This window comes from Lytechinus variegatus, chromosome 15 (genome assembly GCF_018143015.1).
Source record: "Lytechinus variegatus isolate NC3 chromosome 15, Lvar_3.0, whole genome shotgun sequence".
Classification (NCBI taxonomy): Eukaryota; Metazoa; Echinodermata; class Echinoidea; order Temnopleuroida; family Toxopneustidae; genus Lytechinus; species Lytechinus variegatus.
The window spans coordinates 24,174,114-24,316,393 of record NC_054754.1 but is presented as its reverse complement, the minus strand read 5'-3'; the positions used below and the strand labels follow the sequence as shown (position 1 = coordinate 24,316,393).

The 142,280-nt window shown below is 36.2% G+C and overlaps 4 protein-coding genes and 1 long non-coding RNA gene across 6 annotated transcripts in view; 2 read left to right on the top strand and 3 right to left on the bottom strand.

Annotated features, from left to right (window-relative positions):
* Positions 1 to 327: 327 nt before the first annotated feature.
* Positions 328 to 5,327, bottom strand: LOC121428348. The gene is made up of 2 exons (XR_005971772.1): positions 5,116 to 5,327; positions 328 to 1,169 (listed from the first exon to the last, which is right to left on the bottom strand). It is a non-coding gene; the product is annotated as an uncharacterized LOC121428348 (long non-coding RNA).
* Positions 5,328 to 6,766: 1,439 nt separating this feature from the next.
* On the bottom strand, positions 6,767 to 9,001 carry LOC121428347 (UDP-glucuronosyltransferase 3A1-like). The gene is made up of 2 exons (XM_041624927.1): positions 8,086 to 9,001; positions 6,767 to 7,080 (listed from the first exon to the last, which is right to left on the bottom strand). The coding sequence occupies exons 1-2, from the start codon at positions 8,941 to 8,943 to the stop codon at positions 6,835 to 6,837; spliced, it is 1,104 nt and encodes a 367-aa protein (XP_041480861.1). The 5' UTR covers positions 8,944 to 9,001; the 3' UTR covers positions 6,767 to 6,834.
* Positions 9,002 to 21,495: 12,494 nt separating this feature from the next.
* On the bottom strand, positions 21,496 to 26,299 carry LOC121428907 (OCIA domain-containing protein 1-like). The gene is made up of 2 exons (XM_041625790.1): positions 26,189 to 26,299; positions 21,496 to 23,313 (listed from the first exon to the last, which is right to left on the bottom strand). The coding sequence occupies exon 2, from the start codon at positions 23,303 to 23,305 to the stop codon at positions 22,472 to 22,474; it is 834 nt and encodes a 277-aa protein (XP_041481724.1). The 5' UTR covers positions 23,306 to 23,313; positions 26,189 to 26,299; the 3' UTR covers positions 21,496 to 22,471.
* Positions 26,300 to 29,171: 2,872 nt separating this feature from the next.
* Positions 29,172 to 120,914, top strand: LOC121428471 (EVI5-like protein). Of its 2 annotated transcripts, none has more exons than XM_041625099.1 (19): positions 29,172 to 29,314; positions 36,933 to 37,503; positions 44,161 to 44,446; positions 46,540 to 46,764; positions 47,075 to 47,149; positions 49,884 to 50,009; positions 50,373 to 50,516; positions 52,126 to 52,215; positions 53,627 to 53,724; positions 54,774 to 54,834; positions 55,217 to 55,441; positions 70,862 to 70,915; positions 86,804 to 86,953; positions 88,985 to 89,131; positions 90,523 to 90,681; positions 93,932 to 94,078; positions 106,142 to 106,237; positions 107,003 to 107,098; positions 120,327 to 120,914. In XM_041625099.1, exons 2-19 carry the CDS (start codon positions 37,022 to 37,024, stop codon positions 120,594 to 120,596), a joined length of 2,931 nt encoding a protein of 976 aa, XP_041481033.1. In that variant the 5' UTR covers positions 29,172 to 29,314; positions 36,933 to 37,021; the 3' UTR covers positions 120,597 to 120,914. The 2 variants fall into 2 exon arrangements, with proteins under 2 accessions (XP_041481033.1, XP_041481032.1); XM_041625098.1 differs by having other exon boundaries at positions 36,929 to 37,503.
* Positions 120,915 to 130,515: 9,601 nt separating this feature from the next.
* The window catches only part of LOC121428788 (major yolk protein-like), a 21,857-nt gene continuing 10,092 nt past the window's right edge, over positions 130,516 to 142,280 (top strand). Inside the window, 13 exon segments of the mRNA XM_041625622.1 lie at positions 130,516 to 130,694; positions 132,649 to 132,822; positions 133,841 to 134,129; positions 134,832 to 134,952; positions 135,721 to 135,952; positions 136,965 to 137,147; positions 138,207 to 138,365; positions 138,368 to 138,381; positions 138,698 to 138,991; positions 139,426 to 139,587; positions 140,731 to 140,889; positions 141,336 to 141,447; positions 141,942 to 142,110. Coding sequence (XP_041481556.1) covers positions 130,628 to 130,694; positions 132,649 to 132,822; positions 133,841 to 134,129; positions 134,832 to 134,952; positions 135,721 to 135,952; positions 136,965 to 137,147; positions 138,207 to 138,365; positions 138,368 to 138,381; positions 138,698 to 138,991; positions 139,426 to 139,587; positions 140,731 to 140,889; positions 141,336 to 141,447; positions 141,942 to 142,110 — 2,135 coding nt within the window. The 5' untranslated portion in view covers positions 130,516 to 130,627.

Below are 142,280 nucleotides of genomic sequence, written 5' to 3'. Positions count from 1 at the left end.
CACAACAAAACCAGATTAAAATAACAGGTTTGGAACAAACATGTATCGAAGATAAAATGGAAACTTTAACGAACATAAAAAAGTATAAGTAATCAACAAAAAACATATGTATAGATTTACAAAAAAAAAAAAATGAAAATGAAAGGGAAAGGGGGGCGGGAGGGGCTACCGGAGTCCATGTGCTACAGATAAAAAAAATCTTTGATTTGAAAATATTATGATTTAATGTGAAGAGGAAGGGAATTATAAGCCATGGCGCTTTTATACTTAAAGGATCTTTTGAGGTAATTTGTTCTTTTTGGGGTGGTTTAAATTTTGTTCCAAAACGGGACTGATTCGTATGTAATACTAACTCGAATCCGTTTCTTAAATATTTTTGGGATAGATTATTCATGATTTAGGCATGCAATGAGTGTTTCCTATATGTCTTTGCGCGGCGTCAATATTCCTTTGAAAAGGTACGATAAGCTCAATTAGCATGATTTACTTTGTATGTTCCCAAACTATAGCGAGATCTGGATGTTGGTTTGTAACCAGGATATTCGGCAGGAGGGGGGGTGTTCCTCCTCGACCTCTTGCTATCAACTGGCCCTCTACATACTGCTAATACCCCTGACCCTTTCTTCACGGTTTGGAAGATTCACTGTATATTGAGTTAAGGATTCCATTTCGACGCCATGCATGTCTATAACAGAGTGAGATAATAGGTCAGAAAATGATGGATTATTTCCTTGGTGTTTGGAAAGACAGAGCATGTATATGTACTTTTGACAAATCCAATTTCCTTTTTTTTAATCATCTAATACATCAGTTATACACGTACTAAAAAAATATAAAAGATTACGAAAAAAACACAGATCAACATCACGTGTTTGATGCTGATAAGTTTACAACGCCTCATACGGTCTCGCATATAAGCATCATTCCAAAGTCGTATGGATAACCTTAAAACTAACTTAAGTAACTTATAAGCAATAAAGGACATAATTGCCAGCGCGATGTAGATGTCAAGAAGGTATAATTGCCAGAAGTACAGTTTGGAGCTAGAAGGTCGTAAGTAGCTTCCTTTGTGTTTTAGGACGTGTTCGATCCAGTGTACAGAGCGATTAAGCGGGTGGTCCAGTCTTCCCCTCATAATTTCTGAAGCCCTCTCGGCATTGGCTTTAAAACTGAAGAAAAAAATCAAAAGACAAAATGAAAATAACCTGAATAAGAATATTAAACACTTTTATTTGGTTTGACAATACTGTGTAGAAGAATACAGATGTAAGAATTATTTGCAATTTGGTAGATTGGCGCCAACGACTAGCAAGTCTGTATGTTGCAGGGGCGGATCCAGCCTCCGCCAATAAGGGGGGGGGGGGCGAGATTTTTTCAGCCGTATTTTCCCGATCGGCCACTCGAACATGTTTTTTGTTTCTTTCTTTAAAGGGGTAGTCCTAATAGTTACTTTTTAGCTTTATTCTTATAAATCAGCATAAATACATAATATCATAATCCAAATTCATATAACGCGAGCGCGAAACGCGAGCAAATTTTTTTGGAAAATTTATTTTTTCCTAAACTTTGAACATTTCTAGGCAATGTTTGTTATCCTGAAAGAGATGTGTATACCATAATTACTACGAACACGAAGCGCGAGCAGAAATTTTTGATACACGTTTTGAACTGATCGAAAAGGTCGACCTTCCTACTGCTTGCAGTTTAGTAGACTTGTTAAGAGGTTGAACGCTGCATTTTTGAGTACAAATGTCCCACTTGGCACAAATGTTCCTTGAGTCAAAAGAAAAAGATTCATCCAAAGAGACACGATGTATCTATGCAAATAAGCAAGAAATTTGAATAAATTTGCATATTATGTCGATATAGCGAAAACAAGTAATTCAGAATATATATTTCACCAGAACTGCCCTAAAATTGGAAATAAAGACTTAGGGTAAGACAGGGAAGAAAATTGTCATAAAATAATTGGGATATCCTTGTTTATTATTACCTAATTTACATAAATTATGCAAATTATAATTTGTAAAAAAAGTATTTTTTCAAGAATCCTGAACTGTTTTATAAATAACAGCAATTAATACAAAATGTCAACATTCTAAATGAAAGAGAATATATTAGCGAAAACATCGATATGATTCATTACAGTATTAGTGTCTTAATTTGCTTAGAAAGAGGGCAAATATGTCAAAATGTATGACGTGATATTGCGCTATAAACGAGACCAAAACAACCTCTATGTCACAGTCACACTCACGAATCGGACAATAAAGCGATCAATGGTATGTCAGATGGATGGATAGAGAGATTTGAGATAGATAGATGTTAGATAAAGAATGAGAGAGACAGAGAAGATTATTAGATAGATAGATACTGCAGTTACATAGAGATAGAATTTGAGAGATAGTTATATAGACAGATAGAGAGAAAGACAGACATCAGCAAGTCGGCAAGGCAAATGATCAAACCTGGAAAGTATAAGCTCATGCAGCTGCATTTGCAAGACAGTATATGTTCTGCGGATAACTTCGGTGCGGAATTTTGGATCGCGCGCCCAGCTGATAATGTAAACAAACGTAGACGTAGACTCTTCACTAGTCGCTTTTTAGCTACTTTTCCGGAAAATGCCTTCGCCAGGGTGTAAAACGGAAACGCGCTGCCCGTATGTATCATAGATTACGGTGTAGCAGACACACCAACAAAGGCGATACGAGAAGCCGATGGAAGCTATTGTGTTGAGATTGTGTTATCTCGAATGACATACCATTGATCGCTTTATGGTCCGATTCGTGAGTGTGACTGTGACATAGAGGTTGTTTTGGTCTCGTTTTAGCGCAATATCACGTCATACATTTTGACATATTTGCCCTCTTTCTAAGCAAATTAAGGCACTAATACTGTCATGAAGCATATCGATGTTTTCGCTAATATATTCTATTTCATGTAGATTGTTGACATTTTGTATTAATTGCTGTTATTTATAAAACAGTTCAGGATTCTTGAAAAAATACTCTGTTTACAAATTATAATTTGCATAATTTATGTAAATTAGGTAATAATAAACAAGGATATCCCAATTATTTTATGACAATTTTCTTCCCTGTCTTACCCTAAGTCTTTATTTCCAATTTTAGGGCAGTTCTGATGAAATATATAGTCAGAATTACTTCTTTTTACATATCGACATAATATGCAAATTTATGCAAATTACTTGCTTATTTGCATAGATACAGCGTGTCTCTTTGGATGAATCTTTTTCTTTTGACTCAAGGAACATTTGTGCCAAGTGGAACATTTGTACTAAAAAATGCAGCGTTCACCCTTTTTTTTGCAGTTAACAAGTCTACTAGTTAGCCATGAAGACATTACATGTTTCAACAATTAAATAATGCGAGCGCCAGGCGCGAACTGAAAATTTATGAAGTTTTACTTAAAGAATGGAAATTCTAAGCACTTTTTGTAACTTAAACATAATAGGTATACAACTAAACAAGTTCGAGATTTAGACCTAAAAACGCGACACTCTATTCATGTTTTTGTAGATCATGTAAAGGATGGGTAATTGGGGCTCTTCCTTACATTAATAATGCGAGCGCAAAGAGCGAGCAGAAAAAAGGGGGAGAAAAGTAAATTAATAATAATAATAAAAAAAAAGGTAAAGCGCAAAATATTCATAGGCGAAATTACATATCTCTAATAAACGCTTTTTACAAGTGGAGATGGAGTAGAGAGCACTGGGTTCTTAATTGTTTACAAAATGCTAAATAAATGTGTTTTCAAACCATTTCTTATCTTTTCATATGTTGGTATATTCTAAAGATTTTCCGGCAGATTATTCTATGAAACAACGGCTGCATACGAAAATGAACTTTCCCCATATGACTTTGTTACTGTATGTGGGACTTGTACTACTAATGAATTTCTACCTGAACGAAGCATTCTTTCCGACTGGGTAATGTGGTATTAACAATTAAATAAGATACAATGGAGCAAACTATATGATAAAATTGGTAGGCTAAATCAATTATTATCAAAATACATTGGCAGGCTAATAAAATACTTTTTTAAGTATGCGGGATTGGATGGGTAGCCAATGTAATTTTTTTTAAGACTGGAGAGATTGGTTCATTTTTCTTTGCTCTTAGTACAAGTCGTGCTGCTGAATTTTGAACTGGCTGTAATCTTTAAATTAGACTAGACGGAAGACCCAAAAGCAAACTCTAACGGAAAAGCGTATTATAATACCATTTTCTAAACACTATGTCAAAATTTATTTAAAATTAGATGTTTGTATTAAAACCATAAAATTGAAATATTTGCTCGGTCGCATCTTTTTTTTTAATTTGGCCTATGCTCCATATCTGGCTCCACAAATTTCTTGACTCGTTGCGCTACTACCACTGTGTAGTCAATAAAACCTCGCAATAGACTGCAAGTTTTGTACATGGGATATTTACATGAATTAAAAAAATAAGAAAAAGTGCACCCATAGTTTCCAAGAATATATTCGCATTTCCATGTATTTGACTGGATAAAAACAAGCACTGTTTGTTACTGCTCAAGTGCCGAGGGCCGGGGATCGAGCCCCTGACTTTCAAATGTTAGTAAGCCGCCAAAAGGGTCTTTACATGAAAATATTTGCAATCTATTGCAAACATTCTGTTGTAATTTTACAATTTAGAGATCAATTTCAGCTTTAGCAAATCAGATTCTTGCTTCAAGGAGCATATTTATTAGCAATCAATAGCGAAATTTGCAAATGAATTTAGGGATCAAAAAATAAACTTTATTAGACCACTCGGCCACGGCACCTCCAAACCATGAAATGGTGTCCTGGGTCCCGTCTTACAAAGAGTTACGATTGATCCAAACTATGGAAAGCCAGCAACGTCAACATCTGAAATGCATGTTTGCTCTAAATATTTTCTAATAGTGATGCATATTCATACAATCATTGTTTTCTTGAAAATTCAGCGTGCTTCTCTTTGTTTACATACGACATTGTTTAAATTTCTTGTAGAAAATATTATGACAATAATGAATTTCCATACAAAATTGCGATTGATCGGATCGATGGTACTTCATCGTAAGACGGGACCCGGGTCTGATACTAACCTCGAGTCATGTAAAACGGTGTTGATGGCTTTGAGCATGTGTTCCTGCGTCAGTCTTGAGAAGTCAAGATACAACCCGATACCACGTTGAACTACTCTAGCAGCAACATCAAAATGATCTAAACCCAATGGGATGACCACCATAGGTGTACCGTGATAGACGGCTTCATGCATTCCATTGTTACCTCCATGGAAGATAAGGAGACGAACGGACGGATGACCTGGAAGTAAATTAAACAATTAATGTCAAATTGTTAAAAGGCTAGCCCACCCCAACAAAAAGTTGATTTGAATAAAAAGAGAAAAATTCAACAAGCATAACACTGAAAATTTTATCAAAATTGGATGTAAAAAAAGAAGGTTATGATACTTTTAAGATTCGCCTAATTTCACAAAACAGTTATATTCCCATCCTGGTCGGTGGGCAAATGAGGGGGCTGGTGACCTCACTCACTCGCTATTTCTTTTGTATTTCATTATATATGAAATATGAAGTATTCTGATTTTCTCCCCGTTGTTCTGTGAAAAGAAGTTTTATTCCTCCCTGAACCCCATGACATGTGGTATTATGTATCTTATGGTTCAGTCAAGTTGGTCCTTATTATCAAATCTGTAAGAATTGATATTGTATAATTCAAACAATGAAAAACGAAAGAAATAGTGACGGACATCATCGACTCTCTCATTTACATATCACTGATTTGTAAATATAGCCTTTTTTTGAAAAATAGGCGAACCTCTAAATTGTCGTAACTTTCTTATTTTACATCCGATTTTGATAACATTTTCAGACTTATGCTTATTTTATTTTTTTTTTCTGTTGATTAAAATCAACATTTTTCTTGGGAGGACTTGACTTTTAATAACGAGGAGCCACTCGAAGTAAAAAAAATATGAAAATGAAAAAGGAAGAATTTTCTTTCACATAAAGGGCAAAATTAATTCAGAATTCTCACTGATCGACATTCGACAGCTAAAACAAAAATTAACCGGGGTCCGGGAAGTCTTAAAAACTGAAGTACATTTAAACAAAAAAACCAGTATGAATTATCTAAACAGCGCGAAACGCGAACTGAAATTGTATGGCTATATTTTTTTCAAATATATTTATCTGAATAATTTGGTGAAGTTCAGACTCATACACATTAACAGAAGATAATATCATTTGCATGTCAGGGGACCTTTTATTATATATAGCTATGTATTTATGTGAAAAGTGGGCGTGGTTCATGACGTAAGAAAAAAAGATACCCAAGGGTGCCTAGGTAGCACCCACCGGATTGTTAAACACCTTCGACTATAACTTTCAACAAATACTGCATAATAATACTCGTCTTTTTGCATTTAAGAGACGGTATATTTTCTGCATTATTCGACCTTATATGAGCTTACACGATCTTTCATTGACCTGTACATGTCTTAAATGTCTTGTTATCCATATCTGAATTAGATTTTTCATTAGCTTTAATTTGATACCAAATATGTTTATTCCGTATAATAGATAAATCATAATTGAGAGGAATGGAAAAAGGTGGGAGTGGCTTATGATGTAATAATACTAATAAAGTTGCCAGAAGGTGCCACCTGCCAAAGTACCGGCACCTATCAGATTCTTGACATACACACCCTCAACCACAACTTTCAACAAAAATGCATTTATTAACATGTGCGAATCCAGAGTTGGACTTTTGTGAATTTTCTCCGAAAAAAGGGAAAGAAATTAAGCAATAGAGTTACCAAGTAAGTCATTTTGCGGAATCCACGGGAAGACCCTTATATTAGGACTAAGCGAAACATCTGAATGTAGGTCTTGTTTGGATTGCCAAATGACCGTCTGTTTGAGTAAAGAAAAGACACGAGCAATCGTCCTGATATCATCCATCCTCAAGGTACCATCAGCGTAGGTGCCCAAGGAGAAGATGACCACCCCGTGCTCTTGAGATGCAGACATCAACTTCATCCAATCCTTGACATAACATGAAAGTATAACAATATTGTCGTCATGATTGCAGGCCATGTTTATGTTTAAACGATAATCTTTGAATACATGTATATTCTTCCACGAGATAAAATCTAGCGCTATGATTTATTATTATATTAAGAGATCATATCCTGTTTTTAGCTTTGGTAATCTCCTAATGCTTCCACCACTATTACAATACACTATAAAAATGATTCTTAGATGCGTTCGTGCTTGTCCCATAGAACATTTTAAAGTTTCCTAAAAGGTTCTAAATTACCTTAAACAGTCACTTTGGAACATTCTTTCCGGGCCTTTTTTTTGTTTCTTTATAGAAACCATTTAAGGTTCTTGAGCACGTAAAGGGACCCCTTTACTCGGGGGTTCCATAGGGGACAAAAAGGTTTCAATTGAGGTTGAGTGTAGCATAATGTGGGTAAATTTCATCCTGAAGGGAAACACGCCAAGGACATTTTAAAGCATGACTACAGTCGACAATATTTTCCAGTTAGGGCCTACTATCTTTATCTTTCAATGGGTTGATACATAATTACTTAGATTACCTATTTTGGAAAATAATTAGGCCTAGAACTTATGATTTTCATAATGCATATAAGTACTTCTACTTTTATGTAAAAAGTTCAAAATCAATACCCTTACCACTATTAATGTAAGGTTACATGATTTGACGACGAAACAGCGGCGGAAAGAATACCCATGATGATGACTAGAAATAAAAAATATATAGCAACATCTATATAGCACTTAATACAATGTTCCTAAGCGCTGCATACTACTGCCCCGGCTTTAGCATGGCTAACCTGATCGAATGCTCAATCATTCAAGGAATTTTCTACACCATGTTGGAGAGTGGAAAATGTAGATAAACACATTCTGCCAAAGGACGCGAGTGTTGTGGTGTGATTCGAACCCCGGACCTTGCGGTTTACAGACCGGAGACTTATCCACTGAGCCACAACACTCCGGAAGGGAGAAAATGATTGCACATACCTCGTTAAGGGCGTTTGGAGTTCTGGCTGATAATCCTCCAATAGTAATGACATTGGGATGGAGAGGGAATGGGAAATCCACTGCAAAGTCGGAATTGACTAAGATCAACTCTGAACCAGACATGATGTGCGATACACGAGGTGAGAGCCAGAAATGGAAAGAGAGCAAGAAGTAGTAGACATCGTACAGAAAGAAGATACTCAGGTCTTCTTGGATACTTGTTAACGTATTTGAGAAACGGTTAAAGAACCCCATCTCAGATTGCAATCCTGAAGACATTTCCGGATAATAGGCGGTTGTACTTGACGAACCATACCGACGGGCTTGTGATGGCTTGATCCCACTTGGGACCACGAAGACATAGGGTGTGTCCAAGGCTCCTGCAAGAACTACAGAACATGATTTGTGAAAATCGAGGATGAGCAAGTCGTATTTAATTCCTTTTCGTTTGTTCTCGATTGCATGGTCAACCTGCTCTTGACAACGTTTGAAGATACCATAAATGGCTCGGGGTGATGGCAAAGGGATGTTTCCAAAGAGAGATCTTTTATTTTTCATTTCATTACTTACTACAAATGCAAACCAATCTTTCGTATAGGCCATCGTGGAGTCGGGAAAAATATCGAATTTTAGATGACGAAATTTATCATCCGTAGCCATATCCTTGTTGGCTTCGCTGATGAGGGCTGTGACATGATGTCCCTTGTCAGATAGAGCGTGACCGATGGTAGACAAAACTGAGAAGTGACTACCAGATCCTTCCTCAGAGCTGAGGAGAATACGGGCACCATTACTGGTACCGATGATCCAAACGACTAGGCATATCAAAATGAAAACACGGTGATCTATGCGAGACATACTCCTGATACCAATGAACGAATTACTATCGGTTTCCTAGATAAGCCACAGATCTGTTTTCAAACATCGGCAACACTACAGATGATCAGGGTTCCTTTACTGCGAGTCGAATGTCTGTTGACGTCCTCTACGCCCCTCTACGTTCGTTGGTCAATGTCTTCGTCTAGCAGTTAGGCCTGCAGCCAATCTGAAAAAGAAAAAATAATATTAAACATATACATTTTGTCGTATCCCTGGTATAGTGGTTTGAGGGTCCATAACCCTCGGCTCGGGTATCGCACGTGCGAATACTATATTACTTGTACGACTCCGTCTCCTATAATTACTTAGTTTGAGACAGATAGATTTAAAATTCAATCTTATTCGATTGAAACTTTCGATCAAATTTTGGATTCGTCCCTACTATCCCACTACGACGAGTACTACAACCACTACTACTACCACTACTACCACCACCACTACTACTACTACTACTACTACTAGTAGTAGTAGTAGTAGTACTACTACTACCACTACTACTACTACTACTACTACTACTACTGCTGCTGCTACTACCACCACTACTACTACCACCACCACTACTACTACTACTACTACTACTACTACTACTACTACTACCACCACTACTACCACTACTACCACTACTACCACTACTACTACTACTACTACTACTACTACTACTACTACTACTACTACTACTACTACTTCTACTACCACTACTACTACTATTACTACTGCTACTACCACTACTACTACTACCACTACTACTACCAATACTACCACTAATATTACTACTATTACTACTGCTACTGCTACTACTACTACAACTACCACCACCACCACTAGTACCACTGCTACACTACTACCAATACTACTACTACCACTACTACTTCTAGTACTACTACTACTAATACTAATACTAATACTTCTACTACTAGTACTACTACTACTATTACTACTACTATGACTACTTCAACTACTACTACCACCACCACCACTACTAGTACTTCCATTCCTACTACTACTACTACTACTACTACTACTACCACTAGTACCACTACTACCACTACTACCAATACTACTACTACCACTACTACTACTTCTACTACTAATACTAATACTAATACTTCTACTACTACTACTACTATGACTACTTCAACTACTTCTACCACCACCACCACTACTAGTACTTCCATTCCTACTACTACTACTTCTAGTACAACTACCACCACCACTACTACTACTTCTCCTCCTACTACTGGTACTACTACTAGTAGTACTACTACAACAGTAATTACTACTTCTATTGCTGCTACTACTACTACCACCATCACCACCACTTCTACCAGCCATTTTTTGTTCTTTTTGATGAACTTGAACCAAAATATTCCTAGCGTATATACACTTATCAAATGCAGTCATAGAGGCATATTTTACTCACCGTTCACTGTAGTAGCTCTCGACCAGATGGTGTAGGCTCCATCATGATAATCTTCATGCCAAAATATGACTGGTACATCGGTAGATAAAAGTTATATTTGAGGTTATACTAGCTTTATAGTTGCACCACTTCCGAGTTATATGGTAGGCATACAGGATAAAATGAGGCGTGTGTCGTCTAACTATACTAATAATAGCATGTGATAAAGATCACTCATCCATATAGGGAAATGAATTGTATGGACATTATGGATGATCGTATGGAAATTAATTCTGTACTCTACAACTTGGAGTATCAGTATAGTGTCCGTGCAGCGCTTTGTAACCGAAATTAAAAAGCGCTGTATGAAATGACTGTACTATTGAATTGGAATAATTCAGTGGTAAAATAGCATCAAGGTCACAGAAAAAAGGCAAAATTTAATGGAGGTTCGATCATGTGTTAAAATTGAACTGTAAACAGCGCATTGGTAATTAGCGCATTGGTAATTAGCCTTTACACTGTAAAAATATAGGGTAAAATTGTAACCAGCACGAGGGTAATTTTTGTCCAACCAATTTGGGGCAGTATTTTACCCAATGAGGGACGCATATTCTCCAGTAAGGTTAAAAAATAAGTAGCAATTACTTGAGAATGGGCAGAATTTTCATCACACTGGATAAATAAAAATGCCCAAAATAAATGCACAATGTTGGTTGGACACATAAATACCACCATTTATGGAGCATTTTTACCAAATGTACATAATCGTATGGTAATAAATCAATGAAATGTCATTTTCTCAGAAAATTAAAAATGGTTATTACTATATCAACAGACAAATCATTTCACATCCGTTTATAAACAGAAAACCAACAAAAAAATTGGAATTAATGTATTTTATATTACATAACGTATGGGGTAGCTGCTCGTTTATGACATCACAAATCCACAACTTAGAATTCTAATAATTTTCTTGATATTTAATGGATTTTCCTCAAACATTCACCAATATTTTTTTCTACACAAATTTTTCTTCAGGGGGAACTTCCCCTTTAAGTGACTGGTTTTAAGAAAATGGGGTTTCCCTCTTTCTCAAAATAAATCGAGCCTAGCAATAATGGAAAGGATCTTACCTTATAAGTTCTTGGTATTTTTGGAACGATTCTTAATCAGAAGCCTATTTAGCAGCAGCATATAAATAACTAGACGCGAAAGAAAACTAAATATCATTCGCAATATCACAGGAAGTACAAAGTCTATATGATCCTTAATTGACTATAGCTTTAAAACCTTTATGACATATAGTGGATCACCCTCTACAATAAAAAAAATAATAATAATAAAAACTAGGCTCGGTTTAATATCAAGCCATAAGTGTGCAGATGTGTGCACTACCATAAGTATTATACCTATTGGAATGCGATATATTTTACACCAACAGACTAAAAAGAACAAGCTAATAATTATAATTTCTGGACTGAAGAATAAAATGAGTTCAGGGTGTGATGTCAGTAACATTCAGTATCATTCTCTTTTAAAGGACTTTTACAGTCATTGTCAAACCTTTGACTTATATTTTCAATTTGTCTCTTTCTGCATGAGTTGTATACCATCATCATTAGAACAAGCTTGAGTGGTTCAGGAACTACCTCAGCAGCAGGCAACAGAATGTTTCCATAGCAAATGGCAATTCTTCTACCAAACCTATTTCATGTGGAGTCCCTCAAAGCTCAATCTTTGGCCCGGTTTTTTTTTTATATTAATGAATTTTGTAGATCTTCAAATGCTTCATCATTTATTCTTTTTGCCGATGATTCAAATATATTATTTTTCCTTAAGGACCCTAAACATTTACTTGACACATTCAACAAAGAATTAAGCTTGGTCTCGGAATGGATCAAACCAATAAATAAATAATCACATGCTCTTCAGCAATATCATATCCCAGGTAACATTATTTTTGATAATATCAATGTTCAAAGAGTACTAAATTCGAAATTTCCAGGGACAACTACCGACGACAGCTCTTATGAAAAGTAGATATTACATGTAAAGTAATTTCACGGAATATTTGAATTATTAATAAAGTTGAATCAACTTGCCGACTCTAAGCTGATCCTCCCGCATTTGAATTATGGTATTATTGCATTGGATGCTGACTTTCATTTGAATAGACTTTTACTACACAGAGAAAAAAGGCATTACGCATATTTGTCATTCTCGTTATCGAGCACACACAAATGTTCCTTTTAAAACTCACAGTATTCTTAAGATACATGATCTTTACCCTTATAATCTTGGATCATTTATATATAACCTTAATAAAGATGAACTACCACGTGCATTTTACTCTATGTTTACAAGAAATATTAATTATTCATCTGATTCACTTCCCTACAAGATCTGCTGGACATTTCCATTAACCTAGAACAAGGACATTATTTACAAACAAACTTTTCATATCTTCTGGCATCAAAAGTTGGAACTCACTTTCACAAGCCTACAATACATAGTATCAATAGAGCACTATTCAGTCTGCTAAGAATATTTTGAGGATCTTCTATTCTTCCATACAGTGGCGTTCCGTGGGTCAAGACATGGGGGCATCAGCAAAAAATTATAGTTACTTAGTGGACGCGGGAAGCGCGCTCAATTGCCAGGTATACTGACCTAATAAAAGTCATTTTAAGGAGTGTGCCATTAAACGGATATGTATCTCACTGATAAAATAATGCGAAGCGCGAGCTGAAAATGTTTGTTACAGTTTACCTAAAAAAGGCATCATAAGCATTTGTCTCACCAAACAATCAATGCGAGGCGCGAATCGCGAGCTGAAATTTGTGTATTTTTATTTATTTAAAACGGTTTATTTCAACAAGGGTTTCTATAGTGGCTGAAAAGCCGAATTGCATTACCCTTTACAATCATTTACATAAAAATACAATCAATATCAAAATAAAAAAGATTCAATTTGCACAAATTCTACATCATACGAAATATCAAAACACATAGAAAGGTTGTTTATCAGTGTCGGGGGTACTTGTATTAAAAAACGACATTTATCCCCATCATGATAAACCAAAATTGAAATTGAAAATACAATATATTGACCCCAACTTAGTTGACTGAATGAATATGATACTATCTCATTAATTAAATATTGCGAGCGCGAAGCGCGACCTGAAAATTTTTGAAATTCAACAAAACTGTCTGTTACGCAAGAGCAGGGCTGTTCCATTTGCTCCATGTATTCTTGCTCGGTCTTTGAGTTCCATTATCTTTGTCTGTAAAATATTATTAAATTGCATACTATAATCGTTAAATTGTGAGTAAAATGCGATCGTGGAGAGCTCTCTGTAGGCTACCGACAATAAGAAAGTCCCGGTTTAAGGTCTAAATCTAAAAAAAGAAATTTAGCTTCGCGCTCGCATCATAATTTATATTTAGTGAAAAAAAAACTAAAAAAGCTGCTTAACTTTCCCTCAGAATATAGTTTTTTTTTTAGATATAGGAAAGTCCCAGTTTATTTTTTTTTTAATTCAGCTCGCGCTTCCCGCTCACATCATATATTTAGTATTCTCTCACTAATTTTCCTTCATGTTGGACAGTGCTTAAATTTTCCCTTTCGGGTCAGTACTATACCAAAAATATCAGCTCACGCTTTGCACTAGAATTGTGTTTATTGAGATACACAGCTTGATCAAATACATATGTGGACATATAAGTTTGTTCTTTCTACAATAACGTATGAAAATGTAAAGTTTTCAATTAAAAATATCTGGAGTTGTCAGCTCGCACTTTTGTACCGACAGTGAACCATTTTCCTTCATTCTGTGCATTTTTTGTAACCATGAACAAAATACGTATCTATTTAAACAATTAATGCGAGCGCAACTTTGGACATCCGAGTAAGCATTTTTGGTAATCATAAACAGAATAAGTATCTAAGAAAACATCTTATGCGAGCGCGAAGTGCAAGCTGAAAATATTTCATGTTTCGACCCAAAGTTGGACATTCTAAGCACTTTATATAACCGTGAACAGGATTGTCACCTTACTAAACAATTGATGCGAGCGCGAAGAGCGAGATGATTTTTTTATATTCTGACCCAAAATTTAAGACTTTCTAAGCACTTTGGTAACCATGAAGAGGATGGGCATGTAACTATAAGAATTTAATGCGAGCAAAATTGAGTTTGACCCCCCCCCCCCATGTGAAACATGAATTTGGCAACCCCCGGTTAAACATCAAATTGGAGCCACAAAGGTCGAATATAAATTTGGCGCAGCCTCCCTAGGTCGAACATGAATTTGGCGCCCCCCCCCCCCTCGGTTCAACATCAACTTGGCGCCCCAACGTCCAACATCAATTTGACGCCCCTATAGGTTGAACAACAATTCGGTTCCCCTTATTAGGTCGATATCGAACTTCAATTCGGCGCCGCTGGGTCGATCATCAATTCGGCACCCCCTTCGGTTGAACAACAAATCGGCGCCCCTATGTCGAAAATCAATTTGACGCCCTTAGAATAAAGAACAATTCGGCGCCCCCTATACGTCAAATATAAATTTAGCGCCCAGTACATCGAACTTCGATTCGGTGCCTCTATGTCGAACATCTATTCTTCACCCTAGCTATGTCGAAAATCAATTCGGAGCCCCTATGTCGAACATTAATCCGAGGCCCCCTCCTCCCGCAGTTGTACATCAACTCGGTGCCCTATACGTCGAATATAAATTTGGCGCCCGTATATCGAACTTCGATTCAGCGCCCCTAGGTCAAACATCATTCGACGCCCTCCCCCCCCCTTCCATCGGTTTAACATCAACTCGGCGCCCCAATGTCGAACATCAATTTGACGCCCCTTGGTTGAACAACAATTCGGTACCTCCTATAGTTCGAATATAAATTCGGCACCCACTATATCGAACATCGGTTCGGCGCCCTAGCTATGTCAAACATCAATTCGGCGCCCCTAGGTAAAACATCAATTCGACGCCCCCTCAGTTGAACATCAATTCGACGCCCTTTATGTCGAAAATCAATTCGGTGCCCCTTGGTTGAACATTAATTCGGTGGGGCCAGTATGTAGAATATCGATTCGGCGCCCCTGGTTCGAACAACAATTCGGCGCCCCCTAGGTCGAACATAGATTCGCCGCCCCCTATCTTGAACTTCAATTAAGCGCTGCTAGGTCGCACATTAATTCGTTGCCCCCTTAAATCGAATATCGATTCGGCACCCCCCCCCCCTCTCGGTTGAACATCGATTCGGCACCCATCTAAATCAAACACCAATTTGACTCCCCTAGGTTTGAACATCAGTTCGGCGCCCCTTAAAGGGGAAGTTCACCCTGAAGGAAACTTTGTTGTAAAAATAGCAAACAAACTAGTAAAAAATATTGGTGAAGTTTGGAGGAAAATCCGTTAAAGAGTAAGAAAGTTTAAAGTTTTGGATTTGTGACGTCATAAACGAGCAGGTGCCCCATGTTTTATGTAATATAAAATGCATGAATTTCAAATTTTGTATGGTTCCTGATGACTTAATTTTGTTTTCTACTCATGATCAGGTGTGAAATTAATTGTCTATTGATATTCAAAAGGTACAGTGAAAACTATTTTCAATTTTCTGAGAAAATGACATTTTATTAATTTTTACAATGCACTATGTAGGAATGCTGCTCGCATATTACGTCACAAATCAAATAATTGAAATTCTGAAAACTTTTAAATTATTTGATGAATTTTTCTCAAACCTTCGGCAATATTTGTTATTATTTTTCTACTATTTTTACAATAAACTTTTTGTCAGGTTGAACTTCTCCTTTTTAAAGGTTGAATATAAATTCGGCGCCCCCTATATCGAACTTCAATTCGGCGCCCCTAGGTCGAACATCAATACGGTGCCCTAGCTATGTCAAAAATCAATTCGGCGCCCCTAGGTCGAACATCAATTCGACGCCTCCAGATCGAACACCGATTTGACGCCTCTAAGTTGAACAACTATTCGGCGCCCTTATAGGTCGAATATAAATTCGGCGCCCCCTATATCGAACTTCAATTTGACGCCCCAAGGTCGAACATCAATTTTGCGCCCTAGCTATGTCGAACATCAATTCGGCGCCCCTTGGTCGAACAACGATTCGGTGCCCCCTATGTCGATCATAATTTCGGCGTCCCCTATATTGAACTTCAATTAGGCGCTCCTAGGTCGAATATTAATTCGGTGCCTTCTAGGTCGAACATAAATTCGGCGCCCCCTATGTCATATATATCCAACTTTAATTCGAAGCCTCTAGGTCGAACATCAGTTCGGCACCCCTTCGGTAAAAAAAAACAATTAGGCGCCCCTCTGTCGAAAATCAATTCGACGCCCTAGGTTGAACAACAATTCGGCGTCCCATATACGTCGAATATAAATTTGGCGACCCCCTATATCGAACTTCGATTCGACGCCCTAGGTTGAACAACAATTCGGCGTCCCATATACGTCGAATATAAATTCGACACCCCCTCGGTTTATCGGTTTATGTATCTAACAAAACATTTTTTTTATCTTCCGACCGAAAGTTGGACATTCTAAGCACTTTATTTAACCATGAACAGGGTCGTCACCTTAATAAAAAAAATTGATGCGAGCTCGAAGGGCGAGAGTAATTTTTTTGATATTCTGACCTAAAATTATAAAATTTCTAAGCACTTTAGAAATTATGAACAGGATGGGCGTCTTAATGAAGTTTGACCCCCCCATGTGAAACATGAATTTGGCAACTCCCGGTTAAACATCAAATTGGATCCATAAAAGGTCAAATATAAATTTGGCGCCCCCTCCCTAGTTCGAACATGAATTCGCCGGCCCCTAGGTCGAACATAGATTCGGCGCCCCCTATATTAAACTTCAATTAGGCGCTCCTTGGTCGAACATTTATTCGACGCCCATAGGTCGAACATCAATTTGGCGCCCTAGCTATGTCGAACATTAATTCGGCGCCCCTATGTGGAACTTCAATTCGGCGCCCTTATGTCGAACATCAATTTGGCGCCCAAGGTCAAACACGTCCCCTAGGTTGAACAACAATTCGGCGCCCCTTAAAGGTCGAATATAAATTCGGCGCCCCCTATATCGAACTTCAACTCAGCACCCCTAGATCGAACATAAATTCGACGGCCCCCCCCCCTCAGTCGAATAGAACTCGGTGCCTCTATAGGACGTACATAAATTCGTCACCCCCTGTATTGAACTTCAATTAGGCGCCCTGGGTCGAACATAAATTTGGCGAATCCTATAATTTTCTTACATCAATTCGGCGCCCCCTAGGACGAATATCAAGTCGGCGCCCCCCCCCCTTCGGTTGAACATCAATTCGACGCCCCGTCAGTTGAACAACAACTCGGTGCCGCTATAGAACGTAAATAAATTCGGCGCCCCCTATATCGAACTCCAATTCGGCGCCCCCCCCCCCCGAAAATAAATTCGCAAATTCGGCGCCTTTGTTTCTTATTATTTTCTTCTATCTCTCTCTTTTCTTCCTCTTTTCAGCGCCCTCTTTTTCGTCTATCGGGGGGGGGGGGCTATGTAGTGAGTAAGATAGACCCAGGTGGCATTTGTGGAAAGAGGGTAAAAGCAAATTCAGTGTGGGGGAGAAATGGATTCATGGGAAAACAAAGATGAAGAGAGTGACCCCACGCTGAGCGAGAGATTGTGTGTATGGAAGGTGCTAGAAACAAGTTGAATGGTGGAATAGGAGGAAAAGTTGTGTGATGAGGTAGAATCGATGAAGGAGTATTTCTCAGGAAAAAGGTCTGGAGATTACTTAATGGTGTAAAAATTAGCAAAGCTCTATGGGGCATGATGGTGTGTCAAATAGGATTCTGAAAATATGTAGCCAACAAATGGCTCCGAATTTGCTGCAAGTGTTTTTGATATATTTTGTTTAATTCTGGTCTGGTTCCTAGACTACATGTAGTATCAAAGCAAAGAATCATCAATCTTTCCAGTTCCCAAAATGCAAATGTACCAAATGACCATCGCCCTGTGGCTTTAACTTTGAATGTTATGAAGTGTTTTGAGAGGGTGCTATTTCTATATTTGTTGAAACAAACTCAGGAATTCACTAACCCATTTCAAATTGCGCATCAGCAGAATAAAAGCGTGGAAGATGCTGTAATTGTTTTTGCATCAGCATTTAGATAGACCGAGGATATATGCTCTTCCACTATTCGTAGAAATTTAGTAGTGATTTTAATTACAATCGCACCCCATCTCCTGGCTCACAAGTTGATTGGAATGAAGTTATATACCTTAAACTGATTAGATGCGCACTCCATTTATTGATATGCCGAACACAGTATGTAAAGGGCAGTTGTCATTATTCAAGTACTGTTACCACATAAATATATTGGTGCCCCCAGGGGTGTGTCTCCTTCCCCGGTATTGTTTTCTCTTTACACAAGCGATTGTGTGAGTTCAAACTCTTGCTGAAGCATTCTTAAGAATGCTGATGACAGTCATTATTACGCTAGTGTCATATCATTTGGTACACTTGCATTTTGGGAACTGGAAAGATTGATGATTCTTTGCTTTGATACTAGTCTAGGAACCAGACCAGAATTCAAAAAAAGTTATCAAATTCGGAGCCATTTGTTGGCTACATATTTTCAGAATCCCATTTGACACACCATCATGTCCCATAGCTTTGTTAATTTTCACACCATTAAGTAATCTCCAGACCTTTTTCCTGAGAAATACTCCTTCATCGATTCTACCTCATCACACAACTTTTCCTCCTATTCTACCATTCAACTTGTTTCTAGCACCTTCCATACCCACAATCTCTCGCTCAGCGTGGGGTCACTCTCTTCATCTTTGCGCATCTCCCATGAATCCATTTCTCCCCCACACTGAATTTGCTTTTACCCTCTTTCCACAAATACCACCTGGGTCTATCTTACTTACTACATAGCCCCCTTCCATCCCACTCAAAAATCACTTTTTGTCTTCCCAAGATTTACCTTTGGACCCTTGCTCTCAAAACCTCTCTTCCATTTCTAACCCCCCCCCCCCTTAGACCATCCAATGTCTCACTCATCAAAACCAAATCATCAGCATACAACATTTCTCCCATCAAACCTTGCACTCTCAAAACCCAAATCAATCACAATTGATAATATCATTGCTCTCATGGGCGGAAATCCCAGGGGGGAGAGGAAAGAGGGGACAGGGGAGGCACAATATGAAATGTTACCCCTACTATTTGGGGCTTTTTTAATGATGGAGAAAAAATACATAATTCACAATTGAGTGAATTTTGAAATAAAACGTTTATTTTGCTTGTCAATTTTTTTTTATAAAATGACCGTACATTTTGGGTGATAAACTATCTTATTTTTTTGCTTGTCATTTTTTTTTTTTTTGGGGGGGGGTTAAATGGCCTTACATTTTGGGTGATAACCTTTGTTTTTTGCTTGTAAAAAGTTCCAACCCCCTGGTACTCCCTATCTTTGGGGACAGATTTCCACCCATGATTGCTCTAATTTATGATAATGCAAACTACAAGTCTGACTGCAAAGCAAGCTACACCTAGGCTAACATGGCGGCCAATTATGGGGACTTTTGCTCATGAACTCTAACAAAATGAGCCATCTGGGTTGAAAGTTTATATCTAAATAGAGTAAAATTCACAGAGCACAATGCTGAAAACTCATCAAAATCTGACTTGTTTGCAATCACAATTGGAAATATCACTGTTCTCACTTATGATAATAATAATAATAATAATAATAATAATAGGTCCATTTATATAGCGCAGTTACTATGTGCATATACTCTACTGTGCTTTGATAATTGGTATCATATTATTACCCCGGCTGTAGCTGAGCCGCCATATTAATAGGCGCTAAAGCAATCAAGGAAAAATCCTACCGGGTACCCATTCACCTCACCTGGGTCGAGTGCAGCACAATTTATGCAAGTACAAGCCTGACTGCTAAACTACACCTAGGCTAACATGGCGGCCAGTTTATATGGGGTCTTTTGCTCATGGACTCTAAAAAAATAATTTAAGGGGCACATCATCCGGGTTGAATATTTATATCTAAATAGAGTAAATTCACAGAGCTAAATGCTAAAAATTCATCAAAATCTGATTTATAATGACCTGAAGTTACTGAATATTACATTTTAGCAATATTGTGTGAACAAAAAGTTATAAGAACACCCTCATTAATACGCAATAGGTTGGATGCCATGTCCTGATTATCAATTCTCTTATCATGTTACTAAATGAAATCATATTTCATAGATGTGGATACATGTCTCCCTTTGTATCCTTGTCCCCAAATGAATTTGAGCAATGACTATCTTACACATTATACCAGTAGTCAATATATTATCTTTTTCATCTTCGAACTTGGAGGACAAAATTTGAATGAAAATTATTTCATATGATAAAATACAAATAGACTAGACTTAATTGTTCACAAGGACAAATTGGGCGGTCTGTTATCATTTTCTACCTATGCACTATAGTGACCCAATAGTGCAATGTGAAACAAATATCATCATCATTATCGTCGTCAAGAAATAGAACTACGGTGTCTCAAAATACTATACACTTTTGAAATGGCTGCCGAATAAAAAATGTATCACTATGAGGGAAACGCTTACATTGGAAAGCCAATAAACTCAACTTTCAAATGACACCAAACAGTTGGAAAACTATTCATGCTTGAGTGAGCACTGCCAACTAAAGGGAATGAAAATTAAATTTGGTAGGAATTAGCCTTCTGGGCTTTCTAGTTTCTGAGTGACAACACCTTTGGAACCTGCAAAAGTTGAGGGTCTTGTGATGAATTAATGATTAATTCTGATCAGTTTGTTGTTTGAGTTATTAAATTAAAATTAAAAGAAGAGGCACGATAGCTCAGTCGGCAGAGCCGGGGATTTGTATTCCGGTGACCCGGGTTCGATTCCCACTTGGTGCGCTAGTGCCCTTTGGTAAGGCATTAATCCTCAGTACCAGGTCCTTCAGAGAGAACCTTAAGCCGTTGGTCCTCTGGTTGCTTGCTTACAACTTAGGTAAAAAATCACCACCAATCAATCAATCAAAAATTGAATGCCTCTGGGAACATGACTTGCAACTTTGAACTGTGCAACACTTGGACTTTATTTTGTGGATCTCAGCAGTGTGTTGATGGAAGTCAGGATGTGATGGAATCTGTTGCATGCAAGCAGGCGAGATAGGGTAAGACGTGGGGACCCAATGAAAGTGCCCTTTTTATCTATATATTGGCCAGTTTTCGAGGGGAGGATGTGGCCCCTCGCTTCTGAATACTACACTTGTGTATGCTACCTGGTTAGCCACAAATCATCATTTACTCCTTTCAAATACACACTGCAGTCATAAGTCATCAAATTTTGTTATACTTACTTTAACTTTCCCTTTTTCAATGTGATTCTTATTCAATCAATCATAGAATCTGAACTCAATTTTGTCACTTCAAAGAAATATCATGCATCACATATTTATTTTATAAATCATACAAAATGAAGCCCAAGTTATGAATACAAGTAGGGGAAAAGGCCAATTTGACTCTCATATGGGAAACAAATGCAATATTTCATTTAAAAAACAAAATATTATCTAAGCTCTTGATATGTATGCAGAAGGAGTTGTTAAAAAACGGGAAGCAAAGTGATTTTGCCAACAATTGCATATCAAAACCAGTGGTTGCAATTTTCATAAATCAACAGCAATACATCCAAGATAATGATGAACTGATAGATGAAATGGAAGGAGTTTACTGTTACTAGTTTGATAAAAGATACAAATTTGAAAGCTTATGTCATATTTGTTGAAGAGATTTTAACTGGATCAAAGAAGTTCTATATCGCATGGTCACAAGACTTGAAGAGAGACAAGACCTCAGATTTTAATGACAAGATAATTTTTCAAATGACATCCTTTCCCAACCAACCCCCCAAAATAATCATTATGACAAGGCAAAGAAAGACAATCATATCATTCTCATTGTAATGTGATTTTTTTTATTATCTTTTTTTTATAGATACATCTAAGCTTCTATTCCACCAGCAGGGATACATAATCATTCTTTCTCCCATGAATCTCCATATTTATTTAGCATTTTACTCCTGTTTCGAGCACCAAGACTGAATTCATCCTGGGCAGGCAACTTTGGCCTTGGTTGATCTTGATGGGGAGTAACATCAGGTGGGGACCTCGGCTGGTAATGACCTGGAAGAACTTGGGTGTACTGCTGTGCATTCTTCGCTCGGTGGTGCTTCCGGAGCTCGTCGTAGGTTCCTGTGAATTCCCGCTTTGAGGCTGCCCTCTCGTCCTCGCGACGCTTGGCGAGGTCAGAATCGAAGGTGTTGTCTATTCCCTTGACTTGACTGGTATCTATATCCATGTTCAATCTCTGGTCGTGTCCTCCACTCCAAGGTGTGTCTGGTCGGAAGTTATCATCGACAGAAAGTTCTTCCTCTACAGGTGGGTTGCTTCCAGTTCCATACCCAGGTATACTCATCCCGCCAAACTCGGCAGGTGGCATGCCCCCTCTGCCCCTCCTCATCATCTCCGCAAAGGGAGAGTTTTCAAGCTTCAGGAACTTCTCACGGCACTTCTGAACATAGAGCATCTTGCCAAAGATGTAGCCACACATAGTGGCAAACACCACCTTTGGGATGGAACCAAAGCGTTTGCTAGGGTTCAGAATTCCTCTCTGCACAAGCATGTGTGTTGACAGTCCGGACACAGTGGCAATAGGAAAGGAACGGTACCAAAAACTCTCAAATCTACATTCCCGCAAAGCCCGCTTTTCCTCGTCTGTGAACTGGTAGCGACCTTCCTTCATCTGTTGTTGAATGGTCGCATCGACAGGAGATGGATTCTCAGGTGTGTTGTCAGAATATGTTGCCATGGTTGAATCTGAAAGGCAGAAAAAAAGAAACTTTCACCAATTATTACAGATAATAACTCTGAGATCTACACACTCAGTCACACTAAGGTGTGAGGTTGCATCATAGATCATACCCCTTAAAAAGTTAAGTAATGATAATTTTCTTTCAATGAAAATTGAAAAGTGTGAAATTAAAAAAAAGAAATTGTAGAACAGGAAGACGTTAAGCAAAGAGTTGACATTGACAAGATTTTCTGCAATATTTTTTTTGTTCTGAACTTTCTTTTCAAAAAATGAAAACTGATCAAACCTTACATACAAGGATAATACACAAATTCTAGCTCAGTTTAAACAATATTTTTAGCCATGTCATCAAACTCAAAAAGACTTTCTTTGAACTTGCCTTGAGTTCAAACTTCAAAGTAGGGTTAGTAGGCCAGGGGGGGGGGGGACACTTACATTGACGAGTGGATATCATGCACGACCCCCAAAACAAGTAAAAAAAATGTCTTTTTCAAGATAGGGCACATTACGTAGTTATGTAACGTAATAAGGATGTCAAAAACACTAAAATAATAAAAAAGGGTATCTATTTTCGCTAGGAAAGTTATGTGTTTAGGGTCATATTTGTGAGGGTACAAAAAAATTAAGACTAAAATGTTTTATAAAGTATGTACCTTGTGCCCCAAGTCAAGAGTCAACACAATGTGTTTAGAGTACGATTTGCGCGAGATTTGGGGAGGTTGGGCTGTTCTTAACCCATTGATGTAGGTAAATTAGGTAAAACTGACGACCGATTGAAATATCGCTGTACTTGTTTAGGGGTCCAATTCAGGGAATACTTGCCAAAAGTATCGTTATGTTTCCAATACTTGTTAAAGGTCAAGTCCACCCCAACAAAAACTTGATTTGAATAAAAAGAGAAAAATTCAACAAGCATAACACTGAAAATTTCATCAAAATCGGATGTAAAATAAGAAAGTTATGGCATTTTAAAGTTTCGCTTATTTTCAACAAAAATAGTTATATGAACGAGCCAGTTAAATCCAAATGAGAGAGTCGATGATGTCACTCACTCACTATTTCTTTTGTTTTTTTATTGTTTGAAATATACAATATGTCAAATTTTACGAATTTGGCGATTAGGACCTCCTTGCCTGAAGCACAAAATGTTAAAATAATGGAGTTCCACGTGTTCAGGAGGAATGAAACTTCATTTCACGTGACAATGACGAGAAAATAAAATATTTCATATAATAAAATACAAAAGAAATAGTGAGTGAGTGATGTCATCAACTTTCTCATTTGGATGTAACTGGCTCGTTCATATAACTATTTTGTTGAAAATAAGCGAAACTTTAAAATGCCATAACTTTCTTATTTTACATCCGATTTTGATGAAATTTTCAGTGTTATGCTTGTTGAATTTTTCTCTTTTTATTCAAATCAAGTTTTTGTTGGGGTGGACTTGTCCTTTAAGGGTAGGGTTTTACACGGCAATACTTGTTAAGGAGTGCATTTTCAGAATATGTGTTAAGGGTGCTTTTCGAGACCCCTTGTGCAAGGTAGGATGGGGGGGTCGGGTGTCCGGACACTTTATATTTTTGAAGCCTTCTTTTTTGTCTTTGGATTACACTAAAAATATTAAATTCAATAGTTGTCATCGTCTTCTATTTTGTTCTCTATATTTCCTAACATTTTATACTAACAAGTGGAATGCCATCTGGCCATCTCACCTGCATCACGCGATTCAACATAGCAGCAGTGCTGACTTTGAAAACTACTATAACTCGCACAAGATGTTCAGTGATACTTGTTATGATGGTAATTCAACAGATACCCCCATTACTGCCAAAGTTCATTGACCTTTGACCTTGGTCATGTGACCTAAAATGTGCACAGAATGTTCAGTGATACTTGATTACTCTTATGTCCGAGTTTTATGAACTAGACCAACATACTTTTAAAGTTTTGATTGTAATTCAACAGACACCCCCAAATCGGCCAATGTTCATTGACCCTAAATGACCTTTGACCTTGGTCATGTGACATAAAACTCATGCAGGATGTTTGATGATACTTGATTAACCTTGTGTCCAAGTTTAATGAACTAGGTCAATATACTTTCTAAGTTATGATGTCATTTCAAAAACTTAACCTTAGCTTAGGTTAAGATTTGATGTTGACGCTGCCGCCATAGGAAAAGCGGCGCCTATAGTCTCACTCTGCTATGCAGGTGAGACATAAATTGATGAAAATTTGCTTGTATTCTTTTCCAAATGACTTTCTAAAATTAATCGTCTGGACACACAACAACTGAGTATATCCACTCGTCAATGGATTCGTTCTTTCCACCTCCTTTCTTTTCTTACTTTCTGTTTTCCCTTCTCTCAGCTTTATTTTGTCTTTCACACATTTTATCATCTCCCCATCCTTTCTTTTTCTTGTTTTCTATCTATATTCATTTCAAAGAATGACGGAAACCTTTTTTTCTCTCTTTTAATTTATTCTAACTTTTTTTCCCCTTCATTTTTCTTTCTTTTTCTCAATTCATATTTCTTTTCTTTTGTCTTCTCTTTCTCTCCTTCATTTTTTCGTTCACCCTCCTTTCCAATTCTTTATATTTTTGTCATACTGTGTAGCCTTCTTTATTTAATTTTTGTCGATTGTCCCGTATTTAATTTTGTGCCTAGTCACGGAAACGTGATAAATCCCGATTAGCTCGAGAGCTTCAGAATCGCGCGCGCTGGTAATGCAATGGTCCATGGCATGGGCATGGATCGGTACCGTACCGCTACGCTACGGTAACTCGCGCCGAAATCATCCCTCACATTCTTGAATTTAGGATAGTTTTTCCCCATTCTAATGCCAAGATATTTCTTACTCTACCCATTGGATAATTACCTATTTATCGTCCTCAGAACACCTGAAAAACACCAAACTAATCCATATCGACACCGACTTCTCAAAACACGGCTCGTATTGATACGGTATCTGTGAAACCCAAATTATGTACGGGCCGGCCACAGAGCTAGAGCTAGAGATATACCGTATATAGGGGAAGGCGGGGTAAGTTGAGCATAAATTAGGGGCAAGTTGAGCCACCAGCCCCAGGCCAATAGACATTGTGGTGGTGTCATGTATTGATGACCCATAGCATAACCTCTAACCCCACCACATTGTTTCCAACTTTGAAACAAAAAGTAGTTTTTTAGAGGGAAAAATATGAATTTCAGCCAAAAAAGTAAAAAGACGGTGTGAAATAGATAAGTGCTTTATAAGTCTTTAAATATAATCAAGACATGATAACAACATTATTAGTCCAGGTATGGATCTTCATTCTTGTCATAGTCTTTTATATGATGGATGCATAATAAATGTGTGGATACAAAATTATCGCACTAAGTTCGGACTGGGGTAAGTTAAGCCAAACAGCATGGGGCAAGTTGAGCCATGGTAATTCACGTATCTTAAAAAACAAACAAACCATAAAAATCGATTGAAATGCAGGCTGAAAGGAGCAAATTTACATGACTGCTCTTTAGCAAGTGAAAGGACTTTAAACAAAAAATTGACATGCTGGTTCTCCCCCCATACATTTTGTACATAGTTTTTGTGGCTCAACTTACCCCAGACGGTGGCACAACTTACCCCATATATATGGGGCAAGTTGAGCCATTTGACGTCGTTTTTTTCAAAGGTCACGATGACTTTCAGTGTGGGGATAGAAAGTTATATATAGGTGGAAAATATTTCAGAAGAATTAAATTTCAAGGCAAGGTACTTATTTCGACAAGATTATTAATCATATCAATTCTAACATGCAAAAAGCAAAAACTGTCACAACTTTTCTTACCCCACCTTCCCCTACATAATTCTCTATATGATACAGGCCTAATTATTTTGGATAAACATGTATGGCGGTATACACTTGGCGACTTTTCGAAAATTTTCCCCATTCAATGTTTTCTTTTGCTACTTTTTTTCACCTCATAATGCGACTAATTGCGAACATTTTTTTAATTTTTTTTTCTGTTCGTGAAAATGGATGCAATATGGAATAACAGCTAGATCGATTTGACAATACCAACTTGATTGAACCAAATAGTCCGGGCATACTACCCTATAACTTGCTTATTGCACATGTTCATGGATAAATTAATCGTTGTTTCACACGACAACAGGGAGAAAATCTGAATATTTCACATAACAGAAATAGTGAGTGATCATCAGTCTCCTCATTTGCCGACAGGGAAATGATGTTATTTTCTAGCACTAGTATAAGGTTCTAATGAAACGGGGATTTTTTTCTCGCTCACTTGGGAATTTTATAGGGTGACGGAAAGAAATATTCAAAGCCCGGGGGGCCAGTTCCATTCACGAGTGGATACCATGCGCGACCATGGGGTCTCGAAAAGCACCCTAAACACGTAATTTCCATATTCTGAAAATGCACCCCTTAACAAGTATTGTCGTGTGAAACCCTACCCTTAACAAGTTGGAAACAAAACGATACTCTTGGCAAATATTCCCTGAAATGAACCCCTAAAGAAGTACAGGAATGTTTTATTGTTACGGGTCCTTCGGTCATCGGCTTTACCTAATTTGGTTTAGTACGACCCCACCTTCTACACCTCTCGCAAATAGGACTCTAAACACGTAGTGTTGGGGCAAAAAGGACATCCTTTATAAAAAAAATAATTTTGTTTTATCATCCCCGCAAATTCGATCCTAAACACGTAATTGTCCTAGCGAAATAGATACCCTTTTTTCATTATTTTTGTGTTTTTGACACCCTTATCACGTTACGTACGTAACGTGCCCTATCGTGAAAAAGACATCCTTTTTACGTGTTTTTTTGGTCGCGCATGGTATCCACTCCTCAATGTAAGTGGCCCCCCCCCCCGGGATTCAAAGACACATTCAAAGAAAGAAAATGAAAGGAAAAGTGTAATTTTCTAGCACTTGGTAAAAGTAACGTTCAAATGAAAAGGAGATATTTGTTTTCTCTCACACGCTTGGGAATTTGAGGGGGATTTGAGGGTGAAGAAAGAAACTTTCAAACGTGCATTCTTGATTATGAAACAGGTACATGAAAAGAAAAGAATTGAATTCGTAGCAAGTTCTGTTCTTAGACGTATTATCAAAAGTAGGCCTATTGATCACTGGCGTATAGATGCTTGGGGCCATGCGGGGCCATGCCAGTCTCATGCCTTCTCAGAAAAAAAGTTCCACGACTATCGGAAGAAAGAAAGTATGATACTTTATAAAAATGATATGTTGTAAAAAAATATCACAAAATTAGCTTTTCGAATTGAAAATAGTAGGCCTATAATAGGAGCAATTCTTTCTTGCTTTCTCGGGATTAGTTTTGAAAACTGTATACATCACATTTCCCCCTCCCCAATTTAAGGAGGCTCTATCATAACGTTGTATTGCTGGTTTTTTATGTTAAAGCTTATTTTTGTATCCAATTAATGTAACGAAAACAAAACTAGAGAAGGGGTATAGCAATATAAGAAAGTATAGCTTTTAAAGTGCCTGCAAAGGTGAGTGTACCCCGGGGTGTACCCCATCCCCACCAAGATGAAGAATACAGTTCAAAGGCCCTACCCCCTTTTGGCACCGCCAATAAAGGAAAGGGGGTGGGGTGGTTCGCATAAAAACGTCATCATACGTGTGGAAAACTAGTCTAAAAAGCAGTTTTGATACGATCAAAATTTTCATATTTTGAATTATTATTCACAATTTCTTACGGAAAAGATATTTTTGAGATATATTATTATGTAAGATATAAAACTTGATGCTACGATTATCTGACTTTTAATAATTTTAAGAAGTTTTCTCAATGTAATTTCAAGTTGAGTTTAGTTTTGAGACTATCAAAGGCAATACGTCTCATACCGTACTATTTTCTTCGACGGAACACTTTATAAATTTACAGAATGGTTCATTTTTAAGAGATTACTTGAATAAACATTTGATGTTGTCTTGATGGTAGAGATCTTCAGTATATTTTCTACAAAAATAGTAAGTTCATTATTTGTATCATCTTTGTTAAGTCGAATTATTGTGATTGTGATTTCTTGTTTTCGTCTTCCTATCGGCATCGTATCATTCATTTCCTGTGTCTGTGTGTGTACCGGTACTTTCAGGACAACTGCAGCCAGACAGTACGGGCACCCGACCCACCAGGCCAGGATCAGTCATCGCCTCCATCGCGTGCTTGCCTTGCCCTTGGTGTGGACCATCGGCATTGCCTTCTTCACCTCAGCCTTCAAAAAAAAAAAAAATGGCAATGCCGTGCCATGGCTCTTCAGTTTTCTTAGTACGACCAGGCACTGCACCACTACTCAAATTTGATCCTATTTATTTATAGAGTTGGCCTCAAATTTTCTTTCGCTACATCATTACATGCTTTATTTTAATTTGAGTGTTAACAATCAACAAGACAAGACAGAGTCAAGACAGCTGCTAGCTGGCAGCCGTCTGTTTCGAGGAGTTTTTTTATTAACGTTAAAAAAAAATTCTCCTTGTACGCAGATGGCTCGCTATCGTACAGCCACCATTAGGGGGTTAACGATGCAAATTCCCCCCGATGGGGCTCATCAATTTTTTTCTTTATTTCATAAAAATACATAAAAAAACTACCAAAATAAAGATTTATTCCGTTTTGGCCAGAAATGCACTAAACGGGGAAAAACAAACTTTAATTTAAACGGGAAAAAACAGTGACTTACTCCGGCTGTCATGCAACTTCACTTCCTGATAAGCGATGTTACAAAATGCCGTTTGACGAACAATTATTATTCAACAAATAATAAAATTTGAAACTTGATTAAAAACATTGTAAATAATCATAGTGATTATTTATAATCAAGTTTTAAATTTTATTATTTGTTTAATAGTTTCATCTGAATAATGCAAATCTTTAAAAATTTAATAACTTTCTTATTAAATTTTCAGGATGTTGCTCTGTGAATTTACTCTACATGTATTTATGAAAACATAAATACCTTCAGCCTGGAGCATCCCATTAAGACTAGTCTACATGTAATAGGGCCTAAGTATAAGTTTTGATGATAGGGATAAAATGGTCTCTATGGGGGGGTGACCTTGTTAAGATAATTTGCTAAAAGTTTAAGCCTACTAGTATTTAAAAATATGTAACTGCAGAACCGCGAGTCCAATTTTGACAATTCATATCGTAAATTGCTTCTAAATATTCTTCTCTTCCTTGAGAAATACAAGTCAACTCTGTGGCTCTTAAAAAAATGATATCACATGAAATGCCTATCATTATCTTGAAGTATGGGGTTACCTCAGTGTGGTTTGCCTCTTTTTGTACAAATCATGATCATCCTCCGCTTGCAAATTATGATCTCCCCATCATGAATGGAGGACCATTCTATGGTTTATGATCAAAGTTATATCCATATTTAATGATTGTGATGATAATGATATTAATGGGATAGAGTATTTATCTACCCAGAATAACTACAACTACTTCAGTTCTGAAAACTGTTCTCCCAGTTTGCCAGGCAGGGCCTTGGTATTGGACTCCTACAATTTTAAATAGACTCATCACCAAACTCGTGCTGATGTAACTGATATAACATTGCAATAAAGCAAAACGTAGCAGTATGTCATTGCCAAATTCTTTTAAAGCCCCATTCACATATAGACACGGATCCTCAAGGATCAACTCGGCAATGCCAGCATGATCCGGGGAGGTCCGGATCGTTTCGCCACAGATTAAGCATCGACGAGCATTGATGACAGTACACACGGCATATTCATTTGCACGGACCATGTCGGCAGAGCATGTTGTCAACACATCAGCAACACGTCAGCTACATGGACCAACACGTCAGCATCATGGACCAACACACGTCAGCCAAACGGCCTAACACTTTAGCTACATGGACCAATACGTCAGCTACATGTATACAGACCAACATGGCAGCTATATTGACCAGCATGGCAAATGAAAATCTCGTAAAAATGAGCTGATTTTTTTAATTTAATTTTTTTTTCTCATCAATGTCGCAACATCGTAATTTTTTTCTAAGTGAATTATAGAAAAGTATCAAAACTCTTCTTTAACCAGTGAAAACGCTATTTTTATATTTTATTTCTACAGTAGTTGTTAAATACTTGAAATCTTAAACAACACATTTAATTTAATAAATTAAGCATGTTTATGTCAACTGTTAAACAACTACTCAAAATTCATAAAGTAAACAGCGTTGTACATGTATAACATTGATGGAAAAAAGGACACTCCAGGCAGCCTTACGGACTTACATGTACACGGCAAATACACAGACCTGCAATGTACACGTCAGCTACACAAACCAACACGGCAGCTTCATGTACATGTACACGGACCATCCCGGATTGCTTGTCTACCCGTTTTTGACAGTAAAAAACTACAGTGTTGGCCTCCTGGACTTTCAATGACCAACATGGACCACCATGGACCTCCAAGGCTAGTCTGCTCGGCAAACTCTTCACTAGAGTATTAAGGGTCTGAATTGCAGCCTACTCATGCCTTGTGTAATGAAGGCCCTGTTGCTCAGGTATTGGAACAGCAAGTTTTGTATGTGCTAGTCTTTGCGTGGAGGCATGGTTGTTGATCAAAGATCCAATGAGGGTCTGTGCCTGCAGACTACTCCAAGGCGCCAACACGGATCTCACCCTGGACCACCCCGGATCAGATCCGGGATCTCTGTGACTGGGGCTTAAGATGAGAGCGGAACGACCAATCACGCACACCCTCCATTCACACTCACCCTGTCCCCCAGGTATGAATTAATGAGACAAGCATGTTGTATTTCAAGGTGTTGGACTATTCGGCCTAAAGAGGGACGTGGCCTAAATCAAGAATATTTCAAATGAAATATTATAGAGGTACATGTATAGAATCAGAAAACAAGATGTTCACTCATCATTCTACAGTACTAGACCGACTTAGTCTAGATAAAGTGTAAGTTCTGGAGCCCAGTTCTGCATGAATGGCCATATAAAATCAAGAATATTTCAAATGAAATATTATAGAGGTACATGTATAGAATCAGAAAACAAGATGTTCACTCATCATTCTACAGTACTAGACCGACTTAGTCTTGATAAAGTGTAAGTTCTGGAGCCCAGTTCTGCATGAATGGCCATATACAGGTAGTTATTAAGGAAGGACTGAAGCCAGACAGCAAAAAAATTCAAATGTAGCGTACAAGTGCCGTACTGAAGGCAGTACCCACAAATGCAGTGGAGATGAAACCTCTACAATTCCTAGCATCCTTCAACACAAGATTATTCAATTAAACGTATTTCACTACATGAAAGACATCCTGATATACCTAGAAACCAAGACCTACATGTATATGAAGCTCTTTATTGGAATGGCTTTGAAAGTTCGGTCTTGATGACATGTTTTTGTGCGGGCTTTATAAGAACAGCTCATCAGTTCCAGTCAGTTCATTTGCAGGGCAACCTGGGAGGAAGGTAGAAAAATTAAGTCATTAGCATCAACTCTCTGGGTGTGTTCACACCAACAGATTGGGAATTAATTTTCTTTTCTTTAAACATGTTGACATGTCTGGATGGATGGATTGATTGATTTATTGATTTTGAGATGGTTGTGGAAGTAGGAGGGGAAGAGAAAGACAAAAGGAGAGGGGAGAGAAATATCGATAGAGACAAGTACAATATTTGTACAGGTCCAGAAAACTCCAGATTTGTTCAATTTCAACCAAAAGGGATGCATCTTTAACTTGATTTTCTCAGTAAATACACAATATTCTAGAATCCTCTGGGAAATATTTTTTTTATTTGGTCATATCATCTCTAGTAGGTCCATGGTCATACAGAAACTTGACTTCGGTGGTCATTTCATTCGATTCTGAATGGACTTATTTTGAAAATTATTGTTTCCAAACTTGGCATTCATCTTCATGTTTTAACAGGCAATATCAGTTTAATTACTTTTCATTTTTCTTTTATTTTTTGATAAAAAATAAAAAGTGGAAATTCATCCTGTTTGTACATACATGTAAACCATATGTACATTTATATGGTATCTGATGATTTCAAACTTGTTTGATTTTAATAATTGAATTACATGTAGATCAACTATGTTACCAATCTGTACCACTTTTTATAAACTTTGAGTCAAAATGTACTTGTCAGTTTCTCTCACCATGGACCCTGCTCTCACATTGGTAGCTTATTTTTTTGGTAGTCATAAAATGGCAAATCAGAATGTGAATTGTGAAACAGAAAAATAAGAAGTAGGCTTAGTACAATCTTGCAGCTTTGTATTAACTTCCTTGTACATGTACCATACAGTATGTAGGCCTATACAATGTAAATTGCACACACCACATGTTATGGTTCCCTCAAATTTGTTATTTCCCTTTATATCCCTACCATTGGGTATGAGAAATCCTCACACACTTTTTGAATCACAGTGATTAACGCTCATCAGGAAATTGTTACCAATAGTGTTTGTTACCATGGCAACCCTAGGCCTATGCCTAAAGGTAGCTAAGGGCCCGGGGTTTTCTTTGCTCGTACAAGATTCAAGGATCCGTCTGCCCTATCCTATCAATGGACGTAATAAACTGGCCTCTGGTGATGATATTGATGCAGTCTGTGTGGAAGATACACTGTATAACTATAATGCAATATTTTGGGGGAATGAAGAAAGATCTTGAAAAAGACAATTAAATTACTGGGGGAATTCACCCTCAAAGAATTCCTCATCCATGACCATGATGCACTGCTCCACCTTGCTCTCATTTTTCTTCATAATAATAACAATAATGATATGAGTGATAATGATAACAATGATAATAATGATAATGAATTATAGTGATGATTATAATAATGATTGATAATAATGATAATGTTAAAGGATACTTGGATAGTGATAATGATAATAAAATGATATTGAATTATACATGTACTATTGATAGTGATTATTTATTAGTATAATGATGATGGTGATAATAATATATGACATACACATACATGTACCTATATGTGTAACACTTTTTTTCAAGATGCAGTGGTGTTGCCGGTCCAGCTGACATTGTTCGGCATTAAAAAAAAACTCTTATGACAGTGTTACATTGCATGTATATATCATAAAGAGTTCAACACAATGTAGCCTACATGCAGATACATGAAAATGAAACTTTATGTAGAAATCATGCCAAAAGGAACTTCAGCACGTTATACTGCATAAAATATTTACCCATCATTATCAATACCTCATCCTTTATCCTAGTCTGTTCTCTTTTACTTTTTGAATATTTATTTATTCATTTATTTTATATTTTATGTATTACTCAAACAGGGTAAACCCCTTTAGTAGTACTTGGGGGCCAAAATACAAGCATACACATACAAATGGAAAATACAAATCCAAAATGATATGAAACGCGCAATCTTATGGATCAATATGCAGTAGTGCGCGTCCTTGTGGCATGATCTGACCAATGTGGCCATGCCTTTTATACTGCATGCAACTAGGCATTTTAAAAAGTGAGACTCAATTATAACTCTTTGTGATCATATCATATAATCACAGCCAAATATAGGCTATAATTCAAACAAAGTCAGATTTGCGTACTAAATGAATACTTTCAGGAAGGGGGGGGTACAAAATTTTACAAAAATTTGTCTGGAAAGCTCTGGCACCCAACATACTGTACAGTGTATTGCCTTGTTAATGTTAAAGGTCAGATGTTTGAAGATGCTGAGTATTAAATCAAACTCTCCTTGTTGAAAAAACATCTTATTTATTGTTTATCATGGCTCAATTCAATCAGAAGCTGGAGCCCAAAGGATTGTAAGCTCAACTGCAATAGATATGAGTGCGTACAGTACTACAGTATACGTTAGGTGGTTTCAAACCGCCTCGATCACAAGAATCCCCGTTAAATTACGGGAACTGTTTTCGGCTAAAAAATACCCATTAATTATTCCTGCATTCACACCGCCCCGAAACATACCCTTCGGGATAAGTTCCTGAAGTTACGAGCATGCGCATAGTATGGTCTGATAAGCAGGCAAGGCGCGAGATTCAAAATCACTAGCCCAGCAGCCACCCACGGCGCCGCGCCCAACGACACGCTGGGCTAAAAGTTCCCGTAATTTGCTTTCATATCTCCAAAATACCTGCGACCTTGGAAAAATCCCCGCGAAAGTTCTCGTAATTTCGCCAAGTACCTACTATTTAGCGGGTATTTTCTTTCGGGGAAATTACGCGTAGTTTGCTTTCACATTACCAAAATACCTGGTATTTTTTGATCGGGGTAAATTTCCCGATCAGAGAATACCTGGAACTGACAAACTTCGAGGCGGTCTGAAACCACCTACTATATACACTATGAATCTTCTTAAGATTAGGGCAGTGCCAGAAGTTATTATTGAGAAAAGCCTTTTTTCATATCTAACCCAAGATTGAGATTAAATAAAGAGCATTCAGAATTCATTGCGTTATTCTATGCATAATATTGTCTCTCTGTAACTTCTCTCTTTTCATTGTCTTGCCGCATCTGAGCAAGCAGATAGACATACATGGGGGTATTTAGATTGTTGGCTTTTTTAAGCATCACTGTTCAATGTTGACATCATCATCAGATATTATGGTCTACATGTAGTCATACATGTGTACAAAATTTTATGGAAAGAATAAATTTATGGAAGTCAGTAAAGAATACATGTACAGGTACATGTACATGTACAGCTGTACATTTTTATACAAAAACACTTTTCATATTGAAGTACATTAAAAACATACATTTACATATACATTGTACCCCAAAGTAAAAACCCTGCTTCAAGAAGAAAAATGGTTCCATGTTCATTTTCATGTATGAATTCCTCTTTACAGTTTACAGATTATTACACTTTATGGGACATGTACATGTACTGTATTAATATGAACATACAGTTGCATTCACACTCCAGAAAAGGGGATGTGACAAGTTTTACAACCGATCATTATAGGACATACATGCACATGTATGATGAACTTTGGAGTGCAATAAAACTGCGGTGTGAACACTACTCCACCAAGGGACAGTAAACAATATTGTTCGTCACCATGAATTGGGATACAGTATTAGTATACATGTACACATGCTTGTACCAGTAGGTCAGTGAACATGTACTTTCTAGAGTGCCTGCTGAACTCTCATTGGCATACGTACTGTGTATTTGGTTCAGTGGAAATCCGTTCCAATAGGATTAAATCAGTTGTAAATGGGTGGTCCACCTGCTTAAAAGTAAATGGTTGTGGAAGGTAAGAGAGATGTCAATTTGCACATTTATTTTATCTTAAAAAAACACCCTTCACATTTACCGCTTTCAAACAGGATTTGCTTATTGTCACTGTTATCTTGCTTTTCTTTAATTTGCTTCTACTTATTTTAACCAAGAGGAATTTCTCTAGAAAAATGTCATGATTCATGCGTACAGTATATTGAAAGTGTAAACTGAATGGAAAATACATCGTATGTCAAACAGGTAATTCATTGGATTTTCAGTGCAGTATGATAAAACACCAAACATACCCTCTTGATATATTTTTAATTTGACTTTTTCTGTTTCTTGTTTACCCCATTACCCCAGACAGAATCATCAAATTTCTTGCCAGTTCTGACAATAGCCAATGCATCTTGGTAGGTAACAAGGAATCAGGTGGAGCGGATAGAGGGTTGGGTAATGGCCACTGCAGAGTCCTCTGACAACACTCCCAACATCTCTGTGACAGTTCCTAGCAGCCCCGAGGAACTGCCATCGCCTGTAACCAAAGAGGGGTCACCCAGGGTTCCGAAAGACAATGTGAAGAACGGAGGAGAGGGAAGCGGAGATGGGTCCGGGACATCACCTTCTGGGTTCTACGGCTCTCCTAGCTCCAGGAAGCAGGGTGGGGATAGTCCCGGGGGTGGCGACGCAGGTAGTCCTGGCACCCCACTTTCTTTGGACACTACTTTGAAGAGTCGTCAGAGTGTTGATTCCCTTGGGACGCTGGCGAGCCAGTGCAGTATTGGAGATGGGGACACCAGTAGCCTGACCAGTGGGGCTAGTAGCCCAGGGGGAACCAGCTGTGGGAGTGGGAGAGTTGATTCAAAGCTGGGAAAGATTGAGGTGATCAGAGGCAGTACTGAAGAAGAACTGTTGGCAAAGATGGAAGAGCAAAACAGGTATACCACACTATACATTCTTAATGAACATGTCTGTTCGGAAGAAAACACCAAGTTATCAAATTATAAACAAATGGAAAGCTGATATAGTCACATTTCATACATGTACATATACCATTTACCAGTTGAATATTTGGCTTTGAAAACAACCAATTTCGCTAGCCTAAAAAATAGGCTTTATTACACATTTTATCATCTTCTACATTCGCATATAGAATTGTTTTTAGTTTTTCTTGTTTTAATCCAAGAGTTCTATTCTTGAAAAATAAAAAGTTTGCACAGGAAATTATTAAAAACATTGAGTAGGCCTATACAGAGCTCTCTTAAACATTTTTGTATTTTCCACGTTCACTTGTTATTGGCAATATACATACAATATACATTTATACATGTATGTCAAGCACGACATGATACACTGCGTACAAGACACAGACAAAAAGCCACAAAAATTGTTGAAATATTGCATAAAATTGAACCGGAAATACTTTCAATGTTTAACCCTATCTAGGCCGGGGGGGGGGCCTCGGAGGCCCCCCCCTCAACAAATCGCGCGATATTTTCGCCGTGCGAAATTTTTTGACCGCGCCGCTCGCTGACTTTTTACTTTCAAGTCTTGCGCAACTTTTGAGACCAATTTTGCATCACCTGGGTACGTGGTTCCGAAATTACGCAACATTATGTAAGTGCATGTCAGACCGAAAATTGCTCAAAAACGTGATTTCGTGTACAAAGTCAATGCAAATTGTGTTTTCAACCAAAATTCATAAATGTATGATTATTTATTGTTTTTCTAGTCTAAATGTATTCATTTTATGCTTTTTATGATCACAGAAGAGTCCCCAACAAATTTCATTGAAAACACAATGAAAAACAAAATGTCCAAAAAACAAAGAAATACATAAGAAATTGCAAAAAACAATATAAAACATAAGAAAATGATTTGATATCACAATTTTTTTCATGTACGCTTGCTAAGGACACCACAAAGAGTTTCTATACCAAAAATTAGTACATTTAGAGCTTTATTTAGGGAGTTAGAGGGAAAAGTATGATTTCGCATACTAATTACGCATAAATTAGCATAATCACTTAATAGCGATTCGCATGAAATAAATTACTATACAATCTTGTAGATTATGCCCTAGGCAACCTGCGTGCCAATTTTCGGCGCCATCGGCCGGTCGACGGCCAAGATCTTAGAGGGGGGCCTGGGAGGCCCCCCCCCCCCCCCCCCGGCCATAGGAACTCCCAAAATACCCCGGCCTAGATAGGGTTAATAATCTTGTCATTCGCAATCTTTACGCAGCCTGCCAAAACCTTCTCAGCAGCATTTCTAGCTCAATAAACACATAGGATATGTCTTCATTTACCTTTAGCTGACAGCAGTGATCTTTGACCTTGACAGTGGAAGGATAATCGAGAGAGTAATACTTTTACATAGTAATTTAAAGAAAATAAATTTGTAATGTGCAAGGCAAAAAATTAACGAAATCTTGTAGTACAAAATTTGTTTTCAAAAGTCTATTCACATAAAGATTACATTTTAGAATCAGACTGGTGAGATGATAAAGCCCATTTTCAAAGCCTGTATAGTTCGGGGTTTCAAAACTTTCAATACAAGCTGATAAAAACAAGTATTCGTTCAATTTTCAATTTCATGTCTTGTGATACAGACCAGAGAGCCATACTTTGCTTTTGATGTTTACATGTACATGTTTGTTTACATTTTATTGCTACTGTTTTGTGTTGAAGTGGAAACCTCGTTCTACATGTAAATACATGAGTGTACACTCTGGTGGGATGATAGCACCTTCATGTACTGTACATGTAGGCCTATACATCCATGTACTACATGGACATGTACCCCCCCCCCCCATGTATGGCCCCCTGTCTGATTTACAATTTAATGAACATGTATCTGATAATTAAAGGCATTGTCACAAACTAAAAATAAGTATTTATGGATAGTGATAAAGAGTGTGCCATACAAATACATACACGTACATAGTATGTGTACATGAATCATTGTGTACATGTACTGTACATTGGAGGCCTTCATAGCCATTATTTTTCAATTTAACACAACATCTAATTAAAGATGGAAAGTGCGCTATACAAATCTCATTTATTATTATTATTATTAACATCGAGCACTATAATCAATCATTTCTTTTCTTTATTTTACTTGGGGTTTTTCATTCTTGACTTGTCTTTTTTTTCATCATAGTTTTGTAATGTTATGCAGTTGTTAATTTGTTCACCAAAATTGATAGGGTGATTTTTGAGATCTTGTGGTCGCGCATGGTATTCACTCATGAATGGAAGTGCCCCCCCCCCCCCCCCCCCCCCGTTGAAATTCAGTTGAATGATCAGTGCACTATACAACACAATCTAACGAACCTAAAGCCCATGCTTGTGAGAGCAAACAGGTGGCTGATTCAGCCCCGATTCACAGTCCAGGAATGCCGGCAGGGTTCGCCCTGAGGTCTTCATGGCCAGAGAAGATTTGATCATCATAAGGATAAAATCCATATCTCTGATGATTCATTTACTGGCTGGGTAAACAGATGTTGTTCTTGTAGGGATAATTGCCCAAGGTCCCTATACTAGGGGCACGTTCAATCGAACTTCTATTTTTGGCTAGAATCACGAACAAAAGTCACAAACGCTGATGAAAATACAAAATCTGTCTAATTCGGACCACATTCAATCCCGCAGCATGTACATGTATATTCTTCTCTTTAAAGCCCACCCACCGCGCATCACAGACTGATGAGTCTGTACCAGGAAGAAGGCTGTGTAGAAACTGTAGATTGTACTGCACTGTACATACATGTACTTGCAATATCAGTAGAAGGCCTGTACATATAGTAGTGTCTTTATGTTTTCCTTAGCACTAAAATCAAATATTACATGGAAGGCTTTGCTTGAACAAACTTTTTCAGCATTCATTTCTGCTATTTCAAAGACATTTATTTTTACGACTTAATGGCAAATTAATTGAATAAGGTATGACCGTGTTTGTCTCTGAAAGTTGTGTTTGTTGGTTAAAACTTTGTTGGTTGAACACAGCCTACATGTAGATCAATCGAAAATCGAGTAACACTAATCACACAACATATGGGTATAATATACATTCCCAAATCAAGAGAAATCCTTCTTATCACTTCCAACTTTCCAAGGAAATTCAAGTATTATCCATTTCCTCACAAATTAAGATTCTGCATACATCAAATTCGAGTCATAGCTGTTGATATACAAGTACATGTAGGAGTATAGCGTGCACATTAGCACTTAACACTTCGATGTCAATCTAAGGATCGGATAATACTAATTTTCAAATATATTCAGAGAGAAAATGTTGCGAAGCCTTACCGCTATGCTTAGTATTGGGTAAGTTGTCAGATTTCTTTTTGTTGAAGGTACATGTGGAGAAGGTGTGTTACTATTAGACAGATTTAATACTGTATACATGTAGATTCTTGAACCTTCATAGCAGATAAATGCAGTTGCAATCAATCAAAACTCAGATCATAGTCAAGTGCAACTTGATATTCAATTTCAATGATCATTTGAGTTTTTGTTTTAAATAGTTAAAGAAATGTCAAAATTTTGTTATATTTTCAAAGTTTATAGTAGTTACATTTGTACATCCTTTTTTAAATGCAACCCTTTTTGTAACTGTTGCACAACAGCCCGGGGGGCCACTTACATTGATGAGTGGATACCATGCGCGACCAAAAAAACACATAAAAAGGATGTCTTCTCACGATAGGGCACGTTACGTACATGTACGTAACGTGATAAGGGTGTCAAAAACACAAAAATAATGAAAAAAGGGTATCTATTTCGCTAGGAAAATTACGGATTAGGGTCGACTTTGCGGGGATGATAAAACAAAATTAAATGTTTTTAAAAAGGATGTCCTTTCTGCCCCAACACTACGTGTTTAGAGTCCGATTTGCGCGAGGTGTAGAAGGTGGGGTCGTACTAAACCAAATAAGGTAAAGCCGACGACCGAAGGACCCGTAACAATAAAACATTCCTGTACTTGTTTAGGGGTTCATTTCAAGGAAATTTTGCCAAGAGTATCGTTTTGTTTCCAATACTTGTTAAGGGTAGGGTTTCACATGCCAATTCTTGTTAAGGGGTGCATTTTCAGAATATGAAAATTACGTGTTTAGGGTGCTTTTCGAGACCCCATGGTCGCTCATGGTATCCACTCGTGAATGGAAGTGGCCCCCCCCCCCCCCCGGGCACAACAGGCACCTCAGCTGATAGTTTGAATTCAATACATAAAGCCATTTGTTAAGTCCGCTGGATTTGTTGATTAAAAGTTGCACATTTGAAAGATTCTTTTTTTAAAGTAATTTCATACATCTCTTCTGTAGCCTTGTTTGAAAATGATTCCAGAATTAAAACTCCACACAAATTTTCACCAGAAACATGGAATTTCGGGTGAAGTTCTTCAAAGTCACAACTACAGTACAAATGTATATTGAAGTGTAAATTAAAGGGTACTTTACAAGCTTGTTCGGGATTTCAGGAAAGTCTGATTTATATGCAATAGCATAATTGTTGAAATTTGTAAAAGGTGCATGTACATGTAAATGTTTACTTAACTTCTTTTATGACTAAGAGCTAAAGAATTTTAATGAGTGTTTAATGTTCATTATTGAGGAAGGTCGTTTGCTTGCAAATATGGTTGACTATTCCTGTACTATTGCATTATTGGACATACATGTACATTGTATGCAGACTTATCAGGATTCGATGACCTTGGTAATAACAATAGCAATGTAATTGTAAAGTGCATAGAAAAAAAGTGTAAGCGCTACATGTAATTAACTATTTTTTTTATTGATCAAATTATTATTATTATTATTACAGTCAAACTTTTTCAGCAACCATAAAGATTACTCTGTCCATGAGGTCCAACAGCTTTGGTTTCTTTGAAATTTATTTCCTATTGAAACAACTTCCACAAAGATCAATTTTTCTTTTTCTCTTTCTGATGTTCAATTATTTTTCCCTAAGGTCTCAAAATCAAAATGAAGTATAATGTACCTTCCTCTCACATGAAATAGCAATGACTCATTACACTTTTTCTGTTAATAGTCTTCATTTATACCGGTATTTACAATGATCAATATATCTGTTTTCTCAAATACAGCCACCAAATTAAATAAGACATTGATTCCAAGAGAGAATGTCATGAAAACAAAAATTCATTGATATTCATTGATTATTTGTGATAAGCTACTGAAATCCTTGCATCTGATTGGCTCAGGCGCATTTGTACGGGAAAATCACTGACAGCACTCATCATCCTCAGAAGTTTAATTCTTATGCACAATAATTCTCACTTGTTTATACAGTACAGTACATGACATTTGCAGGAATTACATGTATGTTCTACTCTTATTTCATTGTTTGCGCTTGCAAAGAAGGGCTGGGCAAGGAGACAAGACAGAAGCAATTGGGAAATGAAAAAGATCTGCCCGTAATGAAGAAAAACCTATTTTAGGGAGAATCTGAGAGAGGGAAATATTTACATTTCAAGTATTGCATGAAAGTTATTATTTTCCAATTACACATACATGTACATGTATGAGAGCAAGCTTTTTGACAATGTATATATGTACATGTACTGTGCTTTATGAAGGCATGCAATATATAGAAATTTGGATCTTTTGGTTTAACAATGCTGCAAATTGCACAGTACAGTTTCAATTCAATTCTTTATTCAATTTCAATTCAAAACATAATACAAAGTAATCAGATACAATTTCACAGACGAGTATTCTTACTTTGTAAAAAAAAACAACAGTATAAATGGAAATGAGGGGGGGGGGTCCACTATAAAAAAGCAAATCTTGTACATTGTAAAGTGTGGATCTCCCTTGGAAATAAAAAAAAATATTGTCAACATATTCACATTTAAGTATGCAGGAAAGAAAAGAGGTCGAAATCAGATTGATTGGAAATGAAAGAAAATATTGTCAAACTATCCATACATGTGTATGCCTACATGTATATATATAGGAAAGAAAAAAGTGAAGGAACAATGAGGTCAAAATCAGATTGATGTAAACATAATTACTGACCAAATGCAAAGCTACAGTAGTCACACTTTATGTACATGATCATGAGCAAGCAACCAAATGTTTCTTGCAAGAAGAATTTTACATTGTTGTGGATCGATAATTTGAAAATACATGTACCCAAAACCATGAAATGCATGAGCTTTCATTTGAAATTTATTCATTTCTCCACAAATCAAGTTGTGATTTAATAATTTATGCATTTTCATTACCTTCATTCTTCAGACATGAGGAAGTAAAACTAAATGTAATGAATGATTTTTCAAACATGTTTTCATACATATACTTGTGTAAATATATTTATTGTGGTGATTGATGTTTGTCAATGTACATGTACATACAGGTTGTAGATGCATTCACTGAATTAAGCAATCATTTACTGTAAAAGCATGCTTCTGACAACTCTCTTGCCCCCCCCCCCCCTCATCAAAAAGAAGGGGAAAGTGATTAATATCTACATGTATATTGAAAAAAAATTTAAAACAAATTTTGAATATATGTATTGAAGTTGGAATCTGGTCGTGAATTCTTGTGCATACCATTTTATTTACAGGCTTTTGGAGGCAGACTCCAAGTCTCTAAAGTCAGTGAGGTCTTCAAGGAGAGGTTCCAATGCCAGCCAACAGTCTACCAGCTCCTCCACCAGTAACCTAAGCAGCCAGGCACTGAACAACAGCAGCGGGAGCGGAGGAGGTGCAGGAGGTGGAGGAGGGACGGGGAGCGTCGGAGGAGGGCCGGAGGATGAGGAGAGCATGAGCACGCAGGACCAGTGGTTGATATGGGGGAAGATTGTGAATGACTGGGATGAATACTCAAAGAGGAAGAGCAAACAATTGAAGGTGAGAGTTAAAGGATGAGAAGGACGAGGGATGGAGGGAGGGACGGGGAGTGTCGGAGGAGGGCCGGAAGATGAGAGCATGAGCACGCAGGACCAGTGGTTGATATGGGGGAAGATTGTGAATGACTGGGATGAATACTCAAAGAGGAAGAGCAAACAATTGAAGGTGAGAGTTAAAGGATGAGAAGGACGAGGGATGGAGGGAGGGACGGGGAGTGTCGGAGGAGGGCCAGAAGATGAGAACATGAGCATGCAGGACCAGTGTGGCTAATATGGGGGAAGATTGTAAATGACTGGGATGAATACTCAAAGAGGAAGAGCAAACAATTGAAGGTGAGAGTTAAAGAATGAGAAGGACGAGGGATGGAGGGAGGGACGGGGAGTGTCAGAGGCTCCACGTCCCTCCCTCCATCCCTCGTACGCAGGACCAGTGGTTGATATGGGGGAAGATTGTGAATGACTGGGATGAATACTCAAAAGAGGAAGAGCAAACAATTGAAGGTGAGAGTTAAAGGATGAGAAGGAAAGCATGAGTATGCAGGACCAGTGGTTGATATGGGGAAGATTGCCAATGACTGGGATGAATACTCAAAAGAGGAAGAGCAAACAATTGAAGGTGAGTGTTAAAGGATGAGAAGGAAGATGGATGGAGGGTGGATGGGGAGTGTGGGAGCAGGGCTGGATGATGAGAGCATGAGCACGCAGGACCAGTGGTTGATATGGGGGAAGATTGTGAATGACTGGGATGAATACTCAAAAGAAGAACAAGAAACGTTTGAAGGTGAGAGGGTTATAGAAGAGAAGGAAGATGGATGGATCAAAACATTGATCCACAGGACCAATGGTAGATGATAAAGGAAATGATCATAAAGGATCATAAATGAGTTCAAAGAGGAAAAGCAAACAATTAAAGGTGAGAGTCAAGGAGGAGGAGGAGGAAGATAGGAATATTTTTATGAAGAGATTTTTATTATACACAACACAAACTGTTAATCTGAGGGATGAAAAAGACCAATATCAATGCAAGAGTCAGGGAAAAGCCTTGGTAAATGTCTTTATTATGTACATGTAGTTCTAGACAATTTAGAAGAGTTAATTATGCAATAATTTAAACAAAAGAGGTATACAATCATTACAAAATCGCCCAAATGGCTTTTTCAACATTACGAGAGCTGGAAATCTAGAAGAGAGAAAAAAAAACAATGGAAAACAGATTATACCCTGGATTAATGGCCTTTACATGTACCGTATTCCGAGATTACAAATCTGTTTACAAACCAAAGATATCTGGTTGATTGGTAGTGATATTTATCCAGTAGCTATAGATGTTGAGGTTTTGACAGATTTGTGTTGTTTATGCAAAGGATGAAAGGAATGACCTTTTATTTGGAATTTTGCCAAATTTCGGAATCTCTGTTTTAGAGCATTCAGATAATATGTTATGGTAGATTTAGAAAATTTATGACCATTGTTATAAATGCTCTCATACATGTACATACAGATGTATATTTATAAATTTTTGTGAAACCCACAGTGCATTAGCAAAGCCCTGCTTGGAAGATGCTGAACTGTAGAGATATTATTTAGAGTGTGCACAAAAAAAAGTAATGCTTTGATTTTAGACCAGGGATCCATTGCACATATAGCTTTAATGTTATAAAAAAGTGCATGAAGGCATTGTGTATGAAAAATGCAATCAATTATCAATAAACAAACTTTGGAATACGATCCCTTCTTCTATTATTAAAGGAGGCATCTACATGCTCTGCATTCAAAAGTTGCCTCAAAGCTTATTTGTTTAAGCGGTTTTATGATTGAGATAGTCTACATAATAGCTTTACCCCTATCTCTTCGTCTTTTTTCTATTAAGCGCATAGAGATGCCCATGGGTAGTGATATGCGCTATACAAGCAATGTCGTATTATTATTAATTGTACAATTAAGCATAACAGAAAGTATCTACAAAACAGTTACAAACAAATACAAATGTGTCTATATGTTACATTGTCCTTTATAAGCAAACACCGATATTTCTTTGCTTAACCTGACATCATGAAGAATCTTTGTCTCCTTTCTGCCCAAATGTACATGTAGGAGCTTGTACGACTGGGTATCCCGCACCATTTTCGGGGCATCGTCTGGCAGCTGATGTGCGGTGCCTTCAACTCCCCTCTCAAGGAACAGTACGCCCTCTACCTGAAGATGCAGTCGTCCTACGAGCGGGTGATCCGCAGAGACATCGCCAGGACGTACCCTGAGCATGAGTTCTTCAAGGAGAAGGATGGACTGGGCCAGGAGACGCTCTTCAATGTCATGAAGGTATTGCACATTTGAATGCTCTTGCCATACAAGCAGATGGTCTTGAGGCAAGCGCACACCATATGACTGGTCCTCAATCTGATTTTGGATCAAATGGCATTTTGCTCTTTCATGAAAATGTGAATTGAAAAGTACTTTTTTATTTGAGCTTCAAATTAACTGAAATAATACGATTTACATGTAGCGCTGCCATCCGTGCCTTGATGTGATTGTTACAAAGTGGCATACATGTATATGATTACCAAACCTTCTATGACGTTCTGGAGTTAGATTATTTTCCACTTTAATGTATTCTTTCATCTTCATGCAGGCTTACTCGTTGCATGACAGAGAGGTTGGATATTGTCAAGGAAGTGCCTTTATTGTTGGTCTTCTTCTTATGCAGGTAAGATTTATCAAAGCTCCGTCAAATCAAAGCTACAGTCGTACCAGTGAAATTGATTCCAAATCCACAGCTTGTATGTCAATGGAAACAAAGTATGGTCAGTTCCCCCATGTCTGGGCGGTCTGCCAAGTCTGCGCACCCGCGTCATCTGTGCGATTTTAGTTACAGAAGATACGCAACGAGCACGAATTTTACACATGCACTACATAGACAGGTATTCATAAAAAAATCCGACTCAAAATGGTGGAAAAAGAATGAATTCAGGGCATTTCATGTGACGGCCTCAAAATGCAGCATTTTTCATCAAAATCCCAGAATCATGTGCAAAGTGAATGAGTGCGCAGACATGGGGTACCATTTTTTTTTTTCAATCTGAAAATGACTGCCCGAGGTTTTTTCAAGAAAATCCTATATTTCCTTTCACTTTTTAATGAGAAATTTGATACACTTACTTTTGATAATATAAGGAACACTATTAACCAAGAGATTTTGTGAAATACAGAGAAGTTTATGTTCAATCTTAACTCAAATTGTTAGGTGCGCAGACTTGGGGCCCACCATCATAATAAAGTTGGTCAGTCTGGAATCGGTTTTGACCTCAGTGAAACTGACTCCAAATCAACTGCTCATATGTCATCGGAAATAACGTAATACTGTAAATGCTGTTTCACTCAAGGTGGCTTGAAAACGTATTCACAGGTTCTTGAATTCGCACTGTACACCCCAGACTGACGAAGTCACTTCCTTCTTCCCCATTTCTGGCTTGTTTTAATTAACATTTCAGGAAAGAAAATTGTATTTTCTGGTGATATTCAAGCTCTGCAGTGGCATAATTCAGCATTATTTTGTTCCGATCATTAACACTTGTGACATTTAGCATGACTTCTCTTTGTGGGGGCAGACAACGGTACTGGCCCAGTATGGTTTGGGGCCGAGTGCCGGGTAGAGGCTGGGAGGATTACCGCTATTCAAAGTGCAGGGATCAATCGACCCACCTGGGCGATTGACAAGATGTTTTCATGGAAACTGAGGCCAGATATTATACAAACATCAGATGTGTCAAACAGACCTAAACACCAATCAAACAGCAAAGCAACTTATATTTCAAGCAACATCATAATTCAAGTATTGTATAAAAAAAAATGATAGCATTGAAAAACCAATCCTCGCACGGTAGACGGTACGATGATGAAGTATTGAAGCTTGCTTGTTTAAATGTTGCCCTCTATAGGTCAAACGTTACAGTCTCCTTGCCAAAAGGATACATGCAATTGAACCCTGGTTACTTGCATTAACATATATGCTCATAAATTTGTGTGTATTTAAATTCGTGCACGCTGATCTTGCAGAGAAATCCGTCAAAATTAATGTACCGCAAATATTACTGAATTTACAGTAGATCTTTTTTGTCTGGAATCGATTTTGACCGTGGTGAAACTGACTTAAAACCAACTGCTTGTGTGCCATTGTACATAACGTAATAGAGTTTGTTAGTCTTGGGCCCAGTCATAAAAGACTTGTAACTGTTGTAACTTTTCCATTATGGCAACTACCATGAAAACCTCGATTCTGATTGGCTGCTGAGTCTTGTTACCATGGTAGTTGCCATTATGACAAAGTTACAACAGTTGCAAGTCCTTTGTGAAACGGGCCCCAGGAATCGATTTTCACCACAGTGAAACTGACTCGAGACCAACCATTCATATGTCATTGGAAAAAATCTATTAGATTTGGTTGGTCTCACATCGGTTTTCGTCGCAGCGAAACCAATTTCAAACTAAACGCTCGTACATCATGTCAATGGAATTTTGGAAATAACGGAATAGATTTGGTTTATAGTCTAGAATAAGTTTTCGCCATGGTGATCATCCCACTACACTGTCAGAGGATATCCTTGACATGGTGGCTTCTTTACTTTCATACTTTCAGGATGGCAGAGTATAGTAAAGGGGAAGTCCACATAAACCTTAAATTGTAAAAAGAAAAACCTGAGGAGGTTTTAGAAACTGTTTTACTCTGGACAATCAGCCGCACAATAACTGAGTGAGAAATCACCAAATCAGTAACACAATCAGAAATTTTATTATGATCTTATTTCATCCAATTATGCAATTTGTTGTGATGTAATGGTTCTCTGCGATATCTTGCCACCAACTACAGCACATTTTGCCATATTTTAGTACTGAGCAAATTCCTTTATTCTTCACTTGATGTTTAGTAGACTCGTTCAACAGATTTAGGTATGAAATTCACGATAAAAAGTACACCTTAATAAGTGGCATTTATCGGCATTTGCATAGCAACGTGTGCACTGAAATAGCACATGTGCACTGAAAGTAAATTTTTTTGATGTCACTTCATCACAGACTTTGATCAGTGGGAAATTAAAATGTACTTGGTACAATTGCTGCCACTAATTTACTGTTAAAAATCGTCACTACTAGATACCAGAAGACAAGGCTTTTTGTTTACAAGTTAAACTGATGCAGGACCTTGGGATGAGGGAAATCATCAAGCCAAACCTGGCCCATCTCGGGCTCTGTATTTTTAGTTTGAGTGTTCTTATAATCTTCGTTTCTTTCCTAGATGCTTAAGGAAGAGGCTTTCTGTGTCCTAATCAAACTGATGCAGGACTGTGGGATACGGGAGCTTTTCAAACTAAACATGATCCACCTAGGTCTCTGTATTTTTAGTTCGAGTGTACCTCTTAGAATATTCTCTGTTTCTTTCCTAGATGCCAGAGGAAGAGGCTTTCTGTGTTCTTGTCAAACTGATGCAGGACTATGGTATGAGGGAACTCTTCAAGCCAAACATGGCCCATCTAGGTCTCTGTATGTTCCAGTTTGAGTGTATGATTCAGGTAAGTATACAAATAATACCCACATGGGCATGCTTGGGTAGGTTTTGTGAGTACATGGAACTGTTAAGTGTTTAGACTTGTTTCCATAATTAACTGTGTGCTCACTAGTCCTACTGATGCACAAACAAACCTGTGCATCATTTGTTTCATGGAGGAAATGTTTTGGAACAAAATAATATATTTGTTGTTGTTGCAAACATGCTGCTGTAGGTTAATTTGACACATGAAGACTAGGTTTGTTTGTTATTATTCCCACATATAATTTTCAGTGAATTGTTTGAAATATATGAATATCAATTCAATTGTTTATACTCATATAGAAAACTTTTATCTTTGAAATTCCCCCTTTTTTCGCTTTGACAGGACCTATTACCTGAGCTTTACAAACATTTTACGGCGCAGGGCTTCCATACATCGATGTACGCGTCGTCATGGTTTTTAACACTCTTTGCTGTCTGCTTGCCAATCTCCCTCTCAATGAGGATCATGGATCTATTTATCTCAGAAGTAAGTCCTTTGTATTTCCTGGCTCACATCTTTGTGTTTTCAACTTGCAGTCAGCTGCAGATTGCCTGAATGCAGACAATTCCAGCCACAGGCAACACATCGCAACAAAACGAGCAGATTAAAAAGGTCATTATGCAGGTTAATGTAGAGGCCTTGCATTCTAGCTTGGTAGTTTAAATATTTTCAGACATCTGCAACTGAACGCAACCAATACCGTACGAGCCAAGATGATTGTCTACAAACCAAGACGAATTGCAAGTAAATGCAAGCAAGGACATGCGAGGACAAGCAACAACGAGTAACAGCTAGTGGTTTATACAGGCATTAATTCAGCATTATTGCTTGATTTACCTAGAATTACCTTGCCTTAGTTTGCGTCTTACTCAGGGCTCCACACTAGCCCTTTTTTTCTCCTGGTCAAACCAGTTCATGTCAGACCAGTAGATCACTAGTTTTTCCATTTTTTACTGGTCCGAACCTAAAATATGCAACCAGATATTTTGCTGCATGGAATGCTGTTTCAGGCTGAGTCTTGCTACTTTCGTCTAACGCATCAATACACAGCTTAAAACGCAAAGGTGTGAGCCAGGCTTTATGCTTCCACCAACTGTAGGTCAGTGTCAAAGTTACATGACTCGATTTATGGGAACAAATGATTGCATCCCCTAGTAACGCACGTCTTATGTTGGATGTCATATACCATGAACAGTTTGCATCTAGTGAAATGTATATAAACACATGGTGTACTCTGGACAGATCAGTTGTGTCAATACTTTTCACCCTTTTCATTTGGTCATGTTATGTCAAAGGCTTAAAAGGTCAACCAAAAGAATGCTTTTTCTTGCAATAGATTTGTATAGAATGATCCAATAAGCCAGTGATGTTGGAGGAATCCTCTCAAGAGTTGTTAACATTACTTTCAAGGATAAGATAAACATGCAATAATGCAACCAGGGCCTTGCTACACAAGGCTTATGTGCTTAATGGTATATTTCATTTGTAGTCAATGCAATCAATCATACAAATTTGTTCTATGATCTTTGGTAAGATTTACCATAAAAAGAATAATGATCTTCCGCTTCTTCAGTGCCCATCATCCACATGTACACATCACTTTCAGATATTTGGCCAGAACTTGACACATAGCACAGCCTTTGTATTTGCATCCATTGGGTCTTTATGGCTACAATTTCATATTGGGATTGATATCAATTTGTGAAGTTAAGAGATAGGAACTTTAGATATTAAGATAGATGCCACTATCCTTAAGCTCAACTTTGTAAACTTGAAATAAAATTAGAGCCATTTCTTTTTATTTTTTCTCGCAGGCTGTGGAAGCCATATTTAGAATAGGATATTCTATCATTCAACTCAACGACTTAAACCTGAAACTAACTGAATTATTTTTTTTCATTTGGAATATAAACAATTTTTAGGATAAATGCTACATAGTTTCTGCTCAATTATTTGGACCTGAGACCAAATGTTAACAATTTCTTCTTATTTTCTTTCATCATAGGATATGGAATCCATGTTTAGGATAGGAACTGCTGTCATTCAACTTTAGACCTGAAAATAACTGCATATTTTCTTCTATTTTTTTTCATAGGGTATGGAAGCCATCTTTAGGATAGGAGCCGCTATCCTTCAGCTGAACTGTGAAGACCTTCTAAGACTAGACATGGAGGAGATGTTAAGGGTAAGATTTTATTCTAACGTCATGTCAGCCCTGCAACCTGTGTATAAAGGCCACTCAAGTGTAGCCAGCAGGTACAGAATTGGATGGAAAGCTTGATTAAGAATTGGGTCTTCATACAAGCCCAGCACATATAATACTTGCTGCTTCAATTAAGCCTTCTGTACACAAGTAATTGTAGGCTGTGCATTCAGACCATCAGACCACTTTAACTCAAGTTAAAGTTGCATTTATTTTGATACACACTGGTCACTTGAATATACAGTGTGTATCAAAAATAAACGCAACCAGATTTCATTTCAAATTTGTGAAAATTATTCTGACTTTACAGTAAAATGAGTAGTTACATATTAGAGCCACATATCTCCTCTTTCTAGAGGTATTGATTTATTCATGCATCGTCATGGATGGCTGAGTAATCATTCTTTTTGGAAAATGGGACAAAGTGGACTTGGGGGTCAAGTTTTAGACACTGCAAGAATCATGACATCTTATTAGAAATTTACTTAATGAAATAGAATAATGAAATTAACACTGGCGGATCAACGGGGGCATATCCAGCTTGTGCCCCCCTTTTGGGAGCCATAATCAAAATTATTATGTAAATATGCCAATTGTTCCCCCTCTCCTTTTAAAAGTGAGATGTGTTTTTTTTTTTTTTTTTGCATGTCAAATTTTCATGGGAAAAAGGTGCCCCCTTTTTGGAAAACCCTTTGATCAGCCCCTGGGAATTAACAATCACAATTTTCCATTGTGTTCTTTAGGATGTCTCTATCTCTCTCTCTAAATATTACATCCCACGTCCCTCAACATAGCCCCCTTTCCTTTCTAAACAGAGATTAGCTTGTTTCTCAATCTCCCGCACAGCTCTGTGAACCATTTGGCCCTGATGGCGTAGAGCATCAAACTCATGAATGATTCTTTGTCGGAAAGTAGCAATGTCAGGTGGAGGGGTAGTGAACACTTTGCTCTTGAAATAACCCCAAAGAAAAAAGTTACAGCAAGTCAGTTCCAGAGATTGCGATGGCCACTCCACGTCATGATACAAAAGGATTTATAATAACACTTCCTGGAACTGGTCCCAAGTCCATTTTGTCTTATTGTTCAAAAAGAATGATTACTTGGCCACCCTTGACCATGTATTAATAGATAAGATATCCTTAAAAAGAGGAGATATGTAGGTTTAATATGTAACTATTCATTTTACTCTAAAGTCAGCACAATTTTCACAAAGTTAAAATTAAATCTGGTTGCGTTTATTTTGATGCACACTGTATTTGAACAATTTTATATGAGGATGGTGGTGTATTTCCCATTCAATCAATTGATTTATTTATCTATTATTAATAAGAGTGAAATAAGATGAATGCTATCAATGCTAAAATTTGTCTTTCTGTTTAATATTCTGTTTCAGTTCATCCAGAAACACGCTCCTAAGATCCATGAAGATGAACCCGAGCATCTCCTTCAGTCTTCCTACCTCATTAAATATAATGCAAAGAAGATGAAAAGGTGAGGTGTTTTAGATTATTAAGGCTTGTTCAGGCAGTTTCCCCAAATTTTTTTATTTATTTATCATGAATGAAGTATGCAAATGTATTCATGAAAAGCATTGTTTGCATATTTAACACCCAATTTTACCTCAAATATTTATTTTTTTCCAGATGTCATCTTTGTAATCTAATTTAAAGGTATCCAAAAAGAAAAATTGCAAAAGCCAAATTTTTTCCTTATGTATTTCCTTTATTTTAAATTCCTTATATTTTATTTTTTCATCACTTGTTTTTCATTGGAAATCATTACAGACCATTTAACAACTAAAATAAACCCTAAATTAATTAAGGAGACCAATTAGAATGAAAAATGTTTGACTTACACAATGTATAAAATGAGCAATTTTCAGCATGACATTACCTCGTGAAAGGTCATGTGGCATCGCAAATTGACACCCATGCGTCACGAATTTGGTATCAAAAGTTGCACGAGACTTCAAAGAAAAGGTAATAAAATTTTGTGGCACTATCTTTTTGCTTTTCGGAAATATCGCGCCATGATGCCCCCACCCTTCCCCCCCCCCCCCTCCTCCTGACTACGTGGAATGAAATCCAATCAGAAAGTAGACATAGTGGGTGTAGACCTGTGGCAATATTCCATTCATGCATGGTGTAACAAATTTCAGCAGTAAAGCTGAGCACCATTTTCCTAAAATATCAATAGGGTATCAAGACCCTGTTACATAGGCTTAGTAATTGATTGTCAAGCTGATGTCTCTCTTATCAAATTTTCTTTCAGAAAATTGGTTTCAAGTGATATAATTTTGCACAATCAAAACAGAGTTGCATGGACACATTCACAACGCAATTCAATGTGACTAATGATGTCATGATCAAATCATTCATGTAACATGTTGTAACATGAGGCATGGCATCATAATGGATGATTATGTCATAAGTTTGTCTGCACAACTTTGGACCACTTTTGAGACTAAAAGCAGAACAGTAACACTGGCCCAGGATTTTTTTTATATTATTCAATATTCTTTTGTTTTACTTGCACTCCAGGCTAGAAAAAGACTACTTTACATTCAAAGAAAAGGAGACTGAAGAACAGATTGAAATGAGGGTGAGTTTGTGAGTTAAGAGGATGGTTATGGCTTTTTAAAAGTTGGACAGACAATAAGAAATGTCTGTTCTATTTATTTTCCAGTCATCATCTTTGATGCTGATGGCAACAATGATGATGATAATAAGCGATGATGATGATGGTTATGATGATGATGATGATAATGGCGATGATGATGATGGTGATGGTTGTGATGATGATGAGGATGAAGAGGATGATGATGATGATAGTAGCGACAGTGATGATGAGGTGATGATTATGGTGATAATGATGATGGTGATGATAATGATGATGATGAATATTGATGATAGTGGTGTTTGTGGGGGTAATAATGTTGGTATTTATCATCACTATTTATTATACTCCATTCTGTACTATTCAGAGACTACGCACGGAAAACCGACTCCTCCATCAAAGGATCCAGAACCTTGAAAAAGAGAATGAGCAGCTCGCCGACAAACTCATCCAGGGTCAGCTCTCCTGGGCCATGGAGGCCGAGGAGGTCTATGCCATCCGTCGGGAGCTGGAGCAGACACGAAACGACCGTAACGCCGTCGCCAAGGACCTTGAAGGGGCCCAGACTGTCATCAACGACCTCAGAGAAAAGGTAGGACACTTGGTTTTTGTTGATGTGTTCACTGTGGTGGCTGCTTCTGTTGATGGCAGGGTTTGTCTGGCTAGACTTACTCAGCACACCTGATAAAGAGTTCAATAGTTATCCTGACTGAAATGTGATGTTCAACCAACTGTAGAGGGCGACACATCTTCAAGTTGTACAGGGCAGCATATGAGCAAAAATGATGGTGGAGTTGACAATTTGAGTTTATTTCTCTCCTCAGGGGAGAATCTATAAGTGTTTAATACCCAACTGAACTCAGATTTTGTTCAGGTTTTCTTAACTGTGTTCAGACTTTCAAAAAACGTCTTTCAGGAAAATAATTTGTTTTGCATTCTTTCGATTGGCTGCTAAATTATTATTTTTGTACTCATTGTCTGACTGAGCCCTATGTATACATCTGTGGATATTCATAGAATAAAAATGAATATATTTTCTACTTGGATTTTTCCTTCAGGCCTACTAATTTACTAGACTATTAAATTGAAATGTATCTTCAGTGCTGCTTGGGAAAAAAGCAGAAATAAAGGAAAATATCAAGAAAATTTCAACAAATGTTTTTCCTCAAACTCGATCCAGAAGACAAATGGATAATTTTTGTGCCTTTGTCTGTCCATTGCTGAATGAAAGCCTGCCCTCTACTGTTAAAGATCATATTGCAGTGAGGATAATTGCATGATCTACCATCAAATCATTGACCCATGTAGTGTATTTCAAAGGTGTACAAAGTCAAATCGTGGTTTTAATCAGTTGTTTGACTATTTGTAGCCAGATTTGAAAAAAAACCTGATAACCATTGGTGTGTTATTAGCATTTTGGTACTCATATTAATAAACACTGTCAGGGAATGATGATTACAGTTCTCCGCAAATAAAGCATAAAGACCTAAAATCTGTCACAGATAAGCAACATATTAAGACAGGGCTGATACATATGGTTACCAATAATCAAAACCATAGATTTTCTGGTACTATGTACACCTTTGTAAATGACTACCATAGACCTACATGTAGGGGAAGGCGGGGTAAGTTGTGACAGTTTTTGCTTTTTGCATGTTAGAATTGATATGATTAATAATCTTTTCGAAATAAGTACCTTGCCTTGAAATTCAATTCTTCTGAAATATTTTCCACCTATATATAACTTTCTATCCCCACACTGAAAGTCATCGTGACCTTTGAAAAAAACGATGTCAAATGGCTCAACTTGCCCCATATATGGGGTAAGTTTGAGCCACCTTCTGGGGTAAGTTGAGCCACAAAAATTATGTACAAAATGTATGGGGGGAGAACCAGCATGTCAATTTTTCTAAAAGTCTTTTCACTTGCTAATTCTCTATAAATACTGACATCCTGTAAAAGGAAAGGAGCAGTCATGTAAATTTGCTCCTTTCAGCCTGCATTTCAATTGATTTTTATGGTTTGTTTGCTTTTTAAGATACATTACCATAGGAATTACCATGGCTCAACTTGCCCCATGCTGTTTGGCTCAACTTACCCCAGTCCAAACTTAGTGCGATAATTTTGTATCGACACATTTATTATGCATCCATCATATAAAAGACTATGACAAGAATGAAGATCCATACCTGGACTAATAATGTTGTTATCATGTCTTTATTATATTTAAAGACGTGTGTGTTTATAAAGCACTTATCTATTTCACACTCTTTTTTACTTTTTTGGCTGAAATTCATATTTTTCCCTCTAAAAAACTACTTTTTGTTTCAAAGTTGGAAACAATGTGGTGGGGTTAGGGGTTATGCTATGGGTCATCAATACATGACACCACCACAATGTCTGACTCATTCATTATTGGCCTGGGGCTGGTGGCTCAACTTGCCCCTATGCTCAACTTACCCCGCCTTCCCCTATGCGTGTAAAGGACTCCACAATGTCACCGTCTTCTGAAGGGTGACCCCCTGTTGAAAGGCAACAGGTTGCAGTATCCAGGCCGTGTTGCTCGCTATAATGAAGTTGGTCTTTATACACGGGTTGTATTCTAAGAGTCTTTCATCCAATCAAATCTGCCGCAGCACCTGTGTACTAAAAAGTGGCTGCAAACCATCTTTCAAGGAACTTTTGTTTGCTCCTTTAGATTTTCCTTTTAGCAGGTTATTTGTTGGATGAAATAAAAGGCCATATCGGCCAATCAATCAAAAAAAAAAAAAAAATACACCAGTACCTGACTTTCCATGTTGTTACAATGGTAGTCTTATTCATGATCATGTCATATTTTGTTAAAATGTTTGTTTTCTCTGATACATCAATTTCAAAATGATATTGCTTGTTAATCTTAAATATATTAACTTGATTAAACAACTATGGTAATGCATGTTGGAACTAACCTGTAGCAATGTGAATGACTGCAGAATAGACAATAGCATTTTCCAAACACGTAATCAACTATTTTCTTTGATTAATATAATACAGATATCTTTTAATTAACCACAATTGTTTCTTTACTAACATTCTAACTTGAAATGTTTGTGCATGACATGATCTAACAAATTGTGTGTGACAAATTTGGTAACAATGGCAAGCAGTACATGTAGTTTGCATTTCAGTATTAGGTAGAGGTAATTTAAAGCATTTTAGCAAGTCAAGTGCATAAAGCAGTATGATATATGTACAACAATTAAATGTCTATTAAATTGCATATTGAAGTTACTAGCCCCAAGTGATCACAAAGCCCATGTAGGTTACAACGCCAGCACTGCCAATGGTGCTAGCTAGCCACGTCGCCATATCTGTCCAGACTCGATGGTGATCATTATTGATCGGGTAATTTTTAGATATAAATGATAAAATGTTGAAGGTCAGTCCACCGTGACGTTGGGTGATTGCAAGTTTGGTGTTGGTACTGGTGTAAAAGTTGGAAGCACAATTTATATTTCCTTCCATAGCTTTAACACCTAATCTTAGTTTACTTAAACTGATCCAAAGTGAGACTTATTCCAAGACCTGTCTTACTTCAATGTTGGTGATTTGCCAAAGTATGCATTGACCCTACACTGATACCACAAGTTAAACACCAAAAGGTGAACACCGAACTTGAAATCACTCAGGGTGCTCCAATATTATTTTGTCTTTGCCCAGCAATCCATGATACTGCTACAAGACTTTTTTTAAACCCTAATATTTTCTCACAGTGCAACATGTTATTCTGGGGTCTGTTTTCACAAAACTTTAAATTTACATGTGAAAAATCCTCCATATCCTCTCTATTTTCGTCACATTTTCATTAAAAAATCTCCTCAATTACGTGTAGTTTTCGAGCATAGCAACAAAATGATCTACCTCAGTTTTCTTGTTTGATCTGACTATAAAAAAAAGCTTAAATCTAGCTTCATGGTAAGCTGGAGCAGAATAGTTTTTTACTTGATCTCTTTTTTTCACACTTTCTTTTTCTCTAGATTTTTTAATTGTCAATATTTAATACCTTTCTCTTTTTTATTCAGTGAACATTTTGATATATTTTTTATTAACATATCTTTCTTATTTTGTAAAATGTGACAATAATCTTGCACATACACTTTAAATAATAAAGAATGGACCTGCGCCATGAGTGGGGTGTGTGAAGCAAGTATAGGGTGTTTTCATGTTTTGTTTTGAAATTTCAAAATGAAATGAAAGGGTTGAAATCATTTTGTCCCTTGAAAAACTATATATGTATTATTTTTAGAGCAGATCTCTTCTTTTTTGTAGACAACTTATTCTACCATTAATTCCTCTCTTGACATCCATCTTTGATGCCTCTAATTTGCATTAAGTATTTTCCCTCCATATTAACACAAATTTATGTACATTTCTTCTTTGTCATGTTCCCATTCTAATGTGCAATGTGAAATTTGTCTTGTTTTAATTGTGTGTTCTATATCATCACCATTTGATATAAAAATTTCAAAAGCAGTATGGCCAAAAGAAAAGTGATATTATGATTAGCCTGTATGGATCACAACTTAACAGAATTATTTTTTGTTAATTGGAAGAAACACACTTCAGTTTGAAATAGCTGTTTCATAAAGTTGAGCAAACATTCTGTCTGTATTTTGTTTAAATCTATTTCCATTTTAGATGTATTTGATTATCATTTCATCCTTGTCAGTCATTCAACCCCTCCTTTATCATGATTTTTTTAGATGTTAGAGCTATTAGTTTTTCCAATACTTCAATCAAATATTTACTTAATTCACATGAAAAACTATAACTATGTAGCTATATCTGCAATGTGATCAAGCTTATTCCTGAAAAAAAATAAGGAAGGGGATTCGTGTACATGTATACAGACTGTGTTGATCAATCACAAGAGAGTGGGGATTATTTCCACCCCCAAATGTAAGATGAATATTGTATTGTGCTGTTAGATATGAAACATGATGTCCTCAAAGTAATGTTGACAATATAATTTTGACAATAAACACATTTTTCTTTTAACGTTATTTGCCGAAAATAATAAGCATAAAGACCAATTTAAAAAAAAATAATTACTATTCTTCGCTCATTTTTATATTAATATGCTGAATTTTATGAGTACATGAAATATTTCCAGTGTATTCTATCCCCTGCAAAAAAAAAAACAATTCACTATTTGTGATATATTTCTAATTTATGGAAATATTAATCATTTCTAGAAATATGATTCTTTTTTTTATTTCTCCACTCGTAAATGACCTGTTGATGAACTGTTTATTAGTGACAAACAATAAGTGTATAATCCAGACACAAATTACTCTTGAAAACTGAAAAAACAAACAATTTCCGAGCTCTTTCTAGCAAACAGGTAAACAAGTCATTGCCAATGGTCTAAAATCCTTTGATTGTGACCAATCAGTTGATTAATGAAATAATATCCTGCAATTATTGAAATAGTTCATCTGGAACTTCATAGTAGTATGACTCCATTGACCCCTCTCTGTGCATTGTGTGAAATTATTTGCATAGAATTCAACAAATAAATGATTATATGATCCTGTGTGTCAAGTCAAGTATACATAACTGCATACACTGTAAAATAGATTAAAATTTTGAATTCAGGAATACATGAATTCCCAATAGACTTGGAAATTCTTACTTTTTTTTATTCCCATAGGAGAATTGATAGACAATTTTAGGGAGAATTTGTATCTCTTTTTTTTTTCATTTAAATAAGAAGAGAGAGATGTGGCTTAAGTGGATATCTGTGTGATTTATTTATTTATTAATTTATTCATTATTTTTTCCATTTATTTATTAATTTTATTATTTTTTTTGTTAATTGGTTTTTAAAGCTTCATTTTATAACATACATGAAAGAAGATATGTGAAGTAGAAAAGATTTCAGATTTCACTGCAACATTTTTTAAAAGTAGTGTACAATTTTTTTTAGGGGGGAATGGTGGTTGGAATTGATAGAGAGTGGGAATAATGTACGTTTAAGTCTCATTTTTTTTAGTACAGCTGTCCATTTTATAGTTTCTATGAAATGAATTGAATCTTGATTCTCACAACTTTTCTCCCTTCAATGTCCAATAGATTTTCCGTTTACAAACCCCACATATTTGATAATAATGTAAGTATTTAATATGTGCCCATCCTTGTTTTTATATTTTGAAGAAAAAAAACACCTTGCATCCATTACCCATAAAAAGAAATTTATCAGCTTGAATGAAATTATTACCCAAGTGTTTAGTGTGATAATTGATTGTGTAGACATCTTCATTTCTTTTTATACGTTTTTGTGTTATAGTACATTGTAGATCAGGCCTATTGTAGAAATGCACAGGTACTTTATTAAACTGAAGTATGTGAATTTGATGTGTTTGTTTACATTTCCGATATCCTTGGTAAACTATTTCTATGATTTTTCCCATTTTATTCCTTTAGAATTTTGAAGTATTTCTCGACTTTATTTGTTATTGTGATTTTTTTTTCATCTTGTCATGGTATGTTGCTGTTGAAAAATGTCCTTTACATGTTGAAGTATGCAAGGAGTATATTGTGATAATTACATGTTCTTGAATAGTGTAAACACTGAACATTTTTTTTAATGTTTGATCTGTGTTTGTGCTTGTATGGAATGCATTTGAATTAATTGATCATTAGGTGTGTGTGTTTTTAAGCATGAGATTGAGAATGTAATTTAGGAGTCAGGATCGTAGCTGCCTGATGTTTATTGTTCCCAGATTAAGACAAGAATTGATGTTTTATCCGCCATACCTATAAAAATATGGAAAAAGCGCAACTCTGTGGTGCAGTCAAGGGCCTGTTTTTCTGAAGTCCGTTTCAACATCTATAGCTAGTAGCTATTAACTCAGTGCTGTTAATTATACTAATTTATACAAAATTTATTTATAAATCACAAAATACTTTTCTCTGTCATTTCTTCATCAATTTTAATTCTGTTTCCTCAACTTATGTCACCAGTATAATTCACTGCAGTGTCAACTGGGCTGAAATGAAAAATTGTCTTAAATTTTGTTGCAAGATGCCGGATGAGGTCCACATCATTGATGTGCTAGTTTATATTTATATTTTTTGTTCTTTCCCCATGCCTGAGTGGTGAAGAAAACCATTTCTTTATTTTCCCCTGAAAGTTATTAATGAGATTAGCAGCAAGTTAGCAGTTGGGTATCCAAGGCAGTTGATCAGTTGCAAACATTTGTGTTACACTCCGTGATGCCGTTAGTATTTCAGTATGGCCATAATTTTTTTTCAATGTTTTTGCGGCTTTCCATGGGGGTACACATGAAGACGAGCTGCTCTAGACAAAGCATGTATTATTTCCAAGTGATATTGGTCGTGCACCAATGCACTGTTTAATTATTGAATGTGAGAGCGAGTAATTGGGCGTTGAAGAAATGTATTGTGATGTTAATAAATGTAGGCAGGGTGTCAATTAGATGTACACTAAATCAATAAGAATCTGATGAGTGGTGATAGCAAGGGTGGGGGTATTGTGGTGCTTCTATGTATTATTAAAAGGCTATGCCGGTTTTGAGTACACATACACTGTACATGTACATGTACACTTTCATTGATTTTTCATTTATTGGAGATGTATATTAACAATGTGCCTGCCTTCATGTAAATGAGGGTGATTTTATCAAGAACCTCCAGGCTCTGATGTTCCTTTTTTATATCCTAACCCTTTTGATCTCAAAATCTCTTCACAGCAAAAACTGTGGTGTTAACCGGTGTACATAGAGGACCACACCAGTTATTTTACACCAGTGTTAAATTGGTGGTGTTAGTTTTACACTTATAGATGTTATTACAACACCTTTTGTTGTTACATTTACACTCTCTGGTGTTATGTTTAATCTCTAGGGTGTAATTTTAACACCTCAGGGTGTGGTCCTCTATTAACACCAATTGTGTCAGTTTTAAAACCGCAGTTTTTACATTGTTGAAATATTATGAATTATTTGATCTATATAGCTTTCCTTGAAATCTGAGTGTAGAAAATATGTGGAAAACAGTGGAATGCACGGTTAGCAGATCATGATCTTGGTTAGATGTTGAGTTTGTATAAATGTAGGCCTACTCATACATGTAAATTTATATGTTTGTTTTAATATTTGCATAGTGAAAAGAGATTTCTTATTTTCTTTTTATCACTTGAATGCATACTTGTCAAAATCAAAAAGTCTTTAGATGAATGGCATATTCAAGTAATAATGTCACTAGCAACATTATTTTACCTACAACAGGGATGCCAGTTTTCAGGCAAAAGCCTGAATTCAGGCCCTGGCAATTTATTCATGCCATAGTTTTAGCATTTTTGTGTACAGAATATTATATTCTAGGTGATTTTCATGCCCTCTGATCAATTCCAAGTGGCATCCCTACTACAAATATTTCTCCACTGTGATTTATTTGGAAACTTGCCAATAAGGTTCAAAATTATATTAGGTTTCAGCTCTTTTTCTAATTAGGATATTTATTTGGTGTTGAGCGTTAATTTTGAAAAAGAGTTCATCATCCTTTTAACCTTTTCCATCAGTTTTAAATAGACAAAGATAGATGCATGTAAACTCCATTGTAATTTATTTCATTCAACAAACTTTTAAAGTCAGTACCCAACAAACAAGCTATTTCAGACCAGACAAAACTATCATTTTCGAAATGTGATCAATTTTTTTCCATTTAAACTATATGTTTATCCTTCATGATACAATTATGTCTACTCATGAAATTATTAACAACGATTGAATACATGTAATGCAACCAAAAGGGAAATACCAATGCTACCACACATACAAAAAGATTATTTATCCATCCAAGGAAGTGGAACATGTTTTTGTTGGGGTTTTTATGTTCTGAATGCGTTCAGCTATGTACAGACTTGTCTGAATACATGTTGGCCTCTTAAATGTTGACTTAATCACCTTTCATTAAAAAACAATAGCTTGTTCAAGGCTCGGGAGAAGAGACAAAATGAAAACAACTGCTTCAAATTTGCAGAAGTTAGAAAATGGAGATGAGAGTGGCATAATGAGAAATACAAAATGGGGGGAGGGGGTTAATGGTGTAAATAGAGAATGTTGTATATCAATGTAGTAAAAAATGAGTGAAGCAATCGAGCAAAAAATTGAAAAATTTTCAATGACATTTTTTTGTGGCAGTTTTTATCATGATATCCACAAATATTTTATTATTTCAGTATTTTTCCTCTCATTTCCATTCTTCTTTTTTTAAGGGAGGGAGTGATAAGATTGAATTAAATATATGTATGACTATAGTAACACATATCTTTTCAAAATGGCCAATAAGGAATTTTCAGCACAACAATTTACTTAAAACTTTTCTACCAAAATAGGAGCTCATCACTCATTTTTCATAGTATTCATACAAACTATTTTCTTCCATTAAAAATCAGAATGAAGGAAAATAAAATATAACCAGAGAAAAGAACAGGATAATCAATTACCTTACACTTAGGATTAATGATTATGCTTGACTTTAAGTGAAAGTATTTATCATTTTAACCAGAAGCAAGTGAATGCCAAACTTTAATGTACCAAGTCTACCAAAAGTAAAATAATAATTTTGCTTCCTGCGTTTTGGGGTTCATATTACTTTCTCGTCCGCAGGCTTGCAATTGATATATTTCAAGATTATGATTTAGCGTGAGCTGGTGTTTTTGTAGACCTCCATCATGTTGCCTTAGGAAAGAGATTTTCATTACGTTGTACCTCTCTTTCTGCCTCTCGCGCTGTTTTTTGTTTTTATACTGTGTTCGATTTCACAAATTTGGGGAGGAAATAATCTTGTGCCTCGAGGGAGGATAAAGGATTTTTTGTAGCCAAATGCAAATTTTAGAATATAATTGCATTATAGCTGAACATAGCTTAGTACTTATGATATCCATTAATCTAAACATTTCAGGATGTAAATTCAAATTGGATTTTGATATTGGATTTATTTATTTGCTCTATTTTTTATAAGTTTATTGCTTTTCTATTTATTATCGCACTATTAATCTCCTTTCTTTGTAATTGTTTTTACATATTGACAAATTTGTATATTTAGTTTCATTCAGCCAGTAAAAAGTTGGACAGTTTTCGTATTAAATTAATTAGTTGGTTGGTTAGTTGGCTAGCTACATATGGTTTACTTTAGTTATTTTATCATACATAGGAATATCTTTCTCTATATACATGTCACTGCACATTGTAGAAAGTCTTGATAGGCACAAACATTCATATATATCCATTAGAGGCTGCTCACATTGAAACAGAAAGTGTGCCCAGAAAAGTAGACGTCATTTTGGTTGCTTTGAAGAATTCAGTGGGCGAGAATGTTTGCAAATTGTATTTATCAATTTGATATTTTTTTCTTCACCAGATGATCGTAAATATGACACGCTTTGTAGAGCGTGAAAAGGGGCAGCGCACCTAGTCTTAAGTTGTCCTGCTACTGTATGTTATTGTAAGGTTTCTCTTTCATTGCGAGATTGTAGTCTGCATATTCAGACCTTTGTCGGGAGATGGAATTTCTGTATTACATGTATATGAGGGGAATGCATTATTGATGCAATGGGATTACGAAATTTACTCTGATCTATTACCATCGCAATCGACCAGATATTTTTGCCAGTGTAAACACAAATAAATCGTAATATTCTCAAAAGAAAATACCAGCTGAATACTCGAGAAGTAGGTACAAGTAAAAATTACAAGATCTTTCGCAAGGTCCCAGGTACTCTTGCAGTGTAAAAGCATATTGCAGGAATTTTCGCATCCCAGCAAGCACGGTACTGTGATTTTGCTTAATAATTATTCAAATTCCTTGTCCGATTTACTTAAGGCTTTGTAAGAGAGAACTGCCACTAGAATATTACCATCATTCATTTGTAAAAGTGTCCATATTTTACAATACTTTGGTTCGATGTAAATTGGTATTTAGGGAACAGTGGAAGAGAGAGGATTCAGAGGAATATCTACTGTAAAGGAAATAGTGTTTTTCATAATACCTTTCACCATCGGTAGTACCAACCTTGAAAAAACACAAATATGGATATTATAGACCCATCAAGCTCATTGATGTACTAATATTCAAATGTGTAAGGAATCTGCATTTGGAATTGTTGGTGTGTACATTTTCTCAATATTGTGTAAAGTGTAACTCTCCTCCACCTGTGAAATATCTTCAACAAAACTGGTCTGTATTGGCAGACTATTGCGTCTCTCCTGCTCTTTCAGCGGGGTCCCATCCGAGTGTGTTGTTGGATGTTCCATCAGAGACGAGCACAATACATGTTCCCTGTGCCACCCCCTCTATCCTGCTACTATGTCCCTTTCTTTCTCTCTCTCCCCTTGCCTTCTGTTGTCGTATTTTGTTCCGCCGCACTCCAACCGATCATGCTCGCTCAACGCCGGCCGGCGGCTGGGCGCAGAGTGGGAAGACTAATCATATGCAAGAGATATTGAGGGAAACACCACTCTGATGAATTGCGGATGCGCCTCACACAGACGTACACTCAGCCTCTCCACTGCATTGCCTCACCCGATGCATTATTGACTTTTTGCCCACCACAAAATATTTTTCATCCTTTTAATTCATCAGTGTAAATTTTCAAGCGGAGCATACAAACCTGAAAACCTTTCAGATCCAGTATGGCTTCCATAGTAGCAATTGTCTAGAGGGTAAGATTTATTTCATTCTTGTTGAGAATAGTGCCTATTTTTTAGGTTGAGTGTGATTGATTTGAGCATTCATTAATGTGATTAGGGATTAATGGGGGTACTGGCCGTCACCGTGTCGGTGTCGAAAGACTGGGAGACGAGTGTGAAAGCCATTTACCGGCAGTTAGTTAGCCTATTCAGCAGGTAGTATTCCAGATCTCTTTTCCAGTGAATCCAACCTGTGGGTTCATGTATTAGAGTGAGTAGTCATGAATGAATGAATGAACGAACGAACGAAAGAAAGAAAGAATGCACAAACGAACGAACGAATGAATGAGGGGATGAATGAATGAATGACTGACTGACTGACTGACTGAATGAATGATTGATTGAATGAATGAATGAATTGGTGAGTGAGTGAGTGAGTGAGTGAAGGGATGAATGAATTGGTGAGTGAGTGAAGGGATGAATGAATGAATAAAGGGATGGAGGAAAGGAGGTAAAATGAATGATAGACTGAATTTTTATCTGTATGAGATATTCAGGTGTGTTTTTATTTTCATGCTATGATTTCACCAAAATATTACATTTTCTGAAGTTGTTATTAAACCAAAGATGTAGGACCACAAAGCACAAAAGCAGAATGTGCAATTTTTATACTGTTCTGCAATCTTGTTTCTATAGTATAAATTTATATGAAAGTGTACGTATTTCATGAATTCATTTAAATCGGAATTTATTTCCCATTCTATTAGTTAAATATACTTTACTTTTTAATCAATAGGTGTTCCTAACACTGAAGAGATGTTCCAGGTATAGCAGTTGTTTTTTTAATATTGTATTGAGATAGTGTAATGTCTCAGTAAACCAGCCAATAGCATTTAATTACCTTTTAAAAGAAATCTTCACATGAATTCAAAATCAAAATGATTTGATGATAATTATGTCTAATGAAATCATCTGATTTTTATAGTTATAAATGTTCACATTAGTTTGCTTCGTTTACAGATAAACTCTTATTGTCTTTGTATTTTTTTTAATATAGATATATTGTTGGTTCTCAGAGAAAAAAAATGAGGCTAATGCTCTTCATGATTTGAACTAAAATTCTACTCAACTCTGTGATTCCTGTATTTGATATATGAATGATTAATTCCCAATGATTCTGATTATATTTTGGACAAATAAGCAGAGTCCGTGCATCACAAAGAATCCATTTACTGCCATTTTAATGTAGATGACACATAACATTATTCAAAATTTGATCTTGATGTCCCCCAAGGGTGTAACATACCCCCTTTGTCTTTCCCCTGTGAGTCTTCCCACCTCATACTACATGGACATTCCCCAGTGCCTTACTGGGCTGTGTAACATGAAGTCTTGCAATCGATCCTTGGGATGATTCCTACGATTGATTACATTCATTAATGTGTATGATCAATCTTAAAAATCAGCTCCACAATCAATTGTAAAGCTTTATGATACAGGACCCCGATCTCCCTCTCTGTAGAGACTGTATCATGAGTCAAAACTGAAACCTCCATCAAAGCCCATTCCGATATCTTAGCTTCATTCAGACAACAATTTATTGCATACAGTTTTTAAACATCTTACTGTGCAATGATCATGTGTGAACGCTGAATATGAAAACCTTGTTACAGACCTGTTCACAATGTCCAAATAATTTAATTGCTGGATAAAGAAAAAAAAAATGTTTATTCTATGGCTTGATATTTTTAAGGTTATTTTGTTCAGAACTGTAAATATTTTGTAATAATTGTACAGCACATCATTGAATTAAGATGCAACATGATTGGATCCGGTTTTTTTTAGAGTTTTTTTCCCCCAACCTCATTTACTTTATCATGAGACTTTGTGATCAAGCAAAACTATTCCAAATCCAGAAAAAAAATGGGATTCTTAGTCAGCAGTTAAATCATTGGTGAAGGTTGGCTAGTCAAGTGCACAAAATGTTTCGAAGTCTGAAAGGGAGTGTCAAATGGAATGGTGTTGACAATCATTAGTCATTGGTGGGATACCCCATAGCCCTTGACTTTTCTCTAATTACCTCCCATTGTATCATCAATGTATTGTCCACAAGGCTGCAGTGTCAATGCCTGATGTCGTTAGAGAAGTTCTGAACTTAAAATGCAGAAAGATCCTCGGAGTATTTAATGAAACAATTATAAACTACTGAAGTCCTTTCATCCCACTGGCTCAAAGAAAATTTGTCAGTAAAAATCACTGAAAAGATTCTTTTTGAAACAGTCCCCTGATATGAAAAAAGTGAAATTAATATTGTTGGAGTATTAGGGATATGCATCCCAAATTGCTAGATAAATATGAAAGCAATAATACCCTTATGGAAATTTTTAGGGGTGAGTTAGTGATATAGGGGGGGGGGGGCAGAAGATGCTGGTGCACCCCGTAAAATTGAAATTTCATGTTGCACCATGTATATGCCTTTTCCTTGCATCTGATTGGCTTAAAGAAAATTCGTCAGTAAAACTCACAGAAAGATTCTTTGTGAAACAGTCCTCTGATATGAAAAAAGTGAAATGAATATTCTTGGAGTATTATGGATATGCATCTCAAATTGCTATAAAGCAATAATACCCTTCTGGAAATTTTTAGGGGTGAGTAAATGATATAGGGGGGGGGGGGGTAGAAGATGCGGGCACACCCTGTAAAATATGACAATTTCATGGTGCACCATGTAGAATGCCTTTATTATAAACCCCAAAAATGAGCAATGACCATTGTAAAAGTCAGACTCTGGATTTGTGTCTTAAATTAAATATGTTCAGCTTTAAGAACCAGGCTTTCATAAGCCCTCTACCACAGTAGTTCACAAATCAATGTATCACCAGAAAGAGAAGATATCCATGCCTGATTCGTGTGACCGATGATGCCTGAGATGTTGGTGGATGTCCCAGAATTTGTAGTTCTCCTTTCCTCGTCCTTGAAGCTGATGATCTGCAGAGCGAAGCAAATTGGCAATCAAAGACAATCGTTGGGAGCGCTGGCATTTCCAATCCTGAATCCCCATCTATTCCGAAATGATTCCTGCACTTCTGTTCATCTCTTCGGTCAATATTAGGTGCCATGGCTTTACTGTACCTGGAATTAATCTGTAATATTGCAGAGGCCATGATGGAAAATCCATCCAAAATTCATTCCAGAGAAAGAAGATTAGAAAAGAAAATTGTTCAGGGTGGGGCACCATGATCCTGCATGCCCTTGCCCTATGTACTGTTGCCCCTGGCTATATTTAAAAAAAAAAAATTCATATTAAAATATGAATGTGTAATTCTAAGAGGTAAAGATGGAACTAGATGTGACAGGGCAGGTGCCCCCCCCCCCAATTAATGAAGAGGAAAAAATACAAAAGGGATAAGAAGAAAAACAGAAAAATTATGAAAAAATTAGAAAGTGCATAAGACAGATTTGGATTTACCATTTACATAGCCAAAAAATATGATTATTTTATTTAAACAGAGACACAAAATTCACCTTTGAATTGCGCCCCAATACTCTTGCTCTTGCTACATTGTATGAGGGTACATTGATTTTGTTTGTTAATGAGATTCCAGTAGAATAAAAACAACATAAAAGTGTAATGTTTTAAAAAAGGTCAAGTAATGAGTTCACATTTTATTTCATGAATTTATAAATCTACAATTCATCCACTTTGAATTTGACTTTCATGTGTAAGTGGTAATGACTCCTGAGAAAATCCATGTAAGCCTAACTGTGTGAGATGCGAATTTGCTTGAAAAAAATTCAGATCAGATACATGTATAGCTACATATACTGCATAATTAGTTATTTACATTTTCTGAGGCCATTTTTCAGTGTAAGATGTTCATGAGTATTGAAAAGTCATATGAAAAGGTTTTGTTTTCTAATCTTTTTTTTTTCAAAGTGTTTCTTTAAAAAAATTGATATTCATACATCTTAATTGTAAAATTTATTAGTTTTAAAGGTACAATGTTGTATGACATCTGTTTTTTTTTTGTAGAATAGCTATGGCTCATATTCCTTCATTCAGAAGCAGAAGAGAGAGAAATGATAGAGTTTATTTAAGAAACAATGACATGAGAGCAGGTGCTCTTTTTGTGCCTTGAACCATAACCAAATATTTGTGTTCGTCTCTAACATTATTAGTGTGAATAAAAACAATATATGTGTGATGTGTCTTGTACCTTGTACGTTTTCCACTTCATTTCATCCGTTTTCTCTCTCTCCGTCTCGCCACGTTTGTGTCGACCATCCTCGCTGCTTGCAATCTTTCCTAAACTCAGACCATGGAGCGAATCTCGCAAGCGTCTTCTCGCTTCAAAGAACTCTTGCGGAGGGTAAGACAGAAACGATCGCTTGATTAACACTTCTTCTTGAGCTTGGGCTTAAATCTGCCTTTTTTTTTTTGCGGTGCGCTTTTGATTTCTAATGAATTCTTCTTTGTATTGATCATGTTGTATACCCAGGTTTTCATTCGTATTATCACCCTCTTACTAGTCTTCTTTCCATGCAGAAGGAAACATTTTCTTATCTATTAACTCAAGAAATATTGGGCATAGTCTGGAGCTTATATACATCAGACTTTTAATATGTATTCTGCTTCCTTAAACAATATTTTGTGTGAAGTAGAACTTTTGTGGTTGTATTAATTGGGCAAATTTTACAGTTGCAGTATTACAAGATCTTATTATTCAAAAACCATTTCTTTTATTAAAAAGGATATTGCCAAAATGAAAGCAAGAGGAATTATGAGCAACAGTTTTTGGATTAGCTCTCTAAGTTCAAACAATAAAATCATTCAATTTTATATCAGCATTTTGATGAAACTATGCATTGTCAGTTTGGTACTAGACTGTGTATCCAGACCTGATTGAATAAATTTTTTCATTAGATTGAAGAAAATGCTGTAGTCTTGCTGTAGCGGGTCTAAATATTCACATCTGAATGGTACGTGGCTATGTGCCAGTAACAACCAAAATTAACAGCAAAAGCAATAGCCACTTTTGGTTTTTTATGCTCTCTCAAACTGATAGCGAATGGGAGCCACAGAGCGGATATTTTCCTATCTTTAATGCATAGCTTCACACCTTTTTTCGATATAGAGATGCATTTTGATGACCAGAGCGTTTTTACTCCAAACATGTGTTTCCTGAAAGTTCTCAGCTCTTAAAAATTTGAGTGAAATCCCTGGTTTTGATTGACTGAGGAACACTAATATTTCACTTTTGTTAAAGTAGCTGACAACTTTCATGATTTTTTTTGCTTGCAAGTTGTTCATAGGTATTTCAAATCTAGTGGGGATTTGCAAGAAATTTAATTTTAGAGGGTAATAAGATATTACAGATTTGCAGTAGTTGACTTATAATTGCAACATTTCAGCTTCTTCAAATTAAATATTGAATTATGTTTCTTATATTTCATTACATTCTATGAAATAAGTGATTTTTAAACCCGCTCTACCAATTTACAGTTATGTCAATTATACCTATTAGCAAACATAGCACTTAATTTTTAGTTTGTGTGTTTGTTTGTTTACTCAAGTGTGATAAAGAGAGTGCACTCTGTTTTATTCTAGTTCTAGCCTGATATTTGATTGTGAAGTTTATCAGTATTTTTGTTCCTATTTCTCACTTGTAGTTAGATGTTTTGCTGTTGTGATGAATTTGAATTTAATTGTAACCTCTCACTGCTAGATGACCTATTGAAAAAACAATAGACATTCTTCATTTTAGTTTTACTTTGCATGAAATAATTGATGTTTGCACTTTGGAAATTTGGTTTGATGAATTTCATGTCACAAGAAGGGAATTATGGTTTTAATTTTGAAATTATGAATGTGTTGGTGTCTTTTTCTACTCTGATCTGATGATAGTAAAGAATCTGGTTAGTTTATATGATCAAGAAATGGGGGTGTTTGTATACGGTTTATTTCCAATTTGTCTAATGCCAATTTGTCCAGTTGCCAACTCGTCTACTACGTGATCTACGTTCATTTAGTCTAATGCCATTCCGTCTAATAACCAGTTGGTGTAATAGCCATTTTAGTCCATTTACCATTTGGTCTAATTAAACTATTAAAATGTTAATTGTGCAAAATGAATGAAAAGAAAATGGGTTTTAGACCGACTGGTTATTAGACGAAATTGTAATAGACGAAAAAGGTGATTAGACGAAGTGATGATTGGACCAAATGGTTGTTAGACAAAATGGTGATGATGGAATGGCATTAGACTGAATGAAGGTAGACCATGTGGTGATTGGACGAGTTAGCAGTGGACGAATTGGCAATTTACTGAATATATCTTTGTAGCCTACATGTACGCCATTATGTTGATGTCGCTTATGAAAGCTGTTTATTTTTCCTTGCATGTTTCTTTCTTGAAAAAGAAAGCAAACTAGGACACACCTGTAACACGTTTAGAACAGCTTCACACAAGACAAGGCCTCAGACTACCTGGAGGTGTGAACATTGAAATTGGACATTTATATTCCAATTTGTCCAATTTTGCCTTGCCATGGCACTGACATGTTCATACTATACATAAGGCGGTTTCAAACCGCCTCGATCACAAGAATCCCTGTTAAATTACGAGAACTTTTTAAGGCTAAAAAATACCCGTTAATTATTCCTGCATTCACACCGCCCCGAAACACATCCTTCGAGATAAGTTCCCGAAGTTACGAGCATGCGCAGTATGGTCTGATAAGCAGGAAAGGCGCGAGATTCAAAATCACTAGCCCAGCAGCCACCCACGCCGCCGCGCCCAACGACACGCTGAGCTAAAAGTTCCCGTAATTTGCTTTCACATCGCCAAAATACCTGCGACCTTGGAAAAATCCCCACGAAAGTTCTCGTAATTTCGCCAAGTACCCACTATTTAGCGGGTATTTTCTTTCGGGGAAATTACGCGTAGTTTGCTTTCACATTACCAAAATACCTGGTATTTTCTGATCGGGGTAAATTTCCCGATCAGAGAATACCTGGAACTGGCGAACTTCGAGGCGGTCTGAAACCACCTATCGACATTTTTGGCAGTGGAGCATGTATTTTACTCTCTCTCTCTCTCTCTCCCATTGCCATCGATCCCCCCCCCTCCCCTCCCTATTAACTCTTATACTTGATAAACGTTGTGGTCGTGAATGCTTTTCTATTTTGATCATGCTACTTCGGTTATGATTACATTAATGAATTTTGCTTTTAACTCATATTTTTGATGAAGATTTTCTCTTTATCTAGTCCATGCTTCCAGTTTGTATCACTGTGTGTAGTCTCAGTATATTTTGAGCTGCAGCCTACCATTAGTTGCGCTCCTGAACTTCAAATTATCTTCAATTATGCCTCCAAGGTTTAGCCACTAATTGCCCTTCTCGAGATGATGGAGGAAATTGATTTCTGTATCATGATGATCGCCAATTAGTCTCATGTACTCCATCATGAAATGTACATAATAGCTTCATGCACATAGTGTAGGCAGATGATATTTCTTCTCTCATACCATGGGCCCTCCTGCTTTGTGGGTGTTGCAAGGAAAAATTGCATTCAATTGCAAATTTCGGTTGCAATTTCACCATAATTGATTGATCAATTTTAGCTGTGGCTATTCAGTTTACACACTTTGTTGCATGAAGCAGATTAGCATTCAATTACACATGTGTAATTAAATGCTATTTATAATTGCAAGGTTATCATCGATTTGGAGACCCCAAATAAATGTGCAATTAATCACAAGTTTCTTTCAATCTAGCAAGGAAAAAAATTACATCGGGGCTTAGCCTTAGGACAATTTTGCCCCTGAAATACTCAAAATACATGTAGCCCTGAAAGTCCCCATTCACTTCAATGTTAGAACTTATTCAATTTTGTAGATTTAGGCAGTAGGTTTAAAAAGTCGCCCCCAAAGATAAAAAATTTAACATTTTGCCTGAGTGTTATGGTAGGAAAGGGGTAACTGTTATTCAGCTGTCTAGATGTTTTTGTAGGTTCCAGAAATAACTTGAAAAGGTCAGCTTCATGACTATTCCGTTTTTAGGAGAGCAATTGACACAAAACCAATATCATTCAGTCCTTTCATTGTTTTCAAAAGGAAAGAAATCTTCCACGGCTGTCGGGTTCCGATCGATTTTAAATGCAAGCTACGAGCTAAACTACAAATTGATTCAGACAGTGGGTACATATTTCACGTCACTCCGTTTGTATACATGCTCAGCCCGAGAAGGAAAGTAATACCATTATTTGTAATGCAAATTCGATATTGGATGGATTCGTAGAGGTCGGCGAAACCTGGTAACTGACCGCACTGCCAATTTGCAAGTTGGTAGCGAAATCAACTGTTCCTTAATTTACAAGTCGGTACTCCAAGTGCATTCTTCCCTTCCCAGCGGTGGCGCCGCCAGCTGTAATCTCCTGAGTTTAGTATAGGCTATAAATAGCTCATGAGGTCATGTCTTAGGAACCCATGTTTCAGAACGTCACATGGAAGAGTCGCATTGCATCTCGTGTTTTGCCTTCATCAGCTGTCCTGCATCTGTATCGCAATCTTATAAATAGTTCCTTCATTAAAAGCCAAGCAGAGTTTCCTACTTGTCAGCGGTTGGTAGCAATTGTATTGTAGTGTTTCTTCCCCTGAAGGCTTTTGACTTTTAATGGAAAATACCAGAGCTTTTGTTGGATTCATTAAAATGATTTACAGGTTAGCTAGTGTTCGTTGACATTTAAAATATCATTGAATGCTGGCTATGCTGCCATACATTGGGCCTTCCTTCCTCCTCCCTCTCTCTATCTCTCCTTTTTTCATTTATTTTCTGGTCTTTTACTTTCTTCAACTCAAGCTCAAATGAATGAATCTATACCCAAACTTAATACTATTTTGATCGCAGTCATCACAATGCTTCAAATTTTTAGTTTTCTTTTTCTGAATGATTGACAGTTTCAGTTAAAATTACAAAAACTCAATTTTGTTTTCCAGATTGTAGCAAAATTATCCCATTAATGAATTTGCAAATACATATATTAACTCCCTGACGATATGAACAAGGCAGATCCTGTATTCCTTTGACCAAACAGAAACAAGGAACAGACAAAAACATTAGCATCTTGTGAATAAGCATTTTTTTGTGCAGAGATACTGATATAAATAACAGCAATTTCAAAAATATCATGATCGTCTGCTTATGCAAAGCCTTGTTCTTTAAAAATGTATTGAAACATCTTTTGGGGGTGGAGCTTACGTGACCTTTTTTAGCACTTCCGTAGATGATGATTGTCGTGCACTCATCATAGTTTATATTTGTGATGCAGTGCTCTGATTGACAATTTACCACGGATAAATGCCGCCTTCATTCGGGAATGCGAATTTAAATAATAGTTTTCGAGTGACGTGTGAAAGGTCCGATGATTCAAAAGACAAATTGCAATCATCACTACAATGATGATTCAAGATTCATGTGTGAAAAGGCCCTATATATATTCAGGCTATGCAGTATCACAGAGTCACTGTTTTGTTTACATCACAGAGGGACTATATTGCTCTGTTTGACATTGCTCCATTTACAAGTGGACAATTGGAATGTTTGACCATAGCATACTTGGATGACATCTAGAGGTCAATTCCATTGACTTAAATCTTAGTTAATCCTTGTATATGTTTGATATGGAGATCTTAGGAATTCCACTGTCCAGCACAAGTGCAAGGGTTGGTGCCCTCCCCCCTCTCTATTTCCATTCCCCCATCACCTACCCCAAATGTAAACCCAACTTTTATCGTTGCTGAGCTGGTCTGGTATGTGAGTACATTTAAGTATTTAATATCAAAGGATAGTGCTTAATGTAGAAGATATTACGATATATAATAATATTAGGTCTCTAGTATTTAGCAGGCCTGCACAAAATAAACATATGTAGGTTCAAAAGAAGATTCACCCCCCCTCATACATGTATATGCAGACTAATATTTTGGGAACGAATCTTCATTATTATTATTACTGGCTTCATTACTGTATGTGAAGTGTTGTGGCCCAGTGGATCAGTCTCCGGACTTTGAAACAGAGGGTTGTGGGTTCAAATCCCAGCCATGGAGTAGTTTCCTTCACCAAGGAATTTATCCACATTGTGCTGCACTCAATCCAGGTGAGGTGAATGGATACCTGGCAGGAATTCCTTTAGCTGCTTGAGCGACAGAAGGGGTAATTATATCCAAGTCCTTTGGAAGTGCATACATGTAGAGACATTATTCATAATGTGTTATGCGCTATACACTGTACAAGAACTGTCTATAAAATTTACTTAGCATGAACCAAAGTATAAAAAATGATCCCTATTTTGAAAATACTTTATATTTACACTCTGAGAAGGATGTTCTTTGTCTATTATAGGTCATTGTCATTTAATTGGTTGATGTGGGAAGAAAAGTAGTCTAATTATGCTTTTGAAATAAACCTTAATTCTTTTTAAAGCAACTGCCATTGATAAAATAAGACCCAAATTCCGATGTAAAGATCTGATTTCACTCCTGCATTTCATCCCGACCCCGAAGAACCCCAATCCCTCCTTGTAGGTCAGGGCTAATGTCGGCCCCAGTGACCCCCAGAGTTCAGGCTGGCATCGTCGCCTGCCTCCCGCATCACCGCCGGCATCTTGTTCACATCTGCCTAATCGCTACACCCCCGTGATGTGTTACCCAGCGGAGTCTCAGTCAGTACCCAGCTCTGTGTAATAGGTCTTGCATATACTGTTTGCCCACTGATTAGCAGGAGGGAATCCCTGCTATGCAAAATGCCTTGCATCACTGAAGCAGTCCAGTCCAGATCCTGCCTTCAAGTTGATCTTGTGTTGGCGTAAGGGACTAGGAATCCTCAAAGCTTGCTTTTAACACAAACACTAAACTGTTTGAAGGAAGAGAAAGGGTCAGCGTGTTGTTGTGCAGGTACCCTCCAAGTTAAAGCGGGAGAGCAGGATTATGCCGCTTGACTGCCTCTGAGGGAAATGCTCTTTGTAATACGAGGGATGATTTATACCTAACCCCTGAAGAAGCATTGTACGCAAGTCGGCTCAGTGTAAATCTGTGTTGGATACTCCATTTGGGACTCAACCCGCAGCCTTTGTAGAGACTGGAATAAATATTCAGGGTGCATGATTATGTATTTAGGTCTTTTAGGATGAATAGATACTGTATATCTCATCAGATTTACATGTAGATTGGTGGACGGATGCCTGCCTAGCACACATGAAAAGTGCCTCTCTGGTTTCTGGTTTGTATGTATGGAATATAGGCCTTATTGAAGGTAAGAATATATCTATATATCAGGTATTGTAATTAACTTACGATGCAGTATCAATTTTGTGGTTATATAGGTCCTTAAAATAACCTACGTGTAGCCTATATGAGTCGGGTATATTGCATAGCATACAGGTCATAAACTTTGCATGGGATAGCAACGATGCTAAGTTGAGTGCACGGGCATTCATTATGACTCAGTTTCTTTAATGAGCCCAATTGACATAATGAGATATGTACACTTTACATACTAGAGGCAAAATAATAGGTTGATGCAGAATATCATATCTGATAATAGGCCTACATGTATATAGAATGCTCACAAAAAATATATATAGAATGGTCACACATTATTGGGGCAGAATAGTTATTTTCAAGCTCTGCAATAAATGTTTATTTTTAGGAGCTTTATCTAAACAATAGAGAATAATAGGGAAGATATATTTCTACCATGAATGCAAAATTTGCACACAAAAATGAGAATAGATTTGATGGTGTATCATGTCAACATCTTTGCCTAGTAATGTTGTAGTGTTTTTTAAATGATTAATAGGATTTAATGGATTGTTTGTTCATGAGCAAAATATAGCTATGGAGACCTCCAAAAAAATAACACTATCAAAGGTATAGTTCTACCAAATATAATTGGATCAGTCTATAAAGCACCAATTTGATACTATCTAGAACTTGAAAATATGAACATACCCAGAAAACAAGATTTACAAAATGGTTTTAATCTCGATCAAGGAATCATGGTTGGCAATAAGTTTAAGAGGAATATTTTAAAGTCTAGGTTGATTAATACCATACTACTATACAGGTCTTGATCAAAAGTCTGATATTAAAGGGGAATGAAACCTTTGGAACAAGTAGGCTTGTGTCAAAACAGAAAAATCAAAGAATAAGAACAAAGAAAGTTTGAGCAAAATCGGACAAATAATGAGAAAGTTATGAGCATTTGAATATTGCAATCACTAATGCCATGCAGATCCTCCCATTGGCAATGCGACAAGGATGTGTGATGTCAAATGATCATAACTTTCTCATCATTTGTTCGATTTTTCTCAAACTTTTGTTGGTTTGTTTCTTTGGTTTTTCTGTTTTCACACAAGGTATCTTGTTCCAAAGGTTTCTTTCTTTAAATATTCAACCAATAACTGTTAATAGCTAGACAGAACATTGAAAATTACTGATACGTATAAGCACACGTTGGCACATTTACCTGATATAATGTGATTTAGTTTGTTTGTCAGTCATCAATTACTTATCCCATTTCCATAATTATTTGATATCTTCTCTTAAAAAAAAATACAACCATTGGGGAATCATTTTGGTGTATTCTGTTTTCCAATTCAAAAATTCTACAATGTATATATGAAGGAGAAAATCATTGCAGAGGACTTTGATAACAGTATTTAGAATAGGAAACACAGATGCTTTACAAACATAAAACATGTAGGCCTATTCTACGATTCTGTGGTAATTTTTAAAGAGTTGATCTTTTTACCATTCATTTTAACGATTTTAAAGGTACATGCTAGTTTTGGTAACGATATCAAAATGAGTTTGTACAGAATCCAATGAAATGACCACCAAAGTGTCTGTTTGTATGAATAAAACGTATGTGCCAAAGGATTCTGGAAGAAATTGTGTAATTGCTGAGAAATCAGCAAATAAGCACAGGATTCGGGTAGAGCGTCGGGCCCGACATTCGAAGCAATAATTATACACTGTCCCACGTGCGCTTATCTGTGTTGGGGATCTTCAGTCTGAATATTTTTCAGTGTAGATTTCAAGATTTCTCAAAGTTCAGTTTATGTAATTGTACCAGATCTAGATCCTCGATGATATACTGACAATTAAGTCTTGTTTTACAGACTTTTTCATGAAAATAAGTGTTTACTGCAACTACTGGAATTTCTCTTTAACCAAAGTATACCATATATGCAGTAAATTTTTAGACCTGCATTTGCAAGTATAATTTTGTCTCAATCAGGATCAACACAATACATGAATATTCTCTCCAGGCTTGGAGAAACATAATTGGATAAGAGATGCTTTTGCATAATGAATCTACCATCCTAGAGTAATGACATTATGTTTTTGCCCCAGGGTCGGGGATGAGGGGGGGGGGGGTGTGGATGGGGATGGGGTGGGTGAACATTCTGAGTTAGAAATATAGAGACCCTATGCTTTCCTTTATCTACCAGCATGGTTTTATATGCTTTCCTTTATCTACCAGCATGGTTTTATATATTTTTGGTATTGAGAATTTTGTTTTATACTGGTATGTAATTCAGTTTGTTGGAATTCACCTCACAATATTGACACAAAACACCCTTTGACTAGACAGGAATCTGTATTTGCCGTTTACTATGTGGGTATTTGTAATATCAATAAAAAGACATTCCTTGAATTGTTGAAACATTTGCACCTTATAAGGTAACTTTTAAAATGTCCAAGTATTTGGGATGTTTACTTCTCCGTTTGATGTATCATTTGTGCAAACTTGTGATGCTCTATCATACATCCCTTTAAGTCAGTCTATAATTTATTCACTATTTATTTATTAACATTTCAAGAGCCGGAGGACACCCAATCAATGAAAAGCTGTTGTCTTTTGGGGTCATGTAATATTATAAAGCAGATAAAATTACAAGATAGTATCCTTTCAAAAAATGTAAATGAGTCAGAACATTGTTGTAAAACGTGAAAATAGCATTAAACACAACTTAAATTGATGAAATATGTTGAATTAAGGGAAAATAATTGAAAATAGTTTTTTTTTTTAATGTTGAGGCAAAGATTGAATATATTGACAAGGAGGTTCAAAATTGTTTCAAAGTGAAAGGGCTCATTAATGGAGTATGTTAAAAGGAGGACTCTATAGAATTCAAGGTAATGTAATTGATTCAATTTTGTTTGATCTGTAAAGAGTTTGATTCCACTTCCTTCACATTGCAGTCTGTTTTGTAGTCTTCCTTGTCGATGGGCAACGCACACAGCGATGATCATCCAGAGTATGAACTCTATTACCAGATCCTCAAAGTCAGGCACCAGGTATACATGATACATGCCATGATGCGTTCATACATAGCCTCAATATCGTTTCAGATAACATTCTTTCTTATACTCCATATATCGTATTAGTAACTTATGAAGCTAGACACTGGCATATAGATGGGGGCGTTGGGGGTACTACCCTCTCCTCCCCCCCAAAAAAAAAAAATAATAAAAATCCATCAAAAAGGAAAAAAGGTTGACATATTTTTGACTGAATATTATCTCAGAATCTATCACAAAAATAGATTTCATTTTTGAAAGGCCAAATTTTTTTAGCTCGTTTTATACACCGCTGAAGCTAGGATATAGGTGTTTGGGAATGTATCGTAAAATACACAAGTTTTTTTTATACCCATTATTAATAAACAAAATATTTTTCATAAAGTGTAGAGATGGTTTCGCTCTCCAATATTTAAACAATTTTACCCTGCATTTGTGCATCCCTGGATTCGCTCTGGGTGTTTGTTTTTTTTTACTGTTTTTCTTCCTTTTATAATGGCAAAAAATAGGTTGAATTTTTAGTCCTTTTCCCAAGGCATGTTTTTAGAAATCTAAGAAATTGTTGAAATAAATATTTTTATTCATTAGACTCTAGAATGTGATTTAAATCATGTGATTTACATTTTTCTTATCTGCAACATGATATAAAGTTGTATAAGGCAATTCATTTAGGTTAATAAACTATAAAATATGCCAAGATTTTGAGGTTATATGTAAAACCATTGTGTGATACTCAAATTATAATCAATGACTACTAATACTCATATCATCATCATATGTCTCTTTGCATCCAACTGTTTGTATCCGTTTGAAATTCTCCTATACATGTAGCATGCCTGGCAGAAGGGTGTATCTACTCTGCATGGATTTCTGAATTGTTTGCCTGAGGGACGTATGAAGTTTATGCCGCTCTTTTTTTTTTTTTAAAGAACTTTAGGTTAATATCTACACCTAAAGTTATGAATTAACTCTTGAACTTCAAATAGTGCAATTCAGCCTGTTTGGTGTTGTAAATTACCAATGATCTCAAATGGTTAAAAAAATCTGATAATCCATATTCTACAATTATTGGTGAAAATCAAAACATGTGACGTCATCAATTTTCCAAATATGCATTTCAGCATTTTTAATACCATATATTGGTAGAGCATGATGAAATACCTCTACTACCAAAATTTGGTAAGAATCGGTCCATGGGGGCCTGAGATATGACCTCATGAATACATAATTAGCCCCATTGAAGTCAGTGTATCATTGGACTGGTTCCTAACTTTCATACCCTTTTCATAAACCTATCCTCCAATTAGCCGCCTAAGAGTAATGCGGATAATTCAATAAAAATTGCGTTCACAAACTCCGAAAATAAGCCGCATTATTTTTACGAGCGCTCGTCCTGAAAAAGGCAGATAATCGTCATGACAACTGGACATGCCCCCTCCGATGCGGTTGTGTTGGAAAAGGGTGACCTTGTGACCGCACCATGGCAATTATCCGCATTATTTGGAAATGCGTTCATAAACTCAAAATCTTGTCCCGATGCTGCTATTATGCGGATAATAGCAGCATCAAAATAATGCAGATAACTCTTGTCCTCCTCCAATTTTACGACCAAATTATGCTGCTATTAGCCGCACAATTGGGTTTAAGAAAGGGGTATTAGAACTGAAATGCGAAATCAGTTTTTTGTGACATCATCACTTCGGTACTCTATAAAGCACTTTCCAACCAGGGTCACACTGGCTACTTTAACAGGGGCCCTGTTTCATAAAACTTGTTATAATATTTAGATATTTTGCTTTTGTTATTATTACAAGTCTTAATATGAATTGGGAGCCAGACTCGGAACTAGGTTCATTGACATATTGATACCACAGGACCGTCAGTTTGAGGTTGGGATTGGTGTGATGGTAGCATGCCCTTGCCCCCCCCCCCCCCCTCTCCATCAGTCACCTGGGAATCAAGTTTGAACTTGAGGAAAGTAGTACATGAACATGCATTTACCATAATGCATGTTCCAGTGAGCTTTTCAGTTCATTGAGATGCCAACATTTTATGATATATGAAATTATAAGGAAATTCAGGACTGGTTGTGACCCAGATTTCACCAGTAATCTACACTAATACCCTTCTTGCTCTCAACTTGTACTGTATATGCAACATTGTATTCAATTTCAAATAATCTGTTTTCCTTAGTCCGTTTCGCTCGTCGGCAAACGTCGTAGAGAAGCATCTGAATACAGTGTATACTATCAGGTATGAGTGAGTGGTGGACGATAGCTGATTCAATATTTTGAATTTCAGTCATTTCTTGATGGGGAAAAACTCCTTGCTACCAGACTGAGGGTATTTTTGGGTTTTTTTTCTGCTTGTTGGCACTGTTTTTATTGTTCAGCATCAATATGCAAAGGGGAGCTTTTGTACTTGGGAGTTGCATGTTTTTTCTTTTCCAAAATTTGCTTCCCCCCCCACCCTGCACCCTCACACTCTCCCATACGTTGTACCTCATATCCAAATGTTATTGGGATGTGAATATTATGAATATAATTCTCTGAGAATAATCAAATAGTAAACTGAGAAATGGGCATTGGTAAACAATGTGTCAGAATTTTGGCAAGGTAATACATATGTGCTAATCCTAGTTCAAAATTATTTGGAGGCTAACATTTTTTTTTTTTGGGGGGGCATTCCTTTTTTTTAATTTCTTTAAAAAAATTAAATGCACCCAATGTGTTCTTGTTCTTTTTATGGATTTTTGCACCACATATTTCTTTCTTTCTATTCCTTCCTTTGTTTTGGCATAAAATCAGAAACTTATTACAAGTTACAACACCACTATTTTCATATTTCATATTAATTTTGTTTGTTGTTTATTTTCCTTGATAATTTGGGGGGTTTTCTGTCTTTGTTTTGTGACCACGAGCACAGCATTTGGAACTGTCGGCTTCAGATTTCATCATATTTAGGAGGCGCTTGGCCATAATTTGGATACTAGATTGGTTTATTAATTTCAGAAAATAATGGAATAACAATTCATTTTCAAATTGAAATGGATATATTTTTTTATAGATTATCATGTTTTTTATGTGAGTGAATGGATGCAACACAGGGAGCAGGGTGAACAAGAAAGCAAAATAAGGGGGGGGGGGGTATCCTTGAATTATATTTTTCCAAAGTAATGATATTCTATTTTTGTAAATAATGTTAACTACATGCAATCATTACCACATACATTTCATTAAGGTTGTGTTGAAGCTTTTTTGTGTGTGGACATTTCTTTAAACATCCTCTAAAATTATGCAAACATCTATCAAATGCTGTAAAGAACTGTTTTGAAAAGCAATTCTGCCGATCGATAAAATGAGTGTTAAAAAAAAATGATGGAATGCAACCAAGTTCTTAATCACGATTCCACTATTTGCCATCCATCAGTTTATTACAACATTCAGAGTTGACCTTTACTTGCTAGGTCAAACTCATGGTATGTGGTGGGTGGGCTTGAAAATAGAATCAGTGTGGTTGAATGCTCTCCTGAAGTAACCTCATTTGGTGTTTACATTTTTATTTTGGGTTCATGTTTGTACTTTTAGCTTAAAGCGGCTGTCACATCTGGTATACGTATGGAAAGCCATTTTATCAGTTATCCATTTCTTCTTGATTTATTAAGAATTGATTAATTGCTGTAATAATTAGTAATAATAAACAGTCATTTTCTTTTAATAGTGCACATCACGTTATGATTATAACATCTCTGTGCACTTTCAAAGGACTTAGATATTATTACTCGGCTTTAGCATGGTGGCGATAATTACAGCGCACAAACATTTCAAGGAATAAATTCTTTCCAGGTACCTATTTACCTCACCTGGGTCGAGTACAGCATAATATGAGTTGGGGGCGTTGTGGTCTAGTGGTTATAACTCTTGTCTTTCAATCTGAGGGACTCGGCTTCAAATATAATATAATTTGGCATGTATGATACTAGCATAGATCCCAGCAATTCTATTGATTTTGAGTTCAGAAGATCAAAGGTGTAGTCGCTACCTTCCACTTTCCTTGCTTGACCAATACATGTAACTCCATTTTCTGTGTTACAGACGGGCGTATTATGTGCTCGCCTTTAATAGCAACATTCTTGTTACCCTTTGGTGTTATATGTATGTTCACTGTCTAGGGTGTGTTTTGTTCACTACAATGTTGGAAAACAAACTGGTTCTTTCCTCTGAAGGATGATAACAATAAAAAAACCATTGTGCTTGTCAATATGACCTCAATTCCATATTTTCTCTTTATATGTTTTAGACTGCCAGATATCATTGGATTGACCTTTTTTAATTAAAAAACAATCTATGGTAGACATGCTTCTAAAATCAGATCCATTTATATTTATCATGCAGCATAAGTACTTCAAAGGATTGAGAACTTTATTTCTTGTTTTTCTGTATAACTATAAATTTCTATTTTGTTGCTTTTATTTTTTTTATTATAGGACTAATATGTGCTGATATTATATGAATGTTTGCTTTGAATTTACATGTTTTGCTTTGTATTTTTGATTGATTGCTTGTATTATGCATGCTTGTTGTTCTGTATTCATGTTTCTTCTTACAGCATGTATCTGCATTTCCTATATAAATATAACATCCTTATTTATTCTTTCATTTGGTGTTTTGATCACTAATAATGCATGCATATTGATGCGAATATTCTTCATCAATTTGAATCTCTGTGGAATGTATTGGTGTCTATCATGTTTGGTATAAATTTGTATACAGTTGTCACTTGCATATTATATGACCAACACATGCATTACATGCATATTTCAAATATATTTTCATGCTCACATTTCATTTCAGTATAAATTCTCTATGAGTGCAGTTAAACTTTTAATTTAAATGATATAAGATATTACTAGATAATGATGCTGTTTCAAAATTTTGCTAAGAATATCAGTGAAATGCTCCTCTGCGAAAAAGTCATGCGAAAATAGGAAAAGAAAAGATGAAATGGAGGGTAGCTGAACATTAAATTTTTATCAAGTTCTAAATATAGCGACCCAGTCTTTCTCTACATAAATATTTGTCAATCAAGTGCACTTTATTGGTCTTTAGCATTCCATTGGTAGAGCCTTTTTAGAAATCTTGTCCAAACCAACTGACAAAGAAATGTTTGTAGAGGCTAAACAACTATCCTTTAAATGATTGTTGACTTTTCTCTGTTATTGTCCAGTCTGGAATTTTGTTGTACAGTCCAAATTATTTAACCCAAAATGCTGAAACTTTTGAAAGGAAGAAAAAAACAACTTTTAAATATTTCCCTCTTATAATTATAGTTCCTAGATCCATAGACCAAAAAATTGTCAAATTTGTGTCGGGACTTGGGGGAATTCAAATAGAAATATGGCTATTCACTTATATATTTATGCAATTTCCTTCAATTCAGACTGTTATTTTTACAAAATATAAGATACTAATTTTTACATACAGAAAACCAAGTTAAACCAGATTTTTGTTTGATGCCATGTCTTTAATTAAGCATTAATATCCTGGATAGCTTTTTTTAAAAGGAGCTAATTATGAACATGCAATGCGAATAATCCTGGGGTAAAATCAGCAAATCATTGTTGAACCCAATTGCAGCAAATGGTATTAGAGGGATTGAAACAAAGTTGTAATGATAATCCCAATCAAATTGAAACTGATTTATTAACTAATCTTAAATGTTAGCCAAACATTATAATCAATCACATCTATAGCCACATTGAAATGCATGCTATGATAATTGCTTTCATTCTTTTCACAACCATCCATGTAAATTCTCTATTTTATGTTGGGTTTTTATCTCATCTTTTGTTCCCCTCTTACCTTTTTTTTTTAAAACGATGGCGATCAGGCTAAGAACGAACAGCCCTCGGCGTTGGACAAGGAGGTGGAATCCGTGGTGATGGAACTGCAGGAAGAATTGATCTCAGTCCGATTAAAAGAAGCCGAATCGGCGGAGTCTCTCAAAACTTTTAGCACCAAGATTGAGAGTCTTGAAAAGGTAGTCCTATAACCAACCCCCCATAGAACAGAGACTGACAAGAATTCACAAGTATATGTTGATATATAATCCCCCTTTTGAAAGGGACTCAAGTCATAGAAAGATCACTATCTACTCATCCATTCCCCTTTATTACAGAAAAGCAGAAGAGATGAATGACCAAAATGCACAATATGCAGCAATTTATAGCGTGTTATACCCACTTGACATGGAATTGCTGCTCATTATAGAACCTTTGTATTAAAGGCAATGTAAATGAAAAGATTAAAGAAAGAAAACAAGCATGTATATTTGTCGTAAATTGGGGGGAAACAAAATGAAAGTATGTTTAGTTATGTAGCATTTAACCCCTTGATCCAAGAAAGAAATCATAATCAGAGCAAAATCCAGTTTCACTTTTTGAAATATATTGTACATGTTTTATTTGTTTAATGGCATAGAATATCACATCTGTAACAAAACAGGATAAACTGATAGGTTACATAATAAAGGGTTCCCATAACAATGGTAATTCATTTCAAAGTCCCTATTCACTTCCACCCATGTATACAATTCTGATATACCAATACATTATTTGTTTTATTTATAGCTTGGAATCATTACTTTTCTTATATTTTTCCCTTCATCATATTATTTATACACTTTATTATAATTGTTCCCATCCAATCCCTTCCTTCCACTGGAGTTTATCTCACATTAATCAAGTGTTCTTTTTTCTTTGATGATTTTGAAATAATTTGCTATTAATAAGCATGTATCACGCTTAACCTTTTTACTGATGAACAAAATACAAATGCTACAGTTTTTAATACTAATCAACATATCCCCACAACGTGTCCCTTAATTTTTGCATTTCAATACACTGTTACTTTGTTATGAACTTCGAACGTCATGTTTTGTATAAATTATATTGTTTTTTCTGTGTAATGTTTTACATTTATGACTTATCCTCAATACAATTATTGTACAAGTAATATCTATACAAATTGATTGTAAAATTCTATATATGTTTTGCTGACTTTAAGAATGACTGGTGATCCTTTCTTGTGGTAATTGATTTGTGCATTGGTGATTACTTAGCGCGTAAGAAATGTTCACCAGTCGTTCTTAAAGTCGCTCTTAACTTATAAACAGCTTATGAATCACTCACCTGGTTCTACACATGATTCATGCAACTATTATATCCAGGGGGCCGTTTCATAAAGCTGTTCGTAAGATGAGAGCAACTTTAAGAACGACTGGTGATCCTTTCTTACACGTTATACCATCGCCAATGGTGTATATCGTTTACCAAATGAAAGGATCACCAGTCGTTCTTAAAGTCGTTCTTAACTTACGAGCAGCTTTATGAAACACCCACCTGGCCATGAAAATGTATTTCAACTTTCAAATGATAATTCTCTAAGGAAACTTGGACCATGGATACAATATCCAGTACTTTCATTAATGATATGGAAATGTGTCTAATGTTCTTAATCCAAATATTGGAATGCTGATAATTATGACACTCAATAAGCATGGAAATTTTACATTATCTATTCCCATGGTTGTCTACTTCTATGAATTGGGTACTCTGTTTCACAAATCTTATTGATCGAACGTAGGAATGTTTTTTGGACGATTGCTTGCATTGATCATTGTGTGCAATCGATCATACAAACCAAATATTGTGATCAATCCTTGAACTCTCTATAGCAGGGACCCAAGTTAAATGCAGAGTTGCCAACTTTATGGAATATTAATGAGATATGCGTTCTGATGTAAATTCAGTGTTTACTTCCCAATTGAATGACAGAGCGAAAACCATCGTTAACATGTTTTGTCTCATAAGAAAAATTTGATTCAGCCGTTTGGTAATTCCCATTGTTATTTCTTACATGTATCTAATAAATATTCTGTAATTGTTGGCAGCTCTGTAATTGTGATCATCAATACATGATTGCTTATAAGGTTGAAATCAGTCATTCATTGATTCGTTCGTTCGTTCATTTATTACCTCTCCTTCTCTTTCTCTTCCATTCTCTGTTCCAGATCAATCAGAAGCTACGGAAGGAACCTGGACATTCCATCGCCGCCCTGCAGGATGAGCTGATAGCGGTCAAACTGAGGGAGGCTGAGGCCAACCTCGCTCTTAAAGAACTCAGGGAAAAGGTCAGCGACCTGGAGTCGCACTGGCAGGTAGGTTGGGGTCGTCGCACTCTATGGGGTCATTGACCTTTGAAGGTACTTCAATAGGGGTGTTGCAAGAAATATTTGAAATCAGTTGAACATTGCTGTTGCTAGTTTACAATTGATTTAACAAGGGAAATTATAGCAAATTGAGCTTTGCTTCCTGTTACAAGATGCACTCCAGCAATCAATTGCAAATTTGTAATTACCAGAATTATTATTGATTTTGGAGCACAAAATTAACTTGCAATTGATCGCAAGTTTCTTGCAACATCCCATTAGGCTTTGCATGAGTTGCTTTAGTTTGCTCGCTCGTTTAATGAAGACTTGCTTGACTAAATTGTTGAAAGATTTTATAGAGGGTATTATTGAAAAATTCATTAAAAATTCAAGTCTACATGTATGTGAATCAAAAGAATGAAAACAGTGATCTGGAAAAATTTTGAAAAACATAGATGTAAGCATTGCATGATAAAGCACATTGACTACAACCTTAAAAGGAAATCCTACCCAAATATTTTTTTTTGTATGAAGAAGATCTTTTTAGGAGCAGGGGAGTGTTTCATAAACTGATTTGTTGGACGTTTTATCTGACAAGTCACTTTTTGTCCGACAGTCAGCATAGAAACATTGCTTCTCTGCCATTCAAAATCAGAGAAAGATGTCAGATCTGACAACTTGTCGGACAAAAATGTTGATGAAACCCTCCCCAGATTTGTAAAAGTGAACAAAGTGCAGTGTAGGAATGAGGTTTAATTCTTTCGATCCATGCCAAGTAGCTGTGATGGAAGGTTGATATAAATTGGTCTTTTTTTATTTTGAAGGAAAACTTTACATCTAATTGCATCCAATAAATTGCATGAGCATTTGCATGATTGCCATAACTAATATCTCTGCCAATTTATTTCTCCTGGCTTCATACTCTACATCCTTTTTCCTATCCCACCATCCATCCATCTATGCATTTATCCATCCATCCTTCCACTCTGTGTATCCTTCTGTCTATCTTTATGTCTGTCCTATCTTTCAATCTATCTGTCCATCTATACATCCTCCTGTCTCTCCATCCATCTTTTTATCTATCCAACTTTCTATCCATCCATCCATCTTCCCATCCATCTATATGTATGTTTTACCATCCATCCACCTATCCATCCATCCATCCATCTTTCCATTCATTCATCCCCATCCATCCATCTAAACATCTATCTGTCTATCTATCCATCCATCTTTCTGTCCATCCATCTACATGTACATCTTTTCTATCCATCTGTCTATATCAATCCATCCATCTATCCATCTATCAACCCATCCATCTATCAATCCATCCATCCATCATCTATCAATCCATATATGTGTCTATCTTTCCATCTGTCCATTCATATTTTAAACACCTTTAGAGACACCTGGAGAAGGTGACCGGGAAGCAGAAAGGGTCAAACTCAAGACCCACAATCCAACAGATAACGGAGGAGCTCATGTCAGTGAGGTTACGAGAAGCGGACACAGCAGCTGACCTCAAGGAGACGCAACAAAGGGTCATGGAACTTCAAACACAAGTACTTAAATATTATCAACCATTTGGGGGCGTAGCTTTGCCATAAATTCTTCTATTCAACAAAAATTTATGATTTTTTTACTAATAAGCACAACAATGCTGAGGTGTTAAATCCCTGTAGTTCAAAATTTCAACAAGAAAAAAATGAGGACAGCTCAGAAAAACTGTGTTTTAAAATTATGGCAATAAAGGTAACCTCATATTATTTGGGCCTATTCACAATAAGCTCTTGCTTTACTTAAGGTCCATCCACTTTAGATGTAATACTCAAGACTGTATTTACTATTGTAATCATTTGTACTCTTTCAGAATGAGGTGTGCTTAGTATTTTGATTGCCTTGTGGAAAATAAATGAAATGAAATGCGTGAAAAATTTGAAAACTGTATCCTAATTCCTAATGAGAACTCTTTCTAGGCAAAGAAAAGAATGCTACTTCAAAAGTCTTCTGAGCAGCCCTTAAAGAAAAAAAAAAGAGATACAAGGTTTGAACAGCCAAGCAACAAATTATTTCACATGCAAGTGGCATTTTGATTATGAATTGTTCTGAACAAGAAGAATGTTAGACCTGCATTAATTCACAAAGATGTATCCATGATTTTAGGTTCATTAGGAAAGAAGTGAACTGGTAGAAAATACTGGATGTATTTGAATCATTTGTATGAAATGAGGACCAGGATTTTTTTCCCATTCATATTCAAACTGCATGGCTATCTCATGTCTAGTCCTTACTAATAAAAGTAATCCATTTTATTATGATTTTTCCTTCATTCAGTTATACATGTACATGTATCTATTTTGAGTCATTCATTAAATACTTTCTATAGATATTTTAGTAACTTTATCTTAATTTCTTTTTTGAGTTTGTTATTTTCAGGAAATTTTGGTCAAACTCTGTCAAATGCAAAGCTCTTTTCTTCCCAAGCAATGTCATTGTTCATTTCATGTCAAGTCAAATCATGATTTTAATCTTGTTGATGGTTGGCATCAGTCTGATTCAAAATATTTAACTTGATCAGCTCGTAAATTAATTAGTCAATTAAAAGTCAATTATAGCATCCCTTCTATAATTAATTTTGCAATTAACTTTCAACGGCATAATATTATGACTTTCTGAACTTGTTTAAACTGTATGTGGTCTGTCTGTTCAATGTCTTCCATAATGGAACAGCTTTAAAGCAATCTAACACAGCTTTATAGTACTACAATGCCTTTTCACTGTCTACTGAAATAATATAACTAAAATATCCAATTGTTTGAATTACTTGGGATTTCATGGACTTAAAAAAAACTTCTGCTAAAATGTTGTGAGAAAAATTGTGATTGTTCTTTTTAATTGAATTTGCCATTTGTTGAGAAGCAGACTACATGTATTTTAACATGTTTTTGTGTTGGCATATTAATTGGCATTATAATGGCAAAGTTTTCTTGCATTATATTGTGTTTGTAATATTTCTCTTTACATCATTTTTGTCTCACCTGCATAGCAGAGTGAGACTATAGGCGCCGCTTTTCCGACGGTGGCGTCAACATCAAATCTTAACCTGAGGTTAAGTTTTTGAAATGACATCATAACTTAGAAAGTATATGGACCTAGTTCATGAAACTTGACCATAAGGTTAATCAAGTATTACTGAACATCCTATTAGAGTTTCATGTCACATGACCAAGGTCAAAGGTCATTTAGGGTCAATGAACTTAGACCATGTTGGAGGAATCAACATCAAAATCTTAACCTGAGGTTAAGTTTTTGAAATGTCATCATAACTTTGAAATTATATGGACCTAGTTCATGAAACTTGTACATAAGGTTAATCAAGTATCACTGAACATCCTGCATGAGTTTCACGTCACATGACCAAGGTCAAAGGTCATTTAGGGTCAATGAACTTTGGCCGGATTGGGGGTATCTGTTGAATTCCCATCATAACTTTGAAAGTTTATGGATCTGATTCATGAAACTTGGACATAATAGTAATCAAGCATCACTGAACATTTTGTGCAAGTTTCAGGTCTCATGATTAAGGTCAAAGGTCATTTAGGGTCAATGAACTTTGGCCGAATTGGGGGTATCTGTTGAATTACCATCATAACTTTGAAAGTTTATTGGTCTAGTTCGTTAAACTTCGACATTAGAGTAATCAAGTATCACTGAACATCCTGTGCGCATTTCAGGTCACATGACCAAGGTCAAAGGTCAATGAACTTTGGCCGAATTGGGTGTATCTGTTGAATTACCATCATAACTTTGAAAGTTTATGGATCTGATTCATGAAACTTGGACATTAGAGTAATCAAGTATCACTGAACATCCTGTGCGAGTTTCAGGTCACATGATCAAGGTCAAAGGTCATGTAAGGTCAATGAACTTTGGCCATGTTGGGGTTTTTTGTTGAATAACCATCATATCTCTGTAAGTTTATTGGTCTATTTCATAAAAAGTGGACATAAGAGTAACCATGTACCACTGAACATCTTGTGCGAGTTAGAGTAGTTTTCAAAGTCAGCACTGCTGCTATATTGAACCGCGTGATGCAGGTGAGACGGCCAGAGGCATTCCACTTGTACTCTCAAGAAAGGGATCTGAAGAATATCAGTCCACAGTTTACTTTTTTGATGTGGTATCATATGTTTTATATCCTTTCAAAACGATAGTCATTTATTTCTATTTCTATTTTATAGTCAGATCATCCTGAAATAATCTTTTTTATTTTTTTTCAAATCAAGAATATAACTTTACTTCATACCTAAGTGAGTACTTTCACCTTTAACTAGTGGTTTCTTCAGACTTTGTCATAGATGGCAGTATGATGCTGATCGCGATAGAATGGTATCATATACTGTCATCCATGACGCATTCCAAATGAGCCAGGAGTTGGAAGTGGTGTCACTGAGGTACACAATAACTTTCTTGATTGGGCGCGTTGTGGTCTAGTGGTTCTGACTCTCGCCTTTCAAACAGAAGGTCATGGGTTCGGATCCTAGCTATAGCGCGTTTTCCTTCAGCAAGAAATTTATCCACACTGTGCTACACTTGACTTAGGTGAGGTGAACGAATACCTGGCATGATTAATTCCTTGAATGCACTAGCGCTGATAGGCAGCTCGAGCTAAAGCCATGGTAATAATAACAATGCCCCTCGGAATGTTATTATTATTGATTGTGAAAATGAGCCAACTCTTATGAAATTACAAATCAGATGAATATTATTCAGAATATTCTTTTTTTATTTTGTTTTTTTCTTAATTTTTAGAACCAAATGACGAGTAACCAGATGAGGAGGATAGAGGAAGAGAGGATAGAAGTCAAACAAGATCTTGAGGCTTGTGAGAAGAGAGAACAAGAACTTCAGAGGCAATTTTACGAGGCTCAGAAAGAACTATGCAAACTAGAAGCAAGGGTAAGAGTCAAGAATAGTATACAGATATACCAGGTTTGAGGAAGTATTGCGGGAATTATTCATACGATGTTGGACTGGCGTTACTATTTTCCTGAGGGGCAAAGACCCAAGGAAAAGATAGTTATTTTGCTAGTGCAACCGAGGATGAATAATTCCCACTATACTTTTGAAATAAAGGCCTGACATATTTGTTTTATATCCTACTTTTAATAAGTTAGAACAATAGATCTTGATAATCTAGTTCTTGTACTCGTAGTTCATCCTTTTCAAATCTGAACCAATATATAGATAATTGAGCTGTGCTGACTGACCTACTTTTCCTGAAGCCACGTGTGCAGCATAACACGGATTAGTGCCTGCGCTGCCGTCCCTTTATGGTACTTGCCCGGTAGAGACACCTCACTGACCGGTGCGTCTGCGAGATTGCATTGTATTGACATTAATGATGGAATAGTGCACGATTCATTCCATCATTGACGTCACGGAATGGCAAATTTTCTTTAGTGGGCGTTTTGTTTCAATTGCATAGCTAGAATATGTTAAGTCACATGATGCTGTTTTAACCAATCACTATATAAGATTCGATTTATGAAGGATATAACACTCGATAATAATTATAAACATTTATATATATGCTTAATCCAATTTTCTAAGCACTATATACTAATGACCCAACTTTAGCATGGCTACCCTGATTAGGTGCTCAAGCATTCAATGAATTATTTCCGATCGAGTACCCATTCATAACACGACACCTTAGTAGTGGATTGCAAAAGTAGATATAGGCCTTATTCTCAGATAAAAATAACATTTTTTGCAGTACATGTAGTATCCCTTTATAGTAAAGATAGGAGTTATGGTGCATCTTGGGTAAAGTTTTTTTCAACATTTTGGACGATGATGGTAGAGATTCAAGAGAACCTAAAGTTCAGATGAGGAAATTCATCTACATTTGCCACTCTCCACTCAGGTGTAGTAGATGGGTAGGAAGAAATTCCTTTGCATGCTGGAGCACCTCATCAAGGTAGCCATGCTAAAGCCAGGGTAATAGTATCTTTCAAATTATTGTATTAAGCGATATTACTATTAATGAATACAGTGATGTCACAAATCTCAATTAGTGGTTCTGATTCTTGCTTCAGAATCCTAGCCATGGCATTATTTCCCTCAGCAATTTTATCCACATTTTTCTGCACTCGAACCAGGTGAGGTATATGGGTACCTGGCAGGAATTATTTCCTAGAAAATGATTGTGTGCTGTAATATCCAGTCAGAGTTCTTTGGATACAACTTTAGATGCAAGATGAGAACATGATATGTGCTATTCAAGTGCAGTACATGTATATATTTTTTTATAGTAAAATATGAGCTGTGATTGGCTAGATTGGTACCACGTGACCTCCCTTCAAAAAGTTACATGTATATTGTACATACAGTATGTACAATATAACTTTCGATTTTTGAAGGGTAAAACCCATGTTAAATGAATGGGGAGAATATCAATTAATGGCAATGCGCATTTAGCCAGTAAGCCCTGCGCGTCTGCATTTACCAAGCACATGCACATTTTGGTTGGTACGTGTGCAACTCTTTATTCTGGCCATGAACAAAAGTCTGGCCATTTTAAGGTCTTTCTTTACCACCTATGTGAGGATTGCTGACAAGGAAGTGATATATTATGTGATGGCTTATATTTTTGAATTTTTTGTGTATTATTAACAGAACTAGAGTTCTTTCAATGTCTTTAACTATATTTTCTAAACTCTGCCAATGACATATTTATTGTGTTTGCTCTACTACATAGTGTTCTAGGTTTCTTGTTGATTTTAATAAAAACAACATGAATTAAGAGCATTTATAGGGTTCAGAAGGAGCTATTGATATTGATACCATTGCCAATGTAAAGCCCTTTAGTAGGCAATGATTATTTTCAATGAAAGAACAAGAGCTTCCAAGACCATGCCATGAGCCATAAAATGAACTATACAACACCTGAAGAATGGCATGTTGTGAAAAGGTGTGCTCTGTACTCTATTCAATTCTGTATTGTGAACTAGAACTACCCCATCTTGAGTCATGACTCAGACAATGATTTCATTTTAGACATTAAGTCAGACATTTCCACTTCGTGTATTGATTACTTAGATGAAACTGTTTTCTATGTGTATTCCTGATCCTGCAAGGTATTTTGGAATTCTTCTTCGAAAACATTTGAAAATATTTTTCCCTAAGATAACCAACTTTTGTCTTAATGGGCCTCAGTTTTTTTTTTTACCCCGTAGAAATTGAAGTGAAAAGAATCAGATTCACTCTATGTTATATCTTTGTATATTTTTATTCCTTTGTACTTGTTGTTAAATGTGTATGCTGCCCTCTGTTGGTAGAACTTAGTGTAATTCTGTACCCTAGCTTCATCTCTTAGTTTCCATGAAACGACACATTCACTCAACACAAAGGTGTGTTTATTCTGTAATGTGCATGAAATTTAAGTTTTTTTATTTTTCTGTTAAGAAAAGTACTTTGCTACTTAAATAATACTTAGTATGGTATGAATATCTTTAGTACTGATTTTATAGGGTATTATCATTTAACTGGGCCTGAATTATAAGACGACGCTGCTCAAAATAATGCTTTATGGCTCATGCAGTGAATTGTAATAAGGGAATTATGAATATGCATAACTGATCACTGCACCAACAGATTACCAGTACATGGACTACTAGTACACATATTACTAATAATATGAAGATTTTTCAGGAAAATATTAACAGAGTATAGCCCGAACAGGAACAGAAAAGGAATGGTAAGAGATATTTTTTCAGGATTTTCTGAATATTATATCTCTGAGTAATAAACAAAACTCACACTAAAACAGTTGCTACGCTTAAACTATTAAGAAATATATTTTACACTATTGATTGTGCCTGAATATGAAGTTACAAGCAGTTATGACTTTGTAATTGGCAATTTGTCAGAGTTTGAGAATGTGTACCTACAGTATATTCTAACACTCTAGCTTCTCTGTAATAGCCAAAATCAAAATTTGATCTTCAAAACGTACAGATAATAAAAGTTTTGCTCATAATGTTGATCTATTAAAGAATAATTTTTCTTCTTCAAAGTGGAAAAATTTGAAGTTTTAAAGTTAAAAAATCAATTCAAAAAACACATTACAAAATTATACAAGTATTATATAAAGTGAGATAAATATAAGAAATAGAATGACAAAGGACGAGGTATTATAAACATAATGAGAGTGTCGGGGGTAGCAGAAAGGAGGAGATTCCTTTTATAATTGCTACCCCAACAAAATCCTATAATTGAAAGTTGTAAATAAAGACAAGATAAAGAGTTTCTTTGACCCCAACTTTTTTTAAGTTTCACTGAGATTGTATAGTGTGCACATCCCATGTTTGGCTGAATGGTTTATTTCTAATTCGTCTACTACCATTGTCCAATTGCCAACTTGTGTAATACCATTTGGTCTATCATCAGTTTGTCTACTCACCACATGGTCTACTTTCATTTAGTCTAATGCCATTCTGTCTAATAACCAGTTGGTCCAATAGCCATTTAGTCCATACATGTATACCATTTGGTCTAATTAGACCAACTGGTTGTTAGTCGGAATGACATTAGACTAAATGAAGGTAGACCGTAGACCATGTGGTGAGTGGACGAATTGGCAATTTACTGGCTGAGCCTCTAACTTCAAACCTTGACTTCTCCTTATTCTTTGAATCTCACTGAATTTTCTCTTCAATCAATCAAAAGCTTGTGTTTCTTAGTGTCAATCAATGGTGACCGGTGACCATTTATGTAACATTTTAAAGCTTTGGTGTCCTTTTTAAAATCTGAAGCTCCCCTCATAGAATTTTGGGAGACTTATTGTTGGTGTTCGGGTGGCAGGTCACAGATACATCCGACAGAGTGTACAATTTTTTTTTTCATTTTATTTTATTTTAGCTTTTTTTTATAACATCAACCGGTAAATTCTAACCTTATATAAATTTATGACATCAGACTATTTGAAAACCAGTTCCTGACTGACTGGACATGATCAGAATCTGGATTGACGAATTTCTGACATGACTTAGATTATCCCTAAATACATATGAAGATAATTTGCTCATCTTTCATTTGATACATGTATGTCATAAAATCCTCCCATTGCAATGCAGTTTTCACAAGATTTCTGGGCCCTTTACGTCTACACTATAGCATTTGATTGTAGGGCTGATATTTGTGCATGATTTCATTGGTCATTATGTTTAGCCAATCATAGAAATTGAAATATGATCAATCGCTGGTGTTTGTGTCACAGGGCCTAAGATTGATACTTCACACACTATTCATCTATGCAAAAACTCCGGTGTTGATTTAACACCAGCCCAGAATCTATATATGTCCACACCAGAGAAGTATTGAAACAACACCATTTTGGAATCAAAACAAACACCTATCTGGTGTTAGACCAAAACAAAATTGGTATTGTTTAACACTTCTCTGGTTTGGACATACATAGATTCCGGGATGGTGTTAAATCAACACCAGAGTTTTTGCAGTGCAGTTTCATCTTGATTTCATCTGGTGACTTCTAAATTGGATACTTTCCAAAGATGAAATAAAACCGACAGTCACGTCTACACTCGACGTCAAGTGCCGACATGATAATGTAGCCCATGTACCTGTTTTTGTGTTCCTTTTTACTTTCAAGTCCCAGCAGCCGCTGTTTGCAATGTCATTAAGCGTATCAGTCTTTATCTTCTTGATGCCATTATCACGCCATTGTAAATATGATTCATACTTTGAAGTTGGTGTAATTGCGATATGTGCAGGTGTCAACGTCCATGGATATAATTACTTTATTGGAAATAAAAGTCACTTTAAATCAAGATGAGTTATTATGGGGACACTTAAAGGAGAAAACTAATTTGGATGTTAACAAAAGTTGCAAAACACGTTCATATTTATTCATTCGAAGCTTGATATTTAAAAGTTAACAAATGAATGAGGATTTTCAAGTATTGCTTCTAAAAATATCTGTTGATTTGGCAATAAATGGTTTATTTTTTGCCTGTTCAATTTGATCTTTTTAAAATTTTACGTTGCAGTTGCCTATTTCTATGATTTATTATTACATGGAATGTGTTTTATTGAGCATTGCCTGTTGTGCAGTATACTTGTTTCCATTATTCATTTCAAAGATATTTACTTATGAATTTTCAAACAGTTTTGAACAATATCGCTATCATCATGTGGAAATATTGAGTATTTGTCAATTTTTATCAAAATTTTATAAAATTACCTTCATTTTTTGTAACGTGAAAAGATGCCATTAATCTTAAATCAATTTAATTTTTTGTTTAAATATATACTTATACATGTTTGCTTTACCGTAGACATTTAATTGATATCAATTGTATGATTGATCTTATGATGCAGAACAATGGTTCAAGAAATCAATGGGGCGAGGAAGAAAAGAGGATTGTTCTGGTGATGTGTAAATGATTAAAAATTCCTACAATATGAGAGGTTTTAATTGTTTTTAATCCATTTCTTCCTCTTTTTAAGAGAGAAAAGTAAGTTTTAGAATAGCATACAGTATGCACTTAATCAGTGTGAAATTTGGCAATGTTGGAGATTATTTGTTTTCATAATTTGATTTTATTGCCAAATAAAATGAAATATTGTATCATAAATCATTTTTTACAGGTCTATGTTATATGATACGTGTTCCTGATAATTTCTATAAATCTTGGGAATATTTACATGTAGAATCTACGTGTCCAAAATCAAAATGCTCCTTTGTATACTAGAATAATCCTTTAATTCCATCTTATTTTGATTTTCGTGCCGACTTCCAATCGGCACACAGTAAACCTATACAGTCTGTAAAACAAAAGAAATTAGAAGAGCATCTTAAACTGATATCCACTGATAGTGGAAGAGCCGTGGTGTAGTGGTTCTGACTGTCGCCTTGTAAACAGAGGGTCGTGTGTTCGAATCTTACCACGGTCTAGCATCCTTTGGCAAGGCGTTAATCCACACTTTGCCACTCTCGACCCAGGTGCTAAATGGGTACCCGGTAGGATGCGAAAGATAATGTATGTTTGATTTTGCCAGCGCCATATTGTGGCTGCGATGAATGCAAGGAATGCTCCCCAGGGAGTGGAAATTGTGCACTTTTCGTGCTTGATTGAAATGAATCCAATGACCGGGGTGATAATATGCTGTAACGCGCTTTGGGCCATTCTGGGAAAAGCGCTTTATAAAAATTGGCTATTATTATTATTATATAAAGAACATTGAATACTGTCACCTTAATTTTAATGACCTATTGTTCACTGATAAAAGCTTTACTGCTCATTGTTATTTTTCAACTTTTCATCTTTCTGTCTTTACTTCAAACACATCCGACACATGTAAAACACATTTTGTCAGTGCAAATGTACATAACGATAGTCGATCCAAGTGAGTCATTTTTCTCCAGGTGCCTATATTTATTTTTCATCTGTTTGCGCCTGTGTTTTACAAGTTTGCACAAGACAAAACAACCCTCCATATTTTGATATTTTTGTATCGGTACTCCCCTCTTCAGTAATCTCTTGAATCCGAACCATGAAGTGCATAAAAATGAAGAGATCAGCAAATATCATGGACTCACGCTTTGCATTGAGGGAAATTGGCCCGATCAAAGCTCAAAAAAAGGGATTTTTATGGTTTAATGAAACCTTTGTCAGATTGTTGGCAATATACACTCAGACTAATTAATTCTGTTTTACAAAATACATTATGGGCTGTAAACTCAAAAGGCTTTCAATATTGCACCATGGTAAAAACCATGGACTATGCAGATTTGTACATAATTATGCTTATTTTATCACATACAATTGAGCACATTGTGTTGAAAGGAAAGCAAGATGATACAAGAAATCTGCATAATTCATGGTTTGTACCGTGGTACAATTCAAACCTCTTCCAAGAATACGGGCCTAGATGTGTCTTTTTATATGAACTATCAAGCTTTATCAAATCATGTGAGATGTATTCTTTTGAACAATACATTAAAGCTTCTGTATTAAGGATATGTATTTTTCATTAGTCCTGTATAAATGAATTTGTGTTTGGCCCCCCCCCCCTGTGATTAGGTTATAAAGATATCCCTTTAATGTGTACATTTCTTTCATTATATCAGCAATAAATCATGCACATTGCAGATAGGAAGGTCTATATAAATTTGATTAACATCATATCTCTCAAATGTCTTTGCCTAATACAGTACATTTCAATATTATAACTTGCCTATATTAAGGAATTGCTTGTTGAAACATTATACTTGGAACCTAAACAATCGTGTTCAAAAAAATACTTTGGATCACGCACAAATGAAATATGATCATAACATCTCTTTCCCTACATGTTCTGTTCAAAGTAAATATCAAACAGAGCTTACATCACCATAAATTGATAAAATGATTGTTTGAATTACTAGTAATCCAAATCTATACGATCGGCTAATAAAACTGTTCTAGAACTGACACATTTTGCATGTACCTTTCAAAATGTGACCCAGTTTTTAATTTATGGGAGAGTAAAAAAGAACCAGCTGAAACTTCATACAGCTTCAATTTTTTGATGTTTTGTTATTATCATTTCTGTTTATAGATGTTAAATTTGTTTTTGCCTATTTTAATTTTTGCATTGAAGTCCTTTCAACACTTCAAAGACCGACTGAACTAAATACAAAATCACATCTAGTCTTGCCAAGATTCATCTTGTTATCTTCCTTTTTCTTTCATTCACGATTCACCATTATTTGGTGCGTCGTGGTCTCGTGGTTCTGACTCTCGTCTTTCAAATAGAAGGTCGTGGGTTCAAATCCTAGCCATGGCGTGTTTTCCTTCAGCAAAACATTTATCTACACTGTGCTGCACTCGACCCAGGTGAGGTAAATGGGTATCGGCAGGAAGTAATTCCTCAAAAAGCTGTGTGCACCAGAATCGGTAGACTAGCTTTAATAGCCGGGGTAATATAAGAGCGCCTTGAGCAACTAGCAAGATGGATATGTGCGCTATACAAATCCTATGTTATTATTCATTTATTTGTTTCCTCTCAGTCCATCTCCAGTTTTTCTTTTCAGTTTGTTTTTGTTCTGCTGCTACCTTGTGTCATTGATTAGGAGCCATGTCAACCCTTTAGTTGAAATATTGAAACAATGATAGCGGCATCTTCATTGGTTATCTGACCTTGTTCATGAGTGACATTGTCATGAACTTCTACTACATGAAGTTCATTAACATCAAGTTTCTATATGATATAAATCTAATGCTTCAATCTAACCAAGTAGTGTAATTTATGTTTTGAATTTTCAATTCATTGAATATTAAAGATTGCCATCATTGTATCATTTATGCTCTTACTTACTTGTTCTCCATTCATTAGACGGAACTGCGCCACAATACAATTGTAGCTTGATAACTCCTTACAATCCCTCTCGCAACCTTAGCTCTGCTAGTTCATCCTTACTGTACCACAATCTCATTCATGGGGGGATCGATCATTTTCAACGTGCTTGGCCATTCGTATGGAATAAACTTCCATCATAAGACATCCGCATTATTTCTTGTCTCCCCACCTTCAAAAGTTTCTCTGACAATCTGCTTATTCACACAAGCTTTTTAGTAATTTTTGTTCTTCCCCCTTTTTTAGCAGTTATCTATTTTCTTCTTTTCTTTACTGTGCCATGAGCATCTTTTTATAATAGATATCGGCACATTACTAATGTTCATATTAATATAATTATTATTATTATTACTAATATTATTATCATTAGTAGTAGTAGTAGTAGTAGCAGTAGTAGTAGTAGTAGTAGTATTAGTAGCAGCAGCAGTAGCAGTAGCAATAGCAGTATTACGTGTATCTTATTCATAATATGTCATTGTTAAATCTTTATTTCATCGTTATTATTATTTTTCTTAGGGGAGGGGGTATTGCGTTTCAGTAAATCAAAACTACATAATTGAGTAGTATTAGCTGCCTAAAATTTAACCTATTTTAATGTAACCTTAGATACATTAATATGATACCATGTCTAAAGTCTGCCTGACCTTGCGACATTTCAATTAGGTACCTATCATCATGTAACGTTAATGGCTTTAATGGTGGTACTCGATCTCAGCTCTCATCAATTTCAAGAGCAATTAATGAGATAATGGAAATTTTGTCTACAGAGAGCTCTGCAAAAAAATCTTTATAACTATACATGAACTATTGAACTATTGAGGTGTAGATGTGTATTTGTTTTCACATTTCGTTTTTACATTATGAAGAATGCATCTATTTTTCTTTGATCATGTGCCTATCATGGTTTTTAATTAAAGCGGTGACTTTGAGATTTGGTCAATTTAGGCTTTAACATGTAGTTTTATCCTAAGAGAAGAGTCTTATTGATTTATACTGTAAAGATGTGCAATTCTTTCATTGCAAAAAAAATATAATTCTCTATTGACTTGGAAGGAAAAGATACAGCATTTACCAGTCATCTTTTTCTGGTGCAACTATTCATTTTCATCCATCCTCTTGTATGAATATTGTATTATTCTGTATAACACTTCAGTTGTTTTTTTTAATCATAAAATAGAAATAATTGAATTGAAAAGGATCATATATACTGTATATTCTTCTTCTTTTTTTTTATTCAAGTTCAATAACATTTTTGCTTGAATGAACTGACTGTTAATATCAGGCCCAATTACATTTAATGTAATTTTAAGTTTTTATTCAATGGTATTGGTAACTACCATTATAACGATCATCAACAGCCAACAACAAAAAAAAAAGATTCCATGAGAGGTACTCTATACCATAAAACTGATAGCAATTTTGGGTACATTAGGGTCCACACTCCATTTACATGGTCAGTTGAAACAATTATAATATTTCTATACTGTAGCCATTCAGACTGTCCATTTGACTTGTAATCATTACAGAGCCTGTCAATATTTTGATCAAATGCCAAGCGTTATCTGATACTTCCATAATTCTCTACTAACATGTAATTAGTCAGGACTGACATGTGCCTTACACTTGACACAACACGATTTTGAAGCATGATTTTTGTTATTAAGTTGCTTGATAAAGTATTACGAGATTGGGTTTGCTCTTTCAGTGGGGTCGGCCAAATGGGTCAAGATGGTGAAAATCAAATGTTGATTTTTCTCAAGGGTTCGATTATATTTGTCAATTGGTTGTAATTACTCCTGGTGGATGTTTCATAAAGCTGTTTGTAAGTTAGGAATGACTTTACACATGTATGCCAGGGGCCAGTTGCATAAAACTTTTTACCTGAGAAAACTCATGTTGTTTTTACCGGAGGTTTTGGCCTGTGCTAAAGTCAATGACTAACCTTAGTTTTCAGTTTTTACCAGAGTTTTCTCAGGTAAAAAGTTTTATGCAACAGGCTTCTGGTGACCCTTTCTAGTGCTGATATAGCTGACTAGCATCTAAGAACATATTCCAGTTGTGCATAACTTTACAAGCAGCTTTATGAAATACCCTCCCTTCAGTAGGTAATCCATAGTAGTAATAATAGGTCATATACACTGCGTCCCACAAAAAATGAAATCGAGGCTTATTGATGATTTATCATAACTTAATCACAAATATAATAGACTAGTTGTAAAGCTTATAATCTCCTCTTTCATCTGAAATTACCTAGATTATTCCTCATTCATGCATGAGTGAGCAAAAACAATATGAAGAAAGGATACCAAAAACTCATTTGGCGGGGGGTAACCAAATTTCAATTAAAAAAAAGTTCAGTATCTGCTCTTTTATTTGATACCTTAATCACAGAAATGGTCAAGAAGTTCAAAAGTTCTGTTCCCTTGAAACAATGCTTGTATTTCCATGATTTCATAAAATAAACATGTTTTCACCAGTTTAACACAGAAGCAATCGCACGGTTAACAAAAGACTGAATGCATGGCTGATCGTCAACAAAATGGAGTGTCGAGTAACTCAGAATGCTAGACTGTAAAACCCTCTTTATTTTATGAAATTATTGAAATTCAAGCTTTATTTTAAATAAGCAGAACTTTGTTATTTCTTGAGCATTTTCTGTAATTGGAGTATCAAATTAAAGAGCAGGTATTGAATTTTTAAAAAATGTTATCCTTTTGAAACCCAGATACAGCCCACAAAGTGACTTTTTGGTATCCCCTCTTCAAATTGTTTTTGCTCACTCATGTGTGACTGAGAAATAATCTAAGTAATTTCAGATGAAAGAAGAGATTCTGAGCTTTACAATGGTAGGTCACTTGTCTATTGTATTTGTGATTAAGTTATGATGAATCTTGGTTTCGTTTTTTCTGGGACGCTCCTTATAGTGGCATCTGTCTATTCCAAGGCGCACTTTTATTGTTACCCTGACTCTAACTCAAGCCGCCTTTTCCAGCGCTGAGCATTTGAGAAATTAATCCTTAAGGATACCCATCACCTCACCTGGGTTGAATGCAGCACAGTGTTGATAAATTTCTTGCCGAAGGAAAACACGCCATGGCCCGGATTTGAACCTATGACATTGTGATCGAAAGAGGAGAGTCAGAACCTTGATACCACACCATCCTCTTAATCCATACTACTCAAAGATTTTATGTATTATTAAAGCTAAAAGATATGTCCAAAATTATAGGAAAAGGATTAATATTTTAAAAATATTAATCCTTTTCCTATAATTTTGTATCTAATAGATGTACATGTACATACACATGAACACATAATGAACAGTAATAATCTTTTTGTTTTCTTCATGTGCATGATCGTGTATTAAAGTGTATACCTATCATGCAATTTTAGTTTGTCATTATTTTGTCATGTTTTCAAACCTTATTTCACATTTTGATTGAAAAAAAAATTGTTTTCCTCCTTTGAACAGATCACAAAGTTGCTCCTCAATATTTAAATGGCATTACTCATTTTAATCAAGTTAGAATACTGCAATTATGGAAATATATCTTTTCATCAACATTGTCCATTTGTTTGTTTGTTTTTTCTTTCCAGAGCAAAGAAGAAATGATCAACGTAAGGTTAAGAGAAGCAGAAGCCAATGCAGAGTTGATTGAACTCAGGCAACGGGTTTCAGGCCTTGATATTCGGGTATGCCAATATGCAAAGCTCAAGTCCACACCATCACAAATTTGATTTGAATGCTTAGAGAAAAAAAAACAAGCATAGAGCTGAATATTTCATATAATAAGAAAGTTATGACATTTCAATATTTTGCTTATTTTTCACAAAACTGTTAAATGCACACCATGGATGATGCAAATGTGGGTGTTGATGATGTTACACACTACATAGTTCTTTTGTATTTGACTATATGACATACAGAATATTACAAATTTTGCTGATTTGACTATAATGATGTATCTTAATTGCATGACAATAGGTCACAACAATGACAGTACCAAGTATTCAAGGAGGAATCAATCTTATTTGATATATAAAGAGGAAAAAAATAACCATATTTCATATTGCCAATGTTAATATAAGATACATAAGAAATATTATGTGGAAGATCTGTTTAAAGAGGAAGAGGAGAAAGATTTTATGGAAAGATAGGTAGATGGGAGTGAAAGTGAAGGTACTGAATCAGATTGAAAGGCGAAAATGAAAGTTGTGTTTGAGGAGAAGAGATTTCTTTATACCTCGGTCACATTTACTGTATGGCAGCCTTACGGCAAGTCGAAAACAGGCCGTTTAAAATTTTTCTTTGTACCAGCTACATATAGTGGGGTTTGAATAAAACGGCTGTTTTCGACTCACTGTATGGCCAACGTAGAGCAAATGAGGCTGAGGTATTATTAGGCCAATGATAAGTTGTCATATTCTGTTCATGCTTCTTTATTTTTTTCTTTTCAGAATCAAGAGCTGATCACCAAGAACTCATTAATACAAGCTGAGAGTAATCACAGGGTTGAAGAACTAAAAGATAGAATCATGGAGTTAAAGAGAGAGGTCAGTGTCTTAACATGATTCAATCTTTTTAACCCTAAGAATACCGATTCAATACCCCTCCACATTTTTTTTCGGGGGGTGATAAATCTTCAACATTAAAACCTTGTGGGACTTTGTTTGATCACTTAAATATCTAGCACAGCTTAAGATAAAATTTGCATAACCCAGGTATGTGGTTCCAATATTAAGCCAAACAGTTTTGGGATTTAGATTAGTTTATCAGAATAAACATTTGATTTTATGCATAAATTAGCATATTTAACCCTTTGAACCCTGAATTATTTGGGGCGGTCGTGACATACACCCTGAATTATTTGCACATATATGTGACTTCTCGACTACATTCATACAATCCCCCATGATTCGAGACCCAACGGCACTTTCCCCCCGGTAGTACCCGGCCCGAGCCGGCTGAAGTTGTTTGGCTTCTCGTAGACCTAGTCTACAATCAGAAATATCATTTTTAGTGTCTGTTTTGGGCTCAAAATCACTGTTTTCACCAAAGTGAGATATACCAATTGCTTCCCCATAGTAAGCACGTGACTCGCCGCATATTACCGCACCTACGACACGAGCAATCACAAAAAAGTGGCATATTTTGGCCATTTTTGAAGCTAAATCCTTCCGAAATCATTGCCGACATTGACTGAAATTATCGACGAAATATTCCTACACGTACTAGAAAGATGACGTCATTTTAGAAGATCACCTGACATTTAGAATCCATGCTTTTGAAGTCACATGGCTGTAGGCCGGTATTCCGGCCTATCGGGTATTTGCGTGTTTTCTGGCAGGCCGGTATTCCGGCCTATCGAGTTCAAAGGGTTAATCAGTTCCTTTATTTTTCTGAGAATTTCACTTTCCAGTTGTGTGGATTATGCGATGGGCTACGTACTCTCATGTCATATTTTGTACCAATCGCAAGGTCAGTGGCCCAAGATAGTGGGGGGGGGGGGGCAGTCTGTTTGGATTCAGGGGTATATATTTATTATGTACATGTAATATAACCAGAACCATGAAACATGTTTGGTAATTATAGAAGATGATCTCCTTATGTTGAAGTTTTCATGTGGGCGTTTCCCAGAGGTCTCTTCATTTCACATCAGTCATTTTCTTTCATCTCTCCTGAACCTTTATGATTTCGTGTTAACCCATTGGTGACTGAGCCCACATATATGCGGGCTTGAGTCTAAGGAAAACACATGTTATAGCAAAATCTTTTCATGTCCGATGGGTTAAACGTGTCATGTCGACCCCCGACTTCTGTTTGATTATTTTGTGACTCGTGTTGCCAAAACGTTTTTCCTCACACCTCCGACAGTTCACCTTCTTGATCTCTGAGTATTCAAACACAAAGCTCCTATTCCCTCATGCTTACAAAACAATAAAATCGTATGTTTTCTTCATCATCATTGTTCCCGCATGTCATTTTGTATTTGTATTTATATTTTGTTGATAAAACGCAATTGTTCATGCTTGGGTTACTAATGTTTAAGAAGCTGTTTGATATCGAATGTGAAAATCACTTTATTGAATATGAACTGACGTGGCTAACATTCCTTAACAGTACTTCTATTTACCATAGGGCTGTCCTTATAATCTTTCATTTGGTAGTATGAGAGAGGCAGTGAGTTAATTTCTGATTAAAACTTCAAAGGCATACATGTATGTTGCACAAAATAGAGAAACCGTATCTTTCCTCCCTGAAGTAGTGATCTTTTTTTTTGCTTAAACATCTTAAAAATACAAATCTTTCAAATATTCATTGAAAAATTACAATAGTGCAGATCTGACATTTTCACCACCTTGAATTGACTATTACTCCACTGGATTGGAGCCAGGTTGCGGGTGTACGTTAATGATGGTATCACACACATACCGGTACTAAAAATTAGTTAATATGCTAAAAAAAATCTGTTACAGGAATGTAATATGTATGTTAATATCCAGTTTATCATTGCCCACCCCCCCCTCAAAAAAAGTGGAAAATTGATTATTTTATTCACACTTTCTCATGCAAGGGATTGTATTGTAATCGCTTGAGCCTTCTACCCAGGGAGGTCTTATCGAGGAACTGTTCACAAAATTATTATTTAGTAATGATTATTCAATATAATTATTTAATATTTTTTCATACTCTGGAATGAAAAAAATAAAGGGAAAATTCATCATGAAGGACTTTCAGAAGTTGACACATTTTCAATATGATGTTATTGATATACCACCCTGGTGAATTACTTTGAAAGTCGTCAGTTCTCTCTTGGAAACTTGGTAGCTTGCCAATTCTTTGTTGTTTTCTGGAGTTACATGAGTTTGGTATAAGGAGGTCATTTATCACCCCATGCTTGCGACCTCTTAACTACTCCCATGGGAGTGTTAATTTGATTCCAAGTAAAGCATCATGGGAGTTAAACACAAAACACAATGCATTCAAGAACAATGGATGGATCTAAAAAAATAATCTAATTTAAAGCCCACCTAAAATATTGGGTAAGAAGCAAGTAATGAGAATTACATGATCATCACCTTACATGGCAATCTTGTAATAGAAATGAGGCCATTGGTCCTTTTTTCAACGGTCAATTCTTTGAAGAAAAAATAAATATTTTAGATACCCAGCACCCTTTTTCTGATATTTTCATTTCTGTTTAGAAAGGGCAAGTTGAGCCATTTCAATCTTGCAATAGAAATGAGGCCATTGGTTCTTTTTTCAACTGTCAATTCTTTGAAAAAAATGGAATATTTTTAGGTACCCAGTGCCCTTATTCTGATATTTTCATTTCTATTTGGAAAAGGCAAGTTGAGCCATTACCTTACAAATTTATATCTTTGATATTTGAAAGCTGCAGAGATTGCATCCTGAAAATTTTAGCCCATTCTGTGCATGGGAAGGGGCTTTATATATATATATACATGTATATATAAAAAAAGAAAAGAATATATAACATGCACAGAGCGAGTTTGCTCATTCGGTAAAGCGTCTGCCTGTGGAACCTAAGATCCTGGGTTCGAGTCCATCCCAGGTGGATGACAGAAGTCAGTGTGTAGTGTGTACACGTCTCTCTTCTGTTCCATAGATGCAGGCTATGTTACAGTGGAAAACACCCTTTGAAAGGATGATAAATGGAGGCACTGTGCAGAGGAGAGTCACCAACTTTGCACGTTGAGAACCCACTGCACTATTCGTGTAAGAGTGGGGGGAAACCCTGGTGTAGTGGTCCACCTGCACTCCCCCAATCAGTTATATCGGGAGGAGAGACCTGCGGGTCACAATGATTCAGTTCAGTTTTCACCTCCGGGAGGGGGGGGGGAGGTGTTTACCAAAACTTAAATATGCTTTAACACCTGCCATGCGAGTGTTATTTTTATTCTTAGTAAAGCATCGTAGGTTGCCACCATGAACAATGGATGGATCCCTGGAAAAATATGATTTGAATTAAAGGGATTCAGAAAATAACCCATCGGTTGACTTCATGAAGTAATAAAGCATCTGCTTTGTTAAATGTTGATGTGGATAATTATCCAGTCATACCAATCTTTTGATGTCTTAAACATTTGACAAATGGCATTTTAGTTTCCCTGAAATCCCAAGGGACTGCTTTCACACGTTATCTCAAATTGTGTTGATTATAATCAGTGCTTTCACTGCATGCTCTCAGACTTAAAAGAAAATCCAAATTTGATTCTCAAAAAAATATATAAGTATAGCTTTAAAAATTGAAAGAAATATAAGGAGAAATTGTAAAATGAATATTGAATACTAATCAAATGATCACAATTTATGTATGCATGTATCAGTTAATCTGCCTAAGTCAAATCTCATGTGACCACAGTATTCTGTTAATCATGGGCAAAACTTGATTTAAAAGATGTAAATAACACATAGCTTTGACTTCTAGAATTATTTCAATAATGGAAAGTCAGCTTATGGAGATAGAGTGTAGTTAATGTCCATTTAGAAAGTACAGTTCTTGAGGCTTCATATCATACTATTACACTGCCTTTAAAGTTTGGAGAGAACCCTCGGTTTCTCTGAAAATCACGTCATCCTGAGAAGGAGCCCTTAAACCAATTTGTGGCCTCAAACACGTTTTGCTCAAAATATTTGTATTTACCTTCCGATGAGTTTGTGGGCTAATGATTTGTTTAGGTGGTGGGGTCACGCTGGTTAAAGAGTGCAAAGATCACCTCACTCTTATTTCTCCCATGCTGTGACTCTACTAAAGGGGTGTGGGGTGAGATGGTGGGGATTTCAAGTGCATTGTTTACGTCCCAACGTAACAGGGTCACTAACTCCATTTCTCAAGGTTAGTTGTGAGAAAGGAGATGAGGTCATAGGATTGTTGATTGTTTTTCAGTTATGATTAATTGTTTTCATCAGAAAAATATGTTAGATCATTTCTGTAAGAAAAATAACGGGTGCAGTCCTTCACGTTGTACATGCAGTGATGAGAAGGTACAATCCTTCTCTTTAAGAGTATTGAGTGGCTCAGTGGTTGGGTAACTGGTAGGTTTGAGGGTCGATGCTACATGAAGTTTGATGAATTGTCACTTGGTCATATCCTATATCATCACTGTCTTATTATTGGTGATAGACAGAATGGTCAAAATGAAATTTGACCATTAAGTAAATGAAATTACAGTAAGTCCAAGTGGCTATGAATTAACCCTTACATGATGTAGCTTTTAACCTGGAGGTTGAAAAGTTCTATTAAAAAATCTCACCATGGTCATCATTTTGGTCGTCATTATCATGGTAATCATTATTATAATCATCATAACCATCTTCACCATGATCACCATCATCATCACCATCATCATCACCATAATCACCATCACAATCATCATAACCATCATCATCACATTGTCATCATCACCATCATCATCATTATCATCTTGATCATCATCAACATCATCATCACCATCATCATTAGCATTATCATCGCCTTGATCATCATTATCATCATCATTACCATCACCACCATCATGACCATAATCATCTTCTTTATCTTTATCTCTTTTATCTTTATCATCTTCATCACCATCTTCATAATGATATGTATTTATAGAATGTAAAAAATGTAAATATGAATACCAAGTTATTTTTGAAAAATTAAACAACCTTTCCCCATAATTTTCACACAATATCACTCAGTTTGATAAGGGGATGAACAAATTCATGCAATCTATGTCATATGAACAAAAAAGTGTAATAACATTTTAAAAACATAAGCACGCATATTTTGTATTGTTAAAATAAAAATATTTCATTTTTTCAATGGAAAATAAATGAACTGAAAGTTTAAAAGAATATTGCATTGGGTTTCCCAAGTTGGCACCGCTGCCCAGGGCAGCTGTACTTTTAGCTTATTCTTGGAAGTGTTATGAATGTGTGGTTATGATCATTATTGTTCAGGTAAAAGTTTAAAACCTTGCAGTGCTTCCAGAGGAAGAGGAATTGTTTAATTGATAACGGAATATCACTTTTGATTGATTTAAAGTAAAAATCCAGGGTATAGTCTGGTCAGTTAGCGAAATTATGTGGACACGGTGGACAAAAGCGTGATTTTTTCTCCAGACCTTTGTTTATGTATAAGAATTAAGAATGGGGTATGCTCCAAAAAATCTGGCTGCAGGAACAGTGAAAAAATGGGTGAAAATGTCAGAATTTATGAGTTCAGATTTGTCTGATATATAGACTAGCACTAGTGCAAAACTCAATAGCAGTGCATTATTTTGCATTGGATTAGTTCTTGAATTCAGACCCTTTTTTGAACAGATCTTCTGTTTGTCCTCGCACCTCAAACCAAATATCTGAATGAAGATGCTAACCAAGCAGAAGGGTGACGGTGGAGGGGGTTGAATGTTGGTGTGTATGTACATATTTTGGTCTTGGGGGAAAGGTGTGCAAGACACATTTTTTGCATGCGTTGGAAATTGTGTTGCCATGGTAACAGTGTATTATTGCAAAAAATAAGGTAAAAATCTTGCAGTTAGAACCACTTCATCTGTTTTTAACCGATTCTCATGAAATTTGGCACACACATTGGTCTTGAGGTGAAGATGTCTAAGACACACTTTTGTGTGTCTTTCAGAAATCTTGTTGCCATGGTAACAACATATTATATGGTGAAAATTGGGAAAAAACTTAACAATTCAAACTGCTTCATCAGTTTTCAATCAATTCTCATGAAATTTGGCACACACATTGGTATTGAAGTAAAGATGTACAAGGCACTTTTTGTGTGTGTTTCAGAAACTGTGTTGTCATGGTAAAAAAATATCATATGGCAAATTTAGGTAAAAAACTTGCAATTTTAACTACTTCATCAGTTTTGAACCGATTCTTGTGAAATTTGGTTCACACATTGGCCTTAGGGTAAAGATGTGCAAGAACCTTTTTTTCTTTTGCATTTGTCAGAGAGTGCATTACCAGGGTAGCCACATATGATAGCCAGAAATGTAGGAAAACTTATTGTGAATCAAACTTCTCCCCCTGTTTTTAGCCAGTGCTCATAAAAATTGGAAGAAATATTCATCTTAGGGTAAAGATTCATATTAAATTCTAAATGTCTTCTCTGCATTAAAATGTGGGGGGGGGGGGCTTCATTAATATTTCTGGGTTTGGGGGGAAGGGGCAGGATTAGTCCTTTAAATCTGACATCAAAGAAGGTTAAAGGCAGTGGCCATTAGAAACATAAAAATGATAAACACTCTTAAAAAACGCATCCCCTTAAGGGCATATAGGCTGGAGGTACACTGGGTGAATATGAAACCTTCCGCTGAAGCAGAGGAGTTCCAACACTGGCAAGCAAAACAAAATGTGTACCCCTTCTACTTTCAACAGCTGATTTTCCAAACCTTAGTTCCACCTCCCCAAGATGTGCACCCCTTCCCATACCACTTTTAGTTCTACTTCCCCATGCTCAAACCAGTCTACACCTTTGTCCATCAGGGGTCAATGCATTTTTAAAGCTAGACATTACTCTTTTTTTGGGGGGTGGGTCTTTAGAAAATGACCTCATAAAAATTAGAGTTAAAGGATTATGACTAGGAACTTAACCCCCCCCCCCGAAAAAAATAGGGGGCTGATATACTTTTTAGTAGAAAATGCCCCCCCCCCCCTTCAAAGGTAAGAAGAGTCCTTTGCACTTCAGACCATTCATTTGAAGTTCAATGCATTCTGATTTGATAAAAAAAAATTGTTTACAGTACCCAATTAACCATTGTTTATTTATATTCTCCTACTCAGTCTTTTATTCATATTCATATTCCGTTCCTACTCTTTCTTTTTAACTTTCACATCACTCTTGATTTTGAGCTTCACCATGCCATCTCCTTCTGTTTCCTGTCTCTAAGTATATTTTTTCTGACATATTTTAAAGTGTACCTTTAATCATGCAACTAATTATAGAAATATAAATATATACAAAAATCTCTGCACTTGTTTTAGAAATTCACTTGCAAATCCATGACTCGGTAACATACCATATCAAAAATATACCTATGTGCACAATAGATTTTAGCCTTATATTTTCTTTCATTTATTTTTTTCAGTATATTTCTGTGACAGCCCCTGCTTCATGCTTCAAATAAAACATTAATTAATTGGAGGCTTTAAATATTTGAGGCTATGCTGAAGTGTAAAGGATTCCCTCCCCCTCTTTTTTTTTTTTTGGGGGGGGGTTAAGTTCTTAGTCGTTATAATTTCATTTTAATCTTTATGTGGCAATTTTCTAAAGCCCCCCCCCCCCCAATAAAAAATGTAAGGGGTGTTTTTTAAGAGTGTTTAAGTTCCTCATGGTCATGGCCTTTAACCTTCTATATTTTTATGTTGTCAGTTTTTAAGGACCTTCTCCGCCCCCCCCCCCCAAAAAAGCCTATAAATATTATTGAAGGTGATTAATACCCTGCGCTATTATATGACGTTTTAAAGGGGAATCAAACCAAAATAACACTTGTTTTTAGAGGAAAATGAAAAATCAGACAAGTTTATAGGTCAAAGTTTGAACAATATCGGACAAACCATAACAAAGTTGTGAACATATTAAAGTTATAAACATTGGTAATCACTATACCCATGAAGACTTCAAATTGACCGCATATGTGATGTCATAGTGATGTAAGAAGGCAAGGACCACTCTTCCATGTACTGGAATAATTAATTAGCTAAAATTTCTTTTTTTCAAAAGTTTTACTTCAAATTATATCTTTCTTTCATGAGGACATAAAACATACTACCGGGTTTATATTACGGCCCCAATGGAATAGGGATTTAGGAGAAAACCAAAAATCCTGATAACTACTACTCTTATGGGAAAGTTGTCCTTGTGGCTTCACCCCTTGTCATAATTTACTTACCCAGTTGCCAATTTGAATTCTACATACTAGTAGCCTTAGGGATCTTAATTTTAAAGCAGCCATAACTTTATTTTGCTTGTCCGATTTCTTTAAAACTTTCACCATTCTTATTTTTCTCCTTTTCCATGCACACAACATTATGACCAAGGCTTGATTCCCTTTTAATACTGAATATGTAGTTCAAATTGCAAGGTTTTTAGCTAAATTTTGCCATATAATATGTTGTTACCATGACAACACAGTTTCTGAAACACACACAAAAAATGCTTTGTACATCTTTACTTCAATACCAATGTGTGTGCCAAATTTCATGAGAATTGATTGAAAACTGATGAAGCAGTTTGAATTGTAAGTTTTTTCCCAATTTTCACCATATAATATGTTGTTACCATGGCAACAAGATTTCTGAAAGACACACAAAAGTGTGTCTTAGACATCTTCACCTCAAGACCAATGTGTGTGCCAAATTTCATGAGAATCGGTTAAAAACAGAGGAAGTGGTTCTAGCTGCAAGATTTTTACCTTATTTTTGCAATAATACACTGTTACCATGGCAACACAATTTCCAACACATGCAAAAAATGTGTCTTGCACACCTTTCCCCCAAGACCAAAACATGTACGTACACACCAACATTCAACCCCCTCCACCGTCACCCTTCGGCTTGGTTAGCATCTTCATTCAGATATTTGGTTTGAGGTGCGAGGACAAACAGAAGATCTGTTCAAAAAAGGGTCTGAATTCAAGAACTAATCCAATGCAAAATAATGCACTGCTATTGAGTTTTGCACTAGCACTAGTCTATATATCAGACAAATCTGAACTCATAAATTCTGACATTTTCACCCATTTTTTCACTGTTCCTGCAGCCAGATTTTTTGGAGCATACCCCATTCTTAATTCTTATACATAAACAAAGGTCTGGAGAAAAAATCATGCTTTTGTCCACCGTGTCCACAAGTAGGGCATTTTTGACGCTAACAGACCAGACTAGTATTCCCTTTTGACATGTTACCATAGCTGATATTATCTAGACAAACTGCGTATATAGCCTATTGAACTGGAAAGTATACAAAATGGTAGATGGCTTAGATAGCAGTAAAATTATTATTAGTAGACAAATTGGTTGTACATGTAGGCAAACTACAATCAGACCATTCAGGATAAGACCACATGGAATGTTGACCATGTAGGTGTTGACCAAGTGGGTGTTGACCAAGTGGGTGTAGACCAAGTGGCCACTTTCTCCCTGGAGTAAGTATCATTGCCTTAACTCCACTGTACATTTTATTCCTGAATGCCAGGGTGGAGGGAAAACCCCAAATGTGGTTTCCGACATGTCTTATTGTTTGTGGAGAAAAACAAGGTAATCATGTTAACCATGTTTGGTCACATATGCCACCTTTACACTATAACCCATCGTATGATATTAACAGTCAAAACATCACAGTAGGAAATATGTTAGGTCATGTGATCATTAAGAACCGCTGCTAGGTTTTAGGTGGTGCATGTTATTCACATTTATTCCTGTTTTTAAAGAAAACAAAGCAACTCAATCAAGGGCAGTGCAAGATTATTTTGATATCAATTTTTTTTTTCGATTTAATTTCAGCCTGGGGTTAATGTACATGACCTATGCACCCAAACTTCTTTACTATTCTTTCTCCTTTTCATGTTCTTTCCTCTTTCTCCCTTTTTTCCTTATTCCTGCTTATCCTCTATTTAGTTTTTCCCCACGTAGAAATCATGAATGGGGGAAAATAGTAACCTCCACCCCTTAAACTCAAGGCCAACTTTCTTGTATAGATAACAGTATTGGAAAGAAAGATTAGACAAGATACGAGATATGTTTATTTTGTCTCCGCAACATGATCACAAAGATTGTGAAAAATTGTTTTCCACTGGTTTAACAGCAAGACGTGAATAAAAAAAAGAAACCAACAAATGAATTACATACAGTATAAGAAATCAGGTAGACATACAGATAGTAATTGTACATTTACAAAAGTTGTCTGTATATACACCCTGTTTACACGTGCATAGGCTTTTGGTTCTGAACCAAAAGCCGATGCAAAATCAGCTTTTGGTTTATCTTGCACCGCATTTACAGTTGTACATGCTGTCACAACTCGCGTTGCAAAAAATTGAAATGATCCGGGCACCAACAATATACTTCAATATAAAGACAACGCTGGATCCGTGCGCTTACAAGTATGTCATAATGGTAAAGTAAATGAAATGCGCGCCAATTGCCAATGCAGAATCAGCTTTCTGTGCATCGGCTCACAGTCCTGAACCTACTACTTTGGTGGTGCAAAATTGCTGATTCTGCACCGAGACCCGATGCAAGTTAATCGCATTTACACGCAACAAAAAAGCCGATTCTGCATCGGCTCGTGGTTCTAAACTGCGAGCCGATGCAGCGTGTAAACACGGTAATAGTTGTACTGGATACATTCAAGATTCCCCCTAAGTTCTTTATGATACAAAAGTGAGCTACTTTCTAAATATAGTAGAAAAATATGAACACATTTATTATTTTCTTGATGACTTTAAGAAATGATGAGTTTTATAAACTTAATGGCATAAATGGGGAACTCTGCAATGTACATGCCTGACTGTACAGGGTGTGTTGGTTGCTTGGCATGACGAAAAACTTCCATTTGAGATCACTATACCCCGGTTTCCCTTCTCATCAATTCTCTTCTCCAAGTCCGACAAACCCTAACATGCCCCAAGCAAGCAATTTAAGTATCAAAACACCTGTTTCTTGACGTCGGTCCGAAGATAACACAAGAGCCCGGCATATACAGTCACAGCAGGGGGCCACACACGATGGGATGCATGCGCAGCACTGAGCTCGGTTTCTGCAAAACATGCCGTCATTTTTATTCGCTTACTTTCCTTATTTCGAGGTCGATTTTCTTCGTTCGAAATTGAAAATGGACTAACATTAGATTACTGAATACAATATGCCTTTGAAAACGTGATTAAATATCGAATACAATAATTTCATTCCGAAGGTCCTACTACAGGCAGAGAAGTCTTACGTAATAGCACAGCTGTTGTTTATCTTTTGGTCCTTCGCTCAACGCTCATATACTGGCCTGTGGAGGTGAAATTGAGACAGCAGGGATTACCCCTGGATTACCTGGCCAAGCGCGGGTGATAAGGGCTTGGAAATGATATTTGGGAGATCCAAATGAAAAATGGGGTATAACACCGCAGTTTGCAATCTGAACTGCGGTCTTTATCCAAAGGGGGGTTTCACGTAATGGTTTAATGTCAAGCAAAATAATTTTCATGTTGTCACCAAACTTAATTACTGTTGTAGCGTCAATAATAGTAGAACTACATGTATTGGGTGCTTGAAATGTTTCCCAGATGGCATTATCATCAAAAGCAAACCGCTGAAATCTTTTTAAGCAACTAATCTTAATCAATATTCCTTGTCTAATACCGTCCTCACATTGCTACAATCCCGGGACTGTTGCCTTCAGTATGAATTCTCTGACCCACAATAAACTATCCTGAGATTACCTTGCTTTAACTCCGCAACAAACTATTACTAGGCTAGCCATAGTGATAGCAGCAGGACAGCCCAGCAACTCTTGCGATGTTCCTTCAGTGCGACGGCACACCGCTAGTGGTTTATCCTGGTGTTGTAGCGGTGTTCCTTCAGTGCGACGGCACACCGCTAGTGGTTTATCCTGGTGTTGTAGCGGTGTTCTTTTAGTGCGACGGCACACCGCTAGTGGTTTATCCTGGTGTTGTAGCGGTGTTCTTTCAGTGCGACGGCACACCGCTAGTGGTTTATCCTGGTGTTGTAGCGATGTTCCTTCAGTGCGACGGCACACCGCTAGTGGTTTATCCTGGTGTTGTAGCGGTGTTCTTTTAGTGTGAAGGCACACCGCTAGTGGTTTATCCTGGTGTTGTAGCGGTGTTCTTTTAGTGTGAAGGCACACCGCTACAACACCAGGATAAACCACTTGTGATATGTTTACTATAAAGTGAGTGCGTTGTGGTCTAGTGGTTATGATTCTCGTCTTTCAATCTGAAGGACGTGGGTTTGATTCCACGCCCTAAAACATTTCCAGTGTATCAGAACTCGAGTCACTCACATGGTCACAAGCCTACACGTGTTTTGTTTACGGAGGTCATAAAAATCACCTGCCGCAGTGTGAATGGATAAATGAAATTTATCTTAGGACTGTGCCGGGATAACTTTTCTTTTGTGAAAGCCTTTATATCGGGTTTTAGCGATGTCGCTGTCCTGCGACAGCACCAGGAGGAATTTGAAACCAGCATGAAGATGGTATTAGTATAAACTGGAGAAATAACCATCTTTTCAATTATTGTATTGTCTTACCTGTTCAATATCTATCTCGTTATACGTACGTGTACATTGTATACCTACCCATCTATCTTCCTTTTAATAATTTGTCATTACATGAATGTCTATCTCTCTTTTGTTTTCCATACATGTCTCCATGTATCTAATATCTATCAATGCATACTGTTTTAATGTAGAGGTGATGTGGCTGAGTGGATTAGTCTATCAAGCAAGAACCACAAGGTCCATGGTTCGAATCCCACCGCAGCACTCTCATCTTTTAGAGATGTGTTATCTATATATGCCATTGTTTTCACCCAGGTGTTGTAAACGGATACCTGGTAGGAAGAAATACCTGAAATGCTTGAGCGCCTAGGCAGCCCAGGTAAAGCCGGGCTTATGATACCATAATTGTGTTAAGCAGGGCCCACTGGGAGAGCAATTTTCGGACATGGAAGAGGCTACCCTGGGTGAATGTGAGGTTTTTATTATTATTTTGATGTGCTCTGTATTATTTCTTTTCCGTTACCCCAGGTGGCTGTCTTCAAGAAGCGAGAGAGGCTGCGATCAGGAGAGAAGGCTGCCGACATCGAATGCGAGATCGAGGAAGATCCCGAGCTTCTACAACGCGAGCAAAGAGTCCTAGAGGACGAAGCCAACCAAGAGGAGGTGATGGGCATCGATATCTCCATCATTGAATCCGACAACGATGAGGACATCATCGCTGAGATCTCCGACGAGGAGGTCTTGCCGAAGGACGAACCACCTCACTCTCCTCTAGAAAGGAAAGAAAGCACTGTATGATGATTGCTGATCTAAGCGGTGCTTCGGCCGTTCCCACCACATTCTAGAAGTTCAATGATGAGAGTTATACCCTGGTGATCGAAGGAGTCGGAAAGTTCTTGCCATGATATTGTTTATATGATAAACTGCAGAGTGGGACGAGGTTTAGGATGTGATGTGGAACTGCTGAAAGACATCTTAAGGATTTGTAGATCAGATTTTCATGGAATCCTCTTGAATGAAATTGCTTTTGTGATTGCGGGCCAAGGTAAAGACAAGGACTACTGAAGGATATCGGAGGACATAAGAATGTGATTCCCGTAAATATGCATTCTGTCACAGATAGGATTTTAAAAGATTTATTTGACAGGAACATCATGCATGCAATAGAGCCGAGAACATGGGTTTAGACTGATTCTTCAATATGGAAACCTTGCTCGATATTGACATAACATTAATGGAGACAAGTTCTTGTGGTTAGTGCACCCTCTAGTGTCTCAAAATGGACAGTATTTATTTGCATTTCAGATCGTTCTTGGAAGAAGGTAGAAGACAGGAAACATTCATAACCAGGTAAAAGGAGGAAAAGTATGCTCAAATCAAATTCTGTTGTGCAAAATCCTGTTACATAAATTATGAAACAAGTTTTTATTCATGATATTATCACCTGTTCATAACTGAAAGAGGTAGAGTTGTAAGGATGCAATAGAGTTTCCTTTTAGCTCTCAACTTAGTACGAAACCTAAAAGGTTCGTGTTTTTTTAATGAAAATATGGAAGTTTTTAATTGACTTCATTGTTTGTGTTTTGTCTGTATCTGAGGATTTACATTCAACTACAAAAATATATTTTGTTTTATTTGTTTAAATCAGTTTTTAAAGGTTCTGTGTCAAATTTTACTTATAAGGCATTGTTGCATGTGTGATGTCACAATTGGTTGACTGGTTTAAAGATATAATAGTTTTTTTTTGTAGATTTAATAATACACTAGAATAAAAATAAAGATGATTCGATAGTTGGACTTAATCTATTACAAGACAAAATGAATATTTGATTATCAAGTTAGATATATCAGGCCCCGGTCTTACAAAGGACTGTGATTGATCCAATGTCAACATCTATTATGCATGTTCGTTCAAAATATTTTCTAACTATGATGGCTATTCAATCATTCATTGTTTCCTTAAAAATTCACTGTACTTCTCTTTGTTTATGAAAGACATTGTGCAAATTTCCTGTAGAAAAAAATCATGACATTGATGGAACTCCATTATGACTTATTGGATCAATGGTGACTCTTTGTAAGACGGGGCCCTGATATAGATAAGAGTAAGAGATTGATACTGTGTATCATTTATTAAGATTTAACATCAAAGCCAAATCAAGCCCTATAAAACAAAGACTATGCATTATCAAAATTCCATCAAAGTTTATAATATGTCCATCAAGCACCGTAGATACTGACTGAGATGCTCATGTGTACTATAGTAAAGGTGCTTGCAGAAAGCACCTGAATAATTGGTGAGGTTCTTGCTATTACCTAATTCATTGCACAAGAAAACTGGGGATGTTTCACAAAGATTTCAGTATGACTTTAAGTCGCACTGAAATCTAGTTGCGTACGGTATGAAAGGCTTGACCGCATTGGTCAGATCATGTCATGAGGATGCGCACTACTGCATATCTATCAATAAGATCGCGGGTTGCATATCATGTACATGTCGGCATTTAAGTCCTACTTAAATCTTTGTAAAACATCCCCCCCCCCCCCGGTCTGACACCATGTTTATTAGCAATACCCCATTTATTGCATGTCAAAAATAACTTGGCTCATTAACATGCTTCGACATGCAGACTGCCATATACATTTGCAGTAACATATTTTGAACTTTGATAGTAAAATACTTTGTTTGTCTTAATACCTGTGCATAAGGGTATATTAGACTGACGTGGCTCATTATGAGATGTGTCTGTGGTTTTCGAAATTGCAATTTTCATGCGAAAGTGCGATATTAACCTCTCTTTAAGGCAAAAATTGGAAAAAAGGGCATTGATCAAACAAACAGTAAAAAGAAAGTTATGCAAATTTTGTCCTGATAAAAGACGATACATACTATTAGTAAGCAAGCCAAATCAGATATCAAAATTATGAATAGTATCCAGCTATTTATTGATAATATTGTCATTAACAAAAAGGGTGACATACGCATCCCTCTGTTCTAAAATGGATCACATTATTAGATTTGAATTTTTTTGCAAGACCATGTAACTTTTAGATGTATCCATAATTCATAAAATCCCTGAATAATTTATGTGATGATACAACTCTTCATATTTTCGCACTGTATTTTGCATACTGTTTTCCACATGTTTGTACGTCTGTATCACAATGTTTTTTTATCTTTGAAAAGTTATCTATTAGAACTGCATTGTGTCTTTCATGAGGCTGTGTGTTGATGCATTTATGGGGCAGTTACAAGAAACTTGCTATTGATTGAAAATTGATTGCTTGTCTTCTTCCTGCAACAGAAAGTCTAACTGATTTTCTAGTTAACATTGATCTATCGGTTACACTTCGTAATTCCGAAGGTTCTTAATTCTGAAACACGTAAATTGCCTATACCTCGATGTTTGTTAATCCGAAAACGTAAAAAAGGTTCGTTAATCCGACCATTTGTGCCGTTATTCCGAAGGTTCGATATCCAAAAAAGAAATAAGGTTCGTTGTTCCGACGGTTTGTAAATCCGAAAATGAAATAAGGTTTGTTGTTCCAAAGGTTCATTAGTCTGAAAACGAAATAAGGTTTGTTAATCATTACATTTTCGGACTAACGAACCTTCGGAATTACGAATTTAATTTTTTCGGATAAACGAACCTTCGGAATTACGAACCTCACTTTGTTTTCGGACTTACGAACCTCATGTCGTTTTCGGACTTACGAACTTTCGGAATTACGTACCTTCGGAAATATGAACCTTCGGAATAATGAACCTTCGGATTAACGAAGCTTCGGAATTACGAATGTATGCGGATCTATCAATGGTACATTTACATCTGTTGCAAATTTACCATTGTGATTTTCAATTGATTGCAAATACAAATCTTGTAACTCACTCTGCATGTTTGTCTGTGAAGAGTAAACTTGAGTTTTTATAATTTTTTCATCTTTATGCAGAATTTATTCAATCTCAAACTGTTTTCTTTTATGTCTTCCTTGTTTCCTTGTGAAATGAATTGAATGTTGCAAGTTAACACAATTTTTCTTTTTAATACTCATTTAGGTATTCAGTTTAAACTTTTAGTCAATTTGGGGAAGCAAAGTTTAACCATTCAAAATCGAGTGTAATGAAAATCGGTCTTTAATTTTTTTTGGCAAGAAAAGTTTTCTATCTTTTTTAATTTTTGGATAGAAGGTCACATGATCAATACATGTAGAAAAACAGAAAAAAGGAGAATATTAGGAGAGTGTTGAATTAATTCCAAGGTTTGAATGATAGGATATTAAATGTACTTTCATTTTGTTTTTATTGAATAATTAGCTCAATATTCTATCCGGTGATGTCCAATTTAGCCCTGGAATACATCTGATGAACAGTGATACGCTCTTTATCATCAATCTTACGAAGATGTAAAATGCAAAAGACTCTTTAATTTTCTCTCTTTTCTCCCTATTCCTCTTGCTGTTTGATAATCTACCTGCTTAGATTCATTTCATTGAATATTGTTCAGCTTTGCATTGGTAGTAATTTATTTCAAAAGTTGTACATTTGTGTGCTTTTTATTTATTTAGCTGATTATTTTCCCTTTTTATGCATAGTATGGCATTCAAATGTATTTTATATGCAATATTGCTGTAAAGATTAAACGTCTGAAGAGTTAATATGTTAATGTCTTTGACGGACAGGGTTGATAAACCCCTCCTGAACTCTACAATTCATGTTTTAGCAGTTAATCTTATTGTTTGCATCATCATCATCATTATTTATACTGCCATAGAAAATAAACATTCATACATGTATACAGTAGGTATGACATTAATGCATGAATTAAAAAGCCTGCCTGTAGCCCTTAATTGTCTGAATACGAGGATACGCTGAAATCTATGGTGTTAGTATTGACATCAGTCTGTGTTTTTAGGTGACCATAATATGCCAGAGTTTGAACTGACAGATGCTAAACTAAGTAATACAGTGAATTTAACACTGGTGTAAAATGATTGATGTGGTCCTCCCAGAACATTTAGTTTAACACCAGATTTTTTTACCATGTAGTTTATTCAATCTTGAATGTTGATAGCAGCAGAGGTGCTTGTGTCAATTCACAATTAAAATAATGATGAGAACCAATAAGTTCAATATTTGTTTAAAACACCTTACATCATTCAAATCCTGAACATAAACATTGATGCTGCATATTGCAGCAATCAACTTTCATCTTCACATGGGGCATTATCATCATTGAGGGGTAAAGAGGGGATTTTTAATAACTCTGAATCAGTCTCTGATAATATTGATCAAGAAAATGTAGTACCAAGATAGCTTTAAATGCTCAAACATGAATTGTAGAAGTTTTATAGGGATTTATATCTAATATTCTCAGTAGACACACTTTTATTTTTCTCTGTAAATACAAATGCATTCATCAAAATACATAATTTTTATGCTGTATATTGCCACCAAACTCACCAGTAATAATTACTTTAACATCTTAGATTATTTTTTTTAGTTCAATTTGATTTTTTTCTTTTTTAACAACTGACGTAATGATTCTTTTTTGATTTCTCTGAATGTAGTTTATGAAATGGAAGTTGCAAGTTGGTCAGAAGAAATGTAGAAAGAAATTTAAGAAGTCAGCTTTTCACCATTCTTTACCTCAGTTCTTTTGATATTATTTGCTTACTTTATTTTCCTTGAACCTTGTATCATGTATCTCATGAACAAATATTGAATAGTAATTTAGAGAAGGAAACAGTAAAGATGTGCAATTAAGAATAGATATTAACTACAGATGGGGACCTTGTTACATATAGATATTCAATCAATGTTTGCAATCAGTCACAATTTTTCTTGTGTACTTTTTCACAGACTGATTGATAGGAAATGATTGTAAAGTTAATTCTATGTCACAAGGCCCATAATATGCAGATTTCTTCAAACTTGAGAGAAATAGCAAAACCTATTGTACAGTATATATTCCATTATGTTCATTTTGGTATATATTTTATGACAACGCACACTTGCCATGTACCAAAACTTATGCGATGTTCAAATTACAATCTTCAAAAATAACCAAAAACATGTAAAAAAAAAATTGATTTGTATTTTTTATCACTGATGAAGTATTTTTTCAATCATGTGAATGGACTTGTATATGTATTTTCTGAATAAGTTGTACAGAAATAAGGATTATATAAGGCATTGTATTGCCTCATCTCTGCAGGTGAGAGATATAGAGCAATATTATGCCCAGACGTAAAAGATTTTGTCAAAAAGTCATTAATTTTGATATGTTCCAGTTACTTGATAGGCTTTGCACTGGTATTTATGGAAAAGAAATTTCAAAGACCTTTTTGTAATTGCTCTCAAAATTTATCAAATACTTTTGTGCAAATTATGTTTCAAAAAAGATTATTATTTTGTTACCACTAATCCATTTAGTTAGAAAATTTTGATATAGCCCTTTTTAGAAAGCAGCTTGCAATTTTATGGTACTGGTAAACATGGAAATGCTTGGGAGGATCAGGAGAAAGGACATCTATTTCACATCTATAAGGACATATCTGCCACACAACTAGTTAAAATGTAAAACAAAGCATCACGCTCTACTGTAGGACTGATTTTTACACTGCAGTACATTGATCATTATGTGCTATCGAGCTTTACTGATGTATTTTTAAAAGGTTTTTTTTTTTTTTGGGGGGGGTGTTTGATTAAAATTCATGAACCAAAACTATTGATGTGGAGTTAGAACCAATAACAAATCCTTTGCTCACAGTGAATTAAATAACTAAATTAGGTTCAGAAGGTCATAAGTATTTGATATCTCATACATATGCCCTTTTGGTTGAAGCTAATACACCGATCGTGCTTACAGGCGATGAAATTCTTGTTTGAAAATACAAAGCTTTGCACGACTCTGGGAAAGTATAATAGAGAGTTCGTGCTTGCAAGGGTGGGGGAGAAGTAGTTACAGAAAATAGACCTGTATTTTCTGTGTTTTCACCAGTATTTAGAATGAATTGATTTCAGGAAATGCGTTTGAATAAATGAACATAAACAGTAGATATCACTTGTGTAAATAAGTATCTTCTTCAACATGAAACCGCACACAATTTAATCTATTTTTATTTTTCCCCAAAGTAAAGAATTTTCATGTATGAGGAAGCTCGTGAATTTGATACGTGCAAAGAAGAAAAATCATTTTCTGTAGAGGATTGTGATTGTGTGAATGAGATTGAATTAAATTGACTGTAATTATGATTCTTTCATGTTTTAAATGCATAGAAAAATGTTTTCACATTTTTACCTTGTATGTTGGGCACTTTGATTGTGCTTATTTTATTGCCCTATCACAGTAAAAATGCTGTTAAAGATTTTATACAACGCTGTTTACTATATGAACCTTACAGTATTTGTTTAACAGTTTAAACAATCATGTTTAATTTATTGAAGATTAGATATTGAAAATTAAACTTTGTTGCTTAAGATTTAAACACTTGTTTAAACTGTTTAAACAATTACTGTAAGGTTCATATAGTAAACAGCGTTGTATAATTTTGTTTACTGTGTATGGTCAAAGAAAACTATAATGTATCGTTCACATGACATGTAAACAATCATTTTATACTTTTCCACTTGGAAATACCTTTTGATGATTGTAACATACACTTTAGAGAGAAATACTAATAAATGCAAATGTTATATTTAAAATATAAATATACTGTTCACAGTTTGTGTTCTTTTCCTATCGTATTATATGGAGTTTGCTACATACATGTACTTTGCTACTTGGTCTACATATTTTTCTACATTAAATTTGGTCTCATCCGAAATGGGATTCGTAGTTAGCCTACAACCAGTTTGTCTACTAACCATTTTATCTAAATCTAAAAAGATGACTGTAGCGCCGCCCCTTTTCCACAGTCCTTGCTGAACTAAAGTTTGAGGAGAAATATAAAAGGGGTGCATTGTGTGTCTGTATCTGACTACAATCATCCGGGGTGTCAAAGGGGTGCGATAATTTGACTACCCTCCCTCAACCCACCCTTCGAGAAAGCCCCCTCCACCTTGGGTTTTTCTCAAAAGGGTGTGGTCACCCCCTCTAGTCACAATAAGATAAGAGGATCGCTACTCACAATATTAGAAGAGGGTCGCCAGTCACAATATGATAGGAGGGTCGCTGGTCATAATAGAAGAGGATTGCCAGCCATAATATGGGATGAGCAGTGGCGGTCGAAGAAAAAAAAATGAAAATAAAAGAAAAAATAGATTGAGACCTAGACATGGGACATTCTAATCACTATTAAATCATGAACAGGATGTGTATCTAAATAATTATTGTGAAGCACGAGCTGACTTTTTCTTTTTTTTAGATTAAGTCATTCTATACACTTTTTGCAAGCATGAAAATGATGGATATCTTTCCATTATTAATAGCTGATATTTATTTTATATATTCTAATTTGTTTGCCTTAGTACAAATGATTCAGTTTTTCACAATTTTTTATTTAAAAAACCCAGGAAAAAACATGGCTCAAATACTAAATGAACAATAAAAGGTATATATTATATAAAACCCCAAAATGGTAAATCAAATTCGACATGTTGGAAAACAAATAATTTTTAAATACTTTTTTCAGGGTATTGGTCTTGGATGGCCATGTATCGGTCTTAGCTGAGCCTGCCTTGGATACAACACTGCTAGTGACCCCTTTCCCTTTTATTACTATAGCGAACCTTTTTGGTGTAGGAACTTGCAAATTAGGAATTCTGGCGATCCTTATAATTATAACTAGCAGGTAATTATGACTAGTGGTTCCTATGACAAGGGGGGGGGGCTTACCCCTTTGGTACTCGTGTCCATACAACCATGGCCCTACGCAGACATTTTTTTCAGGCAACATGCTTAAACTTTTTTTTTTAATTAAAGCGAGTGAGCAAAGCGACCAATTTTGTAATTGGGGTGTTTTTGCAATTTGTCAAGTGAAAATAAAGGATTTTCGACAATACTTTTGGTGAATTTTGTGAAAATTTTCAGTAAAAATATGTGCCGGTAAGTTTTCAAAATTTCAGGCGTGGGGCAACTGCCTCCCCCCCCCCCCTGCATACAGCCATGCATACAACAAGAAGAATTTTATGTATATTAACAATGCCCTACAATATATTCAGTCGGGGAGGTACGAATTACATTAACACAGAAAAAAAACAATAATTGGTATACCACATCATACGAGGAAAACGTCGTACCAAAATTGCATGTTAGGTAATTTTACATCGTTGTATAATAATGGTAATAAATCATGCTTTCTAGACTTTGGGGATTTCATATATTTTTTTCTTCAAAATGGTATATATAATAATGGGGTTATTAGGTTATCCCAATAATTTCCATATACTTGAACGATGTAATAAAAAAAACAAATGAGATTATCAATGTTGGTCCCATTTTGTTAGAAAGGCACGACTTCGGTTTTGACGTGCAGTCATACTACTTCTAATAAAATCTCATTTAAAAGTCAATGTGGAGTATTAAACAAAATATTCTTTAAATGTTCTTGCCTTATGACCAAGCTGCGTGATTATTTTATGACCAAGAAACACTTAAATTTTAATATTTGCTCAATAAAGACACTGGACCATAAAAGTCAGTCTCGGTGTCAGGCTATATGAAACCAGGAACTCCCTGATGAAACCATGGAAATAGAGGTCTAGCTAGGATTGTGTTTCGAGGGATGGGGACGGGGGCTGTGCGGCACTACTATACGTCTTACTTTAATACTCACAAACACAATTAGGATGGTCCTGGGAAGCGGGGTGCTGGGGGTGCTGAAACACCCCCAAGATTTTCCCAGGGGGTATTGCGTGTATTATTTTCCATTGGCAGCACCCCCTGGAATTCTGGTAGGTATGTAAAATTTGAGGCATGTTTGGAAACTGACTAAAATTTTGTGCTGAAACCCTTCAGCACCCCCACCAAAAAATAATCGTTCCCATCAGGGCCCTGACAATTGGTGTCTTGAACACAGGGTAAAAGAGAAACCACCAGTATCGTGTGAAAAAAAGAAAGAAAGAAAGAAAGAAAGAAAGAGAGTGAGAGTTCATGTTCGCATATGATGTCCAATTTATTTATTTATTCATTTATTTGTTTATTTATTTATTTATTTATTTACTTATTCATTTATTTATTTATTTTATTTATTTATTTATTTATTCATATTTCACCAGGGTAGCTCATTCAACAAAAGTTGATCTTCCATGAGGCCCTGGATAATAAACAATGCAACTATATACAATTAAAGTCAATGATAGTGATAATACATATAAAATCATCAGTTCATATGATATTGTTGAAATTCAAGAGCCTATGGTTGACAATCTTTACCATATATTTTCTTTTCCAGAAGCAACCACAAAATAATGATTAAAAAAAATCAACAATGGAGGAAGAAACTAACCTTTGACAAAAATACATCACGCCACATGCCAGAAGTTGATCAAACTTCCAGGGCATCAAGGTTTAACCAGCACCCATTCTATGTACATCTCCTCTCCTGTGATTAGTCAATCGGTCCTTGCCCACGCCCCGCCTTTCAATAGCTGACCAATCGGAGCAGCGCAGGTGCCGAAGCCGTGATCACTTTGCACGAACTTTGAGCAAATCGCAGCTAGGATGGAGCTAGCGGTGAAGTCTCCTGCCCATGTCTATAAAAACAGGACAACCATCTTGCGATTCTTCATCTTGCTCGCTGACAGGCTTTGGCGGTGTCAGGTTCAAAACATATCACTCTCTGGGAGTTTGTTATCAACTCATTTTTAGTTCGGGGGATTTTGCACCATGAGGGCTGTTATTCTCTTCTGCCTGGTGGCTAGTTCGATGGCCCTGCCCGGTTTATGGCTGAGTGGTAAGTTGTGTTCCTTTTCTACCGGCTTTTCCATTAATGTTAACATTTATACATCATATATTTTCTTTAGATACTTTTGGCAAAATATCATGAGACGGCTGTTAAAATTTTGTCATGAAACTCCATGGCTCTCATATTCTGTTTACAATATTCTTTCCAAATGGGTTGCAGCTCTGAAATGTGTCTCAATATTATTTCGGTTTCTATTATATAATTTATTTATTTTTCGGTTCATTATCTCTTTTTTTCATAAAAAAGTCACAGACAGAATTTGAAAAAAAAAAATATTTTACTTGAAAAAGTTAAGGAGTAATTTTTTCCAAACGGGATAGACAGGAAATTCGATGTAAAATTATATACTCTCTCCCCATTATAATCATATTTTTTCAGTGGTTGCAAAAATGCATTCTCAATAATTATCAATTAATCGTAATCATAATGATAATGTTAACAATTGTTGTTTGGCATGTGAGGCGTTAATTCAAAAGGAATATTTACGTCAGAACGTATTTTAAGATACTTGTTCTTTATAAAAATATAATACTTCTCAGTAATCCACCGGACCAAGTCGCAAAACTGCGAACACCTTCATGCCATATCATATTTTTTTGAGGAGTGTATAGGGCCTACAAATACATGAACATATAAGCATATTCAGGCCCGTGAAAGGGGAGTGTTGAATGATAAGAATGCTCAATCATCTTCTTAAAAAAGAAAAAAAAAACGTATGAGGGCAGCATAACTGATTGCGCGATGATGTCGGCTGCTGTGTTTCTACATGCACGGCCAGGTCAGGATTTTAAAGAGTTTTTTGTATTTACGTCTTTACTGATCAGTGATTGATTTTATTTTGTAATATTTCTACAATGCTGCATATTCGCCTGTGGAAGTAAATGTATTAAAGTATTTCCATTTCCCTGTTTCTGCCCTGGCCTTTCACCGGTTCTTTTTTTATATCAAATTATAAGCCCCACCTATTTAAGATAGTGTTAGTTTTTTTCTTAATTATTTAGGGGCCTGTCAAGGCCCTTCGCAATTATACGATGCGTCCTACAGTTTTCAAAGAAATTTCACAATTGTTAAATATGTTTTTATTATAAATTTGATACTTATGGCAAGAGTGGAATCTTCACTTTAATTTGAGACCAACTCTGCTTAACTACGTGAGCCTTAGCAAACTTCTCTGTTTTTACTTTTGATCCTCTGCTATATGCGCTAGTTCTTTGAGATTAGCGATAAGTCGCTGTCAATTTTTAGCATAGAGTCTGAGATTACCATGTACTGGGATGAAATCATTCATGCATCACACATGGCAGGTCCTATCGGAAATGATTTGCGCAAGAACTCACGTAAGAATCTGTATAGACTCTCATGTTCATTTTCAGTGACTGAGAGAAACTTTGATCATAAGAATACAAAAGAAATGCTAATGAGTCAATCGTCGAACAAGCACGGCCCGGTTGTTATATCACAAACTAATTTTTTCTGCGCAACATGATTTTGACATTAGAATTTAAGACACGTCCTGCTCATTGCTGCGTGATGTATCAAAATGTAGAGGAATAATTGAATTGTATGATGATATGAATGGAATATCTTGCCTTTGAAGAAAAAAGATGTGGGAATTTTGGTTTCCTTTTTTCTGGGATGCACTGTATTAATGTAGTATAGCTACGAATTCCCCAAGTTTACTGTTTTAATATTGTTCAGAAATGTGGTTTTCAAACCACCCATGGAGTTGTGAAATGAGGAACAATCAATTGCAACTCTTTGTAAGACGGGCCCTGGATAATGGAAATTCTTCTTCTTATTATTATTATTATCAGTATAATTGTTATTATTATCATTATTATTAATTATTATCATTATTGTTATTAATATTATAATTATTATTATTATGATTATTATTATTGTTGTTGTTCAGTAAATGTTATTTTTATTTTTTTTCTTTTAGAGAGGGAAGGAAGATGCCCAACCCAACTTGATGAGCAGACCATTCGTGATGCAGACCGTTGCTCTTACATCAATGGAGTTGAACCCTGGGACTACAACTGTAACCGACCAGGACAAGAGACATACAAGTGTTGTCAGTATGGCAGTAGGAAAGTCTGTGTGGCCCCTGTTCTTGGTGAGAATCTTTAAAAATTATAGGATATTGGTCATTAAAGGGAATAAAAGATCAGCCTGATTGTGCTTGTTTCTTGTAGAAGCAGGAAGAACATGTTTTTGTAATGTGGAACAGAAATTCTAGATAATTTTTTATTAAATGATGCCATCAGTCGATTATTACTGTAAATGTCATTTTTTACTGTGTGCTTGTACCATATGAGCCCTGTTCCACTAGCTTGCTTTCTACATAGAATCTCATAACTTTAATTTTTTATATTGTAGATGATGAATATATGTTGACGTAGTTTTGGCGTAGAATACTGTAATTATGTTTTTATGCATTTGCTTTGTTATATCTGTATATTGTACTTCATGAATTTTTGTAAATTGACCCTTTCAGCTTGTGCTGCTGGTCAATTGTGCATATATACCAATAAATAAATAATAATAATGAATAATAAATAATATTTTTTACAAGTATTGTTTAAATGGTGATTACATTCAGGCTACATATGACTTATAAATGACTACTGAAGTGCGCAAATGTGAAAAAAAACCTTACTATTAAATGATTACATTTGGCAATGCTTATCACCTGAGTCAATTAGAGAGGGCAGTATACATTAGGAGTCACTAAATTGCCATTTCTTAATCATCAAAACTTGCTGAGGTTTTGAATGAAATCTACAGTCTCTCACATAAAGACTGCTTTTATTAAGACTTGATTCTCTTTCAAACAATAGACAAACCTCTTTTTGAGATGGAAATTTCAGTGGAAAGGCATGTTGGTACAGTCAAACAGAAGTCAGACCTTAAGCAGGCTTATGAGTATGAGAAATTTAAAGTTGCTTTAAAAAAAAAAAACAAATAAGTGTATGATACTCAACAAACTAAACTGATTTTTTTTCTAAAATGCCCCACTCTGTTGAAATTTTAGAATGTTACATTGTGATTGCTGTAGTACCAATTTTTTGAAAAGTGAAACAAAATGCCTGATTTTTTAATTCGGTTATTTACGCTGACCGTTATTCCCACAGATAATGAACCAGTTGTGCAGGGACAAGTGCCAGTGAAGACCCAGGACGAGGTCAAGGAAGCTCTCAAGAAGACCAAGGACTTCATCCGCAAGGTTGACCTGTACTCCGCCCCAGAGCAACATCTCCGAACCACGATCAGCCCTGACACGATCAGATGGTGCGTCTCCAGCCGCTGCCAGAAGACCAAGTGCCAGAGGATGGTCAACGAGCTCACCTACAACCCCAACATGGTGCCCAGGAAGGAATGGAGATGCATTGAGGCTACTTCTCAGGAGCAGTGTATGTTCTGGTGAGTTCTTGATGACCTAAGCCGGTCACAAATCCGTTGACTCCTGAGAATGAGTGATCCCTGTACATAGTCTATGGGGATTGGAAAATCCTGTGTTCAAAGCGTTAAGAGATATCCTGTGTCCGAAAATGGGACAAGCCTGCAAAATTTTCCTGATAGAAGAGAAGCGAGCAAAGAATAAAGAGGAAAGAAGGGATAAAGAATAAGAGAGAGAGAGAATGGACAATGAAGAACAGATATATGATCATAAACATGGAGAGAAAGGAAACAATACTCTCCAGACAGTGGTTTCTGCATTCAATGAAAAGGCAAATTCAAATCACAGTATTAATCATAAAACAATAGATAATGAAACAATACAGTTCTTTGAATAATGTGACAAAGACAATGGAATGATAAAGACAACAGCATATCCACATAATTTGTACTACTATCAAAAATATGTTCTATAATTTTATTTTATAGTTCTGTTTAAATGGAACAAGTGAAAATTTATAGAATTAAACTATGATAACTTTGACATTATAGTATCTAGCATGAAATCCTTATATGTTGACTGCTGGGCCATGCTACTAAGGTATTTTCAAAGTTAAAATAGTTATGACTCGTTATAAAATGAGCCCTGGAACATTGTTGGATATCAAAGAAGCATATCTATACAATACAAACTCGTGAATGATTTTATAATTCTGATCTTTGTAGGATTGAACAAGGATGGGCCGATATCATGACCACACGTGAGGAGCAGGTCTACTCCGCTAATACGACTTTCAATCTGAAACCCATTGCTTATGAGACTACCATCAATGATCAGCAGCCCGAGGTAAGAAGTTGTATGTAAAAGTGAATAAATGTCAGAGTGTGAATTGCTGACAAGCTTCATGAATGGTTCCCTGGGTACTTACATAATCATGAGTTGATTTTGAACTTGAGCATTCACAATAACCATTGCAATGGATCATAGAGGTCAGCCCTATTGTCAGTCACTTACCTTTATATGTTACAGTACCAGGGTTTCATTACTCAAAGGTTAGCGATTAATCGTTCCCTTGATTTTCATGATTGATTGTACATTGTAGTCAATGCAATCAGTCATAGAAAAATATTCTACGATCATTGCTAATCTTTGTGTTACGGGTCTCAGATATTGGTTTAATAAGTAGATGACACAACATTTGCTCCTGCGACAGTCGCTCCAGGCTTAATTTCATCTAAGGTGTAGGGTTAGAGTTGCAATAGGGTTTTATATTGGGTTTAGGGTAGGGTATAATGTTAAGCCCAGGGATGAAGTTGGTCGTTCGATTAGTGTGAGGAATATAGAGCAGAGCAATCGTCGCCAGAGCAAATGTCATGGAGCCAATAATTTTGTTGCTGTTTATTTATCGGTCAATTATCCAGGGGCTTGGGTTGATAGAGTTGAAGAAAATTTAGCACAGCATTCGTCATCTCATTGGAGATATGCATGTAAGGAAGCGCTATAAAAATATGTTTTAGATGAAATGATATTTTTTTCAATCTAGAAAATTCAAACAGTTATCATATATTCCTTAGGTCTCATTTTTTCTTCTCTCACTATCTGTTACTGTAATAGAATGAAATGTTGAAGTATTACCAGAACGTGACCTTTGTCCTCAAGTCCTCCCGCCTTGTCAGCCCCAATACCTATTCCGAGCTCCGCGACAAGACAACTTGCCATGCTGGTATTGACATGCCAGCCAGTTTTGCCGACCCTGTCTGCAATCTCATCAAAGAGGGCGTCATTCCCGTCACCGGAAACTACATCGAGAGCTTTTCAGACTTTGTCCAGGAGAGCTGCCTTCCAGGTGAGTGTAAAGGGTGAATCATTGGCAGGAATTAATTCTTTAAGCACTTAACAGCTGCTATCCAAAATTTATTCTATTGTAGAATGCCTGAAGACCTCTGATAGGGTAAGGGATAAGCACAACATCACCAAGTATTATTTTTATGGTTATTATTCTTAATATTTGCTGCAATTTAATCTAAATATAATTATCTTTTTGACTTACACTCATTTTCTTCTTATTTTTGCTCCCATTTATGCTCCCAAAGATACACAATCTTTTTAAACAGCCACACTTTTACCAAAATCTATTTCAGAAAAATTCTAATCAATGCTTGCTTCTTTCATTATCAAAATTAATAGGAAAAAAAAAACGACAGAAGGTCTTTCAAAATAGATATCAATGTCTTTGCAAATTATGTGCTATTGGTTATTTTACAATGTGGAACCCAAAACCCAAATGTATTGGCAGCTCCGGAATGATGGTATCCGATATTGTACAACGCCTACTTAGCTTGTTGTACGCGATCAAATGGGAGGCTGAATGTCACACATTCGTACCATTGCACACAAGACGTACCATCCAAAATGTACCGTCCAAAATGTACCATTGCACGGCTTTAGGAGGTGACGTCACAATGCGATTTCATTGATTAAATAAAGCGCGTACAGCTCGCTGGCTAAATGCGCAATGCTGTCCAAGATCATGTGCGCTTGTGGGCCCGGCTTGTGGGATTTTGCTTTTTGCTTTCAATATTTTTGCTCCCTTTTCATTACTGCAGGGAAAAACTTTTTTTTTTTTTTTTTTTCATTTTTTCTCTACATTCCGAGGCGTTGTACAACACAAATAGCGAATATTCTTATTCGTGCAATGGTGCGAGATTTCGCATTCGGTGAAAGAAAGAAACGCTCTATTCAACGAGGCGTTAGCCGAGTTGAATAGAGCATCTTTCTTTCACCTCATGCGAAGTCTCGCACCATCGCACTCATGCCTATTCGCTATTTGTATACTGTTCTTTCAACAAATCTTTCAGGTGTTCTGAACAAGACCTTCGACAAGAATGGCACTTACCCGCACACCCTTGTCTCCCTGTGTGAGGATCAACAGAGAGAGTACTCTGGCATCGAGGGCGCCCTCAAGTGTCTCAATTCTGGCAAGGGACAGGTCACCTTCGTAGACCAGAAGGTTGTCAAGAGGATTATGGATGACCAAGATGGTAAGTGATGGTTTCTTGTAGTGATGTCTTTCATTTCATTGAAGATGTGTCATATAGGTTGCTGGGGAACTGAACCTTTTATTTGTGCATCCTTTCTTAGGAAGGCTCTCCCTGAACACATTCAAGACGTGTGCATGTGTTTGTATTAAGTTTTACAGACATCAGGGGCCCGTTTCATAACTGTTGTAACTTTGCCATTATGGCAACTACCATGGTAACCTTCATTCTGATTGGCTGCTGAGCCGTGTTATCATGGTAGTTGCCATTATGGCAAAGTTACAACAGTTGCAAGTCCTTTATGAAACGGGCCCCAGATATCATTATTTACATCTGGAGTCAACCTTTAACGTCATCATTCAGAAAATGTGACCAGGGCTTAAACCTCTGCCTCAATTTGTAACTTTGCATTTAGCTTGGACTATAGTCACAGGCCACAATTCCCAGTTACAGATATATTCAAGGAGAGGAACCATGGCAGTGGATATTTTCTCTTGTAGTTCCATATATTCTTTAGTTGTTATGTATATATATATATATATATATATATGTATTCTCTTCATTTGAGTATTTTGTATTAATGATATACTAGTAAATGTATTTTTATTGATATGCAGTATGTATTGATGATTCCAATGTAATAATTTTTCATCTGTATAGTGCTTTAGAACTTGTAATCACTGTTATCATTACCATTGTCATCATTTGATTTTCTTATTGCAGTGCAAATCTTCACACATTCGGCTATTAAAAACAACATTGATATTTCACAACAGTGAGCTTGCAGGAATTATGCTCGAAATACAATTATTTTCTTTGATTAATTGATTTATATCATGGATACGTACATTGGAATGGAGTCTGCGTTGCAATCTAGTTGAACTGATTAAATGAAAGCTGAGAAAAATGAATCTCCAGAGCAAATGCTACCCCAGTATTACAAACAGTCACAATCACTTTCCCGAGATAACCCAGCTTAGTTGCTTCTTGGATGATTTTTAAAATCTTTTGAATTTAGCATTCAGCTTTTAACTTAATTAATTTCTATCTTTGGTTTTTCAGTGAGAGACAACTACATGGTTGTTTGCCGTGACGAGAGCAGGCCTCTCGATGAGGACATCTTTGATGACACTTCATGCCATGTTGGCCACACTGCTCGCCCTGCCCTCGTCATCAGCAAGAATAACACCCAACAGAAGGAGACAGATATCAAGACCCTTGTCAGAAATTGATGGAGGTACATGTAATTAAAGGATCGCAGATTTCTTTTAAAATTTGCATTGGGGGATCAGAGGGGGTGGGGGGGTACAATTGAATGAGTATGTCAAAATGGTCAAATGGATACTAAAACGAGTCTTTCTGTCTATTTCTAGCTCCATCTCTTTTCCATGCGTTCTCTCTATATCATAAGATTTATATTCTTCCAATGTAGTCTTAGCAGATTGTGTTGGGAAAGGAAAGAATTAACATATAGAAAGTATATTGAGCATAAGTGTGTTGAGGATGAAACATTAGCATTCCATTTATTATGATATTTCAATTTCCATTTCCAGATTTATGGCAACACTGACCGATCTGTCAAGTTCAACATCTTTGACTCATCTGTCTACGACTGCGGCAGGTGCCAGAGGTCCGGAAAGCCACTCAACAAGAACCTCATCTTCCTTGAAGAGTCCAACAGAATTGAAATCCTTGATGATGAAAAGGTATTCGCTGGCGAGGTCTTTACAGCCTACAACACCTGCTCCAGCCTGGTGCCCAAGCCCCGTGCCAAGATCTGTGTCACCAACGAGACCGAGTACGAAGCTTGCCGTCGCTTCAAGGGCATTGCCGAGAACGTCCCACAGGTAAAACTTGATCCTGGTAGAGATAAATTAGAAACTATCTATACCATAGTAATCAGTATAGATAGTTTTAACTTCGAAGGTTGAAGTGAAGAGGTTACCATAGTACATTGTAAACTTGGAAAACACTGTCTAGAAGGTACCAAAGTAACTTGATGGACACCAGGTTTCTTAAGTGAAGCAGTCTCGGAGTAGAAGAGGCCCTTACGGCAAATACCGTTTAGATAGTGCCTACCTTGAAGTGGGCAGGACACCATAATGAAGGTTGTGTAATCACTTAATATATACTGAAGAGTTGATTCCTTGAGTCTAGGTACATTTCAAGTGACAAAAATAGTAACCATCTCAACATTTACTTTTGTCTTCAGAGAGAGCAAAGATGGATATTTTGTTTTATTGAGATAAATTACATGTTTTTTTCATGCATACACTTCCAGGTTAAGGATATCGCCTGGGGCTGTGTCTTGGCCAATTCTAACATGGAATGTATGAAGGCTGTCCACAACAACTCTGCTGACCTCTTCAAGGCTGACCCCCAGGAAACCTTCATCGCTGGCAAAGAGTTTCTCCTTGACCCTCTTATGTCGGTCCACCGCAATGTAAGTTCTAAATGATGCTTCACTCAGCCTTGGTTTGTAATTTCCAGGAACTTGGCTTTGATTCTTGAGAACATTATTAAGACCTTGGACTCCATGCTGCTATATTATCCTTGTTTTGTTTTATGGGTATTCAATCGGACACTCTAATGATGAATCATTCTTATCATATGCCACAAAGTCAAATGTATTTCTTTTAATATTTTGGGGGATGTTAAGGACAATGTAACAAAGAAAAACCTAGTATACTATCAAGACTTCGAATTTACCATTGGTTTTTATTTCTAATTTTGGTGTTTCTTGGTGAATGTGACAATGAACCATGCCTATATCAGGTCACACACTTATGGTTTTCAAACAATTACCATTTGTATTTGCTTTCTTGATTCTAAGATGATATTATCTCAGCATTGAATCAAGTTATCAAACTCTTTATTCTGTGTCAATTTCCTTTCATACTTTGGTACATTTGAGGAATCATATTACCATGGTCATAATAACTACAAAACCAAGACCTTAAAATCAGTACTAGCTTATAATTTATCCTTTCATTCCTACTTGAAGAACCAAGCTTACGTCAGGACCATTTTCATTTAATAGTTTTGTTGAATGCTCAAGACAATATTGCCTTGGCAATACCATCAAGATCAAGATATCATTATCAGTAATTCATGTTCCCTTGGTATTCTCAAGGAACCACATCAAAAAGAGGACCATTTTCATTTGTTTCTTTATATTCTGAAGATTGTATCACCTTTTCCATCCCTACAAGACCTCCAGCTCTAGCTTATATGTTAGCAAATCAGGTTTCCCATCATTTCTTAGTGGTATACTTTCCTCTCTTCTTACTGCCAAGACAGTATTACCCACTCAATATAACCAAGACCAACTTCTTAATGGCATTTAATTTTCCTTTCACTTCTTGATATACTCAAGGAAGTTGGAGTAACTTCCTGCACAATTTTAGCCATAATACCTACAAGACCAAGACTTCTCAATAATTAATAGCATATCATGATTCCTTTAATTTCTTTGTATATTTTCCTATCTTGTACTTGCAAGAGAATATTAACTTGGCCATACAATCAAGACCTAACACTCCTCACTAGCATATAATTGTTTTCCTTTTATATCTTGGTAAACCAGGACAGCGTGACAAGGAACCATACCTTCACCAGGACTCTTGCTGTCATCAAGAGTTCATCCCTCAGCAAATTCCCTGATCTCCTCTCCGTGCCAGAAGGAAAACCCAAATACATCAAAGACCTCTTCAAGCTCAAGATCTGCTCTGCAGGATTGAAGAATGTAAGCCAGTACTGTTATTAGATTCTATCAATAAATCATAATGTAGAGATCTTTCCTTTTTTGTGTGTATATTAAGGATGGATGATCCTTTGTTGCTGTGTATTTCTCCACTGATGCATGTGTTATCTTGTTCATGAAAATCAGCTCTCTATAAAGAAATTTCAAGGATGCCTTTATTCTGCTCTGTATAGACTTACAGGTTAAACAGGTCGGTGTTTCATGAAAGTTGTCAGCACTGACTAAATTGTCAAAGCTGACAATTTCAGTGAAATCCTTGGTTTTGATTGGCTGAAAGGCACTAGCCTCTGACTGTTACTATGGTAACTGTCAGAGAAAGAAAACTTGTCAGTGCTGACAACTGTCATGAAACGGTCCCCTGATCTACCTTTTTAATGTCATTTTTTTCTATTTGTATGAACGTGTATGTGATTCCTTTCACTTTGCAGTTCTCAGCCTTCAGCAACCCCATTGGATATCTCCTTGCTAATGGCACCATCCCTCGCATTGGATCTGTCTTTGAATCTGTCAACAGATACTTCCAGTCTTCTTGCATCCCAGGTAAAAAACCAAGGTCTCCAAGGTCACCACCTTCTGAAAACACTCATCCGTCAACAATTTTCTGACAAGCAAAAAAAACCACAAAAGCATAAAAGAGTCCTGAAATAAGGGGATGGGCACTTGTCCCATTTGCCCCCAGTAGATCCTCGTCTGTCACTGCCAGTCTTGTTTATTTTGTTCATAGTTTTTCTTACCCACACAGCATTGATAAATAGTATTCCAGTATCATAATTGCTATCTGCGTGATGGCTGCAAAGCCCTTTTAAGATTATTGAAGAACAAGAATGAAAAGACAGTGCTGGACAAGTCTTTAGATTTTTATTTCATTCTAACCACAATTTCTCACGTGTGGCCTGTTGTATAGATAATCTACCATTTTGACAAGTTCTTTACTCTATTCTGTTGATAAATGTCTACTTATTAATCATATGCTTTCAGGAAAATGTTGGGAATCATGTATTAAAGCATGAAAAAAAATTCATTCTCATTGGCAGATATTGAACCTGAGAGGTTCCGCTTGGATTCGGACCTCCTCATTGGCCACGAGCTGAACTGGGGATTCTCCACCCTCAACATGTACAACTTTACTGGACAGGAATGGCTCCTATGGAATACACCTGCTACCTGGAACTTCCTCACCTACAACAGGAAGGTCTCTACTGGGTGAGTTGGACATGGGGGTAGAGAGAGGGATAGACAGGACAGAGGGCACGAGAGAAAGAAAGAGATCAAGAAAGAAGGAAAGATATAGTGGGGAGGGAGAGAGCAAGCAGTAAGAAATGGAAAGAATTTATCCTTTCCTCTCCTCTGTAACAAACCAGCTACTTGAAAGT

Coding starts and splice junctions, on each gene's coding strand:
- LOC121428907 (XM_041625790.1), bottom strand. CDS start 23,305: ATGGCAACATATTCTGACAACACACCTGAGAATCCATCTCCTGTCGAT.
- LOC121428347 (XM_041624927.1), bottom strand. CDS start 8,943: ATGTCTCGCATAGATCACCGTGTTTTCATTTTGATATGCCTAGTCGTT. Junction 7,081..8,085: donor CTCCAAACGCCCTTAACGAG/GTATGTGCAATC, acceptor TGTTATGTCAAG/GATTGGATGAAGTTGATGTC.
- LOC121428471 (XM_041625099.1), top strand. CDS start 37,022: ATGGCCACTGCAGAGTCCTCTGACAACACTCCCAACATCTCTGTGACA. Junction 50,010..50,372: donor AGTTTGAGTGTATGATTCAG/GTAAGTATACAA, acceptor TCGCTTTGACAG/GACCTATTACCTGAGCTTTA. Junction 53,725..54,773: donor AATGCAAAGAAGATGAAAAG/GTGAGGTGTTTT, acceptor CTTGCACTCCAG/GCTAGAAAAAGACTACTTTA.